Genomic DNA, 144,179 nt, shown 5'->3' with positions numbered 1-144,179 from the left:
GGTTTAAGTTGTTTTCTCATTTGAACTGCAAGGCACACATCAAAACAAAGTACATTTCGCTCATTTGAATAGCTTCCCTCTTGAGTGTACGAATCGTAACGGGTTTGGATGGAAGATAATACATATATGAGGATTAAGTTCAACGCTGAGTAGACACTGTCAGACGTTTGTCGTAAAGGCTAACGTAATACTAAAAATATTGAATACAATAAGCTCGTGTGCGAGCGACGACGTTCGCCTTGGAAAGACAAGAAACTCAGCCTTCTATCCTTCCGATAAAAACTACAAAAGAGTAATCGAAAACATCAAGATATTTACCGAGGATGTGTTCGCAAACCACCTTCAATTAAGAAAGTCCATTCCATACATGTTTTTGCAGCAACAGATTGAAATACTGTAATGTGCTCGCGATATTCCTTACCAAGTGTAAAGGATCAGAACTGACTCTTTCAAAACAACATCGCGTAGATGAACAAAATAACGATTCATTTGTTTTTGATCATGAAGTTCAATGTCAATCTGTTTCACACAGAAACATATCTTACACAAACACAAACTATGGAAAGCCGTAGCCGTCTCAATTGAAGTAAAATCTTGATTGATGCACATTGTTATACGAACACGATTGGAACTAGTTTGGGATAATTGGATGGTAAAGTAATGTCGATTTAATCTACAGATGTAATCTCATCTGCTATTCTTTTTTACATTACACACTCGTTTTTATGAGTAATTTGCAATATTGCAACATTCAGCTATACGGCTCCTAACACTTTTGAGAAATTTGAAAAATTTGAAAATCCAATTATCCCAAATTAGTTCCAATCGTGTTTACGGTGATTCAGTTTTTATATGGCAATAGCGCATTTGCTTTATAGTGATGGGAATTTGTTATATGGTGGTGGTTATTTGTTATACAGTGATGGGACTTTGTTATATAGTGATTGGAATTTGCTAGAAGGTGATTGGCGCTTGTTATGTAGTGATGGGCATTTGTTATATAGCGATGGGCAATAGTTATAGTGTAATGGGAATTTGTTATATAGTGATGAGCATTTTTATATTTTATTGAGTATTTACTATCTAATAAGCATTCATTATAGTATAATGAGCATTTGTTGAATTGTGGTGGGAATTTAGTGATCGGCACGTCTGTCATTGACATTTATTATATTGTAATGTACATTTGTTTTATTGTGATGTTCATTCATCATCTTATGATGTAGATTATTATATGGTGATTTACCATCGATATATTAGTATTTTGATATGTTATGTTATATTGTGATGTGTGATTGTTTTTTTTTTGCAATGTCGGTTCATTATATTGTGATATGGAATCGTCGTGATCGGTGACTGTAAACTTTCAATTCACGAGATGCAATATATTTAGTTGCATTTTTAAGACAAGTTTTTAATCATGACACATAATTTTCAAATGTTCAAACTAAGAATTGGGTTTTTCACTACTTAGTATGTTTATTGGTTTAAAAATCAGCACTCTATATTACTGTAGGTCTAGCACATATTTTACGGTATCCTATGTGAGTTATCGTGGCCGAAAACTACACTAAACCTCTTCAGTTTGTATTTTCGTCGTTCTATTTTGATCTGTAGCGATCTGTTTTCATCTGCGCTCTTAAGTTTGTGATTTCGTCCTTTTTGACCTGCACTCTTCAGACTGTAACTCTCTCGTTCTGTCAAGGGAACTCCGTTGTTATGAGTTGATAGTCTTAATAAACTAATGTGTGATAATTCGAACTTTGATGTTTACATAACTTTGTAAGAAGATAATGGAATGCCGTTCAGATTCAAATGCCAATGACAGAACGTATTGGATAACCTACCTCACCAGATCTTGGTCGGAGTGTGGCTGCATGAAGGTCACTACGAAAGTGGCTAATGGCATTCTTTTTTTGCTAAGGCCAAAAAAATTGTGTTGTTCCGATAACATGGTTTTCAAAAATAGGGTAGGTAGGTAGGCAGGGATTTTTTCCAAATATCATTATTTTCAAATATAGGCATTTTTTCAGGGGTTCATGACGTCAAAGACTGGCCACAACATTTCCAGAAAAACGCATCATACATATAACAGGAATGAAAACATAAAAGACATCCTCGTTCAAGCGAAAATCAAACGAGAGGTAACGAAGGCGTGATTTTACTAGTTTTTCCTTCTTTTTTCTACTTGCCTGTTTACGTAGCTCTAAAAAGTTTAGGGTCGAAAAAATAGGGTAGGTAGGTTTTGTTTTTGTTCGGCCTAACACGGAACAACGTTCACGTACGTATGTGTATGTACACTCGTGCGACCTTCGCTCTGTCGTCGCACATTTACACATTGGGTTGTCAATTGTGGTCCTTTATATTTAACTTACGCGTTGCCATACCACACGGCTTCACAATTTGGAAAAGTGCCTGGTCACGTGACCATAGTGTTGTCTGCAGCTTTGCAACAATGGCGGGTGACTAGAACGTGATGTGCATCCGTGATAGGTGACGAAACATTCTCTAAAACAGATTTTTCAATATTTTCAAACATTCCAACAGCGTAGGAACTTGAACAGCTCATCGACCGAAAAGATTAAAGTGCAACTTAGGATGTCGCTAGGTATGCTTAGAATATTTGTTGAACCACGTACAACTGAAACCGCTGTGGAAACGTCACCCAGTAAACTTATCACAATGGATTGTTGCGGTGCAAAATATCATAACACATTAAAAATATAATAACAGTACAACATAAACATATGGGGTGTTATAAAACACCTATAGCCCGGTCTTTATTCGGGCTATTGCACTCGTCTATTACCCCTTGTGGCCGTATGTTACCAGAAACACATCGCTATACCCCTCGGCCTACGGCCTCGGGCAAAAGCGATGTGTTTCTGGTAACACAGGGCCCCTCGGGGTAATAGACAGGCGCTATAGCCCTCATGACAAGGCAATAGGTGTTTAATATGGTATGTTGAAATTCGTGAGACACACAGCTACTTAGAACTAATGAAATGTTTGGAATCGTCTCGGTTATGAATATATTTTAATTTAACCCCATGACAGCCTGTCGTGATCATCGTAAACGCAAGTAGCTTGAAGAGTGTATTGTTAGATCTCTGATCAATAAGTAAAGAACAAAAGGAACACGCATGAAGCGTCAATATTGGAGATGAATAAAACAGCTTGTGTGATGAATTACCGGAGCAATGCAAATAAGAATACAATTAATGTTGAGTGCCAACAATACAGAATGTTCGGTTTAATACACGCAGGTTAATTAAACTCACTACTGGGCATGAGAGTGATAATCACGCCGAGGAAATAAAACCTGTTGTTCCATTTACCTGATGTACTTATTTTTTATCGACTCTAAACTTTTCCAAGGCGTGTGGTATGGAAACGCGTACTAAGTGGAATTTAAGAATCACATCTTGGTATTTCAGTCCGATGTATATACGTGACATGACAGAGCGCAGGTCGCGCGAGCGTACGTACGCGTGCATGCGTGAACGTTGTTCCGTGACATCAACAAAAGAATTGTAGTGAAGTCAGTAGCCCATTATTCCCAAGGGAGGACTGACTATCTAGGGAAGTTGTGTGTCGGATTTCTCGCCTGATCCGCCCGATCCGCGACAATACCCTAAAATTTGAACCATGGCAACTAGGAAGCGTAGACTTTGAACTGTGAACAACCCTGGACGATTGATATCGTAATACATGGACACCAGTTGAATGATATAAACTTGGACAGAGACGTGTTTCTAGTTTTCTTTCTCCATTATTAGAATTGCCTGATAGTCATCGTAACCAACTTTTACTTAATTTGTCAACTCCCCTCCACACTATTTAAAACAAGTCTTGCCATTTCAAGAACAAAAATTATAGAAAAGCTGGCACCATGACTGAATATCTTTGTCGGACGTATTATCTCCTCTCTCAGCCAGGGTCTAACAGTTTACGTCCTCCCTAATGTCAGAGTCACTATGGTCTTTCAATTCAGAAAATCCGTACAAAACAGAGACCTAACACTTTACTGCGATGTTTACTTTTTATCTCGGACAGCTTTGATCGATCTAAACTCTATACCATCAGCAATAAACAAAGAAATTATACAATGAAAATTTGCACAGGAACATCGACGAATATGAGTGGATTTCGTCCATTTATGAGTCGCCTAAGTCTTATGTCGCAAAATCTGCACGTGTCTTTTTCAGCAAATCCACTGTCTTCACCACGAGGGACTGTTGCCCAACATACCGATGTCCAATAGACAGGTGGAAAGTTTAGCTTAGATCCGTCAATTACAAGCCATTTAATCTACAACGTACACCTACAACGTAAGCACCTATTACCTGATCATTGGGGCTGTAGCGCTCGTTTATTAGCCCGAGGGGCCGTGCGTTACCAGAAACACATCGCTATTCCTCGAGGCCGTAGGCCGAGGGGTATAGCGATGTGTTTCTGGTAACGCACCGCCAAGAGGGGTAATAAACGGGCGCTATAGCCCGAATAAAGACCAGGTTATAGGTAATTTATAACACGCCATACGCTCATGTTGTTTTATGTCATATTTTTCAATGTCTTCATATTTTGCACTGCAACAATCCATTGTGACCAAGTTTACTTGTCGATATTTCCACAGCGGTTAGAGTAGTACATTGTACCACTCTCTTCCAAAAAATATTCTAAGCATACCTAGCAACATCCTTGGTTGCACTTGAATCATTTTCGTCGATGAGCTGTTCAAGTTCCTACGCTATTAATGGAAAATATATCTGTTTTAGAGAGGCTCGTTCAATAACCGGACTAAGTTGTTACATTTTTCTGCCTTAGACCACTCCACACAAATACCCATCACCATATAACATATGCCCATTACTATATAACAAATGCCCAACACCATATAACAAATGCCCATCACCATACAACAAATGCCCATCACCATACAACAAATGCCCATCACTATATAAAAAAATGCCCATCACTATATAATAAGTGCCCATCACTATATAACAAATGTGCATCACCATATAACAAATGCGCATTAAATCGTCATTTTACTCCACTTAAGACAGCTACGGCTTTCCATAACAGACTGTACATTTGTTGTGTACATAAAATTGGCCATATAACTACTTTATTCAAGAAATGGTGAATGTCACACATAACATGTAATGTATTGAAGGTATGGGGTCTAGTGAGTGAAGATATGGCAGCTTAAATAACGATAAGAATCTTATCGTACAAAATGATACAAAATAACATATTTTTTATAAAAGTTTGATTATGAACACAAATGTCGTGAAGGGCTTTAGGCTTTATGCTGTGCGATGAAAATCTTCATAGCTTGATTCTATTTTGGAAATTTATCTGGCTCGTATAAAATGGTCCAACAAAGAAGGCAGGTTTAGTTTTACCGAATTCGTCTTAATAATCCTCTTAACTTTTCAATATTTTGCGTGACTGGTATTATTACCTGCATCATTGTATCAAATGTCGGGTGTTCATTGGGTTTCAATGATAACTGGCGGGCTGCATATTAATCATTTGACAAAGTGAACCGTAACTATTTCCAACTTGATGACATCGAGATTTAAAAACAATCAAATAATGTATTTTACATAGGTAATACTGTGTTTAACAATATTATGCAAAAACATCACTGGGCAAAATGCTTGATTAACGTTCAGTGTATTTACATAAATTGACGTATATGGAATGCAAAATTAGTTGTATACGTTACGTGTATCTTTGTATATGGAACATATCACTACGATGATATACGTGGCGTATATCTATGCAGAACAAGAGTATACGTAATGCAGATCTTCACCCACCAAGTCGACAATGTACTTGTAAATTTTATTAGTATACATAAGTGTATACTGAATGTATTTGACAAAGAAGAGAGTCAGTATATGTTTGTATATTTAGAGGTTATTACCCAATATCGCCTGTTCCTGTGTGGTATGAGTGTCATTTGTGCTGCGTCAAACACGAGACGAAGTCAAGTGTCTGACACAGCAGAAATGACACGAATGCTGATACGACACAAGGAACAGGCGATATTGGGTAATAACCGATTTATCATATTTTTACTAATAGAACGAAAAACCTTTAATTTTGAGGCTTTACTTTATTACGCCTTGCGCATAAATATCAGAATGTTTATGTGAACAGGCTTCATTCATAAAGTATACGACGAAGATGTCAACATCACGCGCGACATCGCTGCAAGTCGTCCATATATCAATGAAACCCAAGAAGAAAGACACCGGGATACAAAAATCGTCATACAGAAGGAACATTTTCAGGTGCAATATGCTATTACAACTGTAACCGATCAAAAACTGCTCAGCTTTAAATCTATCCTGATTTCGATCGTCGTACGGCACGGAGCTCGCGAGGAGAGGGGACGCCATTTTGTTAGTTTACCTTTAGAGTTGCCATGTCAACAGTCGTCGCACGCGCGACATCGCTGTCACGCCACGCGCTCACTAACTGTTCGTCGAGACTGTGCACAGTGCCGGCGGCCGTGCGAACGGCAGAATGTTTGCTAGAACTTGACCAAAAAATACCATGGGAAAACATTTTAAGACTCAACGTTGTTACGTGCAGAGAAAACGAACAAAAGGGTGAACTCAGCAGTTCCGTTTAAACAAAATTTATTACAAAATAAAACTAATTGCTAAGTCAGGGATAGAGTACAAGCTTTAAAATTGTACAGACTACTTATCTCAGCTGGGACGGCAAAGCTCCAGTCTCAGAGTTGTAACAGTCAGTCGGATGAATGAACAGTCCTTCGGCTTGCAGGTTTGAAGCTGCACAAAGACCACAGTATAAATCCAGCGTTGACAGTGAAGGTCTTGAAAAGTCTTGAGAATGACTACTGCTGGAGTTTAGTAACACACAAGAGACACGATCCCAAAAGTCTGACTGGAAGCTGAGCACGTCCCTTTTATAAAGGCATATAAGAACAATCTAGAACTTTTATTGACATGCTAATTACTGTTCTAAAATTATCTCCCTTACACAACTAATCCACTTTCCAGAACATTCCAAACATGACTAATTGAATTCAAGGTTGTGAGGTCATCAAGGGCAGTGACCTTGAGAATGTTCTAGACTAATTGAACTCAGGTCATGATGAGTGTGGGGGAAATGACCTACATAACACACCCCCTCTTCAAAAAAGAAAATTTTTCAAAGAAAAATCTTTCTTTACAAATGTAATCTTGAAAAAGATTTAAGTACTCAAAATTTTTTACTCTAAAGTAAAATTTCTTGAAAGTGAACAACAATAAACTCTAAATACGAGAGAGACAGTCTGCAATTAAATTGTCTCTGCCTTTGATATGTCTAATGTCAAGATTAAACTCCTGTAACATTAAACTCCATCTTAGCAATCTCTGATTTTTGCCTTTAAATTTCTGCACAAAAACAAGAGGGTTGTGATCAATATAAACCACTATTGGCTGATTTGAAGAAGTAACATAAACTTCAAAATGCTGTAAAGCTAATATCAAAGATAAACACTCTTTTTCAATTGTAGAGTAGTTTCTCTGGGATTTGTTAAATTTGCGTGAAAAATAGCAAACAGGATGATCTATACCATGACTATCCTCTTGCAATAAAACAGCACCAGCAGCCGTATCACTAGCATCTACAGCTAATTTGAATGGCAAAGTGAAATCTGGTGCAGACAACACTGGGGCACTTTGCAGTATGGCTTTAAGTGTATCAAATGCCTGTTGGCATTGCTCTGACCAAACAAACTTTACTTTCTTTTTAAGTAAGTTAGTCAAAGGCTCAGTAATTGTGGAGAAATTTGGACAGAATTTTCTGTAGTAACCAGCCATACCGAGAAAGCGCATCAGTTGTCGTTTGCAGTTTGGTATGGGAAAACTTGAAATGGCACTGATTTTGGCATCAACAGGTTTTACCTCACCCTGTCCTACAGTATGTCCGAGGTAAGTTACCCTAGCCCAACCAAACTCAGATTTGGCAAGGTTGACAGTCAACATTGCTTTGCTCAGTCTCTCAAAGAACTTCCGCATGAGCTTGATGTGTTCCTCCCAGGTGTCACTATACAGGACGACGTCGTCAACGTAGGCTGCACACCCGTCTAGCCCGGATATGACGTCGTTGATCATCTGTTGGAACGTTGCCGGAGAGTTCTTCATTCCGAATGGCATCACCTTGTACTGGAACAATCCGTCTGGTGTAACAAAGGCGGATATTTCACGAGCACGATCCGTCAGAGGGACTTGCCAAAATCCCTTCAGTAGGTCAAATTTTGTCACATACTTGGCTTTTCCCACTCGGTCGATGCAGTCATCAATCCTCGGGATTGGGAAAGTGTCTGTCTTTGTTAAAGTGTTGACCTTCCTAAAGTCCGTGCACATACGATAACTGTGATCTGATTGGGAACAAGTATGCACGGCGAACTCCAGTTACTTTTACTGGGTTCAATAAAGTCATTGTCCAGCAGGTATTTGACTTCTTCCTGGAGATATTTTGCTTTTGTTGGATTCAGTCTGTATGGATGTTGTTTTACAGGCTTACTGTCCCCAACATCAACGTCGTGATAGATGACGTTTGTCCTAGTTGGAACATCTTGAAACAGGTGTTTATATTCATGGAGCAGTTCTTTCACCTGTTGTTGTTGTTCTGGCTGGAGGTGTGCCAACTTTGTAGACTCCAGCTTCTCCAGGATTTCTGAGTTCTGAAGCTTGACCGAGCCCAGCTTTGAGTTTAGAGTATTTTCACTCGAGTCAGTTTCAGTATCACTATCTTCATAATGGCCAGAACTGACTGCACTGACAGGCTGAGTTATAGTAGGATTATCCCTATCCAAATATGGCTTAAGCATATTTATGTGACATAGCTGTTTTTGTTTTCGCCTGTCAGGTGTTATTATGATGTAATTTAAATCACTCAATTTCTTATCGATTAGATATGGCCCAAAGTAACGAGCATGGAGTGGTTTGCCAGGAATTGGAAGTAGAACAAGAACTTTTGACCTGGTTCAAACTTCCGTTTTGAGGTGTTTTTGTCATATTTGGTTTTCATTGACTGCTGAGATGACTCAAGATTTTCACTGGCTAATTCACATGCTTTAGAGAGTTTTGTACGAAAATCTGACACATATGCAAAATATTCAGACAATCATCATCGTCTGATAGGAATTTCTCTTTAACGAGCTTAAGTGGGCCACGGACTGTATGTCCAAATACAAGCTCAAATGGGCTAAAACCAAGAGACTCCTGAATTGACTCTCTAACAGCAAAGAGCAAAAATGAATTCCTTCATCCCACTGCTTCTCTGTGTCAAAACAGTAGGTCCTAATCATGTTTTTCAAAGTTTGATGAAATCGCTCAAGAGCACCCTGACTTTCTGGATGATAGGCGGATGACCTATACTGTTTAATGCCTAGCTGATCCATTACTTGTTGAAAAATACCAGACATAAAGTTGGAGCCTTGATCGGACTGGACACATTTAGGGAGGCCAAATAAAGTGAAAATTTGACTAAAGCTTTCACTATAGTCTTTGTCTTTATATTTCTCAGTGGTATGGCTTCTGGGAACCGAGTTGATGTACACATTATTGTCAGCATGTACTCATTCCTGATCTTGTTTTTGGTAGGGGCCCAACACAGTCTATTAGTATCCTACTAAATGGTTCTTGAAATGCAGGAATTGGCTGTAAAGGGGCCTTTGGAGTGGTCTGATTGGCTTTCCTACCATTTGACATGTGTGACAAGTTTTACAGAAATGTGCTACATCCTGCCTGAGATTAGGCCAATAAAAGTGACTGAGAATTTTATGATAAGTTTTCCTTACTCCCAAATGACCAGCCCAGGGCGTTTCATGGGCCAGGCGCAATATTTCAGCACGATAGGGCTTTGGAACCACAATTTGATGTTTTATAGCCCAGTCGTCATCAACCAAGACATCTGGAGGTCTCCATTTACGCATGAGAATACCAGATTTTGTATAATAGGAAACAGAGCTATCTGAAGTTTTACCTTCATCATCTACCCTGTCAAACAAAGACAAAATATCTGGGTCTTTGTGTTGTTCTGCAATGAGATTTGATCGAGAAAATGTCTGACTTTTGTCAGCAGAAGTTTTACTGGAAGTTTCAAATCCACGAGGGATAACGGAATGATCCGTGTCAAACACCTGACTGAGAAAGGTGTCATTTAAGTCAACATCTGTGACATTATTTTTGAGAGTATTTTGATTCTCGGAAGTTTTCTTTGACATGGCTCGAGTAATAGCACATGAAGGAAATAAATCGGGTATCTCTTGTTCAATTGGCTCTGGATCCTGATCTAAACTAGGATTATCAGTCACAAGTGGATTAGTAATGACCTTGTCCCCAGCAAGGTCGTTTCCAAGAAGAAGGTGAATCCCTTCAAAAGGCAAAAAAGGCCTAATACCTAAAGTCACAGGTCCAGAAACAAAGTCCGAAGACAAATAGACATTATGGAGAGGAACAGGAATGTAGTCATTACAATCTACCCCCTTAATAAGAACTTTAGAACCTGAAAATGACTTTTCAGAAAACGGCAGGGTATCTGCCAACAAAAGAGACTGGGACGCCCCGGTATCTCTTAGAATTTTGACAGGGGTAGCGGAAGAAAAATCACTAGAAAGTGATATAAAACCATCATGAATAAATGGTTCGAAAATACCCATAATGCTATCTTGAGAAGAATTGACCTTGACCTCATTAATTGGGGATAAGAGGGGTTTAACCTCAGAAAATGTGTTGCACACATTATTAGACTCTAATTGAGTTGATGAAGAAATAAAGCCGGTGGGCTTAGATCCACTTTGACCACTTTGACCTTCACGTTTTCTTTTCAATTTGAAACAATCTGACATTAAATGGCCGTCTTTCTTGCAATAATTACAAGAAAGTGTACCGAACTGTTTGTCAGAAGGAGATTGAGACTTGGGATCTGATGATGTGGAAGTGTTACTTGAATTTTGTGAACTGTTGTCATTTGATTTTCTACTCTCCTTTGAAAAATTCTTGGATGAAAAGGACGAGTTAAATTTACCTGCATTGTTTCTGTATGAAAAGGACTTGGATGGTTTGCTGAGAAATGAAGATTTGTGGGTCAATGAATAATCATCGGCCAAACGTGCAGCAACCTCCCATGTATCTGCCTTTTGTTCATTGATAAACGTCTTGATGTCACTCCGGATGCACCTTTTAAATTCCTCAATCAAAACAAGTTGTCGTAATTTTTCATAATTCTGACTGACCTTTTCAGAAGAACACCAACGATCAAACAGTTGTTCTTTTGTTCGAGCAAATTCAACATAAGTTTGATCCTTCACCTTCTCACAATCCCTAAATTTCTGACGGTAAGCTTCAGGCACCAACTCATAGCCCTTGAGAATTAATTCCTTCACAGAATCATAATCTGAAGCCTGCTCTACTGACAACTGAATGTAAATTTCTCTGGCTTTACCCACCAAAGCACTCTGCAAAAGCATAGACCAGGACTCCTTAGGCCAATTCAGACTCTGAGCAATTTTCTCAAAATAGAGAAAATATTTGTCAACATCCTTTTCTTGGAAAGGGGGAACTAACCTGAAATGCTTAGTGATGTCAAACTTGTCTGAAGGGAAGAATTTTCCTGACTGTCCAAGCTCTAAACGTTTTATTTCTACCTGTAATCGCTGTTCTTCTAATCGCAATTCTTTTTCTCTCTGTCTTTCTTCCATTTCTAATCTTTCCTGCCTTTCTTTTTCTTTCTGTCTTTCTTCCATTTGCAATTCTTTTTCTTTCATTTTCTTTTCTAATTCCAATTTCTTAAGCTCCAAATCTGCCTGTATTTCTAATTCAAATTTTTTGAGTTCGAAGGAGGACTCAGGCTCATAATCTTTTAAGGCAGACTCCTCAAAATGGCCAGAATTAACTAGATGTTTTGCAATCTTGAACTGTATTTCTCGCTTGCGCATAGATCTTTTGACATCTACTTTAAGGAAATTTGCCAGTGCTATGAGGTTGTCTTTTCTGAGGGAATTAAATGTGTTCTGATCAAGGTCATCCATAAATTCGTCTGGTTTAAATTCCGCCATGATTAAATTTCGCTGAGTTCACAGTATACAGTAGTTTTGAAAAGGCTGTCAAAATGTTGTCAAACGGCTCAAAATATTCGTATCCCGGACGAGCCCCCAATTTGTTACGTGCAGAGAAAACGAACAAAAGGGTGAACTCAGCAGTTTCCGTTTAAACAAAATTTATTACAAAAATAAAACTAATTGCTAAGTCAGGGATAGAATACAAGCTTTAAAATGTACCAGACTACTTATCTCAGCTGGGACGGCAAAGCTCCAGTCTCAGAGTTGTAACAGTCAGTCGGATGAATGAACAGTCCTTCGGCTTGCAGGTTTGAAGCTGCACAAAGACCACAGTATAAATCCAGCGTTGACAGTGAAGGTCTTGAAAAGTCTTGAGAATGACTACTGCTGGAGTTTAGTAACACACAAGAGACACGATCCCAAAAGTCTGACTGGAAGCTGAGCACGTCCCTTTTATAAAGGCATACAAGAACAATCTAGAACTTTTATTGACATGCTAATTACTGTTCTAAAATTATCTCCCTTACACAACTAATCAACTTTCCAGAACATTCCAAACATGACTAATTGAATTCAAGGTTGTGAGGTCATCAAGGGCAGTGACCTTGAGAATGTTCTAGACTAATTGAACTCAGGTCATGATGAGTGTGGGGGAAATGACCTACATAACAACGTGATATTTCCGTATTTTGCAACCAGAAATACCCGTGTTCCTCGAAGCCCTTCAAGTTTTCACTGCATGAAAACCCAATAATTCAGATAAATTCACATTAATGAGATGCCTGTATTATAGTGTAATACACGTGAATTCACACGAATTCACATGAATACAGGCTTGTTGAATACAAAAAATGGATTCTTGACTGTATTCATCTGTATATGCACTCTTCAGCTAAAATATAGGCAATAATCCATGTGAATACAGTAAGTATTATAGGGTTTTTATGCAGTGTTTTACATCGGCGACATCGCTTCGCAGGCGGGGAGCGGCAGCCATTTTGTTGTTTACGTTGTTTACCAACAAACTGCTAATGTAGTTCGGGAAAACTCTAAAACTGATGACGTTCATCGTGCATATGTCGACGTTTACCGTGAAATATCACGGCTGATATTTTACGTTGAACGTCACTAGGATGTAGCAATATGGGCATGGGTATATGATAATGTTGTATATCAAGCATTTTACCAAGTGCATAAAACCGCATAACAGGGATTCAAATACATCAATGCGCCATTCGATAAAAAAAATTCTCTACTTTTTCAACAGATTTTAGTCTTACGTGGAATATATGCGAGTCATTTGTATGTAAACAAAAATTAGGAAGAAAACTCTGTAAGCGAGAGATATGTAATAAAACAATTAATGCCCAAACAAGGGGAATATTTACCCTCGGAGCGGGGACCATTTGTCCTCCTTACGTTAGCAAATGTTTACCTGCCCTCGGGCACATAGTCTCGTGTTTTGGCGATAGTATATACCTATACTTGAGGCTATGGTCTTGCAAGCTCATTGTATCATCTCGAATCTTATATTTTCCGTTCATGTTATACTTTAAACATTTGCAGATTCATTTTAATGTCAGGAAGTCTGGGAAAGCTGATCGAAGTAAATATTAAATTATTAATTTTGCAGTTCGTATGAATTCGATCGGGGACATATAATACCATGTTTGATATTGAGTCCCGGAAATGTCGTGAGTTCATATTTCAGAAAGTATTCCTCGAAATACTTTTTTCACTCGCCAAATGGATCGTATTGAGCCTATCAGTTCATATTTCACGTACACATACACGTTTCAGAACTTCTTAGCCAATACGGCTCACGTTTAAGTGAAAAGGTTCATATAACGGATAGCATTATTCGATGTAACATTCACTGTACACAGTGTGTCGACATATTGGACATTGTATTTCGAAAAGATTTTGCGAATAGGACAGGGAATTGTATGATAAACTTAAGGAAAAATAAAAAGGAGAGTAAATCAAAAGTTAACAGTCATATGATTTTAAAGTATCCATTAGGGAAAGATTGCATTAACTTGCATGGTACCTGAAACCCGGGTCTTTGCCTGACCAACTCGGGTGACAAACAGTAGACTTTAAATCCCCCAAGGCGTGAATGTTCCATTGTTACGTTTATCTTATCCAGCTGGTGCCATTGTAGTGCCATTGTAGGAAAGGCAGGTCTGTGAAATTAATCTTCTGATAATTAAGTAGGGAAGAGGGGTATTCCTAAGTTAATTGAGCTTTCCCGTAATGCGCCATTTCATAAATTGCAATGAAAACAAAATTTTATACTGTTAATTAATATTGTATTGAAAAAATTCAGAAATTACGCTTTAAGAGATATGCATTTGAAAACTTACCTTTTTAAAGAGAGTTACTTGTGTGATTTTTAACATTTTCATTGCTCTATTTTTATAACTGAAATGTAATGCGCCTTAAGATGTCTTTTACATGGAAGGCGTTTTTAAAGTAATAAATATTATTATTATTATTATTATTATTATTATTATTATTATTATTATTACGCTGCAAACACCTCTAATGTGAACAGGACGTACGACTCGAATGCTACGATAAAGAGTGTAGTCAACAAAACTTGCCCCGACATCCATTCAAGTTGGCTGCCTGTGTATATTAAAGTTCATCGCATTTTCCAAATCAGTGGAGAAGTGTAAGCAAGGAAAAGAAGGGACTTGTTCTCATGCTTTATTGAATTCATATACGGCATATTCTTCATTTGACCCTTTACCAACGATCAAACTATTTATTTCGCCAGCTGCAGGTATCTTCGATTAAACTAAAAGAACAGTGTCTGCTAATTACTTATCTATGTTCCACTTATGAGATTGCGTTAGGGTTGGAGATAGCATGGATAGGGTGAGTGTAAGTGTGTGATTGGTATTTGTAGGGGACGGGGATGTAATTTCCCTATAAGCGACTCTACAGCGTGTCTCCTCAATCATTGAAGGTAGATAGGTACAAGGGGAGAGATGTTTGGACCTCCAACTTTCTAATTCATTTCTGATCTACCACTTGTCGGGCTTCATTTTAAAGCTCTGGTGTAAGAAAATGTTTTACCGTATGTTTTCCCCAAATCGAAAATTTTATTTTTCTCCACAGAGTTAACACAGGGATGGCGGCCATTTTGAATTTCAAATATCGGTAAATCTTGAGTAATTTGTTTCTCCAGTACCAGAGTTTGCTGGGTCACCCCTGATTTTTATTTTTGCTTTTGAAAGAGAATTGTCGAGATATTTCTTGAGGAAAGTTTGTGCAAAAGTTTAAGTATCTCATTTTCGAGACGCGCACTATACCTTAAGACCTTACATCATACTTAAGTTGGAAAGAGTACTGCTCTAATTTAGTGACGCCTTGTAGGTTATCATGAACGATGAAAACCTGCATTTTCAAGGAGAAAATACACATTTTGCCCTCTAAGTAGCTAGTGGGTGGGTTGGGTTACTTGTCCTGGAACTCGCCGACAAAGTCAGCTCGAGGGATGACTCCTTCACCAAGCATAATTTACAACGCTTAAGGTCTATCATTTTCTCCGGCACTATGAAATATTGATAACCATCATTTAGGTTTGGTGTATATCTTCGATAAACGCGGATGTATTGCCCGGCAGTCGAAGTGAACTCGCCAAAGTCGAAGTGGATCAATCTAAAAGAAATGTTCAAACATCGAGTATATCTTCATTTTCTGAAAGGTCATTCTAAATCATTGAAATCGCTTGCGTGCAAGAAAGTTTGTAACTGTCGACTGCTGCAGAAAGCATTTTACATAATAGACAATCAGAATTGGAATAGTATAAAGCCTGATTCTGGTCAAAGCCGTTTCAAGAGAGTGTAGAAATAATGCCAAATCGCTTACCATATAGTAAAGACTATACGACTAGTTTTCAATCGGGTTCGAACCCACAACATACGGCATCAGTCGCCTAGCGGAGAAGCAACAGACAGAACCGCTCGACTAAATCCCCACTCTCAAAAAAGAGTGATTCAATAGCCGGCTAAGTTGTTACATTTTTTTTCTGACTGCGACCGCTCCACACGTTGTAGAGTTCGTGAAGCACTCACGCACGTACGCTCACTATCACACATCGCACACACAAACTTTATCGAAGCGAAGCAATAAATACAACGCTATAACTGGGCGAACGACAGTCTCAGGGTTTGCAGAATAGTTTTGTCGTTGAACTTCCGGCGCACGTCAAGAATTTCGTTAAGGGAGGGATGACCGGTGTCAAACAAAAGTACTTCCGTGGCTATGCACATATATTGATTATGTGCATTCCCTATATTGTTAGTTTGGAATGTGAATTTGTACGGATCAGTTTCATCGTTTTTCATTTCACTGACAGATGAATACTGCATCAATCGATAATTTTGAAATTTTCACCTTGACATGTCTCTCGTTCCATGGACCTCTCTTAAACTACTGGATATTGCTGTCAATGCTTACGCAAACAGACCAAAGGCAATCATGATTTGAACATCATCTCACACGCCTGTATTTTAGATGGATATATACTCTAACGAGATACTCTCCCGTGCGCACAAGATAGTATTTCGCGCGCACTAGCACTGGACAAAATGCTTGATATGCGTTCAGCATATTTACGTATATTGACGTATATGGAACAAAATATAATAATTTTTTTTTCTCTCAAAATGTCCCTTATGGGCTTTCATACTTATTGACTATAGGTAGAAACCTGTTAGGTCCGCCCGTCAATTAAGGTTCCAAGACAAGAAATTGACCTTTTTAATCTAAAAATTCTCTGGTAGTTAATGAGCTCAGAATCCCCCTTAATTATACATTTTCTGAAAGCCTAGATATAGGGGAACAATTTGGTAACCACAGTGTCACCATTGTTTACAAAACTATCACGTGACAGGTAATTTGCATAACCTTTCGAAAATCGGTTTTCCCCATGTTTGTCACAATACTTCAAAATATCTGATTCAAACTCGCTGGAATACAAGATGTCACAACGCGCTTCTAAAGTATGTCTCAGATTTTTTATATCTTGTTTAATTTTTTTTAGCACAATTTTAAAGAAATTAACGAGTGTCAAATTCGCTGCTTTGGGAGTTTTCTGGCATAAAAATTGTTTAAGAAGGTTTAAAAAAATTCTGAGACACACTTTTAAAGATCCCTGGGACAGCCTGCACTCACACAAAGTTCAGCTATATAACTCGAAGCATTAAAACAAAACATAGGGAAAACCGATTTTTGAAAGGTTATACAAATTACCTATCATGTGACAGTTATGTAAACAATGGTGACACTATGGTAACAAAAATGTTCCCCTATATCTAGGCCTACGGAAAATATATAATTTATGGGGGTGCTGAGCTTATTAATCAATATTTCAATCTTGTTCGCTCTGTCTTTCTCACTTTTCCGATGGTTCATAAGAAATTGCGGAAGTTTAGATAAAGACTCATGAGACAATTACACTGCCCTAATATTTGTTGAATTATCCCGTCCCTCCAAGGCGAAATCTGTACCACAAAACATGTGGAATTGATCACCATGGTTACCCTCATTATCATCTTCCTTCCTTGCTGAAACGATTATTATCTCTACTGGAGTAAAGTAGGTTGATTACCCTTTGTTATCAACATCCTGCTGTATGAGCTGCCGCCAACTAAGCTGTTCGTGCAAAAAGGTGTTCGTGCGTAGTTTTTAGCGGGCGGGCAAATTTAAAAAACTAATCAGAGGGCATGGAGAGAAAAATTGATATTTACTGAACAGTAAGCATTTATATATTGAAGGTTGCCAATCATTGAATTTCACTTGGTGTTTACCTAAAATTAATAGGGCCGCCAATAATTTATAGTACTATTGATGTTCTAACATACAGGAAAATTGCCTTCTACAAATGAAATTAAGTTTTGACCAAGTAAGTATAATATCGGAGAAAGTGCCTTCGAATAATATAACAAATATTGCTCGATAGTGTTGGTTGAGTACTTCATTCCCCATAGATATAAGCTGTTTCATCCTTGAATCGGTGTCCTTAGATAAGTTGGCTTGTTGTACTTAGGCCTCAGCCCAAGTACATTTGTTTTCATTCCGTGGGAAAAAACTCTGTAAGGTATAACCATTTCTGGCTGAGACCAGGGAGGGCAAAATGTCTTGGCTTCATCTTTCTTGGCATAATAAATGGCGTAATGATGTTAACTGAATGGAAGTGCTGCTCTCAGCCAGTCTTGAATAAGTGAGATGTGAATATTAATGCTTCTCTATCTGAGTTTTTGCCACAAAATCTTCTGAATATAATCAAAATGTGCATCGAAATGCAACAATTAATGCACCCTCCGTTTCCTAGGCGATGGCACGACCCTTGCTACACCCACTGGACGAGCCAAAGTGGGAGGGGTAATTTCAGTTTGGTCGAACAAGAGGGCTCGAGACCAGAATTTAGCATTTAAACTTGAAACATGTTTAATCGCTGACAAGATGTGGACTAGTGTTAATCAAAGTAAAAGTGTGAAAAGGAAAGGTTTTATATCCCGGACACAATGAAAAACATTACGACTGGAAACTGTACCCCCAGTTGAGAATAGTAATGCCAACAGCGATGGAGAACACTTATCCTTGAGCTGAGAAAACCAGACCATCATTTCGAAATAGAGCTGCAGATTCGAGAAGCTCGTTCAAAATAGCTAGGTACACCCCATAAAGGGGTGGTTTCGAGTTTTGAGGGCAAATTTCGCCTCCTTCATATAGAAATCGTACGTTTGTTTTTCCAGGAGAACACACCATTTGACACAAAATTTGCATGTAAAGGGGTCGCCAGTAAGCACGTGGTCAAATCTGGCAAAAGAAACAATATGAAATGTTGGGTAAAGCCAGTCCAAAATAAACTGATTTGAACTTTTGTGTTTTGTAATTTATACCACTGCAGTAACATTACCTTTTTTTGACAACATCACACAATGTAATACGTTTTGAAACTGAATACTCCGACGTATTCTGTGTCTCCTTTGCTAAAAAATACGGTATGCCGATTACCATGTAAGGAGATGATGACGTCAAGACAGATTTGTAGTGCGTTTGGTCCTGGATGGTGCACGAAGTTTTGTCAAGGTAGCTTGTGTATTTATTTCCTAAATGGGAGAGATTAGGGTCGATCTAAACGAAGGCCGAAGAATGTTATGATACTCTAAGCGAGCTGAACTCTAACGCGAATGGTTGGATAATTTGGAAGATGTCTAGAATGATCTCGTCTCATTAAGATTATTTGGCGGTCAGTTTTGAATTTCAACTGCGTCACAAGTTTGCAAAATGAGTATTCCGTCGAACGGTCAAGGAAGGATATTTTAGAAATCTGGAGGCATGGCACATCGCATTTTTATTTTAGTATTTTATATTTTACAAAAGATTTAAGAAGCAATGATTTTGTCGAAAATTCTGAAAAAAATATAGGAAGATTTGATCGCGAACACATTTTCACTTGGGGTCAACTAGCCCTGTGTACGATGCTGTGTGTTCCGCTACAGCTAATCGCCCCGCTCACCACAGCCCTGCAAAGACCCATACGTAGGGTCGGTGACTTCAAATCCATTTTGGGACTTGACGTAAAAAGCCAAATTACTGCCGAAATTCAGCGTTCTTGGGCCCAAGTCGTATCCCAGCCTACCTCAGCTACTCGATCGCTTCCAAAAATGACAGTCTTTTATTCACTTCTCGTAAATAACCGTCGATGTCGGCAACTCTCTCGCTAGCCCTGCGTACGATGCTGTGTGTTAGCTGTAGCACATAGCATCGTACGCAGGGCTAGGGGTCAACATGGGGTCGCAGCCATGTTGCCTCAAAACTTATTTCTGTCTGCACTCAAAACTCAAAAATGTCGGATATGAACCTGAAAAATCGATGCAATTTTGTCAAACTTCGGCGAAATTTCAGCCTATAGACAAAATTTCATCTAGGTAAGGTAAATTTACTGAAATTTGATCGACAAATAATCCTGAGCTTGAAACGTGACAGCTCGCCTCTCCGGAAGTCAAGCATCCAGCTGCCCATACACAGTTGCCCATATGGCCAGGTTTATGAGATTGTTTTCAAGCGACGGCGGCAGACCGTACGGGGCTCTGGATATGAACCTACCGCCGGTGTAGCTGTAATAACTGTTGCGTTGTTTTTAGTGCTCACGGACGAAGTCCTGGGGGAGTTATAGGTTTGGTCATGTCAGTCCGTCCGTCCGTCCGTTCACGCAGATATCTCAGACATGCCCTAGTCAATTTCTTTCAAACTTTGCACAAGAATAGTACCCAACCCCATACAGATGCACGTCGATTTGTTTCACAATGCGATCGAATTTGGCCGTGTCAGAGGACTTTTTAGTTTACACCTCCATAGACTCCCATGTATAAGGCCAAGAAAAATAAAGATTTAGTTTCTCATCGTATTCATATTGCCTAAAGGATGCAGTGACACAGTTTTTTGTCCCCACGGATAAAGTCCAGGGGGCTTATAGATTGGGTCATATCCGTCCGTGAGTCCATCAGTGAGTCCATCGGTTCACGCAGATATCTCAGACATTTTGACAAAATATCATGTGACCTTGGTGACCTTTGACCTCAAATATACATTATTGTCCATAACTCAGTAACCACAAGTGCTAAACCTTTCATATTTGGTATGATAAGACACCTTATGACGCCACATTTTGTACCCCATTAATTATGCATATATCTAATTTTGAGCGAGCCAATAGAGCTAGAGGTCTGATTTTTGGTATATAGGGATAAGTTAACAATATAATTTGTTTGACAAAACGTCACGTGACCTCAATGACCTTTGACCTCAAATATACATATTTGTCCACAACTCAGTAACCACAAGTGCTACACCCTTCATATTTGGTATGATAGGACACCTTATGACACCATATATTGTGCCTCATTAATTATGCGCATATCTTATTTTGAGCGAGCCAATAGAGCTAGAGGTCTGATTTTTGGTATATAGGAATAACTTATGACAAATTGTGACGTGACCTGAATGACCTTTGACCTCAAATATATATCTGTGTCCACAACTCAGTAACCACAAGTGCTACATCCTTCATATTTGGTATGATAAGACACCTTATGACACCACATATTGTACCTCATTAATTATGCGCATATCTAATTTTGAGCGAGCCAATAGAGCTAGAGGTCTGATTTTTGGTATATAGGAATAACTTAGCAATACAATTATTTTGACAAAATGTCACGTGACCTCAATGACCTTTGACCTCAAATATATATATTTGTCCACAACTCAGTAACCACAAGTGCTACACCCTTCATATTTGGTATGATGGGACACCTTATGACACCATATATTGTACCCCATTAATTATGCGCATATCTAATTCTGAGCAAGTCAATAGAGCTGGATGTCGATTTTGGTATATAGGGATAACTATAGGGTAGAAATCTAAATATGCCCATCTAATATTAGACATCTCCCATCGAGAACAAAAGAAATTTGCTGTAATTTGAATATTTTAGGAGTTTAAGAACATTTCAATCAAATGCCTAATTGACAGGAGGAAATTCAAGACCATATTTGAATAGTAGTATATATTGTCCTCAAAATTACTCTATCACGGCCCAAGTACTCATTGCCTTCAGCAATACTGCCTTGTTATAATTTATTTTAATATAAAATTTTTTCCTCCTCAGTGTTCTATTCTGTTTTGTGATCAGCAGACAAAAGATGCTCACTCCAGGGGTTTAAGACTTGAAACCACAACTTTCAACGTATGTGTACTATTATTGCAACTTTCACGAACACGTGCAATGCTTTTTGAACGTTATCCTTTAGGTGGCCAACACTTGTGGCACTGCGGAGTTCGTAGAATTTCTGAAACATGGTTGCGAGCTGATCGAGTGCTCCGGGTGTATTTTACAAATATTTCAGGGCATTGTCTCCACAAACTCCGCAAAAAATAATGGTAATAGTTTTAGTGGTTGATTCAGTCGCGTTTGGAGTAGCTTGCTTTAACTAGTCAAGGCATTCTACTCGTTTTGGAAAATTTTAAATCCTAGCACAGTCTCTCCACAAAATAGTTGAGAATTGCACTATTCATCCTTGGCCGTCCAGCCCTGGTCAACATACTTCGACAGTCAGAAGATAAATGTTACCGAGTAGGTGCCTAACCAGATTTTATAAGAAAAATAAATGATTGTTTTGATGATCAATGGGGGTCATCACCTAACAGACTTTGTGGATGCTTTGATTCTGGAATTATCGATTTTAAGATTCTTTTCGCAAGACTGTCCATACGTTGCGTGACTTTTACTTTTACTCGAGGCTGCGCTCTTGCCAGCGCATTTCATCAACCGGTATCCTAGATTTTCCTCCATTGCATGTTATTCTCCAAACCCATGCAGCTTCCCTTCAGAGTAAACAAGTCTAGAATAGCTGACGGACGCGAGCATTTTCTAAATAATTGGGAAGACTGAATCTCATAAGAGAGAAGGGCAAGTAATACAAGATGTTAATGGTTCGCTGACATTTCATTTCACGATCTACTAATTCCCCATTAAAATAATTTTTCAATGACAAATTTTCAATTTGAAAATGTCATATTATTCCAGATCCGTAGGCTTCGTAGAGCATCCAAAACTGCATAATGTCATTAGAGTTGCAGCTGTTGTGCGTATGGCTGATAGCTCGAGTTCTCATAGAGCACATCTTATCTTTGGACGGAGGGCTTGCAGTCAAAGGCTTGCTTTCAGTCAGATGCAAATTAAACATGCCATGTTCTCTCGTATGAACTCTCATCACCGGATATAATTTTTGCCTACGCCACCTGCTCTGAGGATACTCAATAGATATTTTCGTTTTAAACTCCCCTTTTCATAGTTAACCACTTTTGCGGTATCCTTGTTCACTCTGTCTGAATTAACATAGTCGGAAAGTATAAAATAGTACTTCATTTTTCTACTCCTCGAATAGAGTCCATGTTTTAGAAGGTATCATTTGAGACAGCTTTATTCTTTGCTAGCTGGATTCAAGTGAGCCTATAGGCTTCGTATGCATTTTAGAAGAACGTGCGCTTCTCACGAAACCCGTGATGTTACATGCTTGAACACCGCCATGTATTGCCAGCTAAACTGACGCACTGTATCAACGTGTCGAACTCTTCACATTCGTACAAGAACGGGAAATTGTAATTTTGTACCACAGAAAAGAAAAAATTGAAGGTAAAACAAACTTTTACTCTAGCTATCGCCTCTACATGAATTGAAATGAAAACAAAACGATTTGTTAAAATTCATCTCTTATTTTATGCCTGAAATGGCAAAGGTTCTACACGATATTGCTGTAGAAATATCCTTAATTAATGTTAGCTTTTTAACACTTGACTTAATGATGCCCGCTGATGTTTGTGAACGATAATTTTCTATTGAGTTTTTCTTCCGAAAATTTGCTCTCTTTATTACGTAGGAAACAATCACTATGAAAAATGTGATTGCTGTATCTGATAAAACCCGACTCTATAATTTAACAGGTGACAGAGATGCAAGTTGAAATTCGAAACACAGATGATTGCAAGACCGTTATTGTCTATACAACTGTATATACAAAACACACACACACACACACACACACACACACACACACACACACACACATATATATATATATATATATATATGTGTGTGTGTGTGTGTGTGTGTGTGTGTGTGTGTGTGTGTGTGCTCGGCATTTACCATCGAAAGGACTGACCTGCCATCTCTTGAAGATGCCCTTGATACTTGAATTCAATTTTGAGGCTTTTTCAGGAAAATGTCTGTCCTTTCAAGTGTGTCCTCTATGTTTATGAAAATAAGCTGATATCGTCGACACAGAACCTGCAATCGGTAGTCATTTGTGCCGATATAAATAACAGTTTCTGACCTTGCAGAGTGAGGTCTCTGATTTCATTTTGGTAGTACGCGTCTCAAAACTGAAAGACAAATCTTTCTCTTTCGGTTTCAAGGCGCCTACTACCTATAGTGCAGGATTTTAAGCTTGTCTCATGGTACTACGTTGAAGGTATACTGTCACCTGTTCCAATTTTGCCATAGTTACCATGGAAAGAGAAAATCTAACCAATCACAGATTTTATGCCGGTGGCTGCTTTTTAAAAACAGCGCCCTCACATGGGCATTTTGAATACGAAGAACGCCCCTTTGACCATATATGGGCATATTTAGATTACAGGTGACTGTATACCTTTGACGAAGTCTCGTAAACCTTGATTTATCAAAAACGGAATTGGCTTCGTTGATTTCCCATGGGCCATTGAGAGTAAGAATTTCAAAGAAAACAACATTTAAATATATCTCATTAAACTGACAGGCAGACCTAACATTTTTTCCATATCAGCACACATGTTCAGAATGTAACCAAGGCTTGTAAAAGAGTGCACAACATAAATGTTCGGAGAGGGAAATTTAAACCATTTCCTTTCAAAATTGAGCATCAGTATCAGGAGTCACCGTGCAAACTTTGGTACAGGAGAAACAGTACCAAATATTTTTCTTGACATCAAAGTGGCCGCCATCAATACGTTAACTCTTTTGGCGGGGAGAGGGGTGTCAAATTTGCAATTTTCACAAAAATTGTGAAAGTTTCATTTAACAGGATCAGCTTCAAAATCGGCCACAACAAGTGGTAGATCAAAAGAGTATTCTAACAGTTTAAGAGTCCGAATTTAAGAGGTGCATTCTGTCCTAGAGGCACATTCTGTCTTTGTTGTCGAACATTTCAGGAAGACTATAGTTAAGTAGCGATATAGCACCTACTTTATTCCAACACACCATTCAAATTGGATTCACTTCAACCCTTCCTGTCGTTTCTTTAAGCTCCTATGCATCAGATATAAATTAGGCGATATCTTAGTGAACAAAAGTCACATTTTGATGACGTAGGCTACAAGTATGAAATATATTGAAAAACGAAACGAATGTTTTTACCTTGCATATTATAATCTAGTAAACGATTATATGTCTACAGTTCATTGGATTTCACTTTGTGTCGGACGCAAACATATATAATGCTGTTGACTTTCTGACCACTGGGCGCGTTTTGCTGCATTTTTCAAGTTTAATCATATGTTAATCAAGTCTTCCTTATAAGTTGCAACCATTTCCTGGGCATAAAAATGGCGATTCCCGCCAACGATCGATCATAAAATTCCTTGATTAGCTTAACTAACTTGTCGATTAGGATTGTTTTGGAAAATATTTTAACATCTCAGGGATAGTGTGCAATTCATTCGTGGCCACCAAGCCCGCGTTATTAAGAAGTTAAGGTAGTATGCAACTCGAAAGTAAAAGGTTTAACCTTTTGCTCAAACTTTCCTCAGGAAACTTTCGACAATAATGTTACCAAAGGTATTCAGGATGACTCAGACTCTCTGCTTAGGGCGCCGTCGCTTCTGTTCGGTTCTCCCCCTGATTTCTCGCCCACGAACGAGAGTCGAGGTCATAGAGTAAACATCAGGGGTTACCGTGCAAAACTCAGTACTACTGAGAAAAATTACCGAACATTTATCGATATTTCATATTCAAAATAGCCGCATCCATGTGTAACTCTATGGGAGAAAAACAAAGTTTTTTTGATTTTCGAAAAAACTACGCGGAGGAAACATTTTTATCACCAAGAGCTTGCAAATTAGCTCCCCAAGGGGTACATCAGAAGCGAATTGATAAAATTTGAAAGCCCAAATATCTGCCCCTGAGTCTGATGATTTTACCTTATTGATGCTCAGTTGAAGCCGCCTTTTATCAAAACCAAAATTAAAGCTGCACAGGGCGGTGGATGACAGTAAGCACCCTGTGGTTATAAATCTTACTATCTATAGCAACCATGTACACATCCTTGCGCAGGTAGTGTCAAATAACAAGCGCTTAGTACATTCGATCATCATTAAATTGATCACTGAGGGCCAACGCCATGGTAAGGTGTCATTTCATAATAAAATTACCTAGTAATGCTTAGCCTTATCCGGTTTTTATCATACAAATAATTTAGTTGAGCTATTATCAAACGTTGAATGACACGGTAGTTGCCGGGTAATTTAAAAAACTAAAAACCCTATCTCGCGACTAAATTAAAGCAAGGTCTAGCACCTCCGAGGTTTTTCTTTAGTTTATATTTATTTGTATTGTCAGACTAATCGGGCTAATTGATGTTAACAGCATGGTACTGGGCTGTCACCCTTACGGCATTGTAAGATGTTGACAATTGGGACCTTGTCAAGTATGCTGTCACGGAAGTACCTAGCAAACCGTACCATCACGTTTTAGGAGTGCATGAAAGGTGTGAGGGGCTGAATATAGCCGTTAGACGACACATTTGCCCAGTTCAATAAATTATGTTCTGTCTTCTGAACGCCCTTAACTAAGTTCAACAACGTTCTAGTTCAATAGCCCCTACATGGGACCGGGTTATTTAAAATCGTTAGAACTTTCTTGTGTTTATGCATATAGTGGTATATGCGACGGTGGTATTCTTGCAATAACTGATTGGAAAGAAACGAAATTGTCCTACACTTTTTTTTAATCTCCCAAAAGAGATATACAATTAATTGAAACAACAACTACTGCCACAAGGGCTCCACTGCTAGTCCCACATTGCCATTAACACGGGTATTCAGTCCCTCACAACTGTCCGCCACCCCTAAAAATAATGGTACAACCCGCTGAGTACTTCTCGTGTAGCATACTTGACAAGGTTCGACGATTGGTTGATTGCAATGCCATTGGGCAAGGCTACACTGTTTACGTTGTCAGACTTCTGTCATTATAAACCTTCCGACGCGAAACGGTGAACATATAGTGTGTGGGGTTCATCTGAGGAGTCACCCTGTCTGACTCTGTTGATTCGGTATTTGAAATCGAAGATACGGCAGACATTTGAAGCAGATTTGCCTCAACAAGTAATTGGCTCTTGATTAACAACACGTTGAACTGTGTTTCTGTTCAGCTATCATTAGGTGGGTAACCTTTCTTAAGTTTTATGCGTTGTACGATTCCTTTCTTGGCATGTTCCCCACCTAAAGACTGACTTCCCACCGTGGCAAATTTACAATCGAAAAAAGTTCGTTAAGTTAAACTCTGCTCACCAAAAAGGACAGCCATCAAATGCTGAAAGCAAATAACAAAATCTTAAATTTATTGACAAGTTTCCGAGATTTTTCGGCTATATTCAACCAGCAATTGTACTGAAGTAGTTCCGCTCACATAGGGAAGATGTCTTCCATATTTTCACGGTTTCAAACATAGACGAATACCAGTTTGTTAAAACAGTTGAGCATTATGATTCAATCAAAACTGAATGACATTCTGACCAATAAAAAAACCTGTTTACTTTCCGACCAATCAAGTGCAATGACAAAATTGACGTTTGCATGTACGCAACATCCATAGAAATAGTTCGTTCGAAACGTTCTATGCTTTTCGTAGTTGAGAATTTATATTATCACGATGACTGGTTGATGACTGGGTAGGAGTGACAGCCTCCGAAGTAATGTCTTTTGACCTTGGCTTGAGTTAGTTTATTAAAGATGCCATGTTTACCAAGAGATTATACCTGCTATTTGATATCGAAATAAACCTGAATAATGGATAAAATGAGTGTATTTGAGTGCACACGGAAGTTTCTATCTATCCATCTATCTATTTATCTATCTATCTATCTATCTATCTATCTATCTATCTATCTATCTATCTATCTGTCTATCTATCTGTCTATCTATCTATTTGTCTCTCTGTCTGTCTGCTTTTCTGTCTGTCTGTCTGTCTGTTTGTTGTTCTAGCCATCTATAGATCGTTTATCTATGTAAATGTCTGTCGGTGTGCATTTGAAATTACCTAAGTAGTTAACGTGTTCATTGAAAGTGAATGGTAACTTCATTGTATCAGGACTGCATAGATGATCGAAGTTAATCAGCTAACACGTGGCTCGAAGAAAAAAACGTTATAAAACTTTCAGATTAAAAGTCAGGAGGTCACTGTGCAAAATTTTATAAGATAATTACGAAAACAAATTATCAAAAATTTACCGATGCTTGACATTACAAAACGGCGTCTAAATCTTTTTTGTCAGTTTCATGAAGCAACTCTGTAAAAACTTGGTTTATTTCACTGTCTTCAAAATTAGTCAATGCGAGCAGCAGACGGGAAATGTGAGGCAGGAAATGAGAGTCTGGAAATCTGTCCCTTGACGCGCTTTCGATTTTAACACTATACCTCACTTGTCTGTTCAGCGAACCGGGCCTACAGATTGCAATACCCTCACGGGATATTGATTTCGCTAGAAATGATATTCAGCGATTTGCTTCATAGATCCACAGTTTATAGTCGCTATCATTTTCTTCATCAAGTGTGTGCTGCCGAGCTTTGGAGGCTGTCAGTCTGCGAGAACAGTTTATTTACTACCCTAATAGAATAAGCCTAATTTCCAAGACTTGTCTTACATGTTTTTTATACCACAATCACTGCCTTGAAATAGGACATTACTTCGAATCCCCCTCATAACCCCTACCTCAATATCCCTGGTTTCAACTTTTTCTCTGCAATGTCTATAATTTTAATGAACCCCTCTTTTCTAAAACGGGAACGGAAATCCGCTTTTGGATGCAGTGACATTAACAATACATCATATTTAGTCAGAAGAAAACTGACGATCTTTCAGAATTCTTTTCTAAACTTCGTTTTTAAAAGCTATTAAACTCGCTTCCTGTTACGTTTATGACGCATGGTCTTTCTCAATTGTGAAATCGACGACTGATTTCGTCATTAGAAAAGAGTGGACTAATTTGAAAGTATAACATAACATTGAAATCGAGCGTGTGTTCATCATCGATTACAGATGATTTCTACATGTCTTGAAATGTCATGGTTGAACACCACAAGCAACTAAGCTAAGGCTGATGAACGGGATGCCTGACATTTAAGTGGCAACCGCCATAATACTGTCTCATCACAACCATAGCAACAGAAAATAAGAAAATACGTGGCATCAAACTGTTTTCACAAATACTCTTCTTCAAAATACGGGAACCAGACAAGTCTCTCTCACAATGAGGATATAAATTAGCAACTTTGAATCAGGAACAAACAGATGCGTGGATGCAATAGGTGGAAATTCGTTCTTAAATAGTACAACATCTTTATCGCTATCATTCAATCTAATTAAGGTAGTATGCGCCTCGATTGTGGAAGTCTTAAACTTGTGCTCAAACTTTCCTAAACGAAACTTTCAACCATTCTCTACCCAAATTAACAATAAAAGTCAGGAGTCACAGTGCAAACTTTTGAACTAGCGAAACAAATTACCCAACATTTTACAATTTTTGAAATTAAAAATGGCCGCCATCCCCGTGTTAACTCAAAGGAAAAAAATTAAACTTTGGAAAATTTGAAAATTTTTCCTTCTCCAAGAGCTTAAAATGAAACCTTACAAGTGGTAGATCAGAAAAGAATTGTAAAAGTTTGAGAGTCTGAATATCTGTCCTCAAGGCGCGATCCACTTTAACATTTGTACTGAATATATAAATGTCTGTTCCGGCAACAACGGAATCACATGATGCCTCAGGTAAAAGCGTATAGATTATCAACCGCAAAGCCGAACATTCTTGCCTTATTGTCTTATAAAATTTTCTGACATTTCGAATCGAGGAAAATATATAGTTACTTTTATCACTAGATATCAAGTAGATGAGCCTTCCAACTGTATCAAGATGTGTTAAATTATGAAGGGAGGGTGGTTGGATTTCTTACTGACTGTGGTGTCTTACGTTTTCCGTACGGGTATAGTATTGACCGTTTCTCAAGTTTAGAGTTACGTTAGAGAAGTTCACGATATGTCTGATTACATCGTTGGCTCGATCTCTTATGAAAAGCCTCTGATAAGAGAGGCAGATACAATCATTGACTGTTGACTGTACTTCACAAATAACTGAGAATTTTGGAATGTGTTATGAGGGCCGTTACTTGATAGTGTAACATTGAGTCTCCCCTGGCTTGTTTTCTCTTTACCCAGGTTACTAATAGAACTATCGAATCCGTAAAAATGCTAGTTTATTATCCGAATGTACAAATTTTGCAAACCTGTTCTGCATTAAAACGTAAGGCTTTTCACAGCATTTCATACCTGTATTGTTTTGTGAAAGTATTGGATGATAAATGTTTATCGTTGCACAGTCCCTCTATAGGGGACATTTGTGATCTTCGTAAAGAGAGATACGTGTTGATCGAATTTCCGTCGACTACTTTTACGCCTACAGAAATTTCCATGATATTAAATGCATCGTGAAATAAGTGTTGTTCAGCAAATTTCTGATTATTAAGGAAACACACTGCTATCATGGATATATGCAGGTTACAAGCAGAAATGCTTGTTTTGGTGACGATGTTGTTAATATGGCAGTTGCATTTGCGATGCGCTAAACATATAGCTTCACTGTTCTGTCAGACTCAGTCGGGTTGAGAGAGAGAGAGAGAGAGAGAGAGAGAGAGAGAGAGAGAGAGAGAGAGAGAGAGAGAGAGAGAGAGAGAGAGAGAGAGAGAGTTTGTGTGTGTGCGCGTGAGTGTAGGTGAGAGAGTGAGAGTGACCGGCAAACGTAACTACATAGACCTAGCTACCTGCAGTCGTTCATACGTATAGATACATTGATACATACATGCATACTACATGTACCTACCTACCTACCTACCTACCTACCTACCTACCATGCCTACCTTCATAGTTAAGTAAATCTATTTTATTCAACTTTAAATCAAGAGCTTTACGGGCAAATGTGTGTTGATGTGTAGAAGAGATGAATTTGAAATTGCTTTATGATTGGTGAAGAACTTACAATACTATATGAGCGAAATACTTAATCGCTAAAAATAGACATTTTGTGATTTAATAAAAAATTCATATCATCGTGTAATTTCATGATATCTTTACAGAAATGATCACGCTCGGCATTCTCTACACCGTGGTGTGCCTGTCTGGAATCGTTGGCAACGGTGTGGCATTGGCTGTGTACGTCAGGAAGAAGACAAGACCGACACCCCAGTATTTCATTATCGGCCTAGCGGTGATCGACCTTTTCGTCTGCCTCGTCATCATGCCTTATGGAATCATCGCCGTCATCTATCCCTCTGTTCTCATTGCAGAGTTATGCCAGCTGTTGTCATGGTTATGGCACGCTAGCATCAGCAGTTCTTCTTTTATCACGGCGGCCATCGCAGTAGACAGATACTTTGCAGTCTGTAGACCGCTAACTTTCAGAGTCTCCCCGTCCTATGCTCGTATTGTGATCCTGACATCAATGATTGTCTCTCTTCTCTTGTGCTCCCCTGTCATCTTCCAGTTCGGCATTGCTTACACCCCAGATAGTAATAATGTCACCAACGTCACCACTCTTATGAAAGTGTGCACTGCAATTGATCCGGGATACCTTGGCATCAACATCCTGTCGGCAGTTATCTTTCTTGCGTTGGTTACTTTATCGGGTTTATCGTACGGCAGTGTTTACGCCACACTGCGCAAGCGCTCAAGGTAGGCGGCCAAGAAGTTTCTTCAACCACTGTTGACAACGCAAGTTGTAGTGCGACAGACAACGTATCCGCTCTTGCTCCTGAAAAGCCTTTGAAGAATGCATGGCGCTCACACGTGATGACTCGGACACCGCAAGTTTTGGGGGAAAACGTCGAAGATATCCGTGCCGATATTGTGAACAGCACAGAGGTCGAGAAAATGCAACTTTTGTTTCGGCGCCCAAGTCCAACCTCAGGGCGCGAATACGCTCGAGTGTAGTGGTAACGTGAGTACCGCACAGCCAAGATTCACTGACGGCATGTCGGGCCTGGCGGTCATTTCACGGAGAGTAGTCAAGCAGTCGGTGAATTCCCTCAAAAATAAAACGTCGAAGATGCTGTTGGTGGTGACGATTACCTACATTGTGACATGGATGCCGTACTGGTCGTTTCTGTTCCTACCGCCGTCATTCTGGGAAACCAGAACACCTATCGAAATTCAATTCTACAACTTTCTGAAGTACCTTTACGTCATAAACAATGCCGTGAATCCCATTATTTACAGTTTCGTCAATAGGCGATTTCGTACAGATTCGTTGGCCCTAGTTTCTAAATGTTTCAATCGTTTTAAAATATAATGTTTTGTTCAGCTGGAATTTCGTATATATCTTCTACAGAACCCTCCTTATATCAGTGTTTTACTATATTAATCATTCTTTATAAGTTAAATTCAATCACAGAGTGATACCGATACTTGAAACAAATGTCAATTCTTTCTCTCTTACGAGCTGTGAAGTCTATTGTCATTAAAATCGCTCAGAAGTGAATTTTAGTACAAAATAAATTGTTTTTATAAAATCGTCCATTTAAGGATAAAGGGCTGTACAATTTTGGGTTTTCGAAACACATTTGACACAGTGGTTCAACAAGTCATTTACAAATCTTCAAATAATATTATATTTTTACACTTAAGCTTTGTAACACTACCTTACAGTGTTTGTTGTTGGAGGTAGACTTAATCAAGATCACACTATTATTTTCTGATCAAATTAATATTTCTTATCAAAGATGAAATAAAACCCCCAGCATACTATATATTTTCAAAACGAAGAGATTCAAAAGTATTCTATAGTTTCAATGGTTTACTCGATAAATGAAGAAATACATATATAGGTTAGAAAACCTCAACTTTTTATGAAAAATAAGAATAAATTGAAATCAAAAACTTGATACTATTGATATTAACAATCCCATTTAAAACTTGAGTATACGAATATTTAACGACAATTTTGTTTGCATTAACTTTTAATTCCTATGTGGCAGGGGTCGATAGAGTGGTATTCAAAAATATTATTGAAATCATGAGAAGCAAAACCGAAGAGTTCTCATTCAAAATGTAAGATCTGTATTGCCAAACAAAATCACGTTTTTTGTTATAAAATATTTAAGAAACATAATGAGAAAGTTTCAAAGAAACTAAATTAACCAAATTGAGTTAACTTGAATCCTTTTGAAATATTGGAAACGGGAGCAAAAAAACCTAATGATTAATTTGCATAAATTAGTATAACTTTCACTTATTTGAAACCCAACATATGGCCGGCTATCATGATTGATGGTGTACTGAACCAATATTTTAATAATCTATACGTTTCACTAATTTTGAATTATCATTGCAAAAAAGGCAATTAGAGCAAAATACGCTGTGATATATTCCTTGCCACCTTAAATGCTTAACCACAGGTAATATTGATCTTATTGGCCAGTAATGTAAATTCACTACTTACTTAGGTGTATCGTTATTCTTTCAGAAAAAGTATATAGAATCTATAAACAGGGGATTTGGTAAGAGAGTCCAAGACAATTTTTCACCCTCAATATATCCATCTCAATCATGAAACGTCACAGCCACACTTTTTAGAGCCCCGCATCAACCTTCCAATATTTTTGCCAAACTGTAAAAAACGTTTTGCTCCACCTATGAACATTTTGTCGCAGGCGAATTTGACATTTAGCAACATTATAAGCAGAATGAAATAAAAAGAAAAAAATAAAATTTGCGTACCGTCAAAATTATCAAAAGACAGTTAATTTCTCTTTGCAGTCCATCTTTATGAGTAAATTTTCACAAATAACTGAAGTATATTGTCTTCGTTCATCGCAAAATAAAAAGATGCACATTATACAATCGAATCGTATCGCTTTGTTTGTTTGTCAGTTTGTATCTTGTGCAAGCCTGAGTAATACTAAGAGGATTGCTGTACCTGTATCAAATCAGGTTCAGTCACAGCAATTCTTTAAATTAATAAATGTTCCAGTATTTTAGTCAATCAGATATAACAAAGTCCAAGAAAATTTTCATCACTTGTTTTTCGTCCATTTTTTTCTTCCACTGTTTGTCACATTACTTTGTTGTTGAGACCGTCAGGTTTATTCCTGGAGCGCAAATTATATAGTTCGTGACGATAACAAGAACTTTTCATGAATACCAACAGCTGCCTGGCTGTAATCACAAGCCGAACACCAGTCTTCCCATATTCTACAGGGAGTAGAGTAAGATCAGCAGTGGTTATGCCCTTAAATGACAAGAATAATATACGATGCCTTCACCATGCTCCTATGACAGGAAAGGCCTTGGTTCGCACAACAAATTTGCTGACGCGTAGAAAAGATACCTCCCCTTGAAATATGCTGTAGTGTACTCAGTGACAAATCGATGAGTAACGCTATCACTTTCGCAAACACACTTTTAAAATCTGTAAGAGCAAATTGCCAGTAAAGCCGATTGCTTTTAAAACGCGCATGAGTATCTGATCCAAATCTTTGCCAAACAGGCACAAAAATCAGTTTCCGCCTGTTCTGGCAAGTGCAACAAATCAATTTTAAAAGCCAGGGCTTAACCTTACATTTGCTACTATAGAACAAATGGCGCCTTTATGCTTTTATTAATGATAAAAGTGAGTTCAAAGCACAGTTTAGGGCTGAAAGGATGATATCTTTAATTTGCATTAAACTGTAAGGCAATATAATGGTGTGCATCTTTTTTATGGGGATTTCATGTTGTTTTCCAATTACAATATGAAATACCAAATACATATAAAGATTGACAAAACATTAATAAAACATAAGCCAATCTTGACAAGCGAGAATTCGAGGTACCTTTGTCAATCTTACCGGATTTAAAGGTAAAGCAAGCCTTATCTGAGAAAATAGCACTGGCTGGCATTGGAATTGAATCTTCTACGGACAAACAAACAAAGACAAGACTGTGTCCTTCCATTTTACGAAAATTCTTTCGCATATTGAAGGCAAGAAAAGAACCGTTACTAATGCAAATATACACCCTGCTGTAAATAGAAGAGATGAGGACACGCAAGAAGCTCTGCTGAGCTTGTACCTCACTGAGCGATATTCAGAATGCGAAGTACGACTCGTGTGACTAGAAATGAACTCTCTGTCGTGATTAGAGACTGCATGGTTGATGACAAACTCGGTGTTGAACTAGAGTTTGAATTTTTTACGGCCCGTCGAGCGAGAAAACGTCAAGCAGATATTGTCGTGTCTTTTAATCGGCTGAATTGCGAATCTTACATTGACAATGCCTGATCTACGTCAATAGCGTGAGAACACACATAAATTGACAATAATTTCAAGGCTGAAATAGTTGAAGGGTCAAATAGTTGGGGAAAATTTAGCCAATTAGTGTTTTTCCAGCACTTGATTACTCTCTGACGTTTTAGCAGCAGAATAATTCTAATCGCAACCCTATCGCAACAATATAATTTATAGGGACAGTAGCTCTGACTGTTGATGATATTTTTCACACTTTTTGTTCTGCAAGTCAATAACAGTTTTATGTTCTATTCCGAAATACAAAGTATTCAGCTTGTCAACTCGGCCTGCGCATGTGTAGACTGCCCAATTATTTTTGAGAAGAGAACGAAATAAAAGTGGTGAATATATCATTAGAAGATAGAGCTACTGGCCCTTTTACAAAGAACTAAATGCACTTATCTTTGTAATTATGACAGAAAGAGGCACAGGGTTTTACATTGGTAAAGATCGTGATTTCTTTTTTCCGTCTGTAAACTTTATTTAATATACTATAATAACTTCCATATAAATGGTGATGCCATTTCAGCTGGTGTTTTGCCGTATTCAAACGGCCATAATGGAAATGAAATTGTCAGGAAAAATAGCAAAGATATCAATAACAAGCGAGTGCAAATCAACGGCACTTAAAAGATGAACATGGTGTTATTCAGTTGAATATTTTGAGGCGCCTTATCTTGAAAGACAACTATAGAGCTGCGCACGCATCACAGTTTCTGCAGAGTGTTGTTCCTTGTTCAAAATGGCCTTTAGTCGTAATTTTGCGACTACAAACCCGACGAGCGTACAGAGGAACAATATACAAACAGGAAGAGCGAAATGGAGGGGTGCCAAATACGAGCTTATTCAAAATGAAGAGACAATGTCGTACTCTCTAGCTGGAAATAGTTTTCTAATAACGAGTGACTTAGCAAAAAAGCAAACGTCTTTCACATTGAATCGATGCCGTCCTTGGTAGTTCTCATATTTCTGTTCATCATTTACTTTGGGTCGGTGTAATTTCATTTGTGATTGATCAAAATCTTGCAAAGAATGTCTTCTTTTGTCTCTATAGGTTATTTATACATTAGCATTTTTCTCCGTATCACGTTTACAACAGTTAAGGTAGTATGCGCCTCGAAAGTGAAAGACTTTAACTTTTGCTCAAACTTTTCTTGAATGAAACTTTCAACAATTCTCTTACCAAATTAAGTATAAAATGCAAGAGTCATTGTGCAAATGTTGGTGCTACAGAAATAAAGTACCCAATTATCACCGATAATTGAAATTTAAAATGGCCACCATCAATTTTAACTCTAGGGGGAATTTCCGAAAAACTGAAAGGGCGGAAACTTCTCCTACCAAAAGTGCTTCAAAATGAGTCCCCACAAGTAGTAGATCGGGTAAGGAATTGTAAAAATTTCAGAATCCGAATATCTGTCCCCGAGGCGCATTCTACCTTTTAAAAAAAACCAAAAATAACCTCAACAGAGATCAATCAAAATGATAACGTCATTGGCATGGTCACAACTTGATGTTTGCGCTCCCGAAGGTTGTGCAATAAAAGGTTTAATTTGATATTACATCTAAAGTGACAAGTTTGCACAGATCAAGTACACGGAAGTATGTTCACATGACGGCAGATGAACATTTCGAGGTAATTATTCAAACACAAGGTGTCAATTCATTAAAAAGACGCAAGTAGCTAATCTCAACCTAGCTATAGATCATTTCAAATGCACTAAACATTACACTTTCCTCAGAGGCAACCGAATCCAAATCTGGATTAAGGTAGTATGCGCCTCGATTTTCAAAGGCCTTAAACTTTTGCTAAAAATGAAACTTTTGACCATTCTCTTACCAAAACAAGAATAAAAATCAGGGGTCACCCTGCAAACTTTGGTGCTTGAGAGGCAAATCACCAAAGAATTCGTGATATTTGAAATTCAAAATGGCCACCAACCCTGTATTAACTCTATGAGGAAAAAAACAATTTTCGATTATCGGAAAACCAAGACAGTTAAAAATTTTCTTTCGTCAAAGGCTTTAAAATGAGCCCCAACAAGTGGTAGGTCAGAAGAGAATTGCTACATTTGAAAGCCCGAATTTTTGTCCCCGAGGCGCGTTCTACCTTAACGAAGATCAAAGTTGGCTGGTCCCCGCCTCACAGTGACAAGCACAAAGAGGCAGGTAATGGGAAACCACCATGTATCGAATTACGAAATCTGATTGGTTGAATCATGGGGCGCTGTCATTGGGTGTTCAATTTAACTTGGAAGTAAAGCTAAAATTATTACAGTTTCATGATGCGAACGTGGCTAGAATTCAACCAAGGATTCAATTACCATTCTTACAAGTTTTGAAATATTGGCAGCTATCGGATAAGATTAAAAAGCACGCGACAAAAAATGATGCACTGTGGGCGGGCATGTGCAATTAACAACTTCCGGGAGACCAAAAACTGTCTCATTTCAAAATGGTGGTTTTCCTGTATCTGCGTCTTACTACGTGCTGCGTCTAGTCACGTGAGTCGCAGTGATCATCGAAAAATCAAAGGTGGCCGCTAACAATGGCAAACCTTTCTTGTTGCGTTGAAGCCATGGACTACTGAACAAAGTTCATAGCTGTTGTAATACTTTCAATTATTGTTTCGCTTCTTTGCAACACGCGGCGTCTCGTTCAACCCTAAAGATATCATGATGAAATGTATAGTGTTCAATTTTGCCAACTGAATATGTAGTCAAAACACATTTAATTTAAGGGATCGATATGAAAAAGACTTCTGGTTATGATAACATCTCTGCGAAGCTAGTTGTGAACGCAGCAGGATATATATTGCTTGTCCTCTCTGCCACATTTTCAATTTGTCGTTGCAACAGCGAAATTTCCCAATGCTCTCAAGTTGGCAAGAGTTGTACCGATCTTCCAAAAGGGTTCTAAAGAGAATCCAGGAAATTATCGACCTATTTCAGTGTTACCTCTTATAAGCAAAATTCTGGAAAAGGTTGGAAATAATCGGTTGGTGACTTATTTAAACAAGTACAATCTTCTGTACAAGCATCAGTGTGGTTTTCAAGAGAAAGATAAAGCTAAGCCATCTATTATTAATTTACTGAATGAGTCGACGTGCCAAATTGATCGTGGAAATACTACAATTTGTATATTCTTAGATTTTTCTAAGGCATTAGACACTATCGATCACCATATCCTTTTAGCAAAACTTCAACATTATGGCGTGAGAGGAAATCCTTTACTCTGGTTTACAGACTACTTAAATCAAAGATCTCAATATGTGTGTGTTCATGGTATCAATTCTGACAAGTTGACTGTCACCTGTGGAGTTCCTCAGGGGTCAATACTTGGTCCCACACTTTTTCTGATTTATATCAATGACCTTCCGAATTCATCTGTTTTTTTTCGATTTTCGGCTTTTTGCAGATGACTCATACCTTTTTCATAGTTATTGTAAAGACACTGATCATATTGACCTGTCACTAGCAGGATATCACTTGAACAATGTCACACGTTGGTGTGATGCAAATAGGCTTACTATAAATATCGATAAGACAAATTTATGTAGTTTTCCACCAAAAACGAAGAACTGTGTATTACACGATGAATTGTGTGTGAAAAATCAACCTTTGAATCAGTGTCATCAAGCGTCATTTGTTGGGGTAATTATTGATGAATACCTTACATGGAAACCACATATTACCGAGGTAAATGAAGTAATAAAGAGGAAAGCTGGTATACTGTTTAGATTAAGAACTTTTGTACCGAAAATATTCTTTGTTGTTGTACAAGTCATTTATCCAACCATATACTACGTATGGCTTCGAAGTATGGGGAAATCGTTTTCATCCTATCTAAAACAAATTTACATTACGCAAAAATATGTATGAGATGTAAAACATTTTCTGAATTCAGAGCGCCATTTTCACCTTTGTTTTATGAACTACGTATTTTAGATGTTAATAAGCCTTACAAATTACTTGTCTGTACTTTCATGTTTTGACTTACATCATCAAAATGTACCCCATCCACTATCAGATTACTTCCAAGTTGTAGATTATTGCTATGAGTAGTAAAGTAAACGTGGACAACTGGGATTAAGTAAGAATTTTACACCCATTTTATTCATTTATCTACATGAAGCGAAGGAAAATTTAACCATCCATGTAACTAAAGTATGACCCTGACCTATATATGAACTCACGCACGCGCAGCAGTGCATTGTCCTGAACTAAGCGGGAAATTCCCTGCTGAGCATGTTTATACATGTACGGGAAATTCCGTGTGAGTCATCACCATCAAACTAGCCTATATAAAGGAGCCCCGTTGTCAGTCCGGCCGGCCGGTCGCGGAGTCTAGCTGATGTTGAACTCGGAGTTCCTATCGGTGCGAACTTGTTCACCTGATAGATAAAATTTTAGTAATTTCCTCTGAACTTAAAATGTGACGGAAGACCATTACTTCAAATAATATGAGACGTTTCAGATGAATGGTACTGATATCTAAAGTGTTCACTCTTTTATCTCTACGTACAAATGTAGTTCCTAAGTCGTTCTCTATTCTATTCCCACCAACAAAACATTCAATACTCATTTCCCTCCCCGATCTTTATCAATACTTATGATAATATCACAAGTTGTTCTGTTATCTGTTTTCATAGCATAATATCCAACCAAATCGTCAAATTCATCTCCAGTAGCTAACTTTACACATCTAATGAGAACTGTACCATGTTGAAGTATTTTCATATTATCAGTCATCTGTTGATTTACTGTCTGTAAAGTGAGAACAGCTGCCTCATCACCGACACTTTTCAGACCCAGTTTCTTTAAAGTTGTGTCCCAAAATAATCTAACTGGAACTCCGCTAGCTGTATACGAGCAATAATTCTCCCCTCGTTTATCCACCTTCTTAGTGTATTATCTGCCTTCATTATTGTATTAAGAGGACTAATTTTAAGATGAATTGGTATACCAAGAAGTGCAATGTATGGATTTGTAGGAGTAAGCCAACTACGAAAATCTAACAATTTATATTGTTTACATGCTATCAAAATAAATCACATTCGGAGTTCCTGGTGGTTCAGCAACACCTCCTGCAATTTCACTATCCAATATATCTAAGATGTTACGCGGCACATTATAAGGCATGAATTTCTGACTATCCCCATCCCATGTCAGAGCAAAAGGAGTAGGATCATTCGAAGCCTTTGTGGCGTCAATTACAGTTTCATCAATGTCTTTAAGTTCGGAAAATTCTACAGCATGTTCGTGGGGTGGCGCCGCGGCATTGGCTAAAACGAAATATTTTTCGCGGTCTTTATAACGAAGGACGTAATCCTTATTATGATTAGCAGCCATCTTAGTATTATTGTTAACTTTAACATCACTCAGATCTTCAAGCTCAAGATTTTGCATACGAATTGTACCTAGACCGAAGCCACTTGGATCAGACATACATTATGACCTATATACAGTGAAAATTAAAATAATACCTTGTAATATACACAACCATGGCTTCAGCTATAGGAATGACAGTTCTCGGTGCTGTATTAAATGCAACGGCATTCACAGGAGGAAATATTATCGGACAAAAGCTTTCGGTAATGGTGATGCTCTTATGAGAGTCTGTTTGAGAGAGAAGAGAAGTCCGACATGATAAAGCATTAGAAAAATTTGAACATGATCGCAACGTCTGGTCAGAAAAAAGATTACTACAGGCTGACTGGGAAAGAGAAAATCAGGCAAAGGATGCGCATGCTGCGGCAGAATTAAGAGATACAGATGCAGAAATCCTGGAAGAAGCAGAAGCGGTGCAAAGCAACTCTACGTCAAGTCCAGTTCAATTCTCAGATTATTATCAACCCAGTCCTGAGCAAAAGAAATATGAGATGATCTATATTGCTGGAGGATTGGTCGTGGGATGGTTTATGTTCACGATAGGGGTACACCGGCCGCTTCAGACGACTACAACAATTCAATACAAAAGCTAATTGGCCAGTTATTGAAATCGATCATGTTCCCATCCTGATCTGTTATCCAGATACGCATTGAATTCATGTAATCTCCCCCTTTTCTCAATGGCATAGAAATTGCTCCGTTTTTAAAATCGTAAGTAACCTTTTCACTTATTTCTCTCGTATCCCGGATGGGAAGTATTTGTAAACAGTTCGATACTTTCCCCTGTATGTATCCTCCGGAGGCACCCGAACCAAATGAAACATAATTTCCAGTAACATCGACTACATCTGAATGAACTATATATTTAGTGACTGTTAAGAAATCCACTTTCTTCGGACTCATAGTACTTTTTATAACTGGGTTGTTCTCAGGTTTATCTGAAAAGCCGACGACGTTGGCGAAGCTACCTGTGGCATTGAAATAGACTTTAATATCTTTAGCCAAAGTTAGATAAACATGGTTTGTCGGCAGATGTTTTTCAAAATTAATTTTTTGCTTCAACCCGATTGCTTTGTTTAACGTATCGATATTGTAGTTACCTGGACGTATTGATTTAGTCTTCTTCGGTTGGTCACCTTCTTGATATTTTATTACATTATTCGTCGATGTTATGTTATGCCATGAATTATATAGTCCGCACTCTAGCAGTCTTATCTTCGTAAACTGTGTCGTGTCAATGCAAGGGTAAAAATTAACAGTGACTGGTTCACCTGTTTGGCTTTCAATCCAAATGATCATTGTTGTGCGCTGTATATATTACTAAGTATAAATGTTCGATGAATAATATTCCGAAGGTGCCCATTACGAAGTATAAGGTTCTGCAGGAATAATATTTTTCTGTTCAAGGAGATCTTTGGTTGCTACCGCGGCAGCAGTCGCACCGCCTAATTTTGCCAATCGAGTCAAATTTGACGACTTGGATCGCCAACCTCTATTTTCAGAAATTTGCTGGAGATCATAAGATATCCCATCGCAAGTCCTGCGATTACAATACCATCGTACATTGTGTTTACAACTGTTTTAATATCCATGATTGCTGACTAGTATATAAAATAAAAAATAAAAATAAAAAATATGGGGAGTTAATCCATCTCATACAATGTAGAGGAGCTGGGTCCCTCCCTCCCCCTCCCCCTCCCCTCCCGTCGGAACTGTTCTGGAGGGAGCCGCTACTGGCTCTGTTTTTTCCGCTTTCTTATTTTGGGGAGGATCTTTCCGATCTGGACTCGATCGATTAACGGGACAGGAATATGCCGAGCACGCCCCCAATATAGCCCTAATGCAGTCAATGAAACTCCCACAATTCCTAAAACAAGATAACATTTATTATACCAGCGTGAATTATTATCACACTGTTCTTTCATTGTAGGCGGTAGGCTTATACAGTTTGTCGCTACCGCATCACTCCCCTCCCCTCCCTCCCCCTTCATTGCTTTTAGTTTCTTCTCCTTGTTTTGCCTGTTCCATTCCGCTAATTTCTTGCCCGCAGCAACTCTCCCTGGATGCTTCGTCGGTAACGTCATTTTCTCTATGTTGCGCTGTGTCGGAGGTGCCGGTGTTGGTGTTAGGATCGTCCCTGGTAAGGTCGTCCCTGGCGGAGCCGTTTGCTGAGTCGTCGAAGTTGAATCCATTTATTTCAGGTACTATATTAAACCGATTTTTTTAAATTTAAATGTTTACCCGTAATTAAACCGGTGGAAATTAGAGCAATCAGGGCCCCACGTGTACCCTATCCGTCCTGATAATCGTTTTATTTCACTGTTTAGAATAAAATCCTTTTAAGATCAGTGGCATAGTTATCTCGATCATCGATTGGAACTACCTGACTTATTGCACGGGCTCCTAGATCTATGAAACTTTGAGTGATGGTATCACTTATAAGAGAACTGTATTTCGCTTCATAGACTTTAAAGGCTCGTGTTATGAATTCATCTTTCCACGTTTCCACTTCTCTAACTGTAAACTCCTTACCAAAAAATAACTTACTTTGACCACTTGCGATGACACAGAGTATTTTTTCACGTTTTGTCTCTATTATGGATTGATTATTGTCCGAAGGCGCCGAAGGTGCCGAAGCCCCTTCGGAATGCGCTGTCATATTTGCCGCTGCCGATGACTTTATTAAATTCTCCATTGTTTGCAGTATGTTATCTATTCTTAGTAAAAAATAAAAAATTCGTTTAAACCTGAATCCGAAATAAAGTATTAACATAGTCTGGAATGTTAGTACCCCAACATAACGTTCCGACAGGGATTCCGGGAAAATTCTCCTCCATTTAAATCTATATGTATATAGAAACACGAATAATGAGTACAGACTTATTCCCAGTTGCTTTTCAATTGAATAAGACGAGCATACCAACAGTACAGCATGCTGATATTCCTTCCAAACCGGACGGGGGAATAAAACCTATTCTCATGGACTTAGAAATATATGTAACGCCGACAGATAAATTTACTTTTCATCCACGGGATATATTTAAAGATAACGTAATCACTCATCGATCAGCGAAAGAAAGTAATGTCTGGCTGGGCGGTCCGAACATGAAATATTGGGACCAGCAACTGAATTTCGCTGTATGGTGTAGCACTACTGGTTGTGGTATATCATTCACCCATCTCTTCGATAAGAAATTTCCTCCGCAAATACGATCATTCTGCCGTTTCCATGTATACTTTACAATACGTCGGATCCTTCACGAAATGGGCGTTGCACTTCCAGACGATACCCCCACCTTCAAAGCGGGCGACAATCCATACAATCTCGTCCAATATGAACTTCTATGTACAGAATTTGGAAATATAAGTCCAACGAAGTCCGACTTTCGTTATCGAAAAGGTCAAAATAAAGGTCTTGGTTATGGTTATGAATATTACACTAATCGTGGTCCCGTTCGACAGCCAAAAGCGATATACAACGGTCGGGACTTTTTCCTCTCCGCCGACGGAGGCGTTTTCTATACACATACCATTTTTGGAAAGAAAAAACATGTACTGCCCGACAAAGACAGACCACACTATTATTTCTTCCGAAATGATGGATCGGAGGGACAATACAATAGTTTCATTCCTCTGAAGGGAGACTCGGGACTAACAAAGGCGGTCTCGCCCGCCTCAATGAAAGCCTTGAAGCCTACGTATATTGCATACTTGGCGCACAAGCAAATATTCGTAGTACCATAGTGGGCGATACTGGCAGTGCAGAGCAAGTCCGAAAAGAATTCGGTGTTCTCCTCGAAGATGAAATTCGTAATACGACAAAGTAATTAGTTATAGGCGATATCAAGACACAATAATGAATACTGGTGTCAAACTTGATATGGCAGTTTCACCCAATTTACTTCTCTTACCGTCTGAGATGGTCATTCTTTCGGGCCCGGCAATCTCGGGTTATAATAATGAATTGCAATACGCTACAGAATCTATGTCCTTCGGGGTGAACGGTGATATAAACACGGAAGTTCGAGAAAGTGCTGTACACGAGATGGAAGGAGGGGAGGAGGGGAGGGATCCTGTGAAGTGGCAGGACGAGCCCGGAGAGTCACCACCACCTCACAATGACACGACTCGGGGGCCTCCCCTCCCCTCCCCGGAACGGGCAGCATCTGCAGACCCTATTCACGAATATGGTAAAATTGGTTTGTTATCTTTAGCAATATTCATTACTATTGTAGGTACTGGAATAAAGTCACTAACTATATAGTTCATTCAGATGCTGTCGATGTGACTGGGTTTCATCTAACTCGAACCAGTAACTTAAAAGAACTAGAAGAGATTCATTAATTTACAGTATATAGATCCAGAGGAAATGTCAATATACGTAACCCCACCATTCAACATGATTATAACTGGACCGACATATTCTGGCAAAACAGAATTTATGTTGGACCTCCTCACCGGTCCGTACTTAAGGAATTCGAATATGTGATATTCATTTGCCCAACATTCATGAATAATAAAGCGTATAATAGAAGATTCATTTTCACCGATGATAATGTGTTTATATTTCCAGTCGGACTCGATGCAGTGGATGATACATTAACCTACGTGCATAAAGAATGGGCCGGCACGAACACTTTAATAATCCTCGACGACTGCGCCTCGTCCAAAGATATGAAGAAGCGCAGTAACGTTTTAGTCCAACTTGGTTTCAGCGCAAGGCACGACGGATTATCTGTCTGGGTTCTGACTCAACAATATACTAGTATTAGTAAACCATTCAGGGAAAACATACAGATGTTAGTACTATTTTACACACCGAACAAGATAGACAACAAAACTATTATAAAAGAATATGGAATGGAGGTGTCAGAACAGGAAGCCGTGGGCCTAATCAAGCAATTGAAAAGTAGACCATTCAGTAAACTAGTATTTCGTTTACGGCAACCGTACGACATAAAATTATTCGTATAATATAACAATTATGGAAGCTGAAGGTACTCTTAGAGAATTATATTACAACCCGAAAACTGGTTTTGGAGGTGTACAAAAATTGTATGACGCAGCACGGGCCAGCGGACTCCACGTCACTAAGAAAGAGGTGCAGGACTGGTTAAAAACTCAGCTAACTTATAATCTACATAAACCGGTACCTCGTTCTCGTGGGGTGCTTCGGGCGGCCGGCGCGTTTTTGTAACATCGATAGACTCTCAATGGCAAGCGGATCTCGTGGAATTCCCTCCCCATTCGCAAAAGAGAACCGTAACATTCGATACATGCTAACAGTAATCGATGTACTCAGTAAATACGCCTGGGCCAGGCCGATACAGTCAAAAACGGCGATGATACGTTGACAGGCACTACAAGACGTGATTAAGAAATCCGGGAGAAGGCCCGACAAACTTCAGACAGATGAGGGGCGGGAATTTACTAACCGAAAATGCAGGGGTGGTTGGAGGAGGTCGGGAATTCATTGGTTTCACACCTACAGTGACAAAAAAGCTAGCGTCGTTGAACGTTTTAATCGGACTCTTAAGACGATGATGTGGAAATACTTCACATACAGACAGACACGTGAATGGCTTTCTATTCTACCCCACCTTCTCGAGAATTACAATAACACCGTTCACGGAAGTATCAAAATGAAACCCAGGGACGTAACAGAGGAGAACGATTGGCAGGCATTTTATACACTATTCGGTCCTGAGTTGGCAGCCGGGGGAGTTGACCCTGAATTCAAGCCGGGAGAACGGGTCCGAATTACAAAATACAAGACCACTTTTAAGAAAGGATATTTACCAAATTGGACAGAGGAGATTTTCGTAGTTTCAAAAGTTGTGTACGCAGCTGGCTTGGGAACACCACCAGTTTACAAAATAAAAGATCTGAATGGAGAGGAAATACTCGGCACTTTCTATTCTGATGAACTTCAGAGCGCACCTTCAGAACGCGACGAGCTGTACAGAGTAGAACGAATTTTGAAGACGAAAAAATTAGAGGAAAGAAATATTATCTGATAAAATGGAAAGGTTATCCAGAAAGTTTCAATAGTTGGGAGCCGGAGGAAAATGTTATTAGAACTTCGTAAGTTCCTGTGCTGGTACTACGTAAGTACTTCGTAAGTTCCTGTCCATGGTACTTGTCAAGTACTACGTAAGTACTAACGTAAGTATTTACGAAAGTTATTCAATAAGTACCATGGAAAAAGTCTTAATTTCTTGAAAGCCGAAAGTGTCAGTTTACCACCCCACTTCCACCCCCCACCTGGCCAAGTATTTATCATGTACTGTCGTAAGTAATGTTCACTTACTGCATCTTTTTCGGCCGTATGTGGATGAGGTGGTACCCCCTCAGTTCCTGAACATATTAAGTTTGCAAGATCTTCAAACGACTTCTCATGTTACCACAGTCCGTTCTTTCGAGTCCCCCTTGTTCAGCTTTATCGATAAGTTCTGGTTGAAGTATAATGTACACAACTGACATAAGCCATAGACAAGTAACTTCAAAGTCCCCCCTTTTCATAATGTCAAGTGCTCGTAGGTCAAACGAAGCATTATAAGCACACACAGATTCACAAGCGTTAAGAAGTTTGTGTAGGTTCTTTAGTGAGACTCGAGGTTGTTCTAGTTGTTCTTGACCAGGTGGGAAGTACGCTTTTCAAGTTCCTCCTCCTTGAAACCGTCTATTAAAAATCCCTGGCTGCCGCCGCTCCATGCAATTCCAAAGTCAAAAGCTCGTGGTATTCTACTGGTCCGACTGTCTCGGTATCAATTGTTGGATTAAGTATATTCTTGAGAACGAGGGGGGTAAGAGCGTTCCGAATTACCAAACATGGAAGTCTGTAGTCGTGGCAAATTTCTAAGAAAGTCTGTTTGAACTTATTGTGAATCTCTTCTAGTTCTTCTAAGGCGGCTATTTCGTACGACCTGGCTCGAGTCAACACATTCCGCCTGCAATAATCCCAAGGCATATCTTTGAATATGATAATGAAACTGGGTAAATGGTCAAATGCTCTAGAAACAATTTTTTTTCTTCCGTTGCCACGGAAACGCCCCGGATTCGAGAAAAAGTCAGATGTTGAATTATGGAAGAGTCACAAATAATGTATTGTTCTGAAGGGAGGGAAACCTCCCTCCTCCTCCCAGCCTGACATTGTAAACTAAGCGTATGTTCTATAAACTGGTTCTGAAAATCGGCAATCGAAACGTGGGTGACACGCCCATTATAAAAGTCGGCAATGTTGCTGGAAAAACTAGTGTCAAATTCTGGTACGTGATACGGATCCAAATTTATTGCATCGTAACTCTTACCACTTCCAGTTGGTCCATTTATGAATATGTATGACATTTTAGGATACTATATCATAGAAAAAAATTTTAAATTATTTTTATTAAGATATATACGATAAGACAATGACAATCCTTTCTATTTCAACTGCAATAAAAATACTTGAAACCGGAGAAGAGAATATTCAATCAGTGACGAAGGAAAACTCATATTTGGTGAATCATTGGTAGATCCTATTATATATGTAGACAGTGAGCTAGAAGTGGTTTTCAACATCGGACCTAAATATGGTTCGGAGGAGATCCTGCTACATGCGATGGGGTGTGTGTCCGTTGGCAACCGAGTCTTCAAAAGTTTACTGATTTAATAATATTCCGTACCCTAGGTGAAAGTTTCGATGCAAGCACTGCTAAAAGTTATGCTGCAAGCCTGGCCGCTCACTCCAAGAATACTACCGGATTTTACAATCCATCTAAAGTGTATCAGAAGCGAGGGAGCGGGGGGCCTCAGCCAGTGGCGTATTTTAAATTTCAGTTTAAAAGAGGGAGAGGGAGAAACTCACGATTTCGCTACATGTATTGATATGGTTCAAGAAATTGACTGCGGTTTTAAAACAGTGAGTCCGTTACTACCAGTCCGAGAAAATCCTGCTATTGTACCTCGTAATATCCGAAAAGGTAGTAAGATAGAATTCTTAGCATTTAAACCGCGCTTAAGTAAGCGTGCTCTTTCTTTCACTGTTGAGAGATTAATATTTGTGCTGCGCCTAATAAACCAGAAATTCAAGATGCGGAAGAAATAGTCGACTTAGAAAGATTAGGTGAGATATATAAACAAATAAATGCTGACAAAAATATTATAGTGGATTTTGATGACCTATCATAGAATAATTATTTTTTCATTTTAAAAATTTTTAGGATAGTATATATCATAAAGATGGCCAGTTTACATACAGCATTCAAGGGAGCAGTTTTACAAAAAAAATTTCCTGAAGTCAAGCGAGTCAAGGATATCGGGGAGCTGGTGGATATTGAAGGTATGGTCAAAGAAACGGAACGAAAGATGTACTCTGTTTATACCGAAATGGAAGTCAAATTATCGGATCCGAAAACTGGTAATACACAACCGCGTTCATTGTATGTTAAATTAAATGATACATACACAAAAGATGTAAGAGGATCGGGATCGGATGTGGGGCAACAATTAATAGATCGCTACGATCGTATGCTTGATACAATTGAAAATGTTGAGGGTTCTGGTCTCGTTCTCGAGGAGATACTTAATTTTGAAGTAATTCTAGTAGAAGTTTTACTCGGGGCTGGGGCTGGCGCAGTCCAACTTCCCAGATGGTTAAAAAATAAGCATTGTGTTAGCGATCTGGTGCTACCTTCGGGCAGCGAGAACTGTTTCAATACGCCATCGTAGCAAGTTTAAAGTTGGCCGACCCCGAGTTTCGTGAAAAGAAATGTGGTCAGGTAAGGAGAAAATGGAATACGTACGCCCCATTATGGCTGACTACTGTTGGGAGGGAATACCCACGCCCACGCCCGCCGATATGACTGTATTCAGGCGCTTCGAGCAGCAAAATCCAGGGTCAAACTTCAAGTATTTCAGATCTACGAGAATGATCCCGATCCGTCCGGCATAAATGTGTTATATAGTAGCTGTAGCGGAGCCGAGGACGGAGCGGAGCCCGTTCCGAAGGTGAAGCCGATAGGAATCAAATAGCAAATATCTTACTGATAGTTGGCGAAGACGGCGGCGTTCTCCACTTCGTACCAATTACTGCGGTAAATCGCCTTCGTAATTCTCGTACTAATCGAAAGAATGAGCGCAGACGGAAGTGTATTTGTATGGTTTGTAAAAGAGGTTTTAAGTCAACAGAAGAATTAGAATACATCAGGTGTACTGTGGAACAGACGACGCCCAGCCAGTTTTTCCTAAGGAAGTGTGTCAATTCGAAGGACATCGGAAGAAGGTCCCGCCCCCTACGTCGTCTATGCAGATACTGAGGCAATTATTGAGAAGGGGACCGGCCGGCACATTCCAATTTGTCTTTCGTATGTTATGGTGGAACGGGGGTGGGGACCTTCGGAACGAGGCCCGGGCCGACCCACTGTTTATGGTAAAAGAACATTCACAGGTCTCTCCTGTGTTACAGACTTTCTAAAGGATATGAAAGAACGGGCCGAGTATTATTCAAATCGTATTATTGGAAAATAATACCGATGAGGGATCCTTCTAATTACCGGCGCGACGGATGTGATCCAGTCTGTATTGCATGTGGAGAGCCGGCAGGATACCGAGTAGTGAAGGAGGAGGCGACCTTCTATTGCGAAGGATGTCGCCCGTCGAGAACCATTCCTATCTACTTTCACAACCTCAAGGGATACGATGTTCTTTTATTTGAAAGAATTACATGAAATCGTTACCGAAGGAGATGATGGGGGTTCCGGACCAGAGCCTAAAATCATAGCTAAGACGAGCAATGGAGGAATTATGGGTCTCTCGAAAACATTTATTTTTCACGCCTCAATTGTTGTTGCCGGAGGGAAGAGGGAGATAAAGAGACGTTTCTTTTCTATAAAGTTTATGGACAGTGCCTCAGTGATGATGGGGTCATTGGCGAAGTTGGCAAAAACTGTGCCGGAGACCCACGGGTGGACGGCGGCGCCACTTTCGTACCCGGACATTCAAAGGGCGAAGGTTTCTTCCCCTACGAATATTTAGACTCGGTTGACAGATTAGAAGAGGGTGAGCTCCCGGAGAGGGGGGAATTTTATAGCGAATTGACGGAAGAGGGGATTTCGGAGTCTGATTACGAACATGCATTAAGAGTTTGGGACGAAGTTGGATGTAAGACGATTCGTGATTATATGGAATTCTATTGTGAGACTGACGTTCTACTTCTTGCAAATATATTCGAAAATTTCCGTGACACATGTTTAGAAGCATATAAGTTAGATCCAGCCCACTATATGTCAGCGCCCGGCTTAACATGGGATGCTATGTTACTTTACACAGGTAATAAATTTGGGCTCATTCAAGATGCTGAGCAGATGAATTTCGTACAGAGGGGGATTCGAGGCGGTATCAGCCAGTGTAATATTCATTATTTACAGACAAATCATCCAGCGGCTGGCGCCACTGGTGGGAATTACGATCCAGAGAAGCCAGTGACCGAAATAAAATATCTCGATGCAAACAATCTCTACGGCTGGGCAATGAGTCAGGCAATGCCTACGGGCGGACTTCATTGGATGACGATGGAAGAGTGGGAGGAATGGTATGCCGAGACGGTGGAGCTGGCGGAGCGTGGGGACCTGGCGCCACCTTTCCACCAAGTTTTCTAGAAGTAGACTTAGAATACCCAGCCGAATTACATGAAGAACACAGCGATTGCCATTAGCACCGCATCACTATGAATTTCCGAGGCAGGGCGGTCGACTGATTACAAGTGTGATGGATAGAGAGTCCTATGTCTTACACTACAAGTTGCTGGAATTCTATCTTCGGATGGGAATGAGTTGAAAAAGATTTATCGGGTGCTTGCTTTCGATGAAGCTCCATGTCTCGCGAAATATATAGACTTTAACACTAAAATGAGGGCAAAGGGGAGGACAGATTTTGAAAAGAATTTCTATAAGCTGATGAATAATGCAATGTTCGGTAAGACAATAGAAGATGTTCGAAAGTACAGAGACTTTAAATTTGTTTCGGACTGGAACGGCACGGATAGTGGACGTAAAAAGATTCAGAAGTATAATCCAAAGATGAAACATATAACTTTCATAACTTCCGAAGAGGATGGCGATTCCTGCGATAGTGCCCTACTGGAACTGAAAACGGATGAGCATAGATATGTAAAACCAGTTTTCATCGGCGCCGCAGTACTGGAACTTTCTAAGCTGCTTATGTATGAGACGCATTACAATTACTTTCGGGCCCAGTTCCCTGGAATACGATTAGCCTACATGGATACTGACAGTTTTGTTTACAGTGTACCAATACCCTCCCCGGACCCGGACGTAACTTTCAATGATATAGTCCGAGAAGATGTTGAAAAGAATGGTGAGAAGTCTATATATGATACTAGTGGGATGAGCGGTCCCATGGTAGCCCCCAACTTTCCGAAGATTAATAAAAAAGTGATAGGTAAATTTAAAGATGAGTTGAATGGTGAACCTATTCTTGATTTTGTTGGCATACGCTCGAAAGTGTATGCTTTTCGAACTCCAACTTCGGAGACGAAAAAAAATAAAGGGGTGAAAGATGTTTGTGTTAGAAAACATTTGAACTTTGAAGATTATAAAGATCTGTTTGAAACTGGGAAGAAGCCGGAGCCGGCACAATTTGTACAGTTTGTACGGAAAAAGGCTGGAGAAATCCGTAGTGAAAAGCGTAGTAAAATCATGATGGCGCCAAATGATATAAAACGTGTGCAGTTATACAATCCAGACACAGGCGAATGGCTGGCAGAAACATGGCCGATAGGACGGACGACGGGTCATGGTTAATATTGTAAAGACATTAATCTACTATTTTCAATAGAGACCAGGGCATCACTGATAACATAAATGTGGGCAAATATATTATCATTGTGAGCGTCATCGCCACCCCACGAGGCATCTTTCTTCAGGATCTCAAGCTGTATTCCGTCCTTTGTGTTCATTACTTTAAGACCATTTCCATGAAACTCAATATCTTTAAAGCTACGCAGATCGATAAACAGACAGAATTTATTCTTCAAATAATCGGCCTCATCTATATCAATTTCACACCAATCTTTATCTTCAGCAAAATACCGTCGCACCTCTCGCCAAAATTGTCTTGGTATCATCTTCTGAGCGTACACTTTATTTGCAATGCCTTCAATCATTACAGACACAGATTCAATGGAGGGGTTAAAGAAAAGTTCACTGTTCAGTTCTGTCTGATTCTGATTTTTAGTGAAGAGTATTGCGATACCTCTAATGCTACGTCGTGGTACATTTATATTTTCATTGATAACTGTGTCCGATTCTTTGAATGGGATTGTTCTAAAATAATGTATATGCTCGTAAAGGTAACTTTTTCCACCGTTGTAATAACCAGCAGTTGACCTCGCGAGATCGAGGTCAGAAATTGTCTCGTATTCCATTTGAATGTTTTTTAATTTATAATTGGTTGTAACAACCTGATTACTGACAAGTAATTGGGGGGCGGGTGCCAACGTAATTTCCCATTCAATATGACTCCCTAACGCTTTTGGATATGCAACTCCATGGCCTGTTATGAGGGGATGAGTGAGACGAATAGCATATTTTGTTTTATATGTGTCGAAAAGTAACTTATCGCCCACGATGTTTTGATCTCCATCGGTCGAACCGCTTCTTAATTTTCTTAGATTTTCGTTCTGAATTCCGTACAGTGTCATGTTCGTTCTCTCCTTTTTATGTTTGAAGAGATCGCGATAACATTCAATAAGGTTATATTTATTCAAATCGAAAAGTGTCTGACCCTCAAATGTGAGTTTCATACGCTCCACCAAATTTTTTGCAACATTTTGTACTACTCGGTTATATTCATCTCCCATTACTTCGAGATCAAAAACCAGGTCGAAAGTATCTGGAACTAAGAGTACTCCGCTTTCTAACTTTGGACATCGTATGATAAGTGTCTGGCCTGGATCTGCCTCACTTGGATTATGAGCAATCACGTGATGAGTTCTTTCTGACTTCGTTCCATTCGGTATTCGGTTGGTGAAAGTCGGTGATAATGTTCTATCGTACCCCATTTTTCGTGTAATGTATATAGTAGAAGAAAAAAAGAAAAATAAATCACATCTTTACGTAAATATTTCCGTCTGCCTGAAAGATAAATCGATTGCCTGTGTCGCGAATCAATCGAAGGACCCAATATTCTTGGAGATGATGAGCCTCTTGGTCATCCTCAGTATCCTGAATACAGCTATGAATTCTAGTCGCTTAAAGAAGTTAGTCTTCTGACATTCCTTCACGAAAGCTAAAATGTTATGATATAGATTATCATCTTTGAGTCGGACACCTGGATTTGCTCGAAGTATATGTCGATTTACTCGTCGGAGTTTGCACCATTCCAATTCGACGGAGAAACCAAACAGGTCTTTATTTTTAGAAAGAAACTTTGCAATATTCTTTTCACCAAACATGTTGATGCCGTAGGGAGTGTGATATATTAATACATAATTTTATTTATAATGACTAATGTTAATCCAGTTAAAAATATCCATAGCTGTTCTCCAACAAATCCGACAACCGATCCTGCTGTTTTTAATAGAAAACTAACAAGAGAGCCGATTAAACCTGGTATTGCAGCAGCACTTTTTGCGGCCAAGGTTTTTAACCATTCGCCAAATTGCTTTACAATTTCTTTCGCTTTTGTATATACTTTGGGCGGACCTGAACCAGACCCGCCAGTTCCTGCTCCTCCTCCCCCTGCTCCCGCTCCTCCTCCTCCTCCTTTAGTTACAGCCAGGGCAATTGTTGATATTGTCATTCCAAGGGCAGTCAGTATTGCAGCGATTGTAATACCATTTCGTTTAAATAATTCTGTTAGCTTCAGCCTGAGTGACAATTCTGGATCGGAAATTACATCACGAAGAGACCTAGTCGTAGCCAGACTTTCACGTGCCTCACTTATCTTACCATTTTCGTATTCAATTCGATTGTCAATTTTAGCCTCTCTTGTTATAAGTTCAGCTAGTAGTTTTTCAGCTTTTACTTTTGCTTGGGTGTGTTCTACAGGAATTTCCTCTAACTGTTTTTCAACTTCTCTTTTCTCTAGCCTTATTTTAACTTTTTCGTTGTTAAGCTCGCCAAGATGCATATTCGCAATCTTTAATTCATCATTAAGAGCTATATATTCTGGGTTTAGATTGTTCCATTGTTCGATTTTATTTTCAAAAGCTTGTATTTTATCTGCATTACCAGAAGCATCTTGCCGTAACTCTGTCAGTTTATCTTTGTATATACCCATGTCTTTTGGCGTCATCTTCTCAGCCGGTATTTTATCGTTTTCCACATCTACAGAATACAATGTACGACTCACATATTCGGGCTCACTATATTTATATACTTTGTTTACAAATTCAGAACCTCCTTTTAACCTTTTTATTGAGGATTTCTCTAAAAATCTACTTCCTTTATCTGTTGTAACTCTGATTTTTTATAATACAGATCACCACCTTTAATCTCAGCATTCATAATCAATTCGTCTCGTGCATACTGATTAGTAATATTATATTTGTCTAAGAGTTGTTCAGCCATATCTTGTGTAAGTTCTCTTCTCTGTCCAATCAAACGATCAACCTGTGGGCTAGCCAGGAAAGGATCAGCTTCTGCAAGAGCATTATCATCGTCTATAAAGAATGTTTCAGCAGTAGCATCATCATCATTTACATTTGCATCATCGAAATCCTGGAGTGGTATATCTTCTCCTCCTTCTGCCATATTGTATTTCTATATTACTACAATTATTTTTTATCCCCCTTACATATACAGTAAAAATGCACATCTCAGTTGTTGAAAGCGTTGAACAGTTGGCTGATTACATAGAAAGAACAAGTGCTGCATATCGACGAAGTTATAAATTAATGGGTCGAATTGATATGGCTCTCAATATTACTAAGGGAATTCTTGTAAGCTCTGCTGTAATAGCGGCAATTCCAACAGTTCCGGTACTGTTAGCCTTAACTCCTATACCTGGTGTTGTTATTGATGTGATACAAGGGAAAACTGGTGTAGCAAAGAGACGAGAGAAATATAAACATTATTATGTTCAATATAAACAGCTGCTTACACAAATACAAGAAAAAGGCGCAACAACAGAGGCTCCGGGGTCAGAACTTATTCAGGACATATTTCATCAGGCGCTAGAAATTCAAAAACAAGAAGGATTTAGTCCACCTCTGGAAAGATACCTAAGACATTATGGATTAAATGGATATGAAATTTAGTTAACTTCGTGTTCAACATCAGCTAGACTCCGCGACCGGCCGGCCGGACTGACAACGGGGCTCCTTTATATAGGCTAGTTTGATGGTGATGACTAACACGGAATTTCCCGTACATGTATAAACATGCTCAGAAGGGAATTTCCCTGCTTAGTTCAGGACAATGCACTGCTGCGCGTGCGTGAGTTCATATATAGGTCAGGGTCATACTTTAGTTACATGGATGGTTAAATTTTCCTTCGCTTCATGTAGATAAATGAATAAAATGGGTGTAAAATTCTTACTTAATCCCAGTTGTCCACGTTTACTTTACTACTGCTATGATACACGTCAACAGTCAGCCATGACTTTAGTACTCCCTAGAATGTATACTTCTGCAAGTCAATCCTCAATATCCTACACAGGTGCCAAATTATGGAACACTTTACCGAATCGTATCAAATCCTTAACTTCCAGGTGGAAGTTCAAATGGCCTGGAAGATCACCTCTACAAGAATATAGTATATTATTTCAACCAAGTGTTAAGGAGGTCCTACAAATGACACTCTATACTTGCAAGTCGTATAGTATGACAGACTATGTAATTATTTTTACCTTCTTTCTTTATACAAGAGTTTTCACCATTTACCAGACAGTAGCCTAACATGCTTAATAATGTAATATGTTACTGAGTAAGCGGGGCTAGGCTTGACTAGCGTTAAAGGTACACTGTCACCTGTTCCAATTTTGCCACAATTACCATGGAAAGAGAAAATCTAACCAATCACAGATTTTAAGCGGGTGGCCGCTTTTAAAAAACAGCGCCCTTACATGGGCATTATGAATACCAAGGAACGCCCCTTTTGACCATATATGGGCATATTTAGATTACAGGTGACTGTATACCTTTAAGCTATATTTATAGCTCCATATTGCCAAAGTACCATTTGCAACTTCTTGTTTTCTCATTGCCTTTTTGTGGCATTAGATGTGTATTTGATGCATAATAATATGACAATACCAGATATGAACTGAATATGCTCACGTGTTTTACAACAGGTTCATTAATAGTTGTACTCTTAACAGAACAATGAGATATATGTTATCACTGTATGTAGCAGGTTTTCCAACTTCGCACGGTACTCTCAGAGTTTAATCACCAATTACAAAACTTTATTTAATATGCAATTAACTTGACACTGCTCAATGCTTTATGGAACAATTAGCTTTCCACCAGATCAACATTTGTAGCACGTTTTATTTAATTTAATGCTGTAATTTTAGAGTAATTTCACTAATTACAAAGTTCATTAAATATGCAAATAAACCCTAAATTTACTTGACACTGTTCAATGATTCATAGCACAATTAAATATTTATCAAATCAACATCTGTATCAAGTTTCATCAAATTTAACGCTGTAATTTTGGAGTTATATACCTAATTACAAAGTTTATTAAATATGCAAATGAACCCTTAATTAACTTTACAGTACTAAATGCTTTACAACACAGATATCTGTCGTATCAGTATGTGCAGCAGTTTTCATCACATTTGATGCAGTTATTTCGGAGTTATATGACTAATTATAAAAATTCATGAAATATGCAAATGAGATAATTATTAACTTGACACTGCTCAATGCTTCTTAGTACAATTGGATATAATGCTTCTAAGTATAATAAGATATATATCAGATCAATATTTGCTGCAAGTATCATCAAGTTTGGTGCAGGAATTTCAGAGTTATCTCACTAATAACAAAAACTCATTAAATATGCAAATGAGAAGATAATTGACATGACACTCAGAGTATCATCATAATGTTCGTAGATTGTCATGTGTGAAAAGTTTCATGAAATTTTGTGCAGTATTTCTTGATATATGTCTACACTGTCATTACCGTCTCCATAGGGAAACCATTGTAAGGAAAAAAACAATATTGCATAACTTCATTAATATGCAAGCCACACTAACCAAAATCTAATCAGTTCTTGCAAGTAGCATATGGTACCTGTGTACCAAATCTTACTTGAATCTGTTCGTGCGTTTTTGAGTTATCGTGTAAACAGACAGACAGATACACACACACACACACACACTAACACACACACACACACACACACACACACACACGGACAGACAGACAGACATCGCTATGACAATAGCCCACGTGTTTACACACGTGAGCTAAAAATGATGAATAAAAAAATTGTCAAAGATAGCTTCCATATAGAATTAATATTGCATTTCCCTTGCAATGGTAACACATTATGTTTCGACACATTAGTATTACTACAAGAACAACTAAATGAAAATAGAAGGTCTGCCTTTAATTTTTGAGATTGAATGGCTAAGCCTTGAATCCTGCGAAGGGCTTTGCAACATATTAGTGATAACGTCCTTGATAACAATTGAAACAACACTCCGGAATGTATTATCTCAATTAAATGTTAAATCACCTGATATGCATTTAAATTAAAACTATGCAGATCTTAAGGAGGAGATTAATTTGTGATGAAATGTCTTCGTAAGATAAATACTAGAGTTCATGGCTCGTGACTGCCGTGTTACGTAACAAATATTTGAGACGCCTCTCGCGTACACTGTTCAAGGTGCGCACGTCATTCTTGTACTAGTATTGCGCATTGAAAGAAAGTCGCTCGACCACATATTTCGAGGGAGAGTAACAGCATGAACCGACTTAAGTGACTAAAGGTGCGCATGCTCAAAAGGATGTGTCTTTAGTGTATTCCCTCTAATTCATGAACAATGTTTATTTCTTTTCTTCTTTCAGAAAAAGTCGCACTACACATAATACTAATAGTGACTATATGCAGCATCTAAAAAGGTATAAGCTTGACTGCAGAAAGGGGGACACTCCCAGTGTGAAGGAAAGGCAAGGGCAGAAGATAAACTTACATGTGCGTTTACCCATGAACCATGCAAACGCAGGAATCTAACTCATCGTGACTAATACAGTGGGTATACGATAACCAGGTCACTGCGACATGATGCATCGAAAGCATGGGATTAGGATGTGTTCACATCTAATTGGTATCGAGAGTTATAGGGCAGCCAGTCTCCGATGGCTAACATGAGCAATGTGCTCCAGTCATTAAACACGATGATATGACATGATCAGTCAGATTAAAATAGCAGTCGTAATTGAGAATGATCCTCGCCTCCAAGGCTGGAGGGAGGTAATCCAAGCAAACACGAATGGAACATATCGTACGAAAGGTAAAGAGCGAGGTTATCTTTGCATCTGAAAATAATCGGATCAATCACTACTATGACGCATTGCAAGCACTGGCAAGACTACAAGCAAAATCTGCTACCCTGTTTTTGTATGAGACCATTATAACATAGACTTGCTGCTAGTTCGTGGGCATATAGATATCAAAAGAGTTAACCAAAGTGGTCGGCGACTGCGTAGATCATGGGCTGAACGCTATTGGCTTGGCAGGCCACACACTTTCCCGAAGTCTGTTGGTATATGAATGTCAAAACAAAGTAAACTGAAAGCAAATTCAAACAATTTAAAATATTGTTGGCTGTTACGTAGGTGGTGCGATGGTAACTGCTATCGAGAAAAGCCAAGTGACTGGAAGATATATATATATATATATATATATATATATATATATATATATATATATATATATATATATATATATATATATATATATATATATATATATATATATATCTTTCGATTCATCGCCAATAACCATGTACACAATCATACACTGTTCAAAGGTTCATCCTCTCATCTAGAATGTAATCGTCCTTGTAGATATTCAAAGGATATTTATAATGTCTCCGCGTAGAGTTTTAGAAAAAGTTTTTCTTTGTTTGGACGAACTGTAAAACGGCATCACTCCATACGTGAGTGAAATGTGTGCAGCCCACTTTAATTTTCATTTCTTTCAAATTTACCGTCTTCATGTATTCTAAACATGCGTCGTCTGACAAATTTGACAAGTGCAAAGTATTGACGCGAGGAAAAGCTGTCTGACATCAATTGAGATTTTCATGTCGACTGCGCTAAAGCCACACAGACCGTACAATTTCTAGGATTGTAATTTTATGAAACTTTGCGAGGTTTGTGAAAGCCGTAACTTTTGATAACGGTTTCATTGCTTTGTTCTTAAAAGCAAAACTTTAAATGCGTTTTCCCCAGTGAATAGTTAACACCCTGTACATTATTCAATGGCAAAGCGAAAGTTTATTGTTGTTAATCACACTTAAAATATACGCAAAGCATTTAGGTTTTTCCCAATATGATTTCTATAGTTTGTTAAAATCGCATCATATTTGTAAGCGTTAAAGTCAACAGTGATCGAATGTCGGATAGAGTACTTAAAAATGATTGATTTTTCTCGATTGCTTGGTACACCTTCTCTCTTTCCAGTTGTAAACGATCGTTTTAAGTTCCGAAATAACGTGGAAATAACTATTCATAAACAACAGCCATCCTATGCCAACCACGCAAAAACGTGTGACACATGTATCAAATAGGCTCGATGATATAGAAATAATGGACGACGCGCTGACCATTATTTATGGGCAAGGGCTAGAGGAAAGCCAAAACTTAACGGCGAGGCTTGCCGAGCCCGTTAATTTGGCTTTCCCCTCGCCCGCGTCCATAAATAAACGTTAATGGTCAGCACGGAGTCTGTTATTTCCAATGTATTATTAGCGAAACCCGAACAACCGTCAAAATTTACAAAAATTTTCCGTGCTAACGACAACGGGGCCCAAAACCTATCAGTGAGTAGTGCGCGCAGCAAAACTTTTGCAAATCCGGAGATTTTTTTGAAAAAGCGTCTAAACTTGGCCTGCAAGTGTTCCGTTTTATTTTGTAGTTGATTATGATCTTCATATAAATCACAATGTTCGTTTTAGGTGTAAAGTTACTATGTTTACCATATTATTCATGTTCACGGGCATGAAAGCAAACCATTACTGTGTATTTGTGGGCAGTCACGTGGTTCAGCTTGACCAATTAAAACGCGATGGACAGGGCATGGTAATATAATTAGATTTTCTTGTAATAGTTATTTGGGTGGCGAAGTTTTATTGCAGTTGTTTGCTTACAGCTGTAAACGTATTTATGACTGATGAACTGAATTAAAAGTTTTAAATAGAAGGCATAAGACGATGTTCCTGTCTAGCCCTGCAAGATCGATCTGTTGTACAGTGAATATATGGCGAGTTTCACCGCTTGAAATCATATAAGGCCATTTCATCGAGCTTCTGGTCTCCTCGACTCAAGATAAGTTATAAATTTCAGACATAAAAAGCAAAAGAACATTGTGAATTTCTCTATTTTTGAAAAAGTCACCTGCTATTTACGTTCTCTTGATATCAAAGAAATAGCCGTTCGTCATGTACCAATTGAGCTGACCGGCTTGCCATTTCTTGCGGTTCCGATCGCCATGCCAATAGCATTGAAGGAATTATCCTGACTGTTTAGGGAGCGTTCAGTTATCATGGCCGGGGCCGGCAAATTCTTCCTGTGTATCAGTCACAACAAGGGAACCCCATACCAACTGCACCAAAAAATTGATAACCCTCCCCTTTTAAGATGACAAAAATTTCATGACCCCTCCCCCAATTGTTTGGGTAGAACTACATTCACAAACACCTGGGGGATAGAATAAAAAAATGTTGTCTGATTTTTTTTCAAATGACCTCTCAACAAACTCATAATGCATTCAAATCTCCCTTCTGACTTTGTATAATTTTGAAATCCTCCATCAAAGGGATTGGACTGACATTACAGGTTGGCCGCAATATTTTGCGCAAGCATTTTTGAAGGGACATTAAATATCATGCATACTTTTAGGGAAGTAGCAATTTTTGCACAACCATTAGCTGATATAGTGCTTCGTCCTAACATCTTAAATCATAACACATGAGAGTCTATTGGGCAAACTATTAACATTTTCCTCATAAAAATCAAGCTATATCTGTACATTTAAATATGTTTGGTACTTCATATAAATGTATTTTGCGTGAAGTGGCAGGTAAAAGGTGAATGTGATTATTGTGTGTATACAAATATTTGATATTTTGATTTCATTGATAATGTTAATTATTATACATGGTAGTCTATGCGAAAACTATGAATAATACTTTTTCAATATAAAACTGGCAATAGGGTGGTTTAAACTCGTATGTGTAAAAGAATTTTAATTTGGAATTTCACCGAAAATGATCATCCACTATGCATTGGAGTCTCTGACAAAACTGAGAAGAATTTTTTTTGCAATAAAAATACTTGCTATACTTGTGAAAATATTGACGTTAGATAATTGATATTATTGTTTTCGATTAGAATTGGGTAGTTCAAGAAATGTTATTGTGGAATGCCACCAAAATATTGATTCACTATAATTGGGGAGTCTATGAGAAAACAATGAGTACTTTAATACTAAACTAAATAAATCTGTGCTTTTATAAGTGTGTGAAAATGCATACAAATGTACTTGATTCAAATATAGTGTTTGAAAGTTCAGATGCGGACAACAATTACGATATTGGAATTTTGCCTACAAGTATTATTTCACTTTTTATGGTAGTATAGTGTACAGGTAAACTATTAAAACATTTTCCTGACAAAATATTTACAATATATCTAAAATGTAAGTAATATGAATTGTTTATTGCCCTCACTGAGTTCGATTTACAATAAGGCAAGTCTCAAGAGTTACCAAGACAAGATGTTCAGATGACAGATAATTACACCTTCATTCAGATTTACAATTAAACGACTTCAGAGAATGAAATCAAGCAGTGAATCATGTTTATTTTCCAGAATGTTTTTGAACACGGAAACTGCTTTTTGGCTGGATGAATACTTATGAAAATCAAGTGAACCCCCTTGGTGCTCTTTGAAAACTACACATGACCTCTCTCATTGCAGTTTTCAAATTTAAGATGACCCCCACCCAGGATTTTGCCGGCCACCCACGACCGTAAAAACCGAGTGCTTGCTTATCCGAAAGTTGGTGTCAGTAAGTCGGTATAGTACAATATACACTGTCTGATAAATTATATTTATCTTGAAATTTCATGAGTAAGATCTAGCAAAGTGCATGTAGGTTGATGATGTTAATTGTAATAGTATTTGTCGGCGTTTCACTGAAATTTTTTGTCGAGCGAAATACTACGTGACCGATAAGCTGGCTCAAGATTATTTAGTTGTTAAGGAATTCATGAATCATTAATGTGAGAGGTACCCTGTAAGTTTACTTGTTCGTTCGTTGTTCAAAATTGGCAAAAGTAGACTACAAGAGTCGTCTTTCATATTGTATCAATACGACTTAACATCTATTGTTTTACTTTCACTGCTCAGTAACTCTAAACACTTTTAATACGTCATAGGGAGGATGCTAATACATACGAGTTTTAAATACTTCGAAGGAAACGGCTTTGATGAAATATAATGAACCTGATGTTAACGATTACACCGCAGTCAAAAATCCCAGGCTTTTGCATTTGGGGTGTAAGAAGAAAGCAATCACAAAAATACAGCCCCTCATATCAGTGTAATTGGCATTGATATACACGTTATGAACGGTAAGAAACACTGCTAACACGTGTGAATAGGTTCACATACACCGCCGTCGTACCAAATCAGCTCTATAGTAGAGCGTTTTTATGAAATGAATGCCCGAAATGTACCAGCATCAAGCACCTAATCGGAAGGAAATCGCATTTGACACATGAATAAACGAGCAAGAGTAAAGGGTTTGTTGAAATATGAACGCATGCTGCATTAACTAAACACAACGTTCACTATATTATAGCGTATAACTTTCAATAGGTGCACTTCGTTAAATTTGCATGGTTTGACGAGCAAAATGGTGCAATTTCATGGGACTAGGTCGTTTTTCAGTTGCCTTGAATTACAATACCATTATAAATGCACTTCAAAAATATAGCAGCTTATAAATATATATAATATTCTATATATATATATATATATATATATATATATATATATTGTTACGTGCAGATAAAACGAACAAAAGGGTGAACTCAGCAGTTAACGTTTAAACAAAATTTACTACGAAAATAAAACTAATTGCTAAGTTAGGGATAGAATACAAGCTTAAAAGTGTACAGACTACTTATCTCAGCTGGGACGGCAAAGCTCCAGTCTCAGAGTTGTAACAGTCAGTCGGATGAATGAACAGTCCTTGCAGGCTTGAAGATGCATAAAGTCCACAGTATAAATCCAGCGTTGGCAGTGAAGGTCTTGAAAAGTCTTGAGAATGACTACTGCTGGAGTTTAGTAACACACAAGAGACACGATCCCAAAAGTCTGACTGGAAGCTGTGCACGTCCCTTTTATAAAGGCATATAAGAACAATCTAGAACTTTTATTGACATGCTAATTACTGTTCTAAAATTATCTCCCTTACACAACTAATCAACTTTCCAGAACATTCCAAACATGACTAATTGAATTCAAGGTTGTGAGGTCATCAAGGGCAGTGACCTTGAGAATGTTCTAGACTAATTGAACTCAGGTCATGATGAGTGTGGGGGAAATGACCTACATAACACACCCCCTCTTCAAAAAAAAAAGAAAATTTTTCAAAGAAAAATCTTTCTTTTGCAAATGTAATCTTGAAAAAGATTTAAGTACTCAATTTTTTCTTACTCTAAAGTAAAACTTCTTGAAAGTGAACAACAATAAACTCTAAATACAGAGAGAGACAGTCTGCAATTAAATTGTCTCTGCCTTGATATGTCTAATGTCAAGATTAAACTCCTGTAACATTAAACTCCATCTTAGCAATCTCTGATTTTTGCCTTTAAATTTCTGCAGAAAAACAAGAGGGTTGTGATCAATATAAACCACTATTGGCTGATTTGAAGAAGTAACATAAACTTCAAAATGCTGTAAAGCTAATATCAAAGATAAACACTCTTTTTCAATTGTAGAGTAGTTTCTCTGGGATTTGTTAAATTTGCTGTGAAAAATAGCAAACAGGATGATCTACACCATGACTATCCTCTTGCAATAAAACAGCACCAGCAGCCGTATCACTAGCATCTACAGCTAATTTGAATGGCAAAGTGAAATCTGGTGCAGACAACACTGGGGCACTTTGCAGTATGGCTTTAAGTGTATCAAATGCCTGTTGGCATTGCTCTGACCAAACAAACTTTACTTTCTTTTTAAGTAAGTTAGTCAAAGGCTCAGTAATTGTGGAGAAATTTGGACAGAATTTCTGTAGTAACCAGCCATACCGAGAAAGCGCATCAGTTGTCGTTTGCAGTTTGGTATGGGAAAACTTGAAATGGCACTGATTTTGGCATCAACAGGTTTTACCTCACCCTGTCCTACAGTATGTCCGAGGTAAGTTACCCTCGCCCAACCAAACTCAGATTTGGCAAGGTTGACAGTCAACATTGCTTTGCTCAGTCTCTCAAAGAACTTCCGCATGAGCTTGATGTGTTCCTCCCAGGTGTCACTATACAGGACGACGTCGTCAACGTAAGCTGCACATCCGTCTAGCCCGGATATGACGTCGTTGATCATCCGTTGGAACGTTGCCGGAGAGTTCTTCATTCCGAATGGCATCACCTTGTACTGGAACAATCCGTCTGGTGTAACAAAGGCGGATATTTCACGAGCACGATCCTGTCAGAGGGACTTGCCAAAATCCCTTCAGTAGGTCAAATTTCGTCACATACTTGGCTTTTCCCACTCGGTCGATGCAGTCATCAATCCTCGGGATTGGGAAAGTGTCTGTCTTTGTTAAAGTGTTGACCTTCCTAAAGTCCGTGCACATACGATAACTGTGGTCTGATTTGGGAACAAGTATGCACGGCGAACTCCAGTTACTTTTACTGGGTTCAATAAAGTCATTGTCCAGCAGGTATTTGACTTCTTCCTGGAGATATTTCGCTTTTGTTGGATTCAGTCTGTATGGATGTTGTTTTACAGGCTTACTGTCCCCAACATCAACGTCGTGATAGATGACGTTTGTCCTCGTTGGAACATCTTGAAACAGGTGTTTATATTCGTGGAGCAGTTCTTTCACCTGTTGTTGTTGTTCTGGCTGGAGGTGTGCCAACTTTGTAGACTCCAGCTTCTCCAGGATTTCTGAGTTCTGAAGCTTGACCGAGCCCAGCTTTGAGTTTAGAGTATTTTCACTCAAGTCAGTTTCAGTATCACTATCTTCATAATGGCCAGAACTGACTGTACTGACAGGCTTTGTTTTAGTAGGATTATCCCTATCCAAATATGGCTTAAGCATATTTATGTGACATAGCTGTTTTTGTTTTCGCCTGTCAGGTGTTATTATGATGTAATTTAAATCACTCAATTTCTTATCAATTAGGTATGGCCCAAAGTAACGAGCATGGAGTGGTTTGCCAGGAACCGGAAGTAGAACAAGAACTTTTTGACCTGGTTCAAACTTCCGTTTTGAGGTGTTTTTATCATATTTGGTTTTCATTGACTGCTGAGATGACTCAAGATTTTCTCTGGCTAATTCACATGCTTTAGAGAGTTTGTACGAAAATCTGACACATATTGCAAAATATTCAGACAATCATCATCGTCTGATAGGAATTTCTCTTTAACGAGCTTAAGTGGGCCACGGACTGTATGTCCAAATACAAGCTCAAATGGGCTAAAACCAAGAGACTCCTGAATTGACTCTCTAACAGCAAAGAGCAAAAAATGAATTCCTTCATCCCACTGTTTCTCTGTGTCAAAACAGTAGGTCCTAATCATGTTTTTCAAAGTTTGATGAAATCGCTCAAGAGCACCCTGACTTTCTGGATGATAGGCGGAGGACCTATACTGTTTAATGCCTAGCTGATCCATTACTTGTTGAAAAATTCCAGACATAAAGTTGGAGCCTTGATCGGACTGGACACATTTAGGGAGGCCAAATAAAGTGAAAAATTTGACTAAAGCTCTCACTATAGTCTTTGTCTTTATGTTTCTCAGTGGTATGGCTTCTGGGAACCGGGTTGATGTACACATAATTGTCAACATGTACTCATTTCCTGATCTTGTTTTTGGTAGGGGCCCAACACAGTCTATTAGTATCCTACTAAATGGTTCTTGAAATGCAGGAATTGGCTGTAAAGGGGCCTTTGGAATGGTCTGATTTGGCTTTCCTACCATTTGACATGTGTGACAGTTTTACAGAAATGTGCTACATCCTGCCTGAGATTAGGCCAATAAAAGTGACTGAGAATTTTATGATAAGTTTTCCTGACTCCTAAGTGACCAGCCCAGGGCGTTTCATGGGCCAGGCGCAATATTTCAGCACGATAGGGCTTTGGAACCACAATTTGATGTTTATAGCCCAATCGTCATCAACCAAAACATCTGGAGGTCTCCATTTACGCATGAGAATACCAGATTTTGTATAATAGGAAACAGAGCTATCTGAAGTTTATCTTCTTCATCTACCCTGTCAAACAAAGACAAAATATCTGGGTCTTTGTGTTGTTCTGCAATGAGATTTGATCTAGAAAATGTCTGACTTTTGTCAGCAGAAGTTTTACTGGAAGTTTCAAATCCACGAGGGATAACGGAATGATCCGTGTCAAACACCTGACTGAGAAAGGTGTCATTTAAGTCAACATCTGTGACATTATTTTTGAGAGTATTTTGATTCTCGGAAGTTTTCTTTGACATGGCTCGAGTAATGGCACATGAAGGAAATAAATCGGGTATCTCTTGTTCAATTGGCTCTGGATCCTGATCTAAACTAGGATTATCAGTCACAAGTGGATTAGTAATGACCTTGTCCCCAGCAAGGTCGTTTCCAAGAAGAAGGTGAATCCCTTCAAAAGGCAAAAAAGGCCTAATACCTAAAGTCACAGGTCCAGAAACAAAGTCCGAAGACAAATAGACATTATGGAGAGGAACAGGAATGTAGTCATTGCAATCTACCCCTTAATAAGAACTTTAGAACCTGAAAATGACTTTTCAGAAAACGGCAGGGTATCTGCCAACAAAAGAGACTGGGAAGCCCCGGTATCTCTTAAAATTTTGACAGGGGTAGCGGAAGAGAAATCACTAGAAAGTGATATAAAACCATTATGAATAAATGGCTCGAAAATACCCATAATGCTATCTTGAGAAGAATTGACCTTGACCTCATTAATTGGGGATGAGAGGGGTTTAACCTCAGAAAATGTGTTGCACACATTATTAGACTCTAATTGAGTTGATGAAGAAATAAAGCCGGTTGGCTTAGATCCACTTTGACCACTTTGACCTTCACGTTTTCTTTTCAATTTGAAACACTCTGACATTAAATGGCCGTCTTTCTTACAATAATTACAAGAAAGTGTACCAAACTGTTTGTCAGAAGGAGATTGAGACTTGGGATCTGATGATGTGGGAGTGTTACTTGAATTTTGTGAACTGTTGTCATTTGATTTCCTACTCTCCTTTGAAAAATTCTTGGATGAAAAGGAGGAGTTAAATTTACCTGCATTGTTTCTGTATGAAAAGGACTGGGATGGTTTGCTGAGAAATGAAGATTTGTGGGTCAATGAATAATCATCGGCCAAACGTGCAGCAACCTCTAATGTATCTGCCTTTTGTTCATTGATAAACGTCTTGATATCACTCCGGATGCACCTTTTAAATTCCTCAATCAAAACGAGCTGTCGTAATTTGTCATAATTCTGACTGACCTTTTCAGAAGAACACCAACGATCAAACAGTTGTTCTTTTGTTCGAGCAAATTCAACATAAGTTTGATCCTTTCACCTTCTCACAATCCCTAAATTTCTGACGGTAAGCTTCAGGCACCAACTCATAGCCCTTGAGAATTAATTCCTTCACAGAATCATAATTTGAAGCCTGCTCTACTGACAACTGAATGTAAATTTCTCTGGCTTTACCCACCAAAGCACTCTGCAAAAGCATAGACCAGGACTCCTTAGGCCAATTCAGACTCTGAGCAATTTTCTCAAAATGAAGGAAATATTTATCAACATCCTTTTCTTGGAAAGGGGGAACTAGCCTGAAATGCTTAGTGATGTCAAAATTGTCTGAAGGGAAGAATTTTCCTGACTTTCTAAGCTCTAAACGTCTCATTTCTAACTGCAGTCGGTGTTCTGCTAATTCTCTTTCCTTTTCTTTTTCCTCTCTTTCTTTCTCCCTTTGTCTTTCTTCCATTTGCAATTCTTTTTCTTTCATTTCCAATTCCCTCTCTTCTGTCTTTCTTCCATTTTTAATCTTTCCTGCCTATCTTTCTCTCTCTGTCTTTCTTCCATTTGTAATTCTTTCTCTCTCATTTGTAATTCTAGTTTCTTGATCTCCAAATTTGTCTGCATTTCTAATTCTAATTTTCTGAGTTCAGAGGTAGACTCGGGCTCATAATCTTTTAAGGCAGACTCCTCAAAATGGCCTGATTTAACTAAATGTTTTGCAATCTTGAACTGTATTTTCGCTTGCGCATAGATCGTTTAACTTCTACCTTAAGGAAATTGGCCAGTGTTATGAGGTCGTCTTTTCTGAGGGAATCAAATGTGTCCTGATCAAGGTCATCCATTTCCTCTGGTTTAAATTCCGCCATGATTAAATTTCGCTGAGTTCACAGTATATAGTAGTTTTGAAAAGCTGTCAAAATGTTGTCAAACGGCTCAAAATATTCGTATCCCGGACGAGCCCCCAATTTTGTTACGTGCAGAGAAAACGAACAAAAGGGTGAACTCAGCAGTTAACGTTTAAACAAAATTTATTACGAAAATAAAACTAATTGCTAAGTTAGGGATAGAATACAAGCTTTAAAGTGTACAGACTACTTATCTCAGCTGGGACGGCAAAGCTCCAGTCTCAGAGTTGTAACAGTCAGTCGGATGAATGAACAGTCCTTGCAGGCTTGAAGATGCATAAAGTCCACAGTATAAATCCAGCGTTGGCAGTGAAGGTCTTGAAAAGTCTTGAGAATGACTACTGCTGGAGTTTAGTAACACACAAGAGACACGATCCCAAAAGTCTGACTGGAAGCTGTGCACGTCCCTTTTATAAAGGATATAAGAACAATCTAGAACTTTTATTGACATGCTAATTACTGTTCTAAAATTATCTCCCTTACACAACTAATCAACTTTCCAGAACATTCCAAACATGACTAATTGAATTCAAGGTTGTGAGGTCATCAAGGGCAGTGACCTTGAGAATGTTCTAGACTAATTGAACTCAGGTCATGATGAGTGTGGGGGAAATGACCTACATAACAATATATATATATATATATATATATATATATATATATATGCGTGTGTGTGTATGTGTGTGTGTCATTTCATCTGTAAGATATATTTTGGACATGAAGTAATATTTGTTAAGATATTTACAACGCTCTGCTTTTAGCATCGAGCAATATGTAATTTCTCACGAGGACATCTGTATACTTTAAGAGGTATATATAGAAGAGCATCATAAATAAAACATATATTAATTCAAGTACAAAATAATTATATATGTTATTTAAGTAACATAATTGTTTATCTATCTATCTATCTATCTATCTATCTATCTATCTATCTATCTATCTGTCTATCTATCTATCTATCAGCAAGAACGTGGAAACCAATATCGGTAAGAAATTTCTTTGAAAAACACTTTTCAAAGGAGGCTAAACTTCACAAGATCTTTAACACGACAACAATTTAAGTGAGTTATAGCTGTATGAAGAATATGGCAAGTATAATCTTAGCTCAACACTCTTATATATATGATCGGGACGTACCATTCTATTTGTACCATTCTATTTGGTCAATTATTGACGAAGCATTAAGTTACTCAAACATAAGCAAGCGATTTAATCTTTGCATATCAGAAAAGCTGCACATTATAAATGCTGGCAAATCTACGCTGTTAAACAATCGCTCTGAGTTGGTTTCAAAATCTCGCCACCAAACCAAATATTGTTTATCAAATTTAACACCACCTACAAATAGAATGGTACGCCCTGATGATATACTACATTCATACATATTGCATGCCGATATCATACCCTTCAGATATTAGTCCTAGTATTATATTACTGAAAGGTTAAGAAATACTTAATAATGCCTATGTAGTAGCATAGATGTCTTTATTCAGATTCTTTTTTGAGCAATTGTCTGTGGTCGTGTTTTAAAACGTTTTTAGATAGTCAGATAATGTAGTGAACTGATAACTCTCTTAATTCTAGGTACCCTAAATACGATTGTGCCACCAAAAGAGGAACAATTTCAATACGGCGAATTTATACTTATAAAACACATTATATTAGAGAAACAAATGGAAAGTTTTAATTTTATGAGATCACTATCTCAAACTCTTAAACTTGCTGTAGTGAGAATGTGACTTTTTACCCATTATTCATTTGGAAAAGGTGTAGCACAGGACAAAAGCTATATAGGGTAGCGAAAAATAGCTCCAGTCTATGTTGAAATAGGAAAGCCGTGCTGATATGATCCGTCCAAATATCTGGTTAGTTGTTCTTTTATTGATAATGGTTTTTACAATACTTGTGTGTGTCTGAACAAAAAAAGAATGTACATCACCTGCAACTGTTATATTTGGCTAAATCATCCCGTGATATTAACAAATGCAAAGATTTCACTACTTATCACATGAACTGGCCCGAATCGCCACCTGTGTGACGTAGAACAGGACGGATAAGAAATCCGAATTACCTTTGTTGTAAGTCATCAACCGGAATTGTAACACACCTCATCCGCAGTCTGTGTTCTAATTCGCCAATTGACAGTCATGTGGGATGCGTTCTTTTTGTGCTGATCCACGTAAACGACGTCATCAGGCATCATTTGTCGGAACTGTTGCCTGCCAGGCATCAGTTCCGAAAAATGATGCCCGCTGACGTCAAAAAAACATTGGCGCATGCGCGAACTGGAATGTAAACAAAGATGCCGTCTGCGGACAAGCGAAACGATAGTCGAGAACTTTCTCGGTTTATCCTACTTTCTGAAGAATAACTGAATGCTCTGGTTTCAAACAAGGACTCGAAACGAACGAAGACGATAATCAAAGGTGCATTGAACGTTTTGCAGAAGTATTGCGACCCTGTCGGCAAAAACTTTTTCTTGCTGAACCACTCCAACATATTACATCATGCGACAACTTTTGTGTATGGTATGTGCTTATGTATGACTACGGATGAGGTGTGTTACAAAACACATATTGACTGGCCATGAGGGCAACAGCATACGTCTTTAACCCCTCGGGCCTGTGAGTCACCCCCAAAAACGGACTGTTTCCCTCGGCCTACGGCCTCGGGAAACAGTCTGTTTTTGGGGGTGACTCACATTCCCTCGGGGTACAGACGTATGCTGTTGCCCTCATGGCCAGTCAATATGTGTATACTGTTTTTCGTGCATGGTACTGTTCATACATGCAGGCGTCGCGACATGGACAGATTTGTGTGATCGATGCCGTGCTAGCTGTCACGACATTTTTACCATAAGGTGACCCGATAAATCCAGACATGGAAACATAGAAGGCATATTTGTCCAACGAGATTTCGAGTCGTTAAAACTGTAGCTTTTCCCGAGAATCGAATGGAGATACCGTCGATCGTGTTAATGACTCTGTAACGAGTACAGTATAATCTTCGGGAAAGCGACATAGGAGGCACACGCGTAAAGTTATTCGACTAACAAACGATAAATTTTCTTCATCGCACCAAAAATTCCGTAAATTCTCGTTCGGAATCAAACTTGCAGCGCGGCGTAAGGCTGCAGCGAAGACATAAGCTGTCGAGCTGTGTGCAGCGCTGTGGAATCCGATGTACTTTGAAGGTTGACTCAGACAACACTCAAAACAGAGTTACCGTCAAGTAACAAAATTAGGATGTATCCACGGGCGAGACACTACAAACTTCAAAGTCCGTAAGACGGAAACAATGACAACCGAGATCGGGATTGACGAGTTGACACCGGCAGAGACCGGTGACGGCAGCGTTGTGGACACAAATATGCAATGAGGTACATGCTGTGTATCATCGAACGGAATCTTTCGCGCTCGCCAAGGTCGTAAACTTGTGCGATATTTTAAAAGCCACGGCATCTTTAATAATGAGAATTACTGTTTCAAACATGTTGTTGCATTTACTTCATAAATCTATTTGTAAGCATTCTAAATAACTCTGAATACTATGGCTATCCATCGCAAGCACGGTGAAAGCTATGTCCGCCGATGGCCGACTTGCCTTAGTATCGGTACAGCGCGAGACAATGATTGACAAGTTCACGTTACCGAATCCGTACATTTGGTCGGTGGAGATACTTTTCGATGTATCCAAATTTTAGCTTGATGGGATTTATGAATGAAAGTATCTCCTGGCTGACCGAGCGCCGGACTCTTTGAATGAAAGTAATCCGCGTAAGAAAAACACAAATCGCGACGAAATTCATGCCATTTGTTAAGATAATGTTGAACCATCTACGTCAAATGACAAATAAGAAATGTGATAAATATATAATCCCATGGTATGTTTCTCTGTTTGACGTCATCTTATACCGTGTTTTCGAGGAGCCGTACAACTAGAGCCGAACTGTTATACATAATATTCGCCGTTATGAAGGTCATAATAAATATCAGCAGAATGATGAAAACATGACAGTCTTCACTTTTAAGGGTGTCAAGTCTTCTTCAGCTTCCAGTTTACCATAGAATCCCTCATTTAGGGGTGTGTCTGGTACCAGCAATATTGGCAATGACAATTATAAATTCCCAGTACTTGTCATGACGGACGTGAATGTTCCAATTTTAAGTCGTTAATTAAGGTTGTCGTGTATCTGTATTAACCATTGTTTCTGTTTCGTACGTTTCATTATAAAAATTTCTGCAATATTGTTCAATTTTGAATATAGAAAATATATGTGTGATGACCAGTCAATCGCATTAGGCATTGGCTACATGATGTAAGCTTAGTGGTTTCCCAGGGTCAGCTGGGTACACAGGGATTCCGTGCTGAATAAAACGCACAATGTACTTCATAATTTGTAAAATGATCAACAATAACGAATACATTCACGGTTGAAAGCGATTACCGGTACCATCTTGCCAATCAATAAACAGCACAAGACCAAGAAAATACTCAACGAAGGCTGAAAATCGTTGTTACCTTCAAGGCTGTCGGTACAGCAAATATGAGTTGGGTAGCACTACTGCAAAGGGAACTGACTGAAATCCTTTTAAATTCACGCGTTCCATAATTACTAAAATTATTCATAGAAAATGCTGGTTGCCTACTTGGAAATTTAACACATGCTGGTTGCCTACATGACATTTTAAATGAAAAATAAGACGAAAATACTCGAGTGGAGGGGATACTGGGTATGGCTCTGACCTGGTTACTTAGGATATAGCCTTACGTTACTATGTGGAATTGTAAACCAATGCTATGGTAATCGCCGACTTATGTCGTGTGATTTTATTAACAAACATCTATTGTTTAAATATGAGAATACCTCGCCTCTGACAACATGCAAAAATCACCCATGTTTCTGCCCATTTTAGCTTATTAAAGGGAGATCATGCAAAAATCTTTTGTCACAGTTCAATAGAAGGTGGTCTTGCTATAATAAATGCATTATATTGCTCAGTACTATCTTCATAGCTTCTGATATTTACATTCGAGGTGTGTCACTCAAAAAGATTGTGTTCACAAGAACGTCTGAGGGGGCAGATTGAGGGTGGGACTTGAAAAACAATTACAACATTTTTGGGGGATCTGAAAAAATTGACATTTGAAATGGGGGACTTGAAAATTTATTTAATATTACATTCCTTGCCAAATATCTTTTGGCACTTTAATATCCTGGCATTTCCATTTTCGGTGTGCCCTTCGGGCGCAAGTTTTAGGGTATAATTTGTTGATGATCCAAGCAGCCAACTTTAGGCAAACAATTTAGGTTGTCATGATTTATTGTTCAAGACTGTTCTCTATAATTACTAAAAGTTTTAACCTAACCTTTCAACAACAATTTTGTAGATAGCTTGCTTAGTAACATTCTCCCGTAGACAATACATTGAGTTCAGGACTTTGACATAATACATCTATTTAGAATCAGTGCATTGTGTCATCAATAACAACTGGCAGCTGCAGTACAAACAACCTTTCAGTAACAATTTAGGAAATGATGACATATGTTTCCGAATTCTCGTAAAACTGACTCCAGCTGGAAAATGCATGACCACTATCCCTCCATACGGAACCGTGACCCTTCAAAAGTGTTTTCAAGAAAGAGAGTGACCCTCCTTAATTTTCGAGCGCAAAAATACTGACCACCCCTGCTTGTCACAGTCCGTATCAATAAAACCTTAACTGACATATAATTTCTCATTTGAACTTTGAACTTTCATAGAATACTTTTTAACTTGTAAAAATAATCACTAAGGGTGAAATTCCAATAGCATATTTGTTATTCACTTCTGCTTTTTCAAACTCCCTATTCTCATCAACTACATTTATGTCAATAGTCAAACATTTATAAAAGCTCAACTTATTTTCACCAAAAGGTGAGTTACAGACACATAATTTATCTGTGTATCGAAATTCGGACTTCGGTTGTTGAAACAAAGCGGACTGTTTCGGATATAATTTAGATAGGTACATTCAAATGCAACGACTGGGCAATTTTCGAATATGCTGGTTTATGGGCCCGTTGTAGCATCGCTATCAGTGCTAAAAAGTATTAAAGCATCGGTGGAATGAGCTCTCGTCCGATCAGAATGGCGCATAGTAGCATGATGTAATATAATCGCAGTTTCCTCATTTACTTCAAAGTACAGCGAAATTTCAAAATCAAATAGTATCTCGTACACACATGCACTTGTAACCACCTTAAATTAATCTAATTAAGTGCATTAATATCGATTATCAAGCGTCTATAATTACACAGATTTAGCTAGTTTTGTATCGTAAAAATTTCATATTTTCCTCATAGACTGCAATGTATAATGAATCAACATTTCGGCGAAATTTCAAAATCAAATTTCTTGCACAATGCAATTGTAACCACCCTAGTCTAATCAAGTACATTAATATTGATTATCAAGCATCTATAAATACAAAGATTTAGCAAAGTTTTGTATTGTAAAAATGATTCATATTTGTCTTATAGACTCCAATGTGTAGTGAATCAACATTTTCGGTGAAATCCAAAACAACAAATTTCTTGTACACGTATGCATTTGTAACCACCCTCATCTAATCAAGTATAATTTTGTCAGTTATCAAAGCTCGAAGAAAAATATTAAACATCTAGATATCCAACTTGTACAATGTATTTCATGAAGTATGAGCCCATGTTGAAATTCAAAAAAAACACATGACCCACCCATGGGGCATTTCAAAAACACTGTGACCACCATCACCAAATTCAAAACAGAGTAACCCCCGTGAATTCACCCCCCCCCCTGGCCGAAGAAACTGATGAGTCCCTTAACACCATGGGAATATTTGTATACACCACACAATATAGGTAAGGGTTCATGAAAATAGTCAGAGTACTGGTCTTGATGAGTGACCAATCGATTGATAAGTAGAAAGAGAAGCAATTGTTGAAACTTCAGGCTCAAAAGAACGTCTGCCCGTGAAAGGTCGCTGCTTTATCTGATAAAGTGTCACAAGACTAGTTTCAGTTAGGACGTGGAAATACCAGTTAGTCTAGTCTGTAGATTTTTGAACGATAATGGCTTCCCAATCGTTGCTAAGTAGCATCTCCTCATTTTCATCCCGGGAATCACAGCACACGGCGGACTCAATATAATCGAGTACTTCCTTTTGTAACTTTGGTGGCGCTGTTTTCCGAAAATGAGACACTTGAAGCAAGAAATCCAACAGTAAACTTCCAGCCTCCGAGTCAGCCCTGAGACATTCGGTCACCAAAACACGAGACCGTTGGCGGACGCACTGGTACTTCACTCCCATCTCATCATATGCTTTGCGTACATGATCCGCATCAGGGAACATCAAGTAGTCACTTTCCAGGTGTTGGAATTTCTTGCAAACTCTCACATGTCCAGTGTCTTCTGCAGACAATAAGATCTATATTTTAATTTTTGTTTTCATCCTTGGTAAATCTCCGTTTCAATATTCTCGAAAAATGGACACAATTTTTTTCAAGCAGTTGATGCATTGGAAGGGTTTGTTATTTCAATATTTTTTCTCCCTAGAACATGTTCGGATCACTTTCTCTTACTCTTAGATATTAAAAGTCCTTGTCAATGAATGTTTTTTTTGTTTCATTTTTTGTTACTGCCGGATCTCTGAGCAAACTATACAAAAAGTATTGCCAATTCAAATATGCAAAATTTTAATTAAAATTTGGAGTTTACTGAATACTCAGAACTTTAGTTCAAACACTATTGGAACTAATTTCGGATAATTTGATCTTCAAATTTTTCAAATTTCTCAAAAGTGTTAGGTGCCCTATTGCTGAATGATACTATATTACAAATTACTCTTAAAAAAGTGTATAACTTAAAAAAACAGCAGATTAGCTTACGTTTGCAGATGAAACCGACATCACTTCACTATCCAATTATCCCGAATTAGTTCCAATCGTGTCTTCATACAAGATATTTATCCTACTGCAACTCTTACCTGCGATTATGACGATCAGCAAGACGCCGCCTTCTTCGAGCAGGTCATACAGATAACACAGTCTGGCTCTTAAATCATCAGTAAAATACAGGGAATGGATGGCACTTATAAAGTGATAGAAAACCGATGAACCGACTGAGTTTTGAAATCCCTCTAGAGTCTGTTCTCTCCATTCTGTTTCGACTCCCTCTATTAGGTGTTGCTTCGCTTGAACTAGGCCTCGATATTTCTCCGCGAGGTCGGCAGTTGGTTCCACAACAATATTGTGTATGCTCGGGAACAATTTCAGCAGGTGTAATATCATCATTAAATCAGTTTCACCTGTCAATAAAGTTGTTTGGTACATGAGCATGAGCACTAAATAATGTTTTAAGGAATCTGAGCATACAGCTGGCCGATCATACAGTAGGTAGTTGCGTGCAGAAGTGAGAAAATCTACGAGTTTGTATCATTCGACTAATTTAAATTCTTTCTCACCGATTTGTACTCTTTTCAAAATGTCAGAGAGTAGCTCTATTACGTAGCTTTATCATGATGTGGTTAAATACGTTCTTCATGATTTTAAGGCACTCATATAATATGTCACATCATTGCTATACCAAGCATGTTTGCGGCCACCATACTCCCTAGATTCCCATAGTTTGTGTCTGTGACTGAGATTGGTAAGTGATAAAGTAGACTGAAAAATTAAGCCGTGCGCGGGCCTTTTGTAATGAGCGTTGGAGCGCCTGCATTGAATCTGTCTGTCTGTCTGGTGATAAAGTTGCTAAAATAGCGCAGACATTTAAAAAAAAGGACTCTATGACTGCGCTGGATTTCAAAAGCTGCCTTTGTTCCTTAGCAAGCCCCAATGTCGATGTTTATCGCACTTGGGCAATGTACCTGAAGCGGCTGATTGATTGGCATTGTTTTAACAAAACTGAAAGCCTGGCCACCATTCTTGTCATTATTGAAAGGGATGGACTCACCGATAGAAGTAAATCTATGATCCCGGCTCGCCTTGTAATAGACATCAAATCAGGTCCAATAATCGTTATCATTCAAGGTAACTAAGAAAGTTACCAGGTCCAAGGAACATATTGAAAATGATAAAGGCGATGGGGTCATCTTGAACCACAAAATAGTGGTGGTACCAGGTGTCCGGAATGGGTAAGCGTACCCTGCCAAACACGTATATATAAATTTGATGGTAAAAGGGGGAGTCGTCTGAACTGCGCCCCCTGTGGCTTTCTTGTTCACAAACAATGTCTTTCATTCACGAAATCTATATCGATGAAGTCAACATAGCCGCATCATTTAAATTTTATGACATATTATGACAGAAATATCTTTACTTTCATCAATCGCAAACGTACCTTTGATGCAGAGTTAAGGGACTGGTCAGTCTTTTCGGCCTGGGTTGGGGGCGTCGGATTTATATTGGATCACCCTGTTTTTGCCTTTTTTGAGGGGGTCACCATGTTTTTGAAATGATCAGTTGGCTGGGGGTCAGTGTTTTTGAATATCGAAACGGGCGCATACTTGCCTGAAATGCATCGTGCCAGCCACTAATTTCATCATTCAGTTGCATTTTCTGGAGCCTTTATTTTTCAGAGCGCCCTTCAGGCGCGTAACTTTATACATCAGACATATCTATCACAGATATCTGGATGTTTAATATTTTTCGGATATATCAGATATGTATGTCAGAGGTATCCTAATGTTTGCAACTGAAAATAATTATGGGATAGTCAGCAGAGCTAAAGGTATAATTTTCGGTGGACAGGGATAATTATGAGGTTCAAAGTTTTCTGCCAAAATATTATCATGACCAAGATGACCTTTGACTTCGATTTCACCAATATGCCTATACATCAGTAACTTCTCGTGCTATCACCTTCATATTTGGTTGGATGACGCACTTACTGGCGTCACGACAACCTGTAAACATTCGCGGTTGACGTTGTTGCTCGACAGACATCAATCATACCTTACTGGGGCTTACTACAGCATAAAATAAATAAACAGATCTTTTTAAGATAAATGTCATTGATCGGTTTGGGCCAGTACAAGGGGAAGGGTCTGTTCCGCTGAATATGCTTAAAATGACATATAGTCACATCACACCACACCACATCATAGCGGCAGCTTCAAATGATATTTATAGAATAGCTATGCTAGCATGCTAATGACATACTCCAATACCGTAAACTTCACTACCGTCAGCGTAATTACCCCTAATTAAAACATTGCAAGCAATTAACAATAGAGATTAGCCCTAAACCAAAAGCTCGACGCCCTATTGAGACAGATGAGAAAGGATTTACATTGAATTTCCTTTTTCTACTGTCCTTTTCCCCTTTGCCTCTTCTGAAAAGTATAAGCTTACTGACCTGATCCACTCCCTACGCCCAACATCCTGAAAGTCGACCCGAATTTGGCATTAACCAGTTCAAGTTTGCCACAGACGATGTCGGGGAAAACGCTGTCACACCAGTTCGACAGAACTTGATACTTGGATGACATTTCGGCAAATATTTCAAAGGATCTAGTGTAGTGTTCAGGATCGTATATGAGCCTGTGAATAGTAACCTTGTCGGCCGCCATCGTTGTAAATGAAGCTTTAAAAAATAGCATATTTTTTATTGAATATTTGTATATTATTTGCATATTTTTTAAATAAATTAACATATGAACTCCGGCATTTTTTATTTACTTTTTTACTTATTGAGAACAATCATGCCAAATGTCCACTAAGAAGTCTGACATAGGGCAAAATTTTTGTATTTATTTTGAAAGTTAAGTAAAATGTTTGATACTGCTTTACAAAAATTAATATTTCATTCAGAGTATTTGTCGGAAAAAAACGCAATAATTTGTTTTGTATTATCCATCCTCATTCTTAAATGGCAGGGGTTGAAAGACTGACATTCAAAAGTTGATTAAATCATGATAAACAAAATTAAAAGCTGAACAAATTTACAATGTCCACAAAGACTCTACACTGGAGAAAGATTTACAAGTTTCATGCATCATGCAATCCTAAGATAGACAATTTGATAAGAATGCAGAATTTACCGCGTTTAGCTGACCTACCACAAGTCCTAATTACCGTTTATTTAGATATAGGATATTTGTAAACATTGACTTTTTGCGGTACAAATCCCATTTGTTGATAAATGTTCACAAGAAAACTTTCCCACGTGAGTTTCAGGTCAAGGGAATGCAACAACACATTGCTAATCACGCTTTCAAGAGTCTGTATTTTTCCCCTCATCACTCTAAGACTGCCTCGAAGTATCAATAATGGGATAAAAAGACATCATATTCTTAGGATTGCGCTTGTTTTCACATATTTGTGCTCGTGTCAACTAGATATCGAAATGCAGCAGAGGTTTAAAGTTGGCATCAAGTGAATTCTTAACGACTTGCTATAGGCTGGATTATCAATATTTTGGCATGAACTTTGCGGTGTGTCTAATATTGGATAAACATTTTTGAAATTTAATCAATTGGCAAATCAAAGTTTTAAGATCTTGTCATTCCTTCTTGGAGGAAAAGAGGGAAACTGTTGCAAAAATCGACCATACCGTTTGATTGCCTCTAATACTTTGTCAAAAGGTTTCACTTTTTGGAGAATTGAACTTATCAAACACAAAGCTAGAGGGAAGAATAGTTGAGTCTATGAAGATAATTCCGACGTATCAGTGCCACAGGTACCAGACTGAACTCTCTCGGACGGGTGGTAAACAACTTGACAGGTGACCGCTACGCTGAACGGTAACCTTGGCACAAACTTTGTTTGTAGACGGTTTTAAATATGATAAAAGGCAAGGGTACCTGGTATTTGCTCTTCAATAAACACCCTGTATTTTTGTAAAAGACCAAAGGTGTTTTAAGTCGTGTACATTAGGAGAGGAAACTCTCAGGATGATTTTACAAGGCATTTTTTTGAGTTCAATGACGGTCATTTCTTGACTTGTGGAAAACGCTCATCACACCTGTTGGGCTGTACATAGGTTATGATGCTGCAGAATTGAGCTGTCACCTTTAGGCAAAAAGGCTCCTACAGGAATTAAAATTGTTTTAAAGAAAATTTCTATTATGTCTACGCAGAACGCTTTTAAACCGTTCGATAGTTGTGTTGTTCCTGTCTTGTGCTAAGGAGCAGATATACGGGGATTTGAGTGTTCCCCTAGCATTGAAACATTGCATTTTCGTTTTTGTAGACATTTATTAGGTCTTGGTGGCGATGTAAACAATGGGGTTGTCTTGGGTGAATGTGGTAGGTTTCCACTCAGTTGTACATATATGAAAAATTATGTATATCATTGATAAGGCTTTTGAAAATGGATCATTATCGGAACCCTTAAGCTTGTTACGATATGGTGAGAACACAAGATGATGCAGGCAAAGAAAATTGGATTACAAATAAAAAACAGCTCTTTATGAGATATGGTTTTGCTTATGTGTGGTTAGAGTATCAAGTTTGTAATTCCGAGTTATTTTTATTTTACATGAGAGAAAATGCCGAGAGAGTTTGACCGGTTGACCTCGCTGTTAATTTTATGCAGGAAATTACAATAACAATGCTTGGTCGAATGACGCAGTGCCTTGAGGGTGGGATCACCAGTGGTATATGGGGAGGAGTACCTTCCCGATGGTGATAAGTGGTGCAGATTACCGTCGCCTAGGTGACTGGCGTATACGCGTGCCAAAAGACACCTATGGTTGATTTCCTGTTGACCAGTCCCGTCGGATGGCGAGTTGCAAATACCTGGACTGAACCATTTGGTTTTTTGTGGGTGTCGGTGGTACTTTGACAATATAAGTAAAAATGCACATATATTGAGTTTATTGTCTTGTTTATGAGCGGCCAGTATTTCCAACAGCATAAATTATGTGCATTTGCCCTTGAAGGAAATAAATAATTTTCGAATAAAACATCGCGAATGTAACTACATTCCTTAAGCTCGACGTACACTTAAGTGCCCAAAGAACCATGAAATCGCCCGACTTTCGATTGAAGAGATGAGTTTTGCCAAACCGCGTATACAGAAAAAGTGGCAGATGACTTATTTTTAGAATCATAGACAGTATAGCGAGATGTAAAAAATGTGAAAACAGGCTCCCCACCTAACTATCCTAAATGTTTTTGTGTCGAGTTTGTGTTTGATTCGTTTCGAAAATGTGTTCCTACATTCTTATCCGATTGTTTGTGTTAATGAAATGTTTGTTTCGCTTTGGATATTTGTAGAGAAGTTTGGATTAGTGTGTACGGTAATGTTTTGTTTGTGTGGGGAAAGCTTATGGCGAGACGCAGCCGGACCTATGTTGTTACAAAAGTTGATAGAGTCGCCCTTTGACGCTTGCGTTTCGAAACCCGAGTGTGGTTTCTCATCAGTCGCAGTGTAGATTCTTTCCTTAGTTTGTGTTTGTGAAAATTTATTTTAATGCATTTAGTGGTCTTGCTTTCCGATTAGCGAGGCAAGTATATTAATTTTGGTCACGTTGTGAGTCCGTTTGGTGGTTCGGTTTGTTTGTTCTATATTTCTTTACTTCGGTAAATTTTGTTTTGACTGGTGTGTCTTTTAGATTTTGCGGAGGTTTTGAATTTTTAGGCAATAAGTACCACTGCGGGGTACGGATTTTATGTTTATTGGATCAAGATACTTACAAGTATCCTGGTTGATGTGCTTGTTCTCGTACATTTTAATTAATAGTTCATTTACTTTGTTTACTGTTTGTTCTGGCTTGTTGTGTATAATACTGAGTGTTACGTAATTGCCTTTCGCATTCGAGTACGTAATCGTTTGTGTTGACAATAACGAAAAACCGACCCTTGTCGAAGGGTTATTTTCCCAAAATTTGTCCAATGTTTGCAAGCTGGTTTATCGCGATTCTTTTGGCACGCGACGTTTTGTTTCCTTGTTTGAAAGGGTATCTCTAGAAATGCGAGTTTAGCAGCTTCAGATAGCTTTCAAGTTTTTGTTTTTTTGTTGTTCGTGGAGTCCAATTTGACTTTTCTTTGAATTGGTGTTGTTGCGATTGTTTGTGTCTCACGATGTAGCGTAGTCACATTATACGACTTTATTTGTTGAAATCCTGAGGTGGTTTTATTCTGTTTGGTTTTGTTGGTGTCCGAATGAATTTTAAGGCTTTTGCCTAGTACTATTTTTCGGAGTTTCATAGTTTGAGCGATGATAGGTTGTTGTTGAATTTCATGTTGTTGTCGGCTTTTCTTTGGAAATAGCTGATTTATTTCCATGGCCATGTTTTCTGTTACGTTACTGTGATTGTTTATTTTGTATTTAATGTTGTGTTTCAGTTGTTGTTATGTATTGTACGTTTTATTTTGTTATTTCTTTTAAGTGTTTGTGTGTTCTATGTCATCTTATCGTATTTTTTGGTAGTTCCCTTTTTGGAGTATTTGGTGGCCCTGAAAAGGGCCGCTTGGTATGGGTTTTTGTTAGCGCTTGGCGCGTTTGTTTTGGCGATAAGCCTAGCTTTTTTGCTTCTTTTCGCCGATTCGATGTGCTTGGTGAGTAGGTGTTTGCCGCCTTCTTGTCACTGTGTGTGCTTACATGGACAGTCTGCATAGCCCTTGAATGTGGTCTCGATTTTGATCAAACTTACAATTTAGGAGTATATATCAAAAACTGATAAATGATTTATGTGATTACTGTAGCTATAGATAGGCTACATTCAGGACGGGCAGCGACGGGCAGTAATTAGTAGGCAAAACAGGTGGTTTTCACCGTGGGCAGAACTCGGTGCAATGATACTGAACATTAATAGTAAGCCTGTCACCTTGAAGGTAATGCTGTTGGTGAAACAAGGACACACGATGGTACAAACAACACCACAAGTGAAACGTACACACAGAAATACACGCGTTCCTACGTTGTGTCCACCCGGGCCACGCGATTAAAATATGACTGATACTGCTGGATAGTGTTAATTGGGTCGGTAAACAGTCAATTAATAGTTTAATTGACTACCTGGGTAATTGGCAGGTCGTGTCCAACGACGCATATGCAAAGCAGGCCAAAAGACAAAAGCCCCAAAGTTATTGACAGCTGGCCAGGGGTCACCATGAATACATAATGAAGCTTCACTACGCAGAAACTGCGTAGTCAAGCCCTTCTTAACCGGTCAAACTCTCTCGGCATTTTCCGGCATGATTTTTCGCAAAGGTTGAGAGATTGCTACAGACAGAAAATGCTCGATGTCGATTAGAAAGGGAAGCACAAGGCTCGTTTACATTGGCTGGTCGTATTTGTTCTAGATTTACATAAATTTCAAAACTTCTTCAGCCATTTGTGTAGAAAACCTTTCTCTCGAGCTCTCGTCCAGTTAGACTGATAGTCTGGTTCCCTGACCCATTTCCCGGTAGAGGGCGTGGGGAAAAATAGGGTCAGGTACCGGGTAGCCATCTTGAACAGAATTTTGTTCAAGATGGCGGAGGTTAGTCACCTGACAGAACATGCTATGGCTGCTACCATGAAAACACCGGTCAAAATTCGACTGGATCAGAATTATGTTCAAACACTGGTATCCGAACCAAAAACATTGGCACAAGAGACGGGAAACATAAACTGAAAGGATTAATCCAGAAGTATGGGGAAATAGAGGTGATTGAAGGCTGGCTGTGATATCGCAGCAGTACTTGTGGCGTGTATCGAACGCGCTAGGGTCATTGAGGTCATCGCCGACTGTGGCGTGACCCCAATGACCCGAGCACGTTCGATACACGCCACAAGTACTGCTGCGATATCACAGCTAATTGAAAGCAAACTTTGTTGGAACTGTGAACAACGATTGATTTCGATGGATAGAATGGTGTCCGAATTTCGTGAAAAATGCCAGGCATCATGTCGACATTCTAAAAGTATCAAGAGGTGTGCTAAATCACAGTGGCTAAATCATGGAGGTAGAAAGTCTTTCTTTCTACCTCCACGGCTTTGTGATTCAAACAAGAAGTTGGTGTCAAGTGAGCCTGAAAGTGCGAAACCCAAGAAACATGAGAAAAAGTTACAAGTGTTACTTTCATCCAATCACAGCTTGTTTTATTTTAACCCAATAGCGTCCATGTTTACATTTGCCGGTACCTGACCCTATATTTCCCCACGCCCTCTACCGGGGAAATGGGTCAGGGAACCAGACTAGGTAGTCTGGTTCCCTGACCCATTTCCCCGGTAGAGGGCGTGGGAAATATAGGGTCAGGTACCGGCTAATGTAAACATGGACGCTATTGGGTTAAAATAAAACAAGCTGTGATTGGATGAAAGTAACACTTGTAACTTTTTCTCATCTTTCTTGGGTTTCGCACTTTCAGGCTCACTTGACACAACTTCTTGTTTGTACCACAAAGCCGTGGAGGTAGAAAGAAAGACTTTCTACCTCCATGATTTAGCCACTGTGACTTAGCACACCTCTTAATACTTTTAGATCGTCGACATGATGCCTGGCATTTTACACAAAATTTGGACACCATTCTGTCCATCGAAATCAATCGTCGTTCACAGTTCCAACAAAGTTTGCTTTCAATTAGCTGTGATATTGCAGCAGTACTTGTGGCGTGTATCGAACGTGCTCGGGTCATTGGGGTCACGCCACAGTCGGCGATGACCTCAATGACCCTAGCGCGTTCGATACACGCAACAAGTACTGCTGCGATATCACAGCCAGCCTTCAATCACCTCTATTTCCCCGTACTTCTGGATTAATCCTTTCAGTTTATGTTTCCCGTCTCGTGTGCCAATGTTTTTGGTTCGGATACCAGTGTTCGAACATAATTATGATCCAGTCGAATTTTGACCGGCGTTTTCATGGTAGCAGCCATATTTGTTGTAGCATGTTCTGTCAGGTGACTAACCTCCGCCATCTTGAACAAAATTCTGTTCAAGATGGCTACCCGGTACCTGACCCCATATTTCCCCACGCCCTCTACCGGGGAAATGGTCAGGGAACCAGACTACCAGACTAGTTAGACTGAAAGATTCCGTCGCGTGCGGGCGCTCCGGCGCACTGCGACCTACGACCCTGGGTCGTAGGTCGCAGGTGCGCCGGAGCGCCCGCACGCGACGGAATCTTTCAGTCTATCGTCCAGTGTATCTTCGAGGAATGACGTTAGCGCCAACGTTAAAAGTGTCAAATAGCCTACCTCGGACGTTCACGTCTGCAGCGCACCCTCGTCTCTCACGATTATAGTTCACCTTCATCCTCTGAAGTACAACTTCTGTGCGCTGCTAAATATCACAATATATTCGATCGTGCTGCTGGTTCAGTGGTCCTTCAGGGGTTCTACCATCTCTCGTCGCTTGTTGAAGTTTGAAATGTATGTAAACGTAGAACAAATACGACCAGCTAATGTCAACGAGGCTTGTGGTTCACTTTCTAATTGGCATTCTCATACACGGACAATGACGTGAATAAGTATTTCGGAACACATCGACTTATAAGGTTCGACAACAACGTACAAGATGCATGATTTTTCAGTTTTGGTGAATGTATTTTTCTAGTACTTTGGAAATCACCCCTTTTCACTGGTAAATACTCTGGACTTGTATGTAAACGAGACATCTTGAATAAAGATTTAAAGTTGTGCTGCAGTCTACATCTTGTTGTGTTAGCTTCAGTTACTGAAAGTAATACTATCCAGACTGGTACCTCATCTTGTAATTCCCCTACCTACGTGCGCAGCATTTGAAGGTGTAAAAATATTTTACACGCATGTATGAGTATAAGCCTTCCGTGGAGTATTGTTTGGTGCATGTAGTCTGTCAGGTGTTTATCAAGTAACAGTCATGTGCCTCATCAGGGTGCTGTTACTCGAACTGGTTTTAACCGGTTCGGAAGATTATCCCAGAAAGTACCGTTTCTCTCCATTGTCGATGGTCTGCCCATTCCCCACTCCAAAGGCACTGCATTTTCTTCATCACCGACACGGCTTAATCTTTCCTGAAGTCCTATCAAACGAAGCATTCGCCTTCCTCTTCCTATTTTCGGTAACCACTGCCAGAAAATGTGTCCCTGCCAACTGTTAAAAGTGAAATATCTTCCGTGCGCTCAGTAAAATTAATTTTTTCTCCCACCCACTGATTACTTTTAAAGTTGACCACACGCTGAAAAATAACGCTGTGCAACGATCACCTTGTTTTACACAAACAGGTGAGTTGGCTTCAACTGCCATTTTTATTGCAATTTTGAACATGAACATCATTGGATTATTTGTACACATCACACAATTATAGGTTAGGACTCATGAAAACAGTCAGAGTGCCATGATACGTGAAATTCATTGTCTTAATTAGTGACTAATCGATTGATAATTTGAAAGAGAAGCAATTTTTGAAACTTCAAGCTCAACGAACGTCTGTCCGCTGAAAGGGTTCTATTTTATCTGGTGAAAAGTTACAGACTAGTTCTAGTTAGGATTTTGAAATACCATTAAATCTGTAGTTTTATGAACGATGATGGCATCCCAATCGCTGTTAAGCATCAGCTCCCCTGCTTCATCCCGGGGATCACAGCAGTCGGCAGACTCAATATAATCGAGTACTTTTTTTGTAATTTTGGTGACGCTGTTTTCCTGAAATGTGACACATGAAGCAAGAAATCCAACATCAAATTTCCAGCCTCCGAGTCAGCCCTGAGACATTCGGTCACCACAATACGACTCTGTTGGCGGGCGCATTGGTACTTTACTCCCATATCATCAAATGCTTTGCATACATGCTCCGCATCATAATCATGGAATGCTCCATGTTCCGCATCAGAGAATATCAAGTAATCGCTTTGTGACTGTCGTAATTTCTTCCTTAGTCTCGCCATTCCACTGTCTTCTGCAAACAATGAGAACGGTATTTTAATTTTTGCTTTCATCCTTGGTAAATTTCCATTTAGTATTTTTGTTCGACTCAATTTTTTTTCAAATATTTGTCTCAGGTATTAAAAATTCCTTTTCATTAAATGTACTTTCTCTTCTCATTCTTGTTTATTCCTGATCTCTAAAAAAATTACATACAAAAATTAGTGCCATTTCAAATATGCAAATCTTTTGTAAGGATTTGGTTTACTGAATACTCAGATGTGTGGTTCATACCCGTCATTCATTGCACTGCAATTCTTACCTGTGTTTATGACGATCAACATGACGCCCCCTTCTTCGAGTAAATCATACAGATAACGCAGTCTAGCTCTGTAATCATCAACGTAATACAGGGAATGGATGGCACTTATAAAGTGATAGGAAAGTGATGAACCGACCGAGCTTTGAAAGTCCTCTAGTGTCTGCTCTCTCCATTCTGTCTCGACTCCCTTTATTAGATGTTGATTTGCTTTCATTAAGCTTCGATATTTCTCAACGAGGTTGGCAGTTGGTTCCACAACAATGTTGTGTATTCTCGGGAACAATTTCAGCAGGTGTGATATCATCCTCAAATCAGTTTCACCTGTCAATGAAGTAATTTGGTACATGAGCATGAGAATTAAATAAAGTTAGAAGGAATTTGAGTACAGTCGGTCGTTGTGTGCAGCGGTGAGTAAAACCTTACACTACGGGTTTGTATTATTAGACTAATTAAACTCATTTTCACTAATTTACATATATATTCTTCCAAGAACAAGAATCTTAGATAGTAGCTGTTGTATGTAGCTTTATCAAGATGTGGTTTAGCAAGTTCTAAATGATTTTAAGACACACATATGTCACGGCAATTGCCATATGAAGCATGTTTGGGGGCCACCGTACGCCCAAGATTCCCATAGTTTCTTTTTGTGACTGAGATAAATAGAATCCCACTTCCTAAAGGATCTGGTATCAGATTTCTCACACTCGTTGGGGATATTTTGTCTCACACCCGCCTGCGACTTGTTTGAGACAAAATATCCCCAACAACTGTGAGAACTCTGATCCTAGGTCCTTGCACTGACTTCTGAAACAAATGTAACTATTAATGAAGGTATCCATACTTTCCTCACTTTATGGAAGCTCATGATGTTATGGTGAATTAACGAATCTAATCTGGTATTTGGTTGACAAATACTGCTTGGTATGAGAGGAATTGGAGGGGGGCACGAATGAAACATATGTTTAAATAGCAATAATTTTTTTCTCTTCGTACCAAGGAATCTATCTTAAAGCAATAGCGCTGTTCACGGTTACAGGTTTGTTACTAAATATAGCTGTACGCGCGCGACATCGGATACGCAGCTTGAAATGCGGACAAATTTTATCAATGTTGCATGCGTGGCTGTTTTTGCAGCTTGTACTCTGAGTCGTGAATATGTTTTTTAGTATTCACTGTTACACAAGCAGTCGCCAACTGAGATGTATTTTCGTCGTTCTTGCATGCGTAATTTTCAAAAGCGTAATCTAAAAATGCGGACAAATATTTATTTTTGCGTATTAATGAGAGAACAGTGACGTAAACTGTGAACGGCCCTATTCCTTGGGTATTAGTGGCATCCTAACTTCGCGGGGTTCATTGTTTGAAGCAACCTTGGCAACTGCTCAAGAAAACTTGTAAAAATTTTTCCGAGAAGATAAATATTATAGCTCTTTGCCAGCATATTACCTTTTGTGAATACTTTAGACATACCGTTGTGAGCTAAATACTGTCTGTTTTTCAGTTTCAAGTGAGTTATTGATGTAAATCTGGTTCTATACACAGTCAGTAGCGTCGAGAAGAGCCGTTAACTATTTCAATTTGCTGTCAATCACGAAGAGACGCACAGAAGGTGCTGATGATCAAACATTTGCTGTGTACATCGGATCATTTACGATCTACACGATGCAACAAAACCCTCAATTATAAATATAATTCAATCGATAAAACGTTGAAAAAAGGCGAATGCATACGGCCGAACTGTACTCCCACGAGATGCGTTCACTAAATATGCAAATAGATCAGTGTTGATGACGCGTACCATCGCTTATCAAACAATCGGTCTAGGGTTCCGGTGAGGAAACCACGTGATCCTTAAAAATGTTATTTATATTTACACTGCAATGTTGACAAAATGGTAATATTATCAACATGTAGAAAATATAATTAAGGGCATTTGTATTCAGTACGATATATATTTGAAACCATTAACAAAAGTTTTTTTAACATCTAACAATACTAAGAATACATGTGTGTACCTTCCACTTTATCAATTTCATTGTATTTTTCGTATTTATTGAATCTACTATGTTGAAGGCACCTATTCAACACATCTGAATTAAAAGATGGTAGAAATGATCCATGATGAATACTTATGAACACCACTCGCGTGTTGATAAATTGTACCTCGGCGTTTTATTTTCGAGTCATTGTACGTCAGCATCATATTTCGCCTTGCGTTCCGTCGATTAATGTTCCGCCACCATCACTAACATATTATAGCCCAAAGAGTATGAGAATTCGAGTTGCTTCCACCTTACGATACGCAGGCACAGCAATGAAGAATTTCGACATTTCGTTGTTGCTTTTACAGTTTGTGGGACAATATTACAGTGCTAGCATTAGTCTTGACATGGTTTCTGACTATCGATCGTCTATCCAATCACTGCGAAAGGTCCAAGTTTATTTTACTAAAAGCACGGTAGTCAATGTGAAAATAAATCTGTTCTACATGGAGGCCTGTCGCCAAATATCCTAATCATGGATTTTTAGCACACATGTGTCTATTTCCCCCATGCTTGTATGAAAGTATTGTCTATGATCATATAATATAATAATAATAATAATAATAATAATAATAATAATAATAATCCTTTATTGCATAACCTTTCAAAAATCGGTTTTCCCTGTTTGTTTCAATGCTTTGAGATCTGTAGCTGAAATTTGTGTGAGTGCAAGCTGTTTTTAAAACTTTCTTAAACAATTTTTATTCCAGAAAAACTTCCAGAGGGGTGAATTTAACCCTAGTTGATTTCTTTAAAATTGTGCTCAAATAAAAACTAAGCAAGATATAAAAAATCTGAGACACTGTTTTGAAGAGCGTTGTATCAGCTTGCATTCCAGCAAGTTGTAGTAAGATATTCTGAAGTATTGAGGCAAAACATAGGGGAAACCGATTTTGGAAAGGTTATGCAAATTACTTTTCACGTGATAGTTATGTAAAGAATGGTTACACTGTGGTTACCAAAATGTTCCCCTATATCTAGGCTTTCAGAAAATGCATAATTTACCGGAGTTCTGAGCTTATTAACTGCTAGAGAATTGTTAGATTAAAGAGGTTAATTTCTTGTCTTGGAATCTTAATTTGAAAGTGTGGATAAATATTGGATGTCTTCCACAATCACCCAAAATACATGCATCCGATGGATGATTTTACGCCCATAAAAACTTTAAATGTTTCCGTTGTACTTTTTCGGCAACTTGATACCTCTCATAGCCCCATATTTTAGCTGCATATGGTAGAACCAGCAATGTCATTAATTATAAAGTAAAGGTGTATAACTGGGATAAATTTGTTTTTTTCAACTACAGAAGGGAAATTCCCTGCCCTTACGCGTTTGCGCATGCGCGTAAGAGGGAATTCCCCCTGAGTCACTACTATTTACAGATGACCCATAACATGTCGCTACATGTCAGTACAGTAACCATAGCAACCCCTGTCGGTCACTGATGCTGGTAGTGATCTGTGACATGTAGAAACTCATTCTGTCTGACCTATTTATAAACACACAACATGTATAAACATGTACGGGAAATTCCGTGTGAGTCATCACCATCAAACTAGCCTATATAAAGGGACTTTAACCCCCCGTTGTCAGTCCGGCCGGCCGGTCGCGGAGTCCAGCTGATGTTGAACACGAAGTTCCTATCGGTACGAACTAAATTTCATATCCATTTAATCCATAATGTCGTAGGTATCGTTCCAGCGGCGGACTAAATCCTTCTTGTTTTTGTATTTCTAGTGCCTGCTTGAAAATGTCCTGAATAAGTTCTGAGGCCGGGACCTCTGTTGCAGCTTTTTCTTGTATTTGTGTAAGCAGCTGTTTATATTGAACGTAATAATGTTTATACTTCTCTCGCCTCTTTGCTACACCCGTTTTCCCTTGTATTACATCAATAACAACACCAGGTATAGGAGTTAAGGCTAACAGTACCGGAACTGTTGGAATTGCTGCTATTACAGCAGAGCTTACAAGAATTCCCTTAGTAATATTAAGAGCCATATCAATTCGACCCATTAATTTATAACTTCGTCGATATGCAGCACTTGTTCTTTCTATGTAATCAGCCAACTGTTCAACGCTTTCAACAACTGAGATGTGCATTTTTACTGTATATGTAAGGGGGGATAAAAAATAATTGTAGTAATATAGAAAGACAATATGGCAGAAGGAGGAGAAGAAAATATAGAAATCCAGGATCTCGATGAATTTAAAACTAATTGGGGTGATGATGATGATACTCTTGTTGCTGAATCATCCTTATACGAAGAAGAAGAAGTCAGCCCGCATGTGGGACGTTTGATTAACCAGAGAAGACGAATTACAGTGGAAATGGCTGACCATTACTTAGATCAGAAAAATATTACTGATCTGGATAAACGACAATTAATGCATGCGGATGCTAAGTTTAGGGATGGAGAGTTGTATTTTAAAGAAGCAAGGTTGACAACAGATAAAGGAAAGGGTATTTTAGCGCCCTCCTCAATAAAAGGTAAGGGAGCTGCAGAATTTAGAAGAGAAATATTAGGTCTGAAACTAGGTGAGACACTTCCATTGACTGATGAAGAAGTGCATCATTTATTAATAAGGCCGGCCGATAAACTCAAACCCTACGACATTGGACGACTCAGAGATAGAATAACAGATTTACGAGTACATTTTAGCGATAATGCCGATGAAATACATACTATCGAAAATAAAATCGAAAAATGGAATAATGAAAACCCCGAATATAGAGCTATTAATGACGAATTAAAGATTGCGAATATGCGTCTTGGCGAGCTTAACAATGAAAAAGTTAAAATAAGGCTAGAGAAAAGAGAAGTTGAAAAACAGTTAAAGGATCCTGGAACGAGCACCCAAGGAAAAGAAAAAGACGAGAAACTACTAGCTGAACTCATAACAAGAGAAGCTAAAATTGACAATCGAATTGAATACGAAAATGGTAAGATTAGCGGGGCACGTGAAAGTCTAGCTACGACTAGGTCTCTTCGTGATGTAATTTCCGATCCAGAATTATCACTGAGACTGAAGCTGACAGAATTATTTAAACGGAATGGTATTACAATCGCTGCAATACTGACTGCCCTTGGAATGACAATATCAACAATTGCCCTGGCTGTGACTAAAGGAGGAGGAGGAGGAGCGGGAGCAGGGGGAGGAGGAGCAAACGCAGGAGGTTCAGGTCCGCCCAAAGTATATACAAAAGCGAAAGAAATTGTAAAGCAATTTGGTGAATGGTTAAAAACCTTGGCCGCAAAAAGTGCTGCTGCAATACCAGGTTTAATCGGCTCCCTTGTCAGTTTTCTATTAAAAACAGCAGGATCGGTGGTCGGATTTGTCGGAGAACAGCTATGGATATTTTTAACTGGATTAACATTAGTCATTATAAATAAAATTATGTATTAATATATCACACTCCCTACGGCATCAACATGTTTGGTGAAAAGAATATTGCAAAGTTTCTTTCTAAAAATAAAGACCTGTTTGGTTTCTCTGTCGAATTGGAATGGTGCAAACTCCGACGAGTAAATCGACATATACTTCGAGCAAATCCAGGTGTCCGACTCAAAGATGATAATCTATATCATAACATATTAGCTTTCGTGAAGGAATGTCAAAAGACTAACTTCTTTAAGCGACTAGAATTCATAGCTGTATTCCAGGATACTGAGGATGACCAAGAGGCTCATCATCTCCAAGAATATTGGGTTCTTCGATTGATTCGCGACACAGGCAATCGATTTATCTTTCAGGCAGATGGAAATATTTATGTAAAGATGTGATTTATTTTCTTTTTTTCTTCTACTATATACATTACACGAAAAATGGGGTACGATAGAACATTATCACCGACTTTCACCAACCGAATACCGAATGGAACAAAGTCAGAAAGAACTCATCACGTGATTGCTCATAATCCAAGTGAGGCAGATCCAGGCCAGACACTTATCATACGATGTCCGAAGTTAGAAAGCGGAGTACTCTTAGTTCCAGATACTTTCGACCTGGTTTTTGATCTCGAAGTAATGGGAGATGAATATAACCGAGTAGTACAAAATGTTGCAAAAAATTTGGTGGAGCGTATGAAACTCACATTTGAGGGTCAGACACTTTCCGATTTGAGTAAATATAACTTTATTGAATGCTATCGTGATCTCTTCAAACATAAAAAGGAGAGAACTAACATGACATTGTACGGAATTCAGAACGAAAATCTAAGAAAATTAAGAAGCGGTTCGACCGATGCAGATCAAAACGTCGTGGGCGATAAGTTACTTTTCGACACATATAAAACAAAATATGCTATTCGTCTCACTCATCCCCTCATAACAGGTCATGGAGTTGCACATCCAAAAGCGTTAGGGAGTCATATTGAATGGGAAATTACGTTGGCACCCGCCCCCCAATTACTTGTCAGTAATCAGGTTGTTACAACCAATTATAAATTAAAAAACATTCAAATGGAATACGAGACAATTTCTGACCTCGATCTCGCGAGGTCAACTGCTGGTTATTACAACGGTGGAAAAAGTTACCTTTACGAGCATATACATTATTTTAGAACAATCCCATTCAAAGAATCGGACACGGTTATCAATGAAAATATAAATGTACCACGACGTAGCATTAGAGGTATCGCTATACTCTTCACTAAAAATCAGAATCAGACAGAACTGAACAGTGAACTTTTCTTTAACCCCTCCATTGAATCTGTGTCTGTATCAATCGAAGGCATTGCAAATAAAGTGTACGCTCAGAAGATGATACCAAGACAATTTTGGCGAGAGGTGCGACGGTATTTTGCTGAAGATAAAGATTGGTGTGAAATTGATATAGATGAGGTCGATTATTTGAAGAATAAATTTTGTCTGTTTATCGATCTGCGTAGCTTTAAAGATATTGAGTTTCATGGAAATGGTCTTAGAGTAATGAACACAAAGGACGGAATTCAACTTGAGATCCTGAAGAAAGATACCGCGTGGGGTGGCGATGACGCTCACAATGATAATATATTTGCCCACATTTATGTTATCAGTGATGCCCTGGTCTCTATTGAAAATAGTAGATTAATGTCTTACAATTTTAAATCATGACCCGTCATTCCTATCGGCCATGTTTCTGCCAGCCATTCGCCCGTGTCCAGATCGTATAACTGCAAACGCTTGATATCATTTGGCGCCATCATAATTTTACTACGCTTTTCACTACGGATTTCTCCAGCCTTTTTCCGTACAAACTGTACAAATTGTGCCGGCTCGGGCTCCTTCCCAGTTTCAAATAGATCTTTATAATCTTCAAAGTTCAAATGTTTTCTAACACAAACATCTTTCACCCCTTTATTTTTTTTCGTCTCGGAAACGGGAGTTCGAAAAGCATACACTTTCGAGCGTATGCCGACAAAATCAAGAATAGGTTCACCATTCAACTCATCTTTAAATTTACCTATCACTTTTTTATTAATCTTCGGAAAGTTGGGGGCGGAACTCATCCCACTAGTATCATATATAGACTTCTCACCATTCTTTTCAACATCTTCTCGGACTATATCATTGAAAGTTACGTCCGGATCCGGGATCGGCACACTGTAAACAAAACTATCAGTATCCATGTAGGCTAATCGTATTCCAGGGAACTTGACCCGAAAGTAATTGTAATGCGTCTCATACATAAGCAGCTTAGAAAGTTCCAGTACTGCGGCGCCGATGAAAACTGGTTTTACATATTTATGCTCATCCGTTTTCAGTTCCAGTAGGGCACTGTCGCAGGAATCGCCATCCTCTTCGGAAGTTATGAAAGTTATATTTTCATCTTTGGATTATACTTCTGAATCTTTTTACGTCCACTATCCGTGCCGTTCCAGTCCGAAACAAATTTAAAGTCTCTGTACTTTCGAACATCTTCTATTGTCTTACCGAACATTGCATTATTCATCAGCTTATAGAAATTCTTTTCGAAATCTGTCCTCCCCTTTGCCCTCATTTTAGTGTTAAAGTCAATATATTTCGCGAGACATGGAGCCTCATCGAAAGCAAGCACCCGATAAATCTTTTTCAATCTCATTCCCATCTGAAGATAGAATTCCAGCAACTTGTAGTGTAAGACGTATCTCTCTCTGTCCAACACACTTGTAATCAGTCGACCGCCCTGCCTCGGAAATTCATAGTGATGCGGTGCTAATGGCAAATCGCTGTGTTCTTCATGTAATTCGGGGGGATATTCTAAGTCTACTTCTAGAAAACTTGGTGGAAAGGTGGCGCCAGGTCCCCACGCTCCGCCAGCTCCGCCTCGGGCATACCATTCCTCCCACTCTTCCATCGTCATCCAATGAAGTCCGCCCGTAGGCATTGGTTGACTCATTGCCCAGCCGTAGAGATTGTTTGCATCGAGATATTTTATTTCGGTCACTGGTTTCTCCGGATCGTAATTCCCGTAAGCAGGATGATTTGTCTGTAAGTAATGAATATTACACTGGCTGATACCGCCTCGAATCCCCCTCTGTACGAAATTCATCTGCTCAGCATCTTGAATGAGCTCAAATTTATTGCCCGTGTAAAGTAACATAGCATCCCATGTCAAGCCGGGCGCTGACATGTAATGGGCCGGATCTAACTTATATGCCCTTAAACATGTGTCACGGAAATTTTCGAATATATTAGCAAGAAGTAGAACGTCAGTCTCACAATAGAATTCCATATAATCACGAATCGTCTTACATCCAACTTCGTCCCATACTCTTAATGCATGTTCGTAATCAGACTCCGAAATCCCCTCTTCCGTTAATTCGCTATAAAATTCCCCCCTCTCCGGGAGCTCCCCCTCTCCCAGTCTGTCAACCGAGTCTAAATATTCGTATGGGAAGAAACCTTTCGCCCTTTGAATGTCCGGGTACGTAAGTGGTACCGTCGTCCATCCGTGGTCCGGCACAGTTTTTGCCAACTTCGCCAATGACCCCATCATCAACTGAGCACTGTCCATAAACTTTATAGAAAAGAAACGTTTCTTTATCTCCCTCTTCCCATCAACAACAATTGAGGCGTGAAAAATAAATGTTTTCGAGAGACCCATAATTCCTCCATTACTCGTCTTAGCTATGATTTTAGGCTCTGGTCCGGTACCCCCATCATCTATTTCATGTAATTCTTTCAAAATAAAAGAACCATCGTATCCCTTGAGGTTGTGAAAGTAGATAGGAATGGTTCTCGACGGCCGGCATCCCTCGCAATAAAAAGTCGCCTCATCCTTCACTACTCGATATCCGGCGGGCTCCGGACACGCAATACAGTCTGGATTGCCGTAATTAGAAGGATCTTTCATCGGTATTATTTTCCAATAATACGATTTCGAATAATACTCGGCCCGTTCTTTCATATCCTTTAGAAAGTCTGTAACACAGGAGAGACCCGTGAATGTTCTTTTACCATAAACTTTTGGCCGCCGTTCCGAAGGATTCGATCCTCCGCCCCACCGTTCCACCATAACATACGAAAGACAAATTGGAATATGTCGACCGGTCCCCTTCTCAATAATTGCCTCAGTATCTGCATAGACGACGTAGGGGGCGGGGACCTTCTTCCGATGTCCTTCAAATTGACATACTTCCTTAGGAAAAACTGGCTGGGCGGCGTCTGTTCCACAGTATACCTGATGTTTTTCTAATTCTTCTGTTGACTTAAAACCTCTTTTACAAACCGGGCAAATACACTTCTGTCTGCGCTCATTCTTTCGATTAGTATTAGAATTACGAAGGCGATTTAACGCAGTAATTGGTACATAGTGGCACCTTCGGGCTTCACCGATTATCAGTAAGATATTTGCTATTTGATCGCCTTCGGCTCCGCTACTATATAACACAGTTATGTCGGACGGGGGAGTGGGATCATTTTCGTAGATCTGAAATACTTGAAGTTTGACCCCTGGATTTTGCTGCTCGAAGCGCCTGAATACAGTCATATCGGTGGGCGTAGGAAAGGGAATACCTTCCCAACAGTAGTCAGCCATAAATGGGGCGTACGTATTCCATTTTCTCCTTACCTGACCACATTTCTTTTCACGAAACTCGGGGTCGGCCAACTTTAAACTTGCTACGATGGCGTATTGAAAACAGTTCTCGCTGCCCGAAGGTAGCACCAGATCGCTAACACAATGCTTATTTTTTAACCATCCGGGAAGTTGAATCCGTTCCGGGCCAGCCCCGAGTAAAACTTCTACTAGAATTACTTCAAAATTAAGTATCTCCTCGAGAACGAGGCCAGAACCCTCAACAGCTTCAATTGTATCAAGCATACGATCGTAGCGATCTATTAATTGTTGTTTTATTTCCGATTCCGCCCCTCTTACATCTTTTGTGTATGTATCATTTAATTTAACATACAATGAACGCGGTTGTGTATTACCAGTTTTCGGATCCGATAATTTGACTTCCATTTCAGTATAAACAGAGTACATCTTTCGTTCTTTGACCATACCTTCAATATCCACCAGCTCCCCGATATCCTTGACTCGCTTGACTTCAGGAAATTCTTTTCGTAAAACTGCTCCCTTGAATGCTGTATGTAATCGACGGGCCATAATAATCTTTATGATATATACTATCCTAAAAATTTTTAAAATGAAAAAATAATTATTCTATGATAGGTCATCAAAATCCACTATAATATTTTTGGCAGCATTTATTTGTTTATATATCTCGCCTAATCTTTCTAAGTCGACTAGTTCTTCCGCATCTTGAATTTCTGGTTTATTAGGCGCAGCACAAAATAACCTCTCAACAGTGAAAGAAAGAGCACGCTTACTTAAGCGCGGTTTAAATGCTAAGAATTCTATCTTACTACCTTTCCGGATATTACGAGGTACAATAGCAGGATTTTCTCGGACTGGCAATGGGCTCACTGTTTTAAAACCGCAGTCAATTTCTTGAACCATATCAATACATGTAGCGAAATCGTGAGCCCCTCCCCCTCTTTTAAACTGAAATTTAAAATACGCCACTGGCTGCGCCCCGCTACCTCGCTTCTGATAAACTTTAGATGGATTGTAAAATCCGGTAGGATTCTTGGAGTGAGCGGCCAGGCTTGCAGCATAACTTTTAGCCCCGCTTGCATCGAAACTTTCACCTAAGGTACGGAATACTATTAAATCAGTAAACTTTTGAAGACTCGGTTGCCAACGGACACACACCCCATCGCATGTAGCAGGATCTCTAGAGCCGTACTTAGGTCCGATGGGGAAAACTACCTCTAGCTCACTGTCTACGTATATGAAAGGATCTACCAATGATTCACCAAATATGAGTTTGCCGTCACTGATTTGAATATTCTCTTCTCCGGTTTCAAGTATTTTTATTGCAGTTGAAATAGAAAGGATTGTCATTGTCTTATCGTATATATATTAATAAAAAAAATTTTTAAAAAAAATTTCTATGATATAGTATCCTCAAAATGTCATACATATTCATAAATGGACCAACTGGAAGTGGTAAGAGTTATGATGCAATAAATTTGTCGGAGACTCACGTACCAGAATTTGACACTAGTTTTTCCAGCAACATTGCTGACTTTTATAATGGGCGCCACGTTTCGATTGCTGATTTTCAGAAACAGTTTATAGAACATACTCTTAATTTACAATATCAGGCTTGGGTGAGGGAGGAGTGGGAGGGGTGTACCCCTTCAGAACACTACATTATTTGTGACTCTTCCATAATTCAACATCTGACTTTTTCTCGAATCCGGGGCGTGAGAGCGGAAGAAAAAAAGATTGTTTCTAGAGCATTTGACCATTTAGACAGTTTCATTATCATATTCAAAGATATGCCTTGGGATTATTGCAGGCAGAATGTGTTGACTCGAGCCAGGTCGTACGAAATAGCCGCCTTAGAAGAACTAGAAGAGATTCACAACAAGTTCAAACAGACTTTCTTAGAAATTTGCCACGACTATAGGCTTCCATGTTTGGTAATTCGGAACGCTCTTACCCCCCTCGTTCTCAAGAATATACTTAATCCAACAATTGATACCGAGACAGTCGGGCCAGTAGAATATCCACGAGCTTTTGACTTTGGAATTGCATGGAGCGGCGGCAGCCAGGGATTTTTAATAGACGGTTTCAAGGAGGAGGAACTTGAAAAAGCGTACTTCCCACCTGGTCAAGAACAACTAGAACAACCTCGAGTCTCACTAAAGAACCTACACAAACTTCTTAACGCTTGTGAATCTGTGTGTGCTTATAATGCTTCGTTTGACCTACGAGCACTTGACATTATGAAACCCTACGGTTCTGAAAGGGACTTTGAAGTTACTTGTCTATGGCTCATGTCAGTTGTGTACATTATACTTCAACCAGAACTTATAGATAAAGCTGAAAAAGGGGGACTCGAAAGAACGGACTGTGGTAACATGCACAGCCGCTTTGAAGATCTTGCAAATTTAATATGTTCAGGAACCGAGGTACCACCTCATCCACATACGGCCAAACAAGATGCAATAAGTGAACATTACTTACGACAGTACATGATAAATACTTGGCCAGGTGGTTGGAAGAATAACGGTAAACTGACACTTTCTTCTTTCAAGAAATTAAGACTTCCTCCATGGTTCTTATTGAGTAACTTTCGTAAATACTTGCGTTAGTACTTCGTAAGTACCAGCACAGGAACTTACGTAGTACTTGACAAGTACCAGCACAGGAACTTACGAAGTACTAATAACATTTTCCTCTGGCTCCCAACTATTGAAACTTTCTGGATAACCTTTCCATTTTATCAGATAATATTTCTTTCCTCTAATTTTTTTCGTCTTCAAAATTCGTTCTATTCTGTACAGCTCGTCGGCACCAGCAGCGCTCTGAAGTTCATCAGAATAGAAAGTGCCAAGTATTTCCTCTCCATTCAGATCTTTTATTTTGTAAACTGGTGGCGTTCCCAGTCCAGCCGCATACACCACTTTTGAAACTACGAAAATCTCCTCTGTCCAATTTGGTAAATATCCTTTCTTAAAAGTGGTCTTGTATTTTGTAATTCGAACCCGTTCTCCCGGCTTGAATTCAGGGTTAACTCCCCCGGCTGCCAACTCAGGGTAAAGTGTATAAAATGCCTGCCAATCGTTGTCCTCCGTTACATCGACTGGTTTCATTTTGATACTTCCATGAACGGTGTTGTTGTAATTCTCGAGAAGTTCTGGTAGAATAGAAAGCCATTCTCGTGTCTGTTTATATGTAAAGTATTTCCACATCATCGTCTTGAGAGTCCGATTAAAACGTTCAATAACACTAGCTTTTTTGTCACTGTAGGTGTGGAACCAGTGAATTCCTGACTCCTCCAACCATTTCTGCATTTTCTGATTAGTAAATTCCCGTCCCTCATCTGTCTGAAGTTTGTCAGGTTTCCTCCCGGATTTCTTAATTATGTCTTGTAGCGCCTGTAACGTATCATCGGCCGTTTTTGACTGTATTGGCCTAGCCCATGCGTATTTACTGAGTACATCGATTACTGTTAGCATGTATCGAATGTTACGGTTCTCTTTTAGGAATGATGAAGGGAATTCCACAAGATCCGCTTGCCATTGAGAGTCTATCGATGATACGAAAACGCGCCTCCCACCGCGAGTACGAGGTACCGGTTTATGTAGGTTATAAGTAAGTTGAGTTTTTAACCAGTCCTGCACCTCTTTCTTGGTCACTTTCAGTCCGCTGGCTCGTGCTGCGTCATACAATTTTTGTACACCTCCAAAACCAGTTTTCGGGTTGTAATATAATTCTCTAAGAGTGCCTTCAGCTTCCATAATTGCTATATTATACGAATAATTTTATGTCGTACTGATTCCGTAAACGAAATACTAGTTTACTGAATGGCCTACTTTTCAATTGCTTGATTAGGTCCACGGCTTCCCGTTCTGACACCTCCATTCCATATTCTTTTATAATAGTTTTGTTGTCTATCTTGTTCGGTGTGTAAAATAGTACTAACATCTGTATGTTTTCCCTGAATGGTTTACTAATACTAGTATATTGTTGAGTCAGAACCCAGACAGATAATCCGTCATGTCTTGCGCTGAAACCAAGTTGGACTAAAACGTTACTGCGCTTCTTCATATCTTTGGACGAGGCGCAGTCGTCGAGTACTATTAAAGTGTTTGTACCGGCCCATTCTTTATGCACATAGGTTAATGTATCATCCACAGCATCGAGTCCGACTGGAAATATAAACACATTATCATCAGTGAAAATGAATCTTCTATTATACGCTTTATTATTCATGAATGTCGGACAAATGAATACCACATATTCGAATTTCCTTAAGTACGGACCGGTGAGGAGGTCCAACATAAATTCTGTTTTGCCAGAATATGTCGGTCCAGTTATAATCATGTTGAATGGTGGGGTTACGTATATTGACATTTCCTCTGGATCTATATACTGTACATAAATGTAATGAATATTGCTAAAGATAACAAACCAATTTTGCCGAATTCGTGAATAGGGTCTGCGCCGAGTGTTGCAGATGCTGCCCGTTCCGGGGAGGGGAGGGGAGGCCCCCGAGTCGTGTCATTGTGAGGTGACTCTCCGGGCTCGTCTTGCCACTTCACAAGATCCGGACCCCACCCTTCCATCTCATGTACAGCACTTTCTCGAACTTCCGTGTTTATATCACCATTCACTCCGAACACCATAGATTCTGTTGCGTATTGCAATTCATTATTATAACCTGCGATTAAAGGGCCCGAAAGAATGACCATCTCAGACGGTAAGAGAAGTAAATTTGGTGAGACTGCCATATCAAGTTTGACACCAGTATTCATTATTGTGTCTTGGTATCGCCTATAACTGATTACTTTGTCGGTATTACGAATTTCATCTTCGAGGAGAACGCCGAATTCTTTTCGGACTTGCTCTGCACTGCCAGTATCGCCTACTATGGTACTGCGAATATTTGCTTGTGCGCCGAGTATGCAATATACGTAGGCTTCAAGGCTTTCGTTTAGGCGGGCTAGGCCAGCCTTTGTTAGTCCCGAGTCTCCCTTCAGAGGAATGAAACTATTATATTGTCCCTCCGATCCATCATTTCGGAAGAAATAGTAGTGCGGTCTGTCTTTGGCAGGCAGTATATGTTTTTTCTTTCCAAAAATTGTATGTGTATAGAAAACGCCTCCGTCGGCGGAGAGGAAAAAGTCATGACCGTTGTATATCGCTTTTGGCTGTCGAACGGGCCCACGATTAGTATAATATTCATAGCCATAACCAAGACCCTTATTTTGACCTTTTCGATAACGAAAGTCGGACTTCGTTGGGCTTATATTTCCAAATTCTGTACAGAGAAGTTCATATTGGACGAGATTGTACGGATTGTCGCCCGCTTTGAAGGTGGGGGTATCGTCTGGAAGTGCAACACCCATTTCGTGAAGGATCCTACGTATTGTAAAGTATACATGGAAACGGCAGAATGATCGTATTTGGGGCGGAAATTTCTTATCGAAGAGATGGACGAATGATATACCACAACCAGTAGTGCTACACCATACAGCGAAATTCAGTTGCTGGTCCCAGTATTTCATGTTTGGTCCGCCTAGCCAGACATTACTTTCTTTCGCTGATCGATGAGTGATTACGTTATCTTTGAACACATCCCGTGGATGAAAAGTAAATTTTTCTGTCGGCGTTACATATATTTCTAAATCCATGAGAATAGGTTTTATTCCTCCATTCGGTTTGGAAGGAATATCAGCATGCTGTACTGTCGGTACGCTCGTCTTATTCAATTGAAAAGCAACTGGGAATAGGTCTGTACTCATTATTTGTGTTTCTATATACATATAGATTTAAATGGAGGAGAATTTTCCCGGAATCCCTGTCGGAATCCCTATCGGAACGATACTAACATTCCAGACTATGTTAATACTTTATTTCGGATTCAGGTTTAAACGAATTTTTTATTTTTTACTAAGAATAGATAACATACTGCAAACAATGGAGAATTTAATAAAGTCATCGGCAGCGGCAAATACGACAGCGCATTCCGAAGGGGCTTTGGAACTACCTTCGGACGCTCGATCCATAATAGAGACGAAACGTGAAAAAATACTCTGTGTCATCGCAAGTGGTCAAAGCAAGTTATTTTTTGGTAAGGAGATTACAGTTGTTGACGTAGAAAAATGGAAAGATGAAACGGTGGATAAAGCCTTCAAAATGTACGAAGCGAAATACAGTTCTCTTATAAGTGATACCATCACTCAAAGTTTCATAGATCTAGGAGCCCGTGCAATAAGTCAGGTAGTTCCAATCGATGATCGAGATAACTATGCCACTGATCTTAAAAAGGATTTTATTCTAAACAGTGAAATAAAACGATTATCAGGACGGATAGGGTACACGTGGGGCCCCCTGATTGCTCTAATTTCCACCGGTTTAATTACGGGTAAACATTTAAATTTTAAAAAAATCGGGTTTAATATAGTACCTGAAATAAATGGATTCAACTTCGCCGACTCAGCAAACGGAAACGGGGCCCACACCGCAAACGGAAACGACTCCGACACAGCGCAACATAGAGAAAGTGACGTTACCGCCGAAGCATCCAGGGAGAGTTGCTTCAGGGAAGCGACTAGCGGAATGGAACAGGCAAAACAGGGAGAAGAAACTAAAAGCAATGGAGGGGAATGATAGTGATGCGGTAGCGACTGAAGCAGACCTACCGCCTACAATGAAAGAACAGTGTGATAGCTCACGCTGGTATAATAAATGTTATCTTGTTTTAGGAATTGTGGGAGTTTCATTGACTGCATTAGGACTATATTGGGGGCGTGCTCGGCATATTTGTCCCCTCCGGAAAGATGAACCGCTTCAGAAAGCGAAAAAAACAGAGCCCGTAGCAGCTCCCTCCAGAACAGTTCCGAGGGGAGGGGAGGGGGAGGGAGAGGGGGGGGTTTCCAGCTCCTCTACATTGTATGAGATGGATTAACTCCATAATTATTTTTATTTTTCTACTTTATATACTAGTCAGCAATCATGGATACTAAAACAGTTGTAAACACAATGTACGATGGTATTGTAATCGCAGGACTTGCGATGGGATATCTTATGATCTCCAGCAAATTTCTGAAAATAGAGGTTGGCGATCCAAGTCGACCAAATTTGACTCGATTGGCAAAATTAGGCGGTGCGACTGCTGCCGCGGTTGCGACCAAAGATCTCCTTGAACAGAAAAATATTATTCCTGCAGAACCTTATAATTTGTAATATATACATACAACGCACAACAATGATCATTTGGATTGAAAGTCAAACAGGTGAACCTGTTACTGTTAATTTTTACCCTTGTATCGACACGACACAGTTTACGAAGATAAGACTGCTAGAGTGCGGACTATATAATTCATGGCATAACATAACGAGGGCGAATAATGTACTAAAATATCAAGAAGGGGGTGACCCAAAAAATAAGACAACAAAATCAATACGTCCGGGTAACTACAATATTGATACGTTAAACAAGGCAATCGGGTTGAAGCAAAAAATTAATTTTGAAAAACATCTGCCGACAAACCACGTTTTTCTAACTGACAAACATGTTAAAGTTTAATGTTTAAGTTTATCAATGCTACAGGTAGCTTTGCCAACGTAGTTGGTTTTTCAGATAAACCTGAGGACAACCCAGTTATAAAAAGTACTATTAGTCCGAAGAAAGTGGATTTCTTAACAGTCACTAAATATATAGTTCATTCAGATGTAGTCGATGTTACTGGAAATTATGTTTCATTTGGTTCGGGTAAATACATACAGGGGAAAGTATCGAACTGTTTACAAATACTTCCCATCCGAGATACGAGAGAAATAAGTGAAAAGGTTACTTACGATTTTAAAGACGGAGCAATTTCTATGCCATTGAGAAAAGGGGGAGATTGGATGAATTCAATTCGTATCTGGATAACGGATCAGGATGGAAACATGATCGATTTCAATAACTGGCCAACTAGCTTTTGTATTGAATTATTGTAGCTAACGTAAACCCCCTACCGGTGTAACATAAACCATCCCACGACCAATCCTCCAGCAATATAGATCATCTCATATTTCTTTTGCTCAGGACTGGGTTGATAATAATCTGAGAATTGAACTGGGCTTGACGTAGAGTTGCTTTGCACCGCTTCTGCTTCTTCCAAGATTTCTGCATCTGTATCTCTTAATTCTGCCGCAGCATGAGCGTCCTTTGCTTGATTTTCTCTTTCCCAGTCAGCCTGGAGTAATCTTTTTTCTGACCAGATGTTGCGATCATGTTCAAATTTTTCTAATGCTTTATCATGTCGGACTTTCTCTGCTTGCAGAGCCTCACCATTCCCAGAAAGCTTTTGTCCGATAATATTTCCTCCTGTAAATGCCGTTGCATTTAATACAGCACCGAGAACTGTCATTCCTATAGCTGAAGCCATGGTTGTGTATATTACAAGGTATTATTTTAATTTTCACTGTATATAGCATAATTATGTCTGATCCAAGTGGCTTCGGTCTAGGTACAATTCGTATGCAAAATCTTGAGCTTGAAGATCTGAGTGATGTTAAAGTTAACAATAATACTAAGATGGCTGCTAATCATAATAAGGATTACGTTCTTCGTTATAAAGACCGCGAAAAATATTTCGTTTTAGCCAATGCCGCGGCGCCACCCCACGAACATGCTGTAGAATTTTCCGAACTTAAAGACATTGATGAAACTGTAATTGACGCCACAAAGGCTTCAAACGATCCAACTCCTTTTGCTCTGACGTGGGATTCGGTTAGTCAGAAATTCAGACCTTATAATGTACCACGTAACATCTTAGATATATTGGATAGTGAAATTGCGGGTGGAGTTACTGAACTGCCAGGAACTCCAAATGTTATTTATTTCGATAGCAATGTTAACAAGTACAAGTTGCTAGATTTTCGTAGTTGGCTTACTCCTACGAATCCATACATTGCACTTCTTGGTATACCGATTCACCTCAAGATCAAACCTCTTTCAACAATAATGAAGGCAGATAATACACTGCGAAGGTGGATAAATAATGGGGAGAATTATTGCTCGTATACAGCTAGCGGAGTTCCAGTTAGATTATTTTGGGACACAACTTTAAAGAAACTGGGTCTTAAAAGTGTTGGTGATGAGGCAGCTGTTCTCACTTTACAGACAATAAATCAACAGATGACTGATAATATGAAAATACTTCAACATGGTACAGTTCTCATTAGATGTGTAAAGTTAGCTACTGGAGATGAATTTGACGATTTGGTTGGATATTATGCTATGAAAACAGATAACAGAACAACTTGTGATATTATCATAAGTATTGATAAAGATCGCAATGAAATGAGTATTGAATGTTTTGTTGGTGGGAATAGAATAGAGAACGACTTAGGAACTACATTTGTACGTAGAGATAAAAGAGTGAACACTTTAGATATCAGTACCATTCATCTGAAACGTCTCATATTATTTGAAGTAATGGTCTTCCGTCACATTTTAAGTTCAGAGGAAATTACTAAAATTTTATCTATCAGGTGAACAAGTTCGCACCGATAGGAACTCCGAGTTCAGAAAAAAAACCTACCGGAAATTCAGACCTCAGTCATGCAGTAGAAAAAATTCACATCAGCTAGACTCCGCGACTGACTGACAACGGGGGGTTAAAGTCCCTTTATATAGGCTAGTTTGATGGTGATGACTCACACGGAATTTCCCGTACATGTTTATACATGTTGTGTGTTTATAAATAGGTCAGACAGAATGAGTTTCTACATGTCACAGATCACTACCAGCATCAGTGACCGACAGGGGTTGCTATGGTTACTGTACTGACATGTAGCGACATGTTATGGGTCATCTGTAAATAGTAGTGACTCAGGGGGAATTCCCTCTTACGTGCATGCGCAAACGCGTAAGGGCAGGGAATTTCCCTTCTGTAGTTGAAAAAAACAAATTTATCCCAGTTATACACCTTTACTTTACTACTGTCATTAAATCAAAAATTTTAAAATACTCTTTAAAATTATGGTAAAGTATTTTTAACCATGCGAAAGATAGCGCCCATAGCTTTCTTTCTTGGTGTGAAAGTGTGACAACAGTTACTCTAGATATTTCTGCCTGATATCTATTATCATATCTTGTCACATTGTGAACGTCTTCTCGATTGATTCCCACGGTAGGTGAGCATTACTTTAGACAACAACACTCACTATGTTTTGTCTTTACCATCGTCTTGACCATTACCGAACGACAACAAAAATAACAAAATATTCAGTGGTGCCACATGGAAACCTATTACGTATTTCAGTCTCGTCAAAAAACTTTGTCCACAAAGCTGAACCATTGTCTCGGTGATGTCGACTAACGATACTGAACATGTAAGGTGTGTGTACGGATGATGCGGTATATTCACAGTGTAAATAAACTGTTGTAACTTATAATATCTATCCTTATCGTTTATCTCCGAATTTGTTCAGTATATTAATCCTTTTTGACCTAATTATTGTGACTTTTCATGATGAGTATTGAATGACAGCACATTGCACTGAACGTTTCCCACTAAATATGATCGCCTTCAATAGTTAATACACGCACCACAGCATGATCGATCGTGACAAGTGACCAGAACCGAAGATGCTGTACTCCATCCACAGCACAGTCGCGACTGCAATCCACAGACACGAACGTTTGAAGCACAGTTCCGTTGGTGGAGGAACTGTGTTTCAACTAAAGGCACTCAGTGTTAAACAGCATTGTTTCAGAACAGTACGTTCCAGTCAGTCTTCCGGCAGAGGAAATTTGAAGTACCACTGGAACTGACACCAGAATGCTTTTTTGAGTTGATGTCATCTCAATCTCGGGGCAAGTACGCAAGCAGTGTACCTGGCTGTCCTTGGGCCACTTACCGTTTTTTTCACATCGTCTGTTATGTTACCTTATAGTATTTATATTCAAACAAAACTGTCTGGATTAGGATTAATGCAGACGTGGGTTCTTATCATAGCCGGTAGTGGCTTCAACATGATGTCAACATTTGTCTTCCATTATTCATTGCCACTGTCAACCCTGGAATCGCAAAGGATGAGTTTGCACATACGCTTTTCTGATTTTTTGCTACATGGAATTAGTTGCCAGACTGTTTCTGATTTTGTTTCAGGGTATGCATGCAACCCCAAAGAAGCTGGAGCCAGCGTCCAGCCAACGAGTCAGGGTTTTTTTAACAGGGAAGTGCCCCGGGCAAAGGATGGTGCCCCCAAATTTAACATCACGACAACCTGTAAAAATTCGCGGATGATGTTTGGGCTCGACAGACACCAATCATGCCTAACTTGGGTTCACTACAGTATAAAGTAAATAAGCTGTTCTTTGCGAGATAAAGGTCTTTGATCGGTTTGGGCCAGTTCAAGAGAAAGGTTCAGTTCCGCTGATCATGCACAAGTGACATATAGTCCCAGCACACCACACCATAGGGGAGCTTCAAATGACAGTTATACAACATGCTATGCTAGCATGCTGATGACATACTCCAATTCCTTGAACGTCTCTACCGTCAGCGTAATTACCTACAAGAAACACGTGGCAAGCAATTAAGAATAGGGATGGGCCCTAAACCCACAGCAACATAAAACAGGCGAGAAAGGATTTTCATTAAATTTCCTTCTTCTACTGTCCTTTCCCACTGCCTCTGTTGTAAAGTATAAGCTTACTGGCCTGATCCACTTCCTACTCCCAACATCCTAAAAGTCGACCCGAATTTGGCATTAACCAGTTCAAGTTTTCCACAGACGATGTAAGGGAAAACGCTGTCACACCAGTTTGACTGAGCTTGATACTTGAATGACAATTCGGCAAATTTTTCAAGGGACTTAACATAGTACTAGGGATCGTATAAAAGACCGTGCATAGTCACTTTGTTCGCTGCCATTGTTGTTAATGAAACGTTCAAAATAAGTACATGAATGATTGAATATGTGCATAGTATTTGCATATATTTTCATAAATTATCATACGACCTCCGGTATTTCTTATTTATTTTTATTTGTTGAAAACCAACATGCCAAATGTCTACTTACTGGTCTGACATGAGGCAAGGTAAAACATTATCTAAAACAAAAACACTTAAAATTGCGTTTCAATAAACCAACATACTTTATTTCAAAGTTATATAATATCAAGATAGTATACAAACGCCCTTATATTTTAAACAAGCGACCTAACGGCCGATATAGCTCCGCTGTGGGACAGATTTCTGAGTGTTGGGTCGATTTTTCCCACTTCGTCGATCCCACACTCCCAGTGGCCAGGAATGTGAGTGTGGTAATTCAGTGATAAAGTAGACTGAAAGATTAAGCCATGCGCGGGCCTTCTGACGCGCTATAACCTCCGACCCTTCACTAAAGTGTGCCGGAGTACATGCACTGAATTTTTCACTCTGGTGATAGGTTACTGGAATAACACTGTCATTTGGAATGAAAATAAAGGGATCTATAATTGTGTTTGATTTCAAAATATACCATTATTCTATAGCAGCCCCTGCTACAGATAAGCCTGTTCTTGCATTTGACTAATGTTTTCGCTAACTAAAAGTCACCCTTCTCAGAAGTAACCACTGATTTGCTGGTAGCCATCCAATAGCTAGCTAAAATGGCGTATGGTGGCTAAAAGCAGATAAAAGCTTGAATAGCTATATAGCCAGTCCTCCTCAGAAGTCACCACTGACTAGCTGAAATCCAGCTAATTGCTAGCTAAAAAAGCTTAAAGCAGCTGGTAGATTTAATATCTGAATAGCCTGTCCTTCTCGGAAGTCACCATTGGATAGCTTGTAGCAAGTTAATATCCATGAAAACGACCAATAAAGGCTGAAAACGTTATGTGGAAAGTCAAAATAGCTTGAATAGCCAAGAAGAGCTAAAAGCAAGCTATTCATATGGCTAAGGGAGCGTTCAGTTATTGTTGCCGGGGGTAGGCCGGCGAATTCTTCCTGCGCATCTGTCAAAATGAGTGACCCCCCTACCCATAGTACCAAAAAATTGATGACCCCCTTTTAAGATGACAAAAATTTCATGACCTCCGACATTGCTTGAGTAAAGCTGCACACAAAAACACCTCGGGGGAGGGGGTATCGAGCGATAGAATCCCATAAAAAAGCTTAGATTTTTTCAAATGACCTTCCTTTCAAACTCACAAGGTGTTAATTCTCAGATTCCCCCTTCTGACTTTCTATAATTTTAAAATTACCCCTCAAAGGGTTTGGACAGAAATAACTGATGGATCGCAATATTTTTGCGCAAGCGTGTGTGTACAAAATTTGTATATTTGGATTTAATTACAAATCAGCTGTTGATAATGTTGATTCACTATACATGGTAATGTATGAGAAAACTATGTAATACTTTTTCAATGCAAAACTATATCTATGCGTTCATAGATATTTGATAATTTACATAAAAATACTTAAATGAAATAGGGTTGTTACAACTGGCATGTGGACAAAAAGTTTGACCTTAGAATTTTACCAAAAATGTTCATCAACTTTACATGGGAGTCAATGATAAAATTGTGAATAACTTTTTTCCATTGAAAAACTTGGTATACTTGTGCATATACAGACGTATTAATATAAGACGTTTAATATAATTGTACTTGATTAGAACATGATGGTTAAAGGTGCATATTATGTGTACAAGAAATCTGATTATGGAATTTCACTGAAAATGTCCATCCACTACACATGGGAATCTATTGGGAAAGTATGAATAATTTTTTCCAGTACAAAAATAGGTAAACCCGTGTATTTATGTACTCTCGATTATAATATAATATGAATGTACTTCATTAGATTAGGTTGGTAACAAATGGTTCTGTTCGCCAGAAATTGGATTTTGGAATTATACCAAAATGTAGATTCACTGTACATGGGAGTCGATGAAGAAAATATGAATAATTTTTTTCCAATACAAACTATCAAAATCTGTGTATTTATAGACATTTGATAATTCATTTTAAAGTACTTAGTTAGCCTATGATGGTTAATGGTTGATATATGTGCAAGAAATTTGATTTGGAATTTCACCTAAATGTTGATTCACTATGCATTGGAGTCTATGAAAAAACTAAGAATACTTTTTTTACAATGCTTAACTAAATTAATTTGTGCTTTTATAGGTTTTTGATGATTGATACAAATGTACTTGATTCAAATAGGGTATTTAAAAGTTCAGATGTGGACAACAATTATGATATTGGAATTTCACCTAAAAGTAATATTTAACTTTTCATGGTACTAGTAGTCTCAGTACAGGTAACTGTTAAATAATTTCCCTGACAAAACTTGATATCTTTAATATGTAAGTAATAGGAATTGTTCATTGCACTCGGTGCAGTGAGCTTGATTTGCAATAAGACAAGCCTCAGAGTTGTCAAGTCAAGATGTTCATGTCACAGATAATTACACTTTTGTTCAGATTTACAGTTGAATAACATCAGAGAATGAAATCATTCAATAAAACATTTTTATCTCCCAGAATATTTCTGAACACTGACATTGCTTTTTGACGGGACGGATACTTATGAAAATTAAGTGACCCCCCTCTGAGCTGTTTGAAATAAACATGACCCCTCTTTGCAGTTTTCAAATTTGAGGTGACCCCCCCTGGATTTTGCCGGCCCACCCCGGCCATAATAACTGAACGCTCCCTAACATAGTTATTAGCCTTCAAGTTATTGAGGTGGATAGTGCACAATCCAGTAATACCACACCATACTTTGAGGTTCAAAGACACACAAGGCCGTGGGAAGAAACTTGAGAACCTGTGATTGATGGCAGCAAGACATTATCAGAATTGTACACAAGGTTAGTCACGCTGTTCTTGACTTTGTTGAGCACCTTTGGTAAGGGCGATAACCCATAATCGTAGTTGATAAAGTGCACGTGGCTTTCAACGATTTCAATGATTTCTGAAACAAATGTAACTATTGATAAAGGTATCCAAACATACTGTTACTATTTGTTTTTTCAAGAGGGAGATCGTTTCTTCTCGTTGACTCGCCTTGGCCTGCTGAGAGATACCTGGGGATTTTCAGTGAATTGACTACACGAGACGTTCAGAGTTCGTTGGAACTATACATAGACTTTATTTCTCTGTAGACAAGCTTGACAGTTGTCATCGCCCTAGATACGCTTCTCCCATGGTCAAAATGTCTTGGGTCCCCTGTGTTCCTCTCCCTCAAGCAACTATCTATAAGTAACTATCTTCGAGTGACTATGTTCGTTGTATTGTTTATGGGATTTTAAACGTTATCTTTAAGGTGTGGCTTTGATCATACGATAGACATGAATTAAAGATAAAATGATACATCCAATCATAAACATCAGTGTCACAATTAATATTCAAACGTCACTGTAACACATTGCTGAGATAAAATATCTCCGTAACAGTGCCAGTACGCTGAGTTGACGTCATCGCAATCTAGGGGCGAGTACGCAGGCAGTTTACCTGGTTGTCCTCGGACCACTAGGTACTGTATATAAATATTGAGCGTACTGAATATAACGTCAAACTAACTTACCATTTCATAACATCATCTGTTGTTTAGCTTAAAGTATTTGTATTCAAACAAAACTGTCTAGATTTGGATTTCCGAAGAAGTGGGTTCTCATCTAAGCCGGTAGAGGCTTCATCACGATGTCAACACTTGCCTTCATTATTCATTGCCACTCTCAACCCTGGGATCGCAAACGATGTGTTTGTACATCTGCTTTTTTATATATTTCCTAAGTAAAATTGGTTGCCAGACGAGTTCTGATTTTGTTTCAGGGCATGCAGGCAACCCCAAAGAAGCAGGAGCTGGCCTGCATCCAGCCAACGAGTCTACGTTTTTTAAACAGCGAAGTGCTTCTTCTGTCAGAGGATGGTGAACACAAATTTAACATCACGATAACATGTAAAATTCGCGGATGATGTTGGGCTCGACAGACATCAATTATGCCTTACTGAGGTTCACTACAGCATAGAATAAATAAAAAGTTTTTTTTTTTGAGATGAAGGTCCTTGATCGGTTTAGGCCAGTAAAAGAGAAAAGAAAAGGGTCGGTTCTGCTGATCATGCTCAAATGACATATAGTCACACCACATCATAGGGCTGCAGCTTCAAATGACAGGTATAGAATAGCTATGCTAGCATGCAAATGACATACTCCAAACTTGTAAACTTCACTACCGTCAGTGTAATTACCTATCAGTAACACATGGCAAGCAATTATGAATAGCGATTAGCACTAAACCCACAGCACCATAAAACAGTTGAGAAAGGATTTGCATTGAATTTCCTTTTTCTACTCTCCTTTTCCCACTGCCTCTGCTGTAAAGTATAAGTTTACTGACCTGATCCACTTCCCACTCCCAACACCCTGAAAGCCGAACCGACTTTGGCATTAACCAATTCAAGTTTGCCACAGACGATGTCGGGGAAAACGCTGTCACACCAGTTTGACTGGATTTGGTACTTTGATGACAATTCGGCAAATTTTTCAAAGGACTTAACGTAGTAATCGGGATCGTATAAAAGATCGAGCATAGTCACTTTTACGGCCGCCATTTATGTAATGAAACGTTTGAAATAAGTACATCGATTATTGAATATATGCATATTATTTGCATACATTTTCATAAATTATCATATGACCTCCGGTATTTCTTATTTACTGTTTTCATTTATTGAGAACCAAGATGCCAAATGTCAACTTACAGGTCTGACATGAGGCTAGGTAAACATATTCTAAAACAAAAACACTAAAAATTGCGTCTCACTGAACCAACATACTTTATTTCAAAGTTATATATCCTGTCAAGATGGTATAAAAACTCCCTGATACTAAATATTTTTAAAAACCAGAGAAACATGAACTTTAGTATTGTAGCAATAGTTTACTCGATTGATTAAAGGGTACATATTGTTGGAAGCGAATCTCAATTTAAGTAATAATGTTATAATTTCATTTTAATTCAAGTTAAAGACTTAAAATCTAATATTTCATTTTGAATTGGAGAATTTGTAGAAAAAAACCACACTTTTTTTCATTCTCAATTTTTATTTTTAAATGACAGGGGTTGAAAAACTGACATTGAAAAATTACTAAAATCATGATAAACAAAATTGAAAACTAAAGAAACGTAGAAATTCCGAAAGCCTCTAAACTAGAGCATGATTTACAAGTTATATGCATCCAGCAGTTCTCAGTGATAAAAATGCAGAAGTTGGCGTAATAACGTGCATAATGTTCTTACAATTTCCAAAAATAAAGTGATGAGCTGCCCCTGTTCTTACCCCCTACTACGGTAACAATAGATATTAAAACGTTTGCGCAAAATACTAATTATCCTATTCGATATTTTGAAATTTGTTTTTCTTAATGGGTTACTCCTTATAATTAATCAGCTAAAAGAAACCTGATGACCTATTGTTTATAAACGAGCACAGTCTTCCAGGTAATTGAAACACTAGCGAACGTACACTGGCGATCAAAGTCAAATGCAGCCTAAGTGGCTGCATTTAGTTGACCTTTAACAAGTCTTGATACATTGTATAAAATATAGGATGTTTGCAAATATTCGTTTGCTTTTATTGCTATACAAATTCCAGTCGCTGATAACTGTTCACAAGAAAATCTCTCACACGAGTTTCAGGTCTCGAAAATACAAAAACACATTTCTAGGGTCGGAATATCTCCCAGGACACTGCCTCGAAGTATTTATAATTGGATGAAAAAGAATAATATATTCTTAGGGCTGCCTTTGTCTTCACACGTTTGTGATCGCGTTAACTTGATATCAAAATGCAACAGGGAGTTAAATATATTGTAACGTGGCTTGATCGAGTGGTAGTGTGGTCGTGATCATTCCGGTATGTATATTATTCGTGGTGGTCGGTGCTATTCCAATTACTCGTGTATGGGGCCCGGTAACAACGCACATACAGGCTAGTGGTACAGCATGGTTCACTTAGTTTAATCACGATACGTGTACATGAGTACATTATTTAGAAAGGTTGGTCGTCTACAAAGACGTGGTCCACCACAGTAAAACAGACTGGGCTTCTCACTTTATTGACATGCTAATTACTGTTCTAAAATTATCTCTTACACAGCTAACTAAATTTCCAGAACATTCCAAACATGACTACTTGAATTCAAGGTTATGAGGTCATTAAGGGCAGTGACCTTGAGAATGTTCTAGACTAATTGGACTCAGGTCATGATGAGTGTGGGGGAAAATGACCTACATAACACACCCCCTCTTCAAAAAAAAAATTTTTCAAAGAAAAATCTTTCTTTTACAAATGTAATCTTAAAAGTGTGAACAACAATAAACATTAAATACGAGAGAGAGACAGTCTGCAATTAAATTGTCTCTGCCTTTGATATGTCTAATGTCAAGATTAAACTCCTGTAACATTATACTCCATCTTAACAATCTCTGATTTTTGCCTTTAAATTTCTGCAGAAAAACAAGAGGGTTGTGATCAATATAAACCACTATTGGCTGATTTGAAGAAGTAACATAAACTTCAAAATGCTGTAAAGCTAATATCAAAGATAAACACTCTTTTTCAATTGTAGAGTAGTTTCTCTGGGATTTGTTAAATTTGCATGAAAAGTAGCAAACGGGATGATCTGTCCCATGACTATCCTCTTGCAAGTTGGTATTGGAAAACTTGAAATGGCACTGAATTTGGCATAAAGTATGCATGGCAAAGTCCAGTTATTTTTATTGAGTTCGATAAAGTCATTGTTCGGCAAATACTTGGCTTCCTCTTTGAGATCTTCCGCTTTCGCAGGATTCAGTCTGTCTGGATGTTGTTCCACTGGATTACTGTCGCAGACATCTTCGTTGTGATAGGTGATGTTTGTCCTCGTTGGAACATCTTGAAACAGGTGTTTATATTCATGGAGCAGTTCTTTCAGCTGTTGTTGTTGTTCTGGCTGGAGGTGTGCCAACTTTGTAGACTCCAGCTTCTCCAGGATTTCTGAGTTCTGAAGCTTGACCGAGCCCAGCTTTGAATTTAGAGTATTTTCACTCAAGTCAGTTTCAGTATCGCTGTCTTTATAAGAGTTTGAACTGACTGCACTGACAGGCTGTGTTTTATTTGGATTATCCCTATCCAAATATGGCTTAAGCATATTTATGTGACATAGCTGTTTTTGTTTTCGCCTGTCAGGTGTTTTTATGATGTAATTTAAATCGCTCAATTTTTTTTATCAATTAGAAATGGCCCAAAGTAACGAGCATGGAGTGGTTTGCCAGGAGGAAGAAGAACAAGAACTTTTTGACCTGGTTCAAACTTCCGTTTTGAGGTGTTTTTATCATATTTGGTTTTCATTGACTACTGAGATGATTCAAGATTTTCTCTGGCTAATTCACATGCTTTAGAGAGTTTTGTACGAAAATCTGATACATATTGCAAAATATTCAGACAATCATCGTCGTCTGATAGGAATTTCTCTTTAACGAGCTTAAGTGGGCCTCGGACTGTATGTCCAAATACTAGCTCAAATGGGCTAAAACAAAGAGACTCTTGAATTGACTCTCTAACAGCAAAGAGCAGAAAATGAATTCCTTCATCCCACTGCTTCTCTGTGTCAAAACAGTAGGTCCTAATCATGTTTTTCAAAGTTTGATGAAATCGCTCAAGAGCACCCTGACTTTCTGGATGATAGGCGGATGACCAATACTGTTTAATGCCTAGCTGATCCATTACTTGTTGAAAAGTTCCAGACATAAAGTTGGAGCCTTGATCGGACTGGACACATTTAGGGAGGCCAATGTATCCGCCTTTTGTTCATTGATAAATGTCTTGATGTCACTCCGGATGCACCTTTTAAATTCCTCAATCAAAGCAAGTTGTTGTAATTGTTCGTAATTCTGACTGACCTTTTCAGAAGAACACCAATGATCAAACAGTTGTTCTTTTGTTCAAGCAAATTCAACATAGGTTTGATCCCTTGCCTTCTCACAATTCCTTAATTTCTGACGGTAAGCTTCAGGCACCAACTCATAACCCTTGAGAATTAATTCCTTCACAGAATCATAATTTGAAGCCTGCTCTACTGACAACTGAATGTAAATTTCTCTGGCTTTACCCACCAAAGCACTCTGTAAAAGCATAGACCAGGACTTCTTAGGCCAGTTCAGATTCTGAGCAATTTTCTCAAAATGAAGGAAATATTTATCAACATCCTTTTCTTGGAAAGGGGGAACTAACCTGAAATGCTCAGTGATGTCAAAATTGTCTGAAGGGAAGAATTTCCCTGACTACCCAAGCTCGTTTCATTTCTACCTTTAGTCGGTGTTCTGCTAATTCTCTTTCCTTTTCTTTTTCCTCTCTTTTTTCCTCTCTTTGTCTTTCTTCCATTTGCAATTCTTTTTCCCTCTGTCTTTCTTCCATTGCTAATCTTTCCTGCCTATCTTTCTCTCTCTGTCTTTCTTCCATTTGTAACATTTCACGTGCCAAATCTGCCTGTATTTCTAATTCTAATTTTCTGAGTTCAAAGGAAGACTCATGTTCATAATCTTTTAAGGCAGACTGCTCAAAATGGCCTGAATTAACTAAATGTTTTGCAATCTTGTACTGTATTTCTTGCTTGCGCATAGGTCGTTTAACTTCTACTTTAAGAAAATTGGCCAGTGCGATGAGGTTGTCTTTTCTGAGGGAATCAAATGTGTCCTGATCAAGGTCATCCATAAATTCGTCTGGCTTGAATTCCGCCATGATTAAATTTGGCTGAGTTCACAGTATAGGCCTACAGTAGTTTTGAAAAGGCTGGCAAAATGTTGTTAAACGGCTAAAAATATTCGTATCCCGGACAAGCCCCTAATTTTGTTACGTGCAGAGAAAACGAACAAAAGGGGTCAAGAAATGCATCAAGAAGTGAAGTGAAGTGACTCTCTGTCTAGAAAGTGTACAACTGAAATCGTCTCGAAATCTGCATATTGTTACGTGCAGAGAAAACGAACAAAAGGGTGAACTCAGCAGTTAACGTTTAAACCAAATTTATTACGAAAATAAAACGAATTGCTAAGTCAGGGATAGATTACAAGCTTTAAAAGTGTACAGACTACTTATCTCAGCTGGGACGGCAAAGCTCCAGTCTCAGAGTTGTAACAGTCTGTCGGATGAATGAATAGTCCTTTGGCTTGCAGGCTTGAAGTTGCACAAAGTCCACAGTATAAATTCAGCGTTGGCAGTGAAGGTCTTGAAAAGTCTTGAGAATGACTACTTCTGGAGTTTCCAAAGACTTGAAGTAAGACATAAGAGACATTATCCCAAAAGTCTGACTGGAAGCTGTGCACGTCCCTTTTTATACATATGTGCTTACATAAGGACATATAAGAACAATCTAGAACTTTTATTGACATGCTAATTACTGTTCTACATTATCTCTTACACAGCTAACTAAATTTCCAGAACATTCCAAATATGACTACTTGAATTCAAGGTTGTGAGGTCATTAATGTCAGTGACCTTGAGAATGTTCTATACTAATTGGACTCAGGTCATGATGAGTGTATCTATAATTAACTAAAAACAGTCGGCAGATGTGAAAGGCAGGAAGGTCGCTCCTATTAGTACATCTGTCAACATGGCGTCCTGTCAATGCTAATGACTTATTATAAGCAGTTGTCAAAACAATACATTCACTAAAAGCGCATGAACGGTGACATCAAAGAGTCTCGAAGATAAAAAAGGGATTCATTCTCACGGTGTTCCACGTGTAAAAGGGGTTACTATAGGTCAAAGTCTTGTCAGTGGTAAAAGCTAAATTCAAGTGATAAAATACTGAAAAATCGAAGGGCGATGTCACAATATCTTGCTATAGTTTGATTTATCAATGATGTGGAATTTCCTATGCTGTGTGTCTAATATTGATTTACTCTTTTGAAATTTAACCAATGGCAAATCTAGGTTTTAAAGTTTTCTTGTCATTTCTTCTAGGAGGAAAAAAGGGAAAATATTGCAAAAATCGACCATCATCGTTCGATGGCCTCTAATTCTTTGTCAAAAGGTTTCTCTTTTCGCAGAGTTGAACTTATCAAACAAAAACTATTAGAGGAAAGAAAAGTGGAGTTCGTGTATATCACGCATAGCATTAATTACATTCTTTTCAAGAGATTTTCAACATATCGGTGCCACAGGTACCGGGACAACTGGACAGGTGGCAGCTATACTGAACGGTAGTGAACGGAAAAGCCGAGCTCTTTATATTCTCGATGGCAGTTTGTCAAAAATATTAACGGTGTTCCTGTTCTGAGAGCCGCTACTTGTTGAATAGTGTATTCCCTGGCCTTTGTAATTTCTGTCCAGTCCCTCAGTCACATAGGTTAAAGCGATCCTAGTAAGAATTAAAACCAAATTTCTTTCTTTCTTTAATAGTAAGAGCTCATTTTGTTGTCGAAGCCCATTGTTGAATAGATTTTGTGAATTAAATCGGTTCAACTACATTCTTAATACGAGACCTGTAGATTGTTACCATGTTTTTGAATTTTACTTTGAAATTATTTGATTATTATGTGTGTTTCGAGAACAAACTTCTGTTGAGACTTCTGTGTTTTAAAGTTTTATTTCGTGATTTTCTGTCTGTCGCTTTTGATCATGGGCCTTCATCGGTGCTCTTCAAGTATTCTTATTAGCGTGGGCTTCCTACTTTACCAGCACTAGTGAGTTTTGTATTCAGAAGACACACCACGTCAACAAATAGTACAAAGTATATCAGTTTATCTCGGCAGATCGCCATGTCAGTGTGTGAGGGACTGTAAATGGTGAACTTCACCCGAAAGCATGACGTCTTTCTTTACTAGCTTCGTGCACACATGTCAAAGTCGTGTACTTGATGACATTGATGCCCACGGCCGCGGATATATGTATAGTATCTTTCTAATACAAAACAGGATGGATTGTTTTTCACCACCTCTTACAATTCACTTTCACATAAGTTCAAGATTGCCAACTTGAAGGAAACTGTCTTTTTTGCTTTTCGATAACAAGGAGGCTTCTCTCAGGACGAGGCTCTTCCGTTTTAAGGTGTTTTTGTTTGAACCGGACACATAAAAAAGAAATAAAACTGACTTTCCCTTGAAAAAAACCCTGAACTAAAGCTTCAACTAGTATTTCCACATTATTTAAGTGCAACATGCCACAGAAAGGGCTAACAGAGTTAAAAGCACATCATAAATGTATAATGTGATCCTGTTTCTATTTGATCCATGGAACTGCATTTTTATTGAGTGGTAAAATAACAAAGCCGCCAAGTTCGCTCCTATATAATCATTCTCCTAGTGACAATGAGAGTTTTGTTATTTAGAAGTTGTAGCTTTATTAAAAACTTTGCTTCCGTATACTTTGTTACAGAGATATTTTATATCAGACAAAGGTTAATGAACCTAGAGGTCATCGACACCAGTAAAATGGTTAATTAATACAACAAGATCTCTATAATAAGTCGATTTGCATACAAACTATATTTGAGACAAACGCACAATAACGCTAATTACGTGTTACGAAGATGTTTACGGAAGTGGGTATGAAAACTGGAATATATTTGAATTATATTAAGAATCATGAAGGAATATGATAATTTCACGTGATGGGTTTGCACAGTGTCACAGTGACGTTTGAATATTAATTGTGACCCTGGTGTTTATGCATAGGATAAAGCCCGAGTACGAGGGCTCTTCTGGTCTATAAAGTCCAACCCTACGATAAAATGTCGAGGCCACAGGCCGAGACATTTTATCGTAGGGTTGGACTTTATATACCAGAAGAGCCCGAGTACGAGGGTTTTATCCGACTTAAAAACTATCGCCCTTAACTGATATTTTTCGTTTTCAATGTGTTTACGTCAACTGTCCCCTTTGTCAATGTCTCATGTTTAGGATATGAATTAAAACTTTTATTTGTGAAATAGCCTTCCAATGTGATGGAACATCCTATAAATGCCCTAGGGCACATTATATAAATGCCCTAGGGCACAGCAGATATTGTGTCGCTGCTGGTTTCCGCTGTGTTACCAATTTTCAATATTAAAACGTACAAGATGTCTACAGAATATGACATGTTCACTTTTGATTGGACAGTACTTTACTACGGCGCTGTCATTCGGAATTTGGTGACCGAGGCTTTATGAGTAAATAAAACACCCTGAATTGAGCACTCTGATTGGTCAATCAACAGTAGATAGTTTTTATGATTGATGTATCATTTTATCTTTAATTCATGTCTATCGTATGATCAAAGCCACGCCTTAAAGATAACTTTTAAAATCCGATTCTGCAACATACAACTAGGATAGTTGCTCGAATATAGATGCTCAAAGATCGTTGCTCGGAGATAGTTGCTCGAAGATAGTTGCTTGAGAGAGAAAGGAACACAGCGGACCAAATACATTTAGACTACGGGAGAAGCGTATCTTGCGCGATGGTAACCGTCAAGCTTGTCTACAGAGAAATAAAGTCTATGTAATACCAACGAACTCTGAACGTCTCGTGTAGTCAATACACTGAAGATCCCCAGGTACCTCTCAGCAGGCCAAGGCGAGTCCGTGAGGAAAAAAGACCCCATTGAAAGAACGGATAGTAACAACTAGTACTGCTTTTTTAATTACAACACACCTGAAAACGGTCACATCAGTACGCCAAAATAATCCTGGTCTGTGTGGATACTAAAGAATTGGTTACAGCAAATTTGCTTATAGTTTTAATATTGAAATACTGTAAAGTCTAGTCTGCAGATTTATGAACAATGACGGCATCACAATCGCTGTTAAGTATCAGCTCCCCACCTTCATCCCGGGGATCACAGCAGTCGGCGGATTTAATGTAATCAAGAACTTGCTTTTGTAACTTTGGTGGTGCTGTTTTCCGAAAATGTGACACTTGAAGCAAGAAATCCAACATCATATTTCCACTCTCCGTATCATCCCTCATGAGACATTCGGTCACCACAATACGACACCTGTGGCGGACGCATTGGTACTTGACTCCCATATCATCAAATGCTTTGCAAACATGCTCTGCATCATATTGATGGAATGCTCCATTTTCCGCATCTGGGAATATGAAGTAATTGCTTTCCAGCTGTCGCAATTTCTTCCTAAGTCTTGCCATTCCACTGCCTTCTGCAGACAATAAGGTCGGTATTTTAAGTTTTTTATCTCTTCGTACATCTCCGGTTTAATATTCTCGAAAACGGGACACAGTTGTTTTCAAACAATTGGTCATTATACTCTGTAAAAAGTTTGGCATTTGAATACTTTCCTTTGTAGAGTGTATCATTCTCTTCTACTCAAAGATATTAAAAGTACCTTCAAGTAAATGTATTTTTGTCTCATTTTTTGTTACCAACAGATCCTTTGGTAAAATATACTTACAAAATGTATTGCCATTTCAAATAAGGAAATTTTCTATTACGATTTGGGGTTTACCAAGTACTCAGAACTGTGGTTCATAACCGTCATTTAGTGTACTACAAATCTTACCTGCGACCATGACGATAAGCAAGATGCCCCCTTCTTCGAGCAAGTCATACAGATAATGCAGTCTGGCTCTGTAATCATCAAAGTGATACAGGGAATGGATGGCACTTATAAAGTGATAGGAAACTGATGAACCGACGAGCTTTGAAAGTCCTACAGGGAATCACTAGTGTCTGCTCCATTCTGTCTCGACTCCCTCTATTAGGTGTTGATTTGCTTTAAATAGGCTTCGATATTTCTCCACGAGGTCGGCAGTTGGTTCCACAACAATGTTGTGTATGCTCGGGAACAATTTCAGCAGGTGCGATATCATCCTCAAATCAGTTTCACCTGTCCATGAAGTAATTGGGTACATGAGCATGAGAATTAAATAAAGTTAGAATGAATCTTTATTACGATGTGGTTTAGTAAGTTCTACAGGATTTTAAGACACGCATATGTCACGGCAATTGCTATACAAAGCATAATTAGGTTTGGGGCCACCGTACCCCTAAGATTCCCATAGTTCCTATCTGTGACTGAGATTAATAGAATCTCATCCCCCAAGGACCTGGTATCACATTTCTCCCACGAGTTCGGGATATTTTGCCTCACAATCGCCTGCGGCTCGTTTGAGACAAAATATACCCAACGAGTGTGAAAAATCTGATCCCAGGTCCTTGGTGTGTGAGATTACTTTGCTCACATGACCACAAATGTAATAAATTCACACTTGAAACATTGAATATTTCACTCTATCAGCGGCTATCCTACTTTGTGGCCACCTAGACGCGAACTCCGTGGCGAGTTCCACTACCAATACTCCAAATTCTGCTACGGAAGAGATGTCCCACAGAAAAAATAGGTATATGTTACAAGTGGCCTATGTTCATCTGTTCTTTGGAAAATTCGGCGGTCTTTTATGACTCTGTCACCAACGTCGTTCTACATTATCCTAAATCGGGACAACGCTGTTGTCTGCCACGGACCTGCTAACTTTGTCCTTCCGGTCTGTGTGTTACTCATCGTTCCATTGGATAATATTTTGCGCGTGAAACGAAAAGCTGTTCATCATGCAATCAGAGCTTGTGTTAAGTATACTGCAAAGTGTTGGGTCGATTCCAGAGAGTTTAGGATCAATTTTTCCCACACCGTCGATCCCACACTCCCAGTGGCCAGTAATGTTAGAATAATAGAACCTTTCACCCCAAGGAATTGGGGATCAGATTTGTCACACAAGTTTGGATATTTTTTCTCACACTCGCAATAACACTCTGTTATCCCTAATGAATTTTAAAATCTCCGGTAAAACGTCTGCTCACCAAGGTCAGACATTTCCTAGATCATATCGTATTAAAAATCAATAGACCCAGATATTTTGTGTTTGTTTGACAGGGTTGTAGATGAGCTAAGACTTTGGATAGTCCTGTTTGTTATTATACCAAGTCTGGTATTCTCATGCGTAAAAGGAGACCTATAGATGTCTTGGTTGCTGACGGTAGGGTAATAAAACATCAAATAGTGGTTCCAAATTCATATTGTATTGAAGTATTGCGCCTTGCTCGTGAAACCCCCTGGGCTGGTCATTTAGGAGTCAGGAAGACCTATCATGAAATTCTCAGTACTTTTTATTTGCCTAGTTTCAGGAAGGATATAGCACATTTCTTTAAAACTTGACACATGTCAAATGGCAGGAAAACCAAATAAGAAAATTCCAAAGGCCCCTTAACAGCCAATTCCTGCATTTCATGTACCATTTAATCGGAAACGTATAGACTGTGTTAGGGCCCCTACCGAATACACGATCACGAAATGAGTTCATGTTGACAATTATGTAAAGCCATACCACTGAGAAATATAAAGGCAAAAATTTTTGGAAAGCTGTAGTCAAATGTTTCACTTTATTTGGCCTTCCTAAATGTGTCCAGTCCGATCAAGGCTCCAACTTCATGTCTGGAATTTTTCAACAAGTCATGGGTCAGCTTGGCATTAAACAGTATAGGTCCTCTGCCAATCTCTTTGCTGTTAGAGAGAGAGCTTAAGAGTCTCTTTGTTTTAGTCCACTTTAGCTTGTATAAGAACCTACACAAAGAAATTTCTAAATCTTTTGCTGTATGTATCAGAATCTCGTAAAAAACTAAAAAGGCATGTGACTTAGCCAGAGAAAATCTTGAGTCATCTCAGATGTCTTTGAAAGTCAAATACGAAAACACCTCAAAACGGTTGCTCAAATCTGATCAAAAGGTTCTTGTTCTTCTGCTGGTTCCTAATAAACCACACAGTAAGTAGGCTACCAACAATACCCCTTGATCTGTAGCATATAATCAAGCTTTGAGGAAAGAGTTGCATTTACAAGTTTTAACAGGTCTGCTAGGAAAGATATGCACAAGCACACAGATGTTACCAGCACCATAACTTGCCACAACAGAAACAACTCCAACTACCATCCTGTACAATTTGCAAAAGAAGTGGTCACAGCTCAAATGAATGTAGGTTTAATCACCGAAACCCAACATTCTGAGACACTATTTTAGATTTGCAAACATAGGGGATTAAAGGTTTTAGTCCGCTTGTGTCCACACACACAAAATTAAGTCTTGGTTTTGGTGTGTAAGCCGGCTTAATGCACCTTCTCGAGTTCAAAAGGTGTATATTGCCAATCATACAACACTGTAGAAAGATGGTTAACATGAATGATGTCGTACTGTTGTACTGCCTTTTGCTGTCAACAACTTCTTTGTACTTTAGTTTCAGTGCCTTTGTCTTGCGATGGCACTAATCAACTATCACAGTTATAGTATCCTTGATATTATAACTGTGAAGAACCAGGCCATATCCAGTGCGTCTGTCGCCTTCGAACGAAGATTCTCTGTTATAGCTGCGGTTCTCCAGGTCACAAAGCTAAACTATGCCATCAAAACTACCAGTACAATACATATTATTAAATCCTTGGCCAGGAGAGAGTGCCGAAGTAGACACTGGACTACTTGACAGTGATATGGCAATCAATACTGTGTACTCAAATCATTTTCTTGACCAATTAAATGTATATTTAGAGGAAAGTACCAATATGTGGACAGTTTCTGACAATCGATATTTATAGAGTATATAAATATCGATTTATAAAGTATATTTATATGAACATTTGCATATTATTTTCATATATTTTCATAAATTAACATATGACCTCCAGTATATATTTCATTGTTTATTTATTGAGAACCAACATGCCAAATTTCCAATCACAGGTCTGACACGGGGCAAGATAAAACAGTCTGAAACAAACACTTGTCACTAAATCAACATAGTTTGTTTCAAAGTAATAAATTTTATTGAGAGAATATGAACCTTCCCCTCCCCTAACACACAATATATATGTTCAAAATAGTCTATAGTCTATAGTCTGAAGTATCAATGGTGTTGAATGAACTATGTGGCGTGTCTAATGTTGGATTAACTCGTTTAGAATTTAATCAATTAACCTACAAATATAATTTACTGAAGCTGAGATTTGAGTTTTTGTAATAATTATTTACATACATGTAAGGGTCATGTGACTGTTAAATGTGGTCGCATTATTGCTCGTCCTCGTTGTCTTTACAAAGACTGAGTCAATGTCCTCTAATCATACGGGATATGTTGAGGCTTTTGACACTTCATGCTGTACTAGGGCATGGTTCAGGACAAACTGATTTTTAGCATGTTTGTGTTAATATGTTATCCCATATGTTGTTCTTCCCAGTCTTCCTACCTTAATTAATATTCATATCACTAAGGTCATCAGTTTTTGGGATTTATAGCTATTCCAAGTCCAAAATAGCTTGCCATGTGTTATAAGGTGTAAAATTATTGTTCCCGCATGCATGGGTATGAGCCGTCAGTGGAGTAATGTGTGGTGTATGTTTTCTGTCACGTGTTTATCATGTAACAGTCACATGCCTCCACAGGGTACCGTTACTCGAATTGATTTTACCGGTTCGGAAAACTATCCGAGATAGTAACCTTTCTCTCCATTGATATATGTTTAAGACAGGTTTTCAACAAATCTGAGCTGAAGGCGGGAGCTGGCACGACTCTTCGACTCTTCGCAAAAAATTGCGAATAATGAAATGATTCCACTATTTGACATTACCTTCTTCTTAGTAGAATTTGTAAGTTGTTGAAATGCTGAAAATATCACACATCAGAGGTAATCAATAGGTAGAACGCGCCTCGGGGACAAAACTCTCAAACTTGTAAAATTATCTGCTGATATACCACTTGTGGGGTTCATTTTAGAGCTCTTGGTGTAAGAAACACGATTGGAAATATTTTGGGATAATAGGATATTGTAGTAATATTGGTTTATTCAGTAAATTTAAGCTCATCTACTCTTCTGTTTTTGCAATTCACATGTTTTTAAGGGTAATCTGTAATATTGTAACTTTCAGCTGTAGGGTACCCGACACTTTTGATAAATTTGCACAATAAATAGATTTCTACCATTTCAAAATGACAGACCCTATTGTTTTCTTTGAAATTGTCATTATTGTTTTGTCCATTCCCCAAGTTTTGGTAATTTGAGAAAATAGAGGGTCATGTCCAAGGTGGCCCTGAAAAATAGAGGGTCATGTCCAAGGTGGCCTTGAAAAATAGAGGGTCATGTTCAAGGTGGCCTTGAAAAATAGAGGGTCATGTCCAAGGTGGCCTTGAAAAATAGAGGGTCATGTTCAAGGTGGCCTTGAAAAATAGAGGGTCATGTCCAAGGTGGCCCTGAAAAATAGAGGGTCATGTCCAAGGTGGCCTTTGAAAAATAGAGGGTCATGTTCAAGGTGGCCTTGAAAATATAAGGTAGAGTTGTCATGTACAATTTTTAGACATTTTCAACTTTTCAATTTCAAAATATCTTTTTAATACAAATATTTCACCAGATACCTGAACTCATTGTATTTTTTAAGTAGATAGAATAAAAAAATACAATTTTAACTATTTTACTTTGCCTTATTGAGGTACTAACTTCAAAAGTATGAAATACCTTAGTTTCCTGAACATCTACCACACAATGAAAATGACAGTTTAGCAAAATAGGAGAGTTTACAATGTACTGTCAGCAGTCAAACAAAGTAGTGGTTATAACTGTTCGAAAAATCGCAATTTGACAACCGTGATATATCAAAAACAGGTAAAGGATCAAAATTTGTAAGATTCAAAACATTGCAGAATTATATGATAAGTACAGTTTGCAAAATTTTTGTTTATTTCACTGTATTTACATTTGCAAAAAAAGCAAATTTGACTAGATTTAGTAAAAATCAGTTAACTTAACTTTGTTGCGAAGTAGATTGAACAAAATTAAGAAATTTACCTTAGTCTGTAGCAACAAATTATGGTCTGGTGCCTTATTTTTCAATACTTTTTGACACACTTTTCAAAATCCTTTAAAACCCAAAATATTTCCAATCGTGTTAAGAATACTTTTCACCGGCTTAATTTTTCGAAATTGGAAAATTTTATCTTTCTTCATAGAGTTAACACAGGGATGTCGGCCATTTTGAATTTTAAATATCGGTAAATATTTGTTTCTCTAGTACCAAACTTTGCATGGTTACCCCCGATTTTTATTCGTGAATTTGAAAGAGAATGGTTGAAAGATTCCCCAAGGAAAGTTTGAGCAAAAGTTTACACTTGGCGCACGAGTTATCGGAACACCAAATTAGGTAATTACCCAGCAACTTGGCTGAGTACTTTGCTATTTGACCTGGCATTTACCTAAACAAGAGTCTGTTTTATGGTCTGAAGACTGATAAGATATCCACCAAACGCAGCAGGCAGCTGACAACTAAGACCTGCCATGCTTTGTTGCTACAAATTTGGCAAAACCGCCAACAATTTGTACAACTTATATTGCGTCTCCACTTTGATTGTATAGCTAAAGTAAATGGCACAAATGAAAGACTTTGCGGTGAAGTCTTAGGCGACTGGCTCGGCAACGAACTCAGTTTGTTACATCAAGAAATTTGTGAAGTAAAAAATTCCGTCGATTTGCAGAATTTTTAGAAGAGGGGTGATGAATGTGGCGTGGTTTCACAGAAGGGATATCGCAACACAGAAGAGTTGAACTTATCAAACACAAAGCTTTAGGAAAGAAAAGTAGAGTACATTTATATCACGCATAGCATAAATTACACTGTTATCAAGAGATTTTCAATGTATCGGTGCCACAGGTACCGGACTGAAATCTCGCGGACGGGTGGTAAACTGGATAGGTGGCAGCTACACTGAACAGAAAAGCCGAGCTCTTGATATTCTCTTCAGTATGTCATAAATATTATAGAAATAACGGGCGACGCGCTGACCATTAACGTTTATTTGTGGGTAAGGGCGAGAGGAAAGCCAAAATTAAGCCTCGCCCGTTAATTTGGCTTTCCTCGAGCCCGCGCCCACAAATAAACGTTGTCAAAAATTCCGAAAATTTCAGGAGCGAACTACAACTGGGCCCCAGAAACTGAGCAATACGCGACGCACTGTCACGCGCGCTATAAAAAATCGGCAAATCCGGAAATGTTTTCAGAAAAAAGTATCTCAACTTGACCTACAAGTGCTCCATTTTATTTTGTGATTGATTATGATTTACGTTTGAGCTATAAAGTTACGATACATTTTATTTTGTGATTGATTATGATTTACGTTTGAGCTATAAAGTTACGATACTTTGAGTTGTTAATTTCATTATTCATATTCACGGGCATGTAAAAAAAACATTACTTCGTATTTGTGCTCAGTCACCTGGTTCAGCTCGACCAATCAAAATGCGACCGGCAGGACATGGTAATATAATAATGGTTTTCCTGCTCTGAGTACTGCTACTTGTTGAATAGTGTATTCCCTGGCCTTTGTAATATCTGTCCAGTGCCTCGGTCACCTAGGTTAAGCGATATGAGTAAGCATTAAAAACAAATTTCTTTCTTTCTTTCTTTATTTCTTTCTTTCTTTGACACAAAGAGATCATTTTGTTATCGAAACTCATTGCTGAATAGCTTTTGTCAATTTAATAGGTTCAATTACATTCTTAATACGAGGCCTGTAGATTGTTACCACGTTTTTGAATTTTACTTTAAAATTATTTGATTATTATAAATGTGTTTCGAGAACATACTTCTGTTAAGCATTCTGTATTTTAAAGCTTTATTTCGAGAATATTTGTTAGTCGCGTGTGATCATGGGCCTTCATCGGTGCTCATTGGTCATTCCTGTTAGCTCTGGCTTTCCCACTTTACCAGCACCAGCGGTTTTTTTTTTTATTAAGAAAACACATACATTATGAAATATTCCAGAGTTTATCAATTTATCTCGGTAGATCGCCATGGGTCAGTATGTGAGGGACTGTAAATGGTGAAACTTCTACCGAAAACATGACGTCGTTGATCGCGTTCTCTACCAACCTCGAAATAGGTTCACTACACATATGTCAATGTCATGTGCTTGTTGATATTGATTGCACACAGCCGCGGATATACATAGAATCTTTCTAAAACAATGCAGGATGTTTTTCGTCGCCTCTTACAATTCACTTTTACAGAAGTTCAAGATTGCAAAGTCGAAGGGGACTGTTTTCTGTGCTTTACGATAACAAGGAGGCTTCTCTTTGGGTTAGGGCTCTGCTATCTTAGGGTATTTTCGTTTGTACCGGACACACAAAAAAGGAAAAATGACTTTCCTTTAAACAACCCTGAACTAAAGCTTCAACTGGCATTTCCATGTTCTTTAAGTGCAACATGAATGGTTATCAGATAACTACAAATCATAAATGTATTATGTCATCCTGTTTATATTTGAACAATGGAACGGCATATTTAATGAGCGATAACATAACACAGCGCTCTTCTATTTATTTATTGGGAAAACCTCCGGGATCTAGTCCCATCTACAGGTTCAAAATTAAAAATAAACTTAAAACACAAAACTAGAATTAAAGACAAAATACAGTCACAGGAACAAGTCACATAGATCTTATTACTGATGGCAATGCGAGTTTTGTTTTCTAGAAGTTGTAGCCTTATAAAAATGTACTTCCGTACTGCTTTTTCATTACAATACACCTGAAAACGGTCACATCAATACGTCAACCCCCATCCTGGTCTGTGTGGATACTAAATAATTGGTTACAGCAAAGACCTGATAAGGTTCCCTGGCCCTGTAGAAACATGTCATGTGTATACAACCAAGAATCATTTTATGTGATTTCAGGTGAAAACTGGATTATTCAAGTCATTTTGCACACATTTATATTGCTGCCAGCTTTGGTCAAACTTTACAAAGTATTCTATTTCGTGTGCGCGTATAATAATTGTTTTATGCGACTTTTTAATCCTTTAAAGGAAGGCTCCGCCTTTAAACGGAACAACTAAGTTTGAAACTCCCTCGGCTGTATTATATTGTAATATTTTGGATAAAGTTAAAATCAAAACAATTTGTGTAAACGTGATTAGCAAAGTATGACCACAGATCGTTTTTCTTGGCCTTGACCTTATAATTTGAAGGGGAAACTAAAGCCTTTCGTAACTGACGTCCCACCAACATATGCAAAAAAATGTGTCCTTCCGCTTAATTATAATGCAGCTGACGTCCAGTATCGATGGTCTGCCCGCTCCCCACTCCTAATGCACTGCCTTGTCTTCATCACCGACACGAGGTTCTATCAAACCATTTATTCCCCTTCCTCTTCCTATTTTCAGTAACCCGTGCTGCAAATTTTGTCCCTGCGAACTGTAAAGACAATTGGAACTAATTTGGGATAATTTGATTTTCATATTTTCAAATTTCTTAAAGAATGTTAGATGCCCTGTAGGTGAATGGTGCGATATTACAAATTACTGATAAAAACAATTGTGTAATTTCGAAAGCAATGCAGATGAGCTTACATTTGCATATCAAATAGACAATACTTCACCATCCAATTATCCCAAATTATCGTGTTAGAAATTTATTCCGTGCGCTCAGTAAGATTTGACTTTTGTCCCTGCTCCCTGAATATTTGTTAAAGTTAACCACTAGCTCAAAAAAACCCTGCGCACGACATCTTTTTTGCACAATTAGGAGCCGTTGGCTGCATTTGCCCTTTTAATTTCAATATTTGAATATTTTTAATTTCAATATTTGAATTATGTCCGCTGAAAGGGCGCTGCTTTACCCGATAAGGTGTTACAAGACTAGTTCTAGTTTTGATATTAAAATACCATATGGTCTAGTCTGCAGATTTATGAACGATAACGGCATCACAATCGCTGTTAAGTATCAGCTCCCCATCTTCACCCCGGGGATCACAGCAGTCGACAGATTCAATGTAATCGAGTATTTCCTTTTGTGAATCTGGTGGCGCTGTTTTCCGAAAATATGACACTTGAAGCAAGAAATCCAACATCAAATTTGAAGCCTCCGTGTCAGCGCTGAGACATTCGGTGACCTGAATACGACGCCGTTGGCGGGAGCATCGGTACTTTATTCCCATATCATCGAATGCTTTGCAGACATGCTGTGCATTATGATCATGGAATGCTCCATGTTCCGCATCATGGAATATCAAGTAATCGCTTTCCAGCTGTCGCACTTTCTTCCTAAGTCTCGTCAATCCACTGTCTTCTGCAGAAAATAAAATCGGTATTTTAATTTGATTTTTTAATCTCTTCGTACGTCTCCGTTTTAATATTCTCAAAAACCGGACACAATCGTTTTCAAGCAATGGGCCATTATACTCTTGATATGTGTCGATTGGAACTATTTTGGGATAATTGGATGGTGAAGTAATGTCGGTTTTATCTGCAAACGTAAGCTCATCTTCTTTTCTTTTTACATTATACAAATTAAAGTATTTCTAATATTGCAACCTTCATCTATAGGGCAACCAACAATTTTGAGAAATTCGAAAAATAAAAGGATCCAATTTTCCAAAACTAGTTCCTTTCGTAATACACTTTCTCTGTAGAGTGTATGATTCTCGACTGCCTCTAAGATATTAAAAAGTCACTTTCAATAAATGTAATTTTGTATCATTTTTCTTATCAACAGATCTCTGAGCAAACTACACATACAAAATAGTATTGCCATTTCAAATATGTAAATTTTTTGTTAAGATTTGGGGTTTATCAAATACTCAGATGTGTGGTTCATACCCGTCATTAATTGTACAGTAACTGCAACTCTTACCTGCGCCCATGACGATAAGCAAGACGCCCCCTTCTTCGAGCAAGTCATACATATAACGCAGTGTGGCTTTGTAATCCTCAAAGTGATACAGGGAATGGATGGCACTAATAAAGTGATAGGAAACTGATGAATCGACCGAGTTTTGAAAGCTCTCTAGTGTCTGCTCTCTCCATTCTGTCTCGACTCCCTCTATTAGGTGTTGCTTTGCTTTAAATAGGCTTCGATATTTCTCCACGAAGTCGGCAGTTGGTTCCACAACAATGTTGTGTATTCTCGGAAACAATTTCAGCAGGTGTGAAATCATCATTAAATCGGTTTCACCTGTCAATGAAGTAATTGGGTACATGAGCATGAGAACTAAATAAAGTTGGAAGGAATTTGACGATACAGGTGGTTTGCAGTCGGTCGCTGTGTGCAGAAGTGAGTAAAATCTTAGTCTTCGTGTTTTTTATCATTCAACTAAACTCATTCTCACCAATGCCATATATATTCTTCTTAGCATTAGAGTCTGAGCTAGTAGTTCTCGTATGTAGCTGTACTACGATGTGGTTTAGTAAGTTCTACAGGATTTTAGGACACCCATATGTCAACGCCATTGCTATACAAAGCATATTTTGGGTTGGAGCCAATGTACGCCCAAGATATCCATAGTTCCTTTCTGTGACTGAGATTGAACAATTATATGCGCTTCGAAGAGTAGCATATAATTACTATCTAATCGTTACGTAAGAGATTCCTTTGATTGACGCTTGTGTCACCGGGTGTTTAATGCTTATATATTGGTGTAAATTTGTCTTTTGTCTTCAGTCTCGGTCGAAACTCCACGGTGTCCACACAAATATTTTTTAAGTATATATTCTCTGAATCTTGTGGTCTTGTAAGTTCGCTGCCTTTTGACAATGCCTTGTAAGGGGGAATTATGTAATGATCGTGGTGAGTGGATGTGACGACCACAGCATACCGCATATTGTCTCTGTTCTGTATCATTTAGTTCTCATTTCTCGAAGTTCAGTATAGGTTAAGGTAATATATATGCACCTCGAAAGTGAAAGACTTAAACTTTTGCTCTAACTTTCCTCAAGGAATCTTTCAATTATTCTCTTTCAAAATCAAGAATAAAAATACGGGGTCAAGGTGCAAATTTTGGTACTAGAGAAACAAATAACCCAAGATTTACCGATATTAGAAATTCAAAATGGCCGCCATCCCTGTGTTAACTCTATGGCGAAAAATAAATATTTTCGAATTTCAAAATACTAAGCCGGTGAAAAGTTTTCTTTCCCCAAGAGCTTTAAAATGAATCCCCACATGTGGTATATCAGAAGAGAACTGTAAAAGTTTGAGAGTCCGAATATCTGTCCCCGAGGTGCGTTCTACCTTTAAGTTAATAGAATCTCGCACCCCCAAGGACCTGGTCACGCTCCGTTTCACTTCTGCTCCCGCTTTCACCACTGCAAAGAGTGACCAAAAGCGTGATGATGTACCACATTTGAACGAACTTTACTTGATTGCAAATGTCAATAATCTCATATTCTGTATAGCTATATAATAATTTCGTCATCAAAAATAAGTATAAAAGATGTCTTCATGTTTGTATCTGTCCTATATTTGCGGAAATCGTTGGACACTACTTTTCATGGGTAAATGTGTCTGATACAATAACGTGAGTGAAGGGTGGCACCGAAGTAGAAAACACTAACGGCAATTTCATTTTTCAACTTATTGCATTATAACAAATTTAGAAAGTGAGCAAGAACAATAAAATATGATTATATCTTGAGCCACTGCTGCCAGGTAATGGCTAGCATTGAAATTAAGATAAAGTCTTAATTCAAGTTTACACAAAAAACTATTCTAATACAATCTTTCAAAACTAGAAGAACTTCACTGAGGAAAAAAACTTTTGTGTAATTTGTGTAAATAAATTTAAATGGCGGCGTTTAAATTATATTTTATTTAAATTTCTATCATTACGTAGTCTAATAGATTTATCTGTTGCCAGATTGTCACACTCGATTTGATGGGGATTTTGCCGAGGGGTGTTGAGGGCTAGGAGATTTGGTGACATTGTAAGAATACAAAAATGTCGACAAATGTCAAAGTGTTGAGGATTTATACAATCTTACGTAACTAGAGTCTTGTTGATGGCGGCATCTTATTTCGTTCGAATTCGGTCGCCATTTGCAGTTTATTTGTGGGTGATTTTACTTCAAGCTATTTTTCAAGTGTCAACCATGTAACACTTAGTGCGGAAAGGGAAATTTGATGACGACTGTCAAATCCGTGGTATAAACTAGCTATGGATAAAATTTCATAAGTCATAACATGAGGACTCCTTATTTTTCGCCCGATCAATATCGTGGATGCCATGCGTCGGGCATCCTGTTTTCCCTTCTCCTAACTCTGAGCCTACATTGACAATTTTGCAATCGCCCTTGCGCGTAACAGTAGCATAGCCCCGGGGAATAATGATATTTATTTACTTCAAATAAAACTACCAGCAGCCAAGATTTTGGGAGCCTTCAGTTTGGCAGTTATCATTATTTTCAAGGGATACTCTTATTACAATATAGTGTAACCTAAAGTTAGAATCGAACAACGCAAAATGTGACAAGATGGCTAACATGAATGATGTCGTACTGTCGTACTGACTGTTGCTGTCAACAACTTCTTTGTACTTCAGTTTCAGAGCCTTTATCTTGCGATCGCACCAACCAACTATAACAGTTATAGCATCAAGGATGCTATAACCACAGGCACACGACGTCTTTTAAAATCACTTGTCTGTAATTTTAATGTTGAAACATGCATTTTATTAAAATCTGTGCAAACGGAAATCATGCGGGCAGCTATTGAGACATACAGTGAACAGTGCCCCGTGCACGGCTGTGGCCGCTCAGCTCTACTGTTAACGTTACTAACTTCATACAAATGGCGAATTTTAAAATCACTTGTCAACTATTTTAATGTTGAAACATGCATTTTATTGATAACTGTGCGAACGGAAATCATGCAGGCAGCTTTTGATACATAGTGAGCAGCGCCCAGAACACGGCTGTGGCCGCTCGGCTATCTTGTATACATTACTCTAAAGGTACGAAAGTATTTGGAAAATAATGTTTAAATTAGACAAAATTAACGGTTATTGGCCATCCTCGAGATTCAAACTTCAACTTAATCAAGAGAATACTTACAAAAATCTATCGATCGGCTTCCTAACTTGTAAAGTCAACATCGGCCCTATCTACGGCTGATAATTAGAGCAATGTTTTTTTACAGACAAGTCCCGTGCCAGCGCCATTTCCAAAGTGTGCAGCTTGAAGTTGACGCATGCGCATACTTTCCTTTTAAACCAATACGTCATTGTTATTCGTACTGAGGAATAGCCTTCAAAATGGCGGTGTCACGGGAGTTGTCCGGAGGTAAAATTGAGCAACTTACCAGCAATTACATGGCCCGGTGCAGTTTTTGTGTTTCAAGAACCCAGTCGATCGATTTAGTACCACGCATGCGACAACACAGAGAAGTATGAATCCCAAGGGTTGTCAAAAACGTTTTATTTTACGGATTTTATTTAAATTATTTTCCCAATAGTTTCGTACCTTTAGAGTAATGTATACAAGACAGCCGAGCGGCCACAGCCGTGTTCTTGGCGCTGCTCACTATGTATCAAAAGCTGCCTGCATGATTTCCGTTCGCACAGTTATCAATAAAATGCATGTTTTAACATTAAAATAGTTGACAAGTGATTTTAAAATTCGCCATTTGTATGAAGTTAGTAACGTTAACAGTAGAGCTGAGCGGCCACAGCCGTGCACGGGGCACTGTTCACTGTATGTCTCAATAGCTGCCCGCATGATTTCCGTTTGCACAGATTTTAATAAAATGCATGTTTCAACATTAAAATTACAGACAAGTGATTTTAAAAGACGTCGTGTGCCTGTGGCTATAACTGTGGAGAACCGGGCCATATCCAGTACATCTGTCGCCTTAAAATGAAGATTGTGTGCTACAACTGCGGTTCTACAGGTCGCAAAGCAAAATCAAGCCATCAAAACTACCATTACAATCCAAACAAGTAATCCTTGGCCAGGAAGAAAGTGCCATGTTAGACACTGGACTACCGGATATTGATATGACGATCGATACTGTGTACTCAAATAATTTTTCTGACCCATTATGTGTATTTTCAGAGGAAAGTACCAATATTTGGACAGTTTCTGACAAACGATATGATTTGTTGCAGAATCAAAATGACAAGAATATTAATAATTTTGTCAATATCAACCAAGGTCAACCTCCTAAAATTGACAAAAAGTGTAAAAACAAGTTGAGAGAAGAAAACATAGAACACTCAGTGGGCCTTATTTTGATAATCTTAGCGTTGGCTATAGAATCTTTGCAGGTTTAAAATCAAAACAATATGAGCTTGATAAACTTTTAAAAGAAATAAATTTCAAATTTTTGGAGGACATATCATAAATAGTTCTTGATATTAAAAGAAACATTTCTAAAAAACATTGAAAACCCAAATTTACATTCCTTTAGGTGGTTTGGAAAAATTCGCATATTATATATAAAAAAGGGAGGCGGAGGAATAGGTTTGTTTATCAAAAATAATATTCAAGTCATTGATCCAAATTTATTATAATTCCCAGAAAGGTTGATTTTGAAACGAATTTGGATAAAGGTACGAATCGATAAAACTCATTCGTTAAATTTAGGACTGGTTTATTTTCCACAAGAAAATCTACAAAAGATGCAGTGGATAAAATTGAACCGTGAACTACACAGTAATATCATAACTTAATTGAATTTAATGAACAGTTTCTAACAATGAAAGATTTCAATGGGAGAATCCGAAAAACGAGCTGGTAATAACGTTATTAATAATTATGATGCATAATGATTTTAATGAATAATGATGAAACACAATATATTCTTAATAACAGTGATATTGATATAAGCTGTGTGAAATGGGCATGGTCTAGACATACACAGCAGTCTGTTATTGAACATATAATGACAAGCGATTAATTCAAATATAAGATAGAAAAAATATACACAAGCATAGCAGCTTCTAATAGCGTAATCTGAAGTCAAAACCTCAACCTAAAATCAGCTTGGCAGCCAATGAAAAAGATAAACAATTTGGATGTGATAAAGTTTGGAGATATTGGTTGGACATTGTTACTAATACATGCCATAATATTATTAGTAAGAAAACATTTAAGATTTCATCAAACCGTGGTTTTGTACAGACATTAAAACAGCAATAGATGAAAGAAAGAAATCAAGCAGGAAACATTAACAGTAGGTGAAGGAAAACAATAACAGGGTCAATGAAGGTCAAGCTCTTAATTGGCAAAAATACTTACGAGATAAAAAGAATGCATAAAATATGATTAAACAGACAAAATTGGAATTTAAATTCCAGCATTGTGTTAATGTTGCAAAATCTGGAGGAAAGTCTATGACAACATCACAACCACATGCAAACACTCGCGAATGATGTTTGGCCTCGACAGACATCAATTACGCCTTACTTGGGTTCACTATAGCATAGAATAAATTAACAGTTCTTTTCGAGATAATAATCTTTGATCGGTCTGGGCCAGTACAGGGGAAAGGGTCAATTCCCCCAACACACAATAGATCTTTTCAAGAGCGGAGAATCTGAAGTTTAGTATTGTAGCAATAGTTTACTGGAATGATGAGGGGGTACATATTTTGAGTAGAAAATCTCAATTTCATTGATAATATTAAAATTTAATTTCGCTCAAAAACGATAGTAAATTTCATATCTTATGTGGAATTAGAGTATTTGTAGAAAAAGCGACAAGTTTGTTTTGTATTATCTATCCTTATTCTTAATTAATCGCAGGGCTTGAAAGACTGACATTCAAAAAGTTATTAAAATCATTATGTACAAAATTCAAAAGTAAACTAATGTACGAAGTTCGGAAAGAGCCTCTACATTGGAGAAATATTTACAAGTTTCAAAACAAGTGACCAAACGGCCGATATAGCTCCGTTGTGTTTATGTAGAGAAAAACTATTTTTAACACATGTTGATGAAGAAGGTGGAAATCTTTGATAGCTCATTTTAGTGGCTAGAAAAAAGTGGCTAAAATAGCTGCAAAAATACACAATTGAAGATTTCCTCATAATTTGAATATATCACATTGGATCATCCCTAAGACCATGTCAACCAAAGCTATCTGACGAGTAGTATTTTGAGAATGAAATTTTCTGACCAAAAGTGGCAAATATTGCCCCCAAAAATTAAAATTGCAGATTTCACCAAAATTTCAATATATCATATATTAAAATAATCCCTTGGAACCTGTATACCAAATATCAAAGCTATCAACTTGCAGTATTTGAGAAACAAATTTTTTGACCAATATGGCAAAAATTGCCCCAAAAATACAAAATTGCAGATTTCATCATTATGTCGATAAATATCATTACGATCATCTGTAGGAACATGTATACCAAATTTCAAAGCTATCAGATGAGTAGTTTTGGTAATACACATTTTTTGACCGAAAAATTGCAAAAATTGCCCCCAAAATACAAAATTACAGATATCATCAGAAACTCGACATATATTACTAAGTTCATCTGTAGAACCCTGTATACCAAATTTCAAAGCTCTCAGACTAGTACTTTTTGAGAAACACATTTTGAGACTAAAAATGGCAAAAATTGCCCCAAAAATTCAAAATTGCAGATTTTATAATAATTTCAATAAATATTATTTAGTTCATCTATAGGAACCTGTATATTAAAGTTCAAAGCTATCAGATCAGTAATTTTGGAAATACACATTTTTTGACCAAAATTGCAAAAATTCCCCCAAAAATACAGAATTACAGATTTCATCAGAAATTCAATACATATTATTAAGTTCATCTATAGAAAACTGTATACCAAATTTCAAAGCTATCAGACCAGTACATTTGAGAAACACATTTTTTGACCAAAAATGGCAAAAATTGCCTTAAAAATACAAATTTGCATATTTCTGCACAATTTGAACAAATCTGAAATAGATCATCCCTAGGGACCTATGTATCAAATATCAAAGCTATCTGACTGGTAGTTTTGAAGAAGGAGATTTTTTGAGATTTCTTTACCAAAAACGACAAAAATTGCCTTAAAAATCAAATATGCAAATTTCTCGACGATTTGAATAAATCTAATGGAAGTCACCCTAAATTAATTGCATATCAACTTTCAAAGCAATTGAACAAGCGGTTTCAGAGAAGAAGATCTTTTTACCAAAAACAGCAAAAAATGTTCCAAAGCAATCGGACTTGTGGTTTTAGAGGAGAAGGCGGACGACGACGGACGACTGACGACGAGGGAAAATCAACCTATTTGACATGTTCCGCGTCGCTGACAGAGGAGCTAAAAAATAAAATGAGCTGTCCCTATTGTGGCCCCCAGCTACCGTACCAGTAGATATTCAAACGTATGCGCAAAATATTAAGTAGCCTATTTGAAATTTTGGAATTCGTATTTTTAAATTTGTAACTCGGTATGAATAATCAGAGAAATGGATACTTGAAGACCTGTTCTCCATAAACAAGACATAGCCGTCCATGGATCGGAAACAATTGTCAAGTCCAATGCAGCCTACGCGGCTGCATTAAAATGACCAGCAATAAGTCCTGATTACAGTTTATAATATAGAAATTTGTAGATATTGCTTTATTGCCATACAAAGTTCACACGCTCATAACACTCTCCCGCGAGTTGCAGGTCAAGAGAATACAACAACACATTGCTAACCACGCTTTCTAGAGTCCGAATGTCCCCCTTACAGACTGCCTTGAAGTGTCAATAATTGAATAAATAACCATAATATATTCTTAGGGCCGCGTTTGTCTTCACATATATGTGATCGTGTTAAGTTGATATCGAAATGCAACAGATAATTCAAATTTAAGCTTTTGAATGAACTATGTGGCGTGTCTAATGTTGGATTAACTCGTTTAAAATTTAATCAATTAACCTACAAATATAATTTACAGAAGCTGTGGTTTGAGTGTTGTAATAATTATTTACATACATGTAAGAATTATTTGACTATTAAATGTAGTCGCATTATTGCTCGTCATCGTTGCCTATATATATATATATATATATATATATATATATATATATATATATATATATATATATATATAAAATATATGAAAAATTTATATAGCGCCATATATCCAAAAAAACTGCCCATAGGCGCTTTACAAAAACCAACAAAGTCTTTACATGTATGATTTGTAAGCCTTAGTGTATAAATAAGTTTTCAGTTCTTTTTTAAAACTCTCAATTGACGGAGACTCTTTAAGTTGCTGCGGAAGACAATTCCATAGCCTTGGTGCTATACAGCAAAATGCGCGATCTCCAAAAGTTTTAGAATATATATATATATATATATATATATATATATATATATATATATATATATATATATATATATATATATATATATATATATACTGAGTCAATATCCTCTAATTCATACAGGATATATTGAGGCTGTTGGTACTGCATGCTGTACTAGGGCATGCTTCGGTCCAGCAATGTGTTAGTGTAGGAAAATACATATATACATAGAACAAATAAAGTTCTTTTCGAGATAAAGGTCCTTGATCGGTTTGGGTCAGTACCAGGGGAAGATCGGTTCCGATTAATATGCTCAATCTAAATTTAGTCACACCACACCATAGCGACAGCCTTAAATCATGGTTATAGAATAGCTCTGCTAGCATACTAATGACATACTCCAATTCCGTAAACTTCACTGCCGTCAGCGTAATTACCCATAATTAACACATGGCAATCAATTATATATAGGGATTAGCCCTAAACCCACAGCCCTATAGAGACAGTTGAGAAACGATTTGCATTGAAGTTTCTTTTCTACTGTCCTTTTCCCCACTGCCTCCGCTGTAAAGTATAAGCTTACTGACCTGATCCACTTCCCACCCCCAACATTCTAAAAGTCGACCCGAATTTGGCCTTAACCGGTTCCAGTTTTCCAAAGATGATGTTGGGAAAAATGCTGTCATACCAGTTTGACTGGACTCCATACTTGGATGCAAATTCTTCAAATTTTTCAAAGGACTTAACGTAGTACCCGGGATCGTATAAAAGACCGTGCATAGTTACTTTGTCGGCTGCCATTGTTGTTTATGAAACTTTTAAAATTACTATATTTATAATGGAACATTTGCATATTATTTTCATATATTTTCATAAATTAACATATGACCTCCGGTACGTTTAAGTTGCATTTTTTATTTATTGAGAATAACTATGCCAAATGTCCACTCACAGGTCTGACATGAGGCAAGATAAAACATAATCTGAAACAAACACTTGTCACTAAATCAACAAAGTTTGTTTGAAAGTAATATATTTTATCTAGATGATATGAACCTTTCACCTCCCCCAACACACAGTATATTTTTTCAAGAAGCAGAGAATATGAAGTTAAGTACTGTAGCAATAGTTTACTCAAATGATAAAGGGGTACATATCTTGGGTAGAAAATCTTGATTTTACAATTAATGTTAAAACCTAATTTCAGTCAAAAAGAATTTACACTACTTTATAAACTTTAAAACCGTGCAAAATGTACGTACAACTTCGAAAAATAAAATTAGCTCTCCCTGTTCTGACCCCAGCTACCGTACCAGTATATTTTCAAACGTATGCGCATAATAATTAATTAGCCTATTTGAAATTTTGAAATTCGTATTCTTTAATTTATAACTCGGTATAAATAATCAGAGAAATAGATACTTGAAGACCTATT

The 144,179-nt window shown here is 38.4% G+C and overlaps 5 protein-coding genes across 7 annotated transcripts; 1 reads left to right on the top strand and 4 right to left on the bottom strand.

Annotated features, from left to right (window-relative positions):
* Positions 1–31,070: 31,070 nt before the first annotated feature.
* On the top strand, positions 31,071–31,667 carry LOC139136504 (cholecystokinin receptor type A-like). The gene has a single exon (XM_070704227.1). It carries the CDS (start codon positions 31,071–31,073, stop codon positions 31,665–31,667), a length of 597 nt encoding a protein of 198 aa, XP_070560328.1.
* Positions 31,668–76,574: 44,907 nt separating this feature from the next.
* Positions 76,575–80,099, bottom strand: LOC139136503 (histamine N-methyltransferase-like). Its single transcript, XM_070704226.1, has 3 exons — positions 79,886–80,099; positions 77,514–77,834; positions 76,575–76,939 (listed from the first exon to the last, which is right to left on the bottom strand). Exons 1-3 carry the CDS (start codon positions 80,097–80,099, stop codon positions 76,575–76,577), a joined length of 900 nt encoding a protein of 299 aa, XP_070560327.1.
* A 7,549-nt stretch (positions 80,100–87,648) lies between these two features.
* LOC139137540 (histamine N-methyltransferase-like) lies at positions 87,649–115,276 on the bottom strand. The gene is made up of 3 exons (XM_070705700.1): positions 115,044–115,276; positions 88,628–88,948; positions 87,649–88,339 (listed from the first exon to the last, which is right to left on the bottom strand). The coding sequence occupies exons 1-3, from the start codon at positions 115,255–115,257 to the stop codon at positions 87,996–87,998; spliced, it is 879 nt and encodes a 292-aa protein (XP_070561801.1). The 5' UTR covers positions 115,258–115,276; the 3' UTR covers positions 87,649–87,995.
* Positions 115,277–123,431: 8,155 nt separating this feature from the next.
* On the bottom strand, positions 123,432–124,199 carry LOC139136502 (histamine N-methyltransferase-like). Its single transcript, XM_070704225.1, has 2 exons — positions 124,190–124,199; positions 123,432–123,829 (listed from the first exon to the last, which is right to left on the bottom strand). The coding sequence occupies exons 1-2, from the start codon at positions 124,197–124,199 to the stop codon at positions 123,432–123,434; spliced, it is 408 nt and encodes a 135-aa protein (XP_070560326.1).
* Positions 124,200–131,996: 7,797 nt separating this feature from the next.
* LOC139137539 (histamine N-methyltransferase-like) lies at positions 131,997–143,538 on the bottom strand. 3 transcript variants are annotated; one of them, XM_070705697.1, is made up of 4 exons: positions 143,332–143,538; positions 134,348–134,668; positions 133,381–133,783; positions 131,997–132,910 (listed from the first exon to the last, which is right to left on the bottom strand). In XM_070705697.1, the coding sequence occupies exons 1-3, from the start codon at positions 143,522–143,524 to the stop codon at positions 133,389–133,391; spliced, it is 909 nt and encodes a 302-aa protein (XP_070561798.1). In that variant the 5' UTR covers positions 143,525–143,538; the 3' UTR covers positions 131,997–132,910; positions 133,381–133,388. The 3 variants fall into 3 exon arrangements, with proteins under 3 accessions (XP_070561798.1, XP_070561797.1, XP_070561800.1); XM_070705696.1 differs by having other exon boundaries at positions 131,997–133,783; XM_070705699.1 differs by having other exon boundaries at positions 131,997–133,783; positions 143,433–143,538.
* Between the last annotated feature and the right edge of the window lie 641 nt (positions 143,539–144,179).

Source organism: Ptychodera flava, chromosome 7, assembly GCF_041260155.1.
Source record: "Ptychodera flava strain L36383 chromosome 7, AS_Pfla_20210202, whole genome shotgun sequence".
NCBI classification, from domain to species: Eukaryota; Metazoa; Hemichordata; class Enteropneusta; family Ptychoderidae; genus Ptychodera; species Ptychodera flava.
This window is presented reverse-complemented; position numbering and strand designations above follow the sequence as displayed.

Excerpts from the sequence above, each read along its gene's own strand:
- LOC139137539 (XM_070705696.1), bottom strand. The coding sequence starts at position 143,524 with ATGCACGGTCTTTTATACGATCCCGGGTACTACGTTAAGTCCTTTGAA. Across the intron at positions 134,669-143,331 it reads GGGGGTGGGAAGTGGATCAG|GTGAAACCGATTTAATGATG; the intron begins GTCAGTAAGCTT and ends CTTCATTGACAG. Across the intron at positions 133,784-134,347 it reads GCTTATCGTCATGGGCGCAG|AAGACAGTGGATTGACGAGA; the intron begins GTAAGAGTTGCA and ends TATTTTCTGCAG.
- LOC139136504 (XM_070704227.1), top strand. The coding sequence starts at position 31,071 with ATGATCACGCTCGGCATTCTCTACACCGTGGTGTGCCTGTCTGGAATC.
- LOC139137540 (XM_070705700.1), bottom strand. The coding sequence starts at position 115,257 with ATGGCGGCCGTAAAAGTGACTATGCTCGATCTTTTATACGATCCCGAT. Across the intron at positions 88,949-115,043 it reads GGGAGTGGGAAGTGGATCAG|GTGAAACTGATTTGAGGATG; the intron begins GTCAGTAAACTT and ends CTTCATTGACAG. Across the intron at positions 88,340-88,627 it reads GTTGATCGTCATAAACACAG|AAGACAGTGGAATGGCGAGA; the intron begins GTAAGAATTGCA and ends CATTGTTTGCAG.
- LOC139136503 (XM_070704226.1), bottom strand. The coding sequence starts at position 80,099 with ATGGCGGCCGACAAGGTTACTATTCACAGGCTCATATACGATCCTGAA. Across the intron at positions 77,835-79,885 it reads GGGCGTAGGGAGTGGATCAG|GTGAAACTGATTTAATGATG; the intron begins GTCAGTAAGCTT and ends CTTTATTGACAG. Across the intron at positions 76,940-77,513 it reads GCTGATCGTCATAATCGCAG|AAGACACTGGACATGTGAGA; the intron begins GTAAGAGTTGCA and ends TATTGTCTGCAG.